Here is a 144,179-nt window from a genome sequence, read left to right as displayed (position 1 = left end):
AGACGGACGCGCACGCCGCGCGCTTCGTTTTCCAAGAGAACTGCCAGATAGCGCTCATATCTCACGTGTGGCGTGACTTGATGCGCTCGTTCGCCTCCGCTGCACGCTCGAGGCACTCTAAAGCAGAGCCTCCCGAATACCATTCACCAATTTTCTTGCGGGGAACATCAAATAAACGTTTTGTTTACTCTCTCCAGACGCAAGACTATCGTCTTTCGACGACATTTGCAGTGTAACATGCAGATACGGCGCCAATATTTTGTAAGCATTTCGACTCCTTCAATGCAACATTTCTTTTTCTGTTTCTCATCCTCTTGCTCCTGCCATTTCAGAGTTCCCAAAAATGCAGTGTTATCTGCCACTGTGGAGGTGCTCATGATGCTTGGCTATCATTGTACTCGGGAGCAGTAGCAGCAGACCTGACAGTCGCAGGTTTGATCCCGGCAGCGGCGGACGAGCCTTTCTTTTCTCACGAAATCCATCCGGGTAACTTGGATCTGGGGAAGCTTTCGTGCCAGGAGTACACAATAATAGACACCTCGCCGGCAGGACACCATTCCCGTGCACACAAACTTCGCGGACAACACACGCTCCATAGGTACCGTTCAGTCGAGTTCTCCAGTCTGACTGCAGCGCCAGAATACATAGCCTAGCGGATAAAAAAAGCAACCTTGAGTCGGCTTCAATGAGAATGGAACTCAACGCGTGTGTTTCGCGCCCTGTATCTGTCGGCGGATTGTGACTGCACATGAGGGACGCGCGCACGCGTCTATTTTCTGCGTGCCTCTAACGGCGAATGTCAAAGACATTGAGACGGGGCAGTGTGAGCAACGCAGCTTCATCTGGTCAGTGTGCTGTGCCTATACACATTTTCACAGGAAGGAAAAAAACAAAACACCGCCATGATGGGCTGTGCGCGGGAGTACAAAGGCTAAGGACGCAGCGTTGTCAGTGCATTTTCGAGGGGACGCGCCAATTTGCACAGCCAGAGGAAGGCTATGGCGGCGCCCAGGGAGGAGTTTATGAAAATGTGAATAAAGCAACAGGCGTTCCTGGGGACGAACACAAGATCTTTACGGAGCAAGCGGGCCGAAAGCTTCCCCAGATCCAAGTTACCCGGATGGATGTGAGGAAAGGAAGGCTCGTCAGCAGCGGTAGCATTTCGATGGAGGTGAAATAGTAGATGCCCGTGTCGTGTGCTGCCAGTGCACATCAGATGGTCAAAATTTCTGCAGCCTTCCACTATGGCATCTCCCATAATGTTATCTTAGTTTTGGGGAGTAAAACCCCAGATACTGTTATTATTAAAAATACACGATGATGCTTCCCAGCAAAAGCTATACTGTTGTCAACTCTTTTATGATGGGCACACTAAATATACTCCCTGCTACATTTAGGGCATCACAAATAATGGGCTTTAAAAAAATGTGCACCAATGTTTACTGAAAAAAAAAAGCACATTCAAGGCTTTTCAAAGATTTCCCAAAATTCCAGCACTTTCAGGGCCTCGATAACGAACTCAACAAATTCAAAATGTTTCCAAGTGTTTCATGAAAACCGTATGAACCCTTGTGCTATACATAACTCTACATGGTTTCGCTCACGTGACGACAGATCATACAGGAGATGAAATGAAAACCGGGGCCCTAAAATGTTCAGCACATAAAAAAATCTTTTGACACTGATTCATAATAGACCATCACGCACTATTTCTTCCTTCACTCCCGAAACACGTACAACAATTCGTCCGATGTGGGTTGTGGCTGATGGGCGAGGAAATTAGTAGAGAGAGACAGAAATGAAAGAAAAAAATTACAAAGACAAAGAACTGCAGTGCTTAATTGCAGCTCTTAGTAGAGGCTGCTAAGGTAAGCTGCCTAGGGCAGTGAACAGTGAAAATTCCAAACTAAAGTACAGCGATGCACTATGTGTATATAGTCGCCACTTGCCTACACATCTGACACGTTCAATGCTGCACTACACCAATGCAGGCATTCTTCTAACTAGAGCATGAATACTTGTACCATTTAAAATGTCCATTTTGACAAGACAGTACCAATTTGACAGATGCTGCCAAACAGGGTGTTGAAATTGAACGACAGTACAAACCATGAGTAAGGAACGTTGACTAAGTTAGTAGAAAGGTGCATATCTAAAAAAATAGCGATGGCCATAGGCGTATCAGCCGGGGGAGGGGGGGGGGCAAGGGGGACATTAGCCCCCTCACTGAGAAAAGATGGAAGGGGCTGAGCCCCCCACTTTCAACAGTGCACCATGGTCCCTCTTAGCTCCACGCTGGGGAAACTAACAAGTAGGGCGAAGTTTTCCGTCGCAACAGTAATCACTCAGTTTTGTTCTACGGGAGAATGAAAAAAATACGAGGCAATGCTACAACAGAGCGATATTTCACCAACGTTTCTGCTGTGATGATTCTCCTTGCAGGCTTTTTGCGGTGCGGGTCACCTGTGTGACACTTTCGCGTCTCGTCCTGTAGTATTGCAGAGCAGGCAAGCGCTGAACAGGGGCTCTATATTATTACATCACTTCTTCATGCTCTTATTCTGCTGTCACTCGTTGATTCAGTTACCGATGGGAACGAGCAAACTATTTATGGACAGGTCAAAACATTTTTTTTCGAAAAGGATGTACCATCACCGCTGCTCTGTCGAAACAGTTGCGAGCCGATGAGTGTGACGAATTGTTTTTGATGTTTAAGCTTTCTGTACTAAAAGGCTAAACATTTTTTCCGCTTTAGTCTATGATGAACCTGATCAACCTTGCTTATGGTAACTTGGAGCTATAGCGGCAGCTTGCAAAGTGGCCACGAATAAAGCAGGGAACTCTAGCGAAGTGAGAAGCTCAGCTTTTAAGCTCGCCCCTTAACTTGACCCACCGGACCAAGGAGAAGAATAAATACTGTGGTTTTACAGCGAAAGCTGTTAATGAGATCAAAACTCGGATCACGCACGGTGCCGTGGTTGTCTGCCGCCACTACCGCCCCCACCGGTGTCGGTAACCACATCACACGAAATAAGTAAAAAAAATTAGTACCAATGATACAGTGGGGCTCGAACCTAAGTCGTCTGGGTGGCAGCCAATATGCTACCACTGAGCCACGCCGGTGCTTGGGACGTTTTGGCAATCTTGCCTTAGGTATGCTTGATGTCGGGAAAGCAATCGCGTTAATACGACTCATAAAATGTTTTAAAACAGCGAATGAACAACCAGTTGTCGCACAATGCGAATAGCGTAACGAGTGGGTAGTAAAACGCTGCAACCTTTTACAAAAGCTTGTTCTTGTTCACCTATTATTGTGGCGCATACCCACTTCAGGCATAAATAGCATAACGAATGCCAGCCTACTACCCAAAAATTATCATTAATGCCGTAGTGGGTATCAAGCAAGTGTGCTTGCAGCAGTTACCCAGAGAGTGTTTAGAAAAAGCTTTGAAAGGCCGCTCTTCTAGCTGTCGCTGTGAATGTGCTGCTCCTTCCGTGCAGGCCTGGCATTTTTTAGCACTATGGAGGCTTATTTAGGAATCAGGCTAATTGGTTTTAACTCAACTTGATTTGTCTTTTATAGCTCAAAATACATCTCGGACAGCAAAAAAGCACACATGTGCAGCGCTGCTTATTTCTCTCTATTTCTCTTTCTCTCAGCAAGTATGAGCTCGCAGAGATATATACACGTAAAAAACTACTAAACACCGTTATGTTGCATGTGGAAATATTTTAATAAACTCATAATCTATCTCACCAGCTGCTATATGTAGCCGCTGCTTATGAGATTGGCAGCTAGCCTACTGAATTACAGTTTGAAGGAGACTCTCTCCGGCTTCGTGACGTCATAACAAGCAGGCGATTTTGTGCTACACAGAAAACTCTAAAAGCAGAAGAACTAATGGAAAACAGTATGCCGTATCAAAAATGGTTTATTCTCTTATTTTTTACGTGGTCGTGCATACGTGGTCATTACGCAATGGGTCATTTTTGCGTCACATGTTGCCTCCTGTAACAAGCTGGTGCAGTGTGCATGACAAAGGCTGTTTACACCAATATTCCCTCAAGGTTCCCCTCAAGCTGCTCAGTGCAGCTTTTTCACCTGGTTTCCGCGCAACCTTGTTGCACAATAAACTCGATTGAATTCAATATACAGCGTGATTATTTCGAAAGGAAGCAACAAGGAATAGTTTAATGTTATAATTGCCCACACTTTGCTCTTTCAAAGGAAAATTTTTGATTGATATGTGGGGTTCAACGTCCCAAAACTACCATATGATTATGAGAGACGCCGTAGTGGAGGGCTCCTGAAATTTCGACCACCTGGGCTTCTTTAGCGTGCACCCAAGCCTGAGCACACGGGCCTAAAGAACAATTTTATTTAGACCGTTTGTGTTGGTGTATTTATGCAGGCGCCTGGGGGCCCGTTAAGAAATTTTGATACAAATACAATGAATGTAAACAATGTACTACGCCCCTGACACCACAAATGATACATTTTTTAAAAAAGGGTTGAGACATTGATAAGTTAATAACAGTTATATAACAATAGCAATATTATTAATAATTGCATGCTTCAGAAACAGTAATTAGACTATTAGCAAATAAAGCAAATTGTATTACACACATGCCTGATCATATGCAAGAAAGTGTAATATTAATGAAAAAATATAACAGAAATCATTCCTTGAAAAATCATGGTTGGTCCCTCCATCATGGGAATCGGCATATAACACGAAAGTAAAACAGGGCTTTAAAGTGGTAATTAAATGTTTATAAAATATCGATAAAGGATCGAGGGTTTGCCTTATGTATGTTTTGGTGTTTGACAGCTATATCCCCGTTCAGCGGGGATGCATCTTCGTTGACGCTTGGTACATCTCCATGTTGACGGCTAATATTCATGATAAATTGATTAAACTTTTGTGGTATCTGTAAATGTTAACTGCTTAAGCTTAATTTGAGAAAGAGACGTGATAGCAAGATGAGCATCACCTATTGGACACGAAAATTGGGCTAAGAGCGCCATTCCTCAGCCTGTTAGTGTGATTGAACTTCGTGGTACTTAATGTGCGTCGTGTCACCTCTGTGTATGCAAATTTATATTGACAAATTTATATCAAAGGGTGAGCGCATTGATAAAGTTCTTTATATATATATATATATCCCATACGACAGGTGAGGTAGGTTTGCTCCCTCACTCGTGAAAGAGTTGGTACGCCACTGGCGATGGCTATCATAAGTCATGACAGATACCATACAGACGTACTTGCTTTTAAGCATTACCACAATAGAGCTGTGTAAGGCAGTGAAGAACACTATTCAAACAGAAAACCAACCACTTAGCATGCTACCTGTGACCATTGGTCATCAGAAGACGAGTACGCTGCTTTAAAAATGCGAGAAGGTTCCCAGTACAATGCATACCTCCCAGATGAAGGCAAGGATGGTCAATTAGTGAAACATTTATGCTTTTGATGCAGTCACACAATAATAAATTCGTAAAAGCTCGTGTTTCACAATTTCAAAAAACACTCCAAGGCATGTGGAGCTTTGTGTTTAAGAAAAGCTACACATCACCACAGAACCCAGGTGCATGGCATTTGCAGAGTAGCATATGGTCCCACATACATAATAAAAACTAGTGATGAACTTAGCATGCAGCTATATGCTACACTATTCCTTGCATATAGTTACCACTTCTTAGACACTGCATAATGTTGAACATAAAAAAAAACGATTCCTCGGCACAACATAACAAGAAAACTCGCCACAGCTTTCACATACTTTAATGGGTTCTTGTCAATTGCAAATTTTCAGCAATCCCACATTTACTTGTGAAGAGCTTGTACACATAACCATAGAAAGAAAAATTTCCCAGCCCTGATTTAGCCTAAATACTTTAACTGTAGTTCTAACAGAATACACTGTGTCCTGTTTGGCTTAATTATCACATTAGCACACATTTTACTTTGGATTCCAAAACCAGAATGCTAGTCGTTCTGCATTGGCATGCATATTGCAACAAATAGCTTGTGTAATCATCAGTCATATTTCTTTTGGTACAAATAAGATAGCCAAGATGTTTTGCTAGACATATGCTTAAATGATTTCACCTGTGCTGCTCTTATGAGTGTGTTCAATTTCTTCGTTTCTTATGATTTCCTGTGTTGCGTTTCACTTGGTTGGGATTTCGAGATCCTTGAGAATTAGCTCGCATGTTGAGGTGGGCAGAACGTGAATACACATCGTTAATTTTGAATGGTGAGTTTCTAGAAAGATAGTCTGCATCTAGTACATCGACACGGCTCATGGCCATTTTCGATAACCGGTTCTGCGGGACTGGTTGGTCTTCACACAAAATGGGATCTGTTGAATGTTTCCCTCCTTTAGGCATGGGGAGAGAGTACTGCAAAAGGAGAATGAAGCCAGTCAGGGAAGACATCACAACCATTGCAACTCTAAAACAATATACAATCAGTTTGAAGGCCTCAAAATGTATGAGCAATATTCCTGAAATTGAAGACGCCATTCATGAAGATGTAAAAACGCACTTATGCACTCATGTATGGTAGCCCAGCATACAGCAGCTCTCTTTCAGCGATTGTGACAAAGCCTCATGAAAATATTTAGCCGACCCGTGTACCTTGGTTACCAATCTGAACATGAAAGCTGTTCAAAATTTGCACGTATTATTAAAGTCGCCCATTTTTTTCCCACATCAGACTATGATGCCAGCACATCATCTTTCTCAATCAAGCACCACAAGGATGCAATTCTATTAGATTTTATTTCCTTATGATTGTCTATGCCACTAAACAGCCCATCATACCAAAAATGGTTGTGAAGCCAATTTTGGTGCGGAGCCAGATGTCACACTTAAACTCTTTATAGACTCCGTAATACCCCTGTTACATAGGGCAACTTAAGTGCACTATGAACGAGCGTACTTAAGCTCAGGAGTGTCACTTTGGCAGAGTGCTGCTACACGAGAAAGTGAAGCGTACTATGAAAATGATGGCAATGGCAATTGGCAGATTAGCAGCGCAACATTTGTTATTTTGGCACCCATGCCTCTGTGTCAGTCTTAGTTGCCTTCGTGGAAGTAGCACCACTGGCACAGGCCAACACAAATGACTACGAGCGCTGCTTTATACAATAACATACCTGCCAAGTTCAAGGATGCTGAATCCGGGAGATTTCCGCAACAGAGGGGGGGGGGGGGGGATTAAAAAATGAAGAAAAAACAAACAAAAACATCGCGAAAAACAAATGGGGATGGGAGGGGGGTCTCAATCGCAAGTGCCAACATCAGCGTTGCGGTCTCATAGTGGCTAGGAGTGGCCGAACACATGAGGGTAGAGTTTTTCACTGAGGTGAGAGTCTCAAAGGATCAACGCAACATGCAGAATCTATTTCAGCTATCCTTAAAGGCCAACTCCAGCGATTTTTGACCACATCAGGGTAATGGTGGTTCTGTGTTCCTAAGACACTCTTGTAGACGAAATGCTCAGCAAGGTTGAGAATAATTTTTAATAAGAGAAAAGGCGCATTACCGAAACCCACCCGAGTGCACAGTCTACGTATGACATAAGATTTGGTAGAAACCTAGAACCGAATGTTGTACAAGGCATGCTGGTCCTGCTGGCTCAGTGTATTAAAACTGTGAATGCTGGGCCGAGCAGACGCTCAGCGTTTAGCTTGAAGCAGAAGTAAACGCGCCGAGCGTCAACTATGTCTGAGACCGACAGTGTACCAGAGCTGTCAGATAGCGGCGACTCTGATGCAAATGATGCTTTTACCTCGCCGTTTTAAGGGTGAAGCTCCTTATGCCGTGGGTCGTACGTCCGCATTGTATGTAGTAGTAGTTCGTTGGATGGCGGTACTTATATATGATGAATATATGATGAAAAGATGTGAGATGGAGGTACTGGAGTGTTCACTAGATGGACGGACGGACGGACAGACAGACAGACAAATGGATGGACAGACAAAAGCACGAATGGACACACGTACAAACGGATAGACACCGGCAAAACGCTGTCCTGATATGACACCGGCGAGAAATGATCAGAACACACACATACTGTTTTGTTCGGTAACTAGTTGTTCTGCCCAATCACACTGATTCACTTCTCATGGAAGGCACTGTGACGTGGAAATACATGATAGCAAACACTCTGCATCTTGTGTGAGTAGTTTCAGCAGCCCACAAAGCAACACCAACTACCGCTATCTTGAAAATTGCACACCATACAGCTAAACGCTGACCAAACACCACCAAAGAAAAAAAACACCATCTAACACTGCCACCGTTGCCTGCAGCGGCCGAAGTTAGCAATGCCACGAACTGTGTCACTTCCGTTGACATGCCAAACGGGACAACACACAGACAGTGTTGCCAATAATTCTGGCAAGCCAGATGAGCCGTTTCGAGGCAATCTTTAAAGTTCATTTTCAAACAATCAAAGCATCTCTAAAGCCTATAATTTGGCATAAATGTCGGTAATGTGCAAAGAAATGTACCCAGCGAATTTCACTGAGATACATTGACATCGAAAAATAGCCGAAGTTGGCCAAAGGCTAATGGTTATCTCACCTACGCGCTACATGTCCGGCCCATGTCCATTTCTTCTTGATTTTAACAATGATATCCTTAACCCCGGTTTTTTTCCTGATCCACTCTGCTCTTTTCTTGTCTCTTAAAGGGCCACTCACCAGGTTTGACAATTTTGAGCTTACAAGCGCAATGCGTAGACGAGGCGTTCATGATCACGTCTGCCAAAATTTTCAACGCTACGCGCCGCAAAAATGGGTCAAATTTTAAGATGAATGCTGCTCCCCCTCCCCTCTGCCGGAGCACACCTAGAGAATGAGAGCATGACGTGGGCGTATGAATGGCCTTACATACACGGCAATGCAGTGACATTGGTACTCTACGTAGACGACCCTGCTCTGACGTTGTCAACAGTATACCACGTGACATGGCAACACAACATGCGTAGTTCATCTATTTGTTGCTTTAAGAGATTAATAAAACTTTAAAAAAAAATAATGAGACGCAATAAAAATTGTGCGCGTTTTTCTTTCATTTTTTCCCGTGAAATGTGACGAGATGCGGGGCTAATGTGCCAGCGTTTCGCATGCGTTCGTGTCCCCGCGGTCAGCGCATTGAGCAGACGACCGCCATGGAACACTCCTACGCGTTCGCGCACTCATTGTGATCATCTACTCAATCGCGTCTAAGCCAGCATTTCCAAACCACCCCGCAGAAACAGGCAGAAGACCACAAAATAACGCTGGTCAACAAAGCAATGCTGCTCGCGTGTTCAGGGGTTGGACTTGTTTGGGCACGTCACACGCACGTCATCTCATGGTCAGATGCTGGAGAGGGTGAGGAAGAGATTTGGCTTGCGAAGGCTACGCAGAGGAGCAGAAAGGGTTTCGAGCTCGCCTCCTCTCATGCTCGTTTTGCGCCGCTTCAAAAAACTTGCTTTCTCCGCTCGTGATGAACCGATTCGAAAAATTTTTGTGGCAAAATGTTCCTCATCGGACACCCAGCAACTTCCACTGCCTAACTAAAGTTCAGTATGGGGCCTGGTGAGTGGCCCTTTAAGGTTACACATATCATTTTTCCTCTCTATCGCTCGCTGCATTGTCCTCAATTTAAGCTGAACCCTCTTTGTAAGCCTCCAGGTTTCTGCTCCGTAGGTAAGTACCGGCAAGATGCAGCTGTTATATACCTTCCTCTTGCGGGATAGTGGCAATCTACCAGTCATGACTTGAGAGTGCTTGCCAAATGTGCTCTACCCCATTCTTATTCTTCTTGTTACTTCAATCTCGTGGTTCGGCTCCGCGGTTATTACCTGTCCTAAGTAGGCGTAGTTTTTTACACCTTCAAATGCACTATTACCTATCTTGAAGCGCTGTTCTCTTCCAAGGTTGTTATACATTACTTTCGTTTTCTGCTACTTTTTTTGCTTTCCTTGCTTAATTCAGTAATCTTGAGTTATACTCAAACCTCAAGTTACTCAGCAATGCAATGTCAGCGAAGCGCAGGTTACTAAGGTACGCTCCATTAACTCCATATACAATATACACAATGGCTAATAAAGAGTAAAACCAAGTAAAGCTGAGCAAATCCTCAGAGAATACAGTTAAACATGGATATAACGAAACTGGCAAATTTCCAAAAAATTCATAACAAATGGGTTTTTGTTTTATGCAGTCTCAGCATGAAAATTTAGAAAACAAGCACACAAATTAAACAAAAGGGGTACTGAAGGCAGAGCTCGTCCAATACATTTACTTAGCAGTAAAAAAAAAACTCTTACTATATTGCCCTATTGCTTGTTCGTGAGGAATGATAACCCAGGACGTTCATTGTACACCTATAGAACTCCATTCCTTCATTGCCTAGCTCGGCCTTTGCGAATAGCTATGGCAATCAGCTAATCGCAGAGGCCATGGTCTGGCAAATTCACGACGCAAAATGGCAAAGCACGTGACAGGTTGACCTCTTTAGACCTCAAGGAGGTTATACTAAGATGTCTGTAGTAGCGTAGGTGCTCCGTGGCTGATGCCAATGCATTGTAGCAACGTGGTGCCTCTAATTGAACAAGACCACGCTGAAGACATCTGTGATCACTTTTCGAGATGATGGTGGGCTCTTGCGCAGCACTTCGCTGCACAATTGCAGGAAGCAAACACAGGGAAAAACTCCATGTGTAAGTAGGCATGCTTCGCTCGATCGCTTTCCTTCACATATGTTTGCTACTACGAATGCATTTGTGTATACAAAGATAATTTTTCTTTTTTTGCATACGGGTGGCATAAGGACACTTTGAATCATTTTAAGCAAGTTTTAGGTTTCCCAAAGACATAAAATTGCGCAGTACATGAGATCCCGCTCTGAGATGAAAAGGTCAAGCGCCAAAAAAGAATGACGACTTTTGTTCAATGAACATTGAAGCAGGCCGATTCGATGGGACAGGGTATATAATAAGAAGATGGGCTGATAACATCGCTACTGTGTTTACACTATTTCCAGCACATCCACAAAAGCCACAACATAAGTACACTTCGCACAAATCAGCACTTCATTTCTGAAAAGTAGTAAATGTGACGCCAGCTCCACATTTCTAGGATTTTCACTTTCCTGTATTGCATGAGTACTGTGCTCGAAATGCCAAAACTTCTGATGTTGCGATATGCCTCACTTCACGTAGGGGAAAAAAATAAACTGAGTCCACTGAAAAGTCACAAAACACCTTTGCCTGAAGCGCCCGTCATTGTTGGAGCTGCTGAAATCCCCCCCCCCCCTCCCTACCAACTTCATCATGAAAGAGTGGTGACGAACTGCCATTACCTTGCACTCTGTCATTAAATGAGAAACTCCAAAAGATGCATGAAGCTCCTGCTTGTGCCACAATTACTAAATTCAGGGCAAAAACCTAAGGACTTCTTGGCAGCAAAAATTCGTTCTCGCTGCCACTTCATTACAAAGAGGTCACAAATACATGTTCTACTATGCAGTAACAGCGGGAAACAAAAAACTTCATATTATCAAGTGATTCGTTGTATGGAGCTTTTTATGGGCAGGTTTAACTGCGTTGGCAACTGGTGTAATAAATATGACATACATTAACACCGATAAAACAATGCACATTATGATTATTAATAGAAATACAATTAAAATAAGTAATGTATGTTAATTATTTAAAATAAATATTTATTAGAAATTAAATTAATCAATAGACATTAAAATACAGGGTTCATAGCACCTGAGTGAAACGAAATTCAAGTTTTTTCAAGGACTTTCAAGGATCAAACGAATAAGACCTAAAATAACAATTGAAATCACAGAAAAAGACACCATTTTTACAGCATAAAAATTTGGAGCACAACATGCTCCAGTGTTGTGCTCCAGAGCCGCAAGTGGATGTCTCTCTCTTGCTTCTGTAAGTAGTCGTTTGAGGACTCGTCGAAAATAATAGTGTATCCATCCAACTACCCCCGCTTTGCGTTTTAAGCTGGAGAGAAAAAATTGCCTTAAACCATGAGACACAACATACGCGGACTTGTTCTCCCCACATAAGAATGCCTTAGCAATGCTGCTATCTGGGAACATTTTCCTGAATAAGCCTTCTAAGTGGGATGATTAGTTGTACGAATAGTGGGACGTCACCATCTTCCGTGTCCACGTATCTCTTCATCGGTCACACACTCGTGCGCTTGGCAGATGCTGCTCACATCCCACGACGATAGAACTGACTTTACGCGTTGCTCATAGACAGTTGGCACCATGAACGCACTCAAGTTACTATGGACTGTAGTCGCTTTTATCTTTTCGATGTGTTTCGAACTCTTCACGTGACTTTATGGGCAGACTCCCGCATTGATGACATGTCGAAGCTCTTGCCACATAGCTTGCACTTTGCCCGATGCGAGCTTGATGTATCCCATGCAATCCACTCCCTATAACCAGCAACACATAACCAAGACAGCTGAAATTGGCACCAGCCTGGCATAGTTCTACCATAAGGGACCCGACTGCGAATCTCCATGCACACTTGCAAGGTGTCCACCAAATGCCAGGCTTAGATCCGTCGTTGCTGCTATAATTATACGAGCGCTATCACAACTAGAGTGACCTAGAATAGGGAGAGTGTCCAAAGCACCAGCTCCCACGTGGACATTTTGCGGTGAACTGCTGGGCCGCACTTCTGGTGCGCCAGACCCGTGGACATTCTGCGCTAGGGAACGTGCGGAAAGCGAGGGGCGTCTGCTATGCACTGCAGTTTTTCGCGCTGTGTTTCCACACAGGGCACTTGAAGATCGCTTAGCTTTAATATTGCAGGGTGGGAAGAAGCTTACCACGTTTAAGCGCTGTAGTAGTGCCTGGGGCAACAACAGAATGCAAAAACTTGTGTGTCCAGTGCCATCAGCGTTGCATATTTGTTGTGATAAAGCTTGAGAACGTTGGTGCGTTGGAAAAAACGCACAAAAAATGAATAGCATAAGGAAGGAACGAAGAGAAACTATTCTCACGGCTAATCGAGCGTGCAAGAATCAAGAGTAATAAAAAATGCCAATTACACATGCAATGACTACTTCGCTCACCGCTGTATATGAGCACCAGTGCTCATGATTGCCAGCGAGTTTCAAGCCAAGTGAACGCTGCTTTACTCAATAATTTGTTAGCCTCGACTAGTGCTTTATTATGAACAGAGTACATCGGTAAGACATAAGAGAAACAAAACAAGGAGTAAGAACGGCCCCACAACCTCAATACTGTTGGCTTATTTTCGCTTTTGAGGTATCAAGGCTCGCCAAGTGCAAAACCTGAGTCAACTTTCGACATTTAAAAAAAAAGAAATGCCAGGTAAAGTTACAGTCCCCCACAAGTTTCTGGATAAAAGACGTATTTTAGAAAATGCTCTACCAATATTTAGTTAGGATCTCTAAACGTCACTATGAAACATTTCCGCGAGGTGCGTGCGTTGCTTCAAGCCTTACCTGACACAATGAAGACAGTTTCAAACAACTCATTCTTAAAGAGCACTGACATCAAATTTACTCATGTCAAGATTTTTGCATTAAGGGGTAGCAATCGACCCCCTAGTAGCGATTCGCAACCTAAAACGCATCTGAGTGACGAATGAGTATCTGTAATATTGATTAATATATTCGCTATCTAACATGGTTCAAAATGGGTGGAAAACCTGCCAAATTGTAGTGCTGGCAGCGCTACCTCGCGGCCACGTCGAGACCGCAGCACAGCTGATGCCGCTTTCACAAAAAAAGGGTGATGTCACACTGGCATTTCCTCTGCCAGGAGCGCACGTGCAGTCAGTCTAGCTGTGTCTCTCTGAAGGCGTAGACATGCCTCTGTCGCCAACATCATTTTCCACGCCGTCGTTTCGATCAACATTGGCAAGTGATGATGACAGTGACCTGAAATTGGGTATCGCCGTGATTCACGACGATCCTTGCTTGACAAGCTCCGAGTTAAATGCAATGTATTTATCAGTCCCGGCCGTACTGCTGGAACTCAGGAACACCAACTACAACCTCATGTCCCGGACGTTTGGTGAGTGAATCGCTGCTTTCAGCTGCAACAGGGCACACGGTAGGAATAGCCCCGGCCTCGAGAAGAAGCCCAGTACTGCCAGTGAAACCCAACTGGTTCGCCAACACAGGATTTACCCTATAGCAACTCGCTGCAAAGTGAAGGGAGCAAATGCGGCTGTTATTCTTAGGTGTCCAGTCCCTCTGTCCAACGGCACATACAAAGTCAACCCACTGGCTGCAATGAGGTTCATTGCTTGGAAAGGCATGAAATGCCACGCACTTTCCGCTTTTTCTGCGCCTAGACGTGTAGGTTCTCACTGCGCAGTAGTTCCCTGACATTCTGGCACGTATTGTCACTTTGAATGATCGTACTCATGCTGTGGAGCACATGTCAAATCAGTCGATGTGACACGATCAATCACGTGCACTTTTCAACACAGCAGGGAGAGCCATTAGTGAGAGCATGGCTGGGAGTCGGCTCCAAACACACTCAGATCGTCGTCATTGTTACTAGCGTATTGTCACTCAGGATGGTATTTGTGAAGTGTATCACATTGAACACGTAGCACTAGTGTCGATGTCGCAGGGCAGTCTATTTTCCGTTTTTTTTCTCCTTAGCTTCTCTACGCTGTTTGACGTCGAAATAAAATAACTTCGACGCAACGGATGCCATTCAAATTTGGCCAAGAAGACCTATGCATACTAAGCGATCGAATGATGGACACATCTCAATCTTGAAATTTGATGTCAGTGCTCCTTCAACTTCAGACATTTTGAAGATTCATGGTGTTTAGTGCTGGCACAGCTCAGATCTTACAAAAAAATGCATACGAGTAATTACATGAAATACAATTGTTCCCGTGGCAATTGAGTGCACCTCAACAGGGCATCTGGCTGCAATTTACTGCTTTTAAAAGCGAACCATTTCTTAGCGAACTTCTATGACTGACCATATCTATCTGTCAAGCTGCCTACGACTTTTTCCTGATAAGCCCAATATAGGATACACTTCATTTCCGTACGTAGTAATGTGGCACAGCTCAAAATTTTCTTATTAACTCATATAGCGTGCCTGTCTTATTTTCAATAAATATAAAGACATTACCTGTTATGCAAATCAACCTTTTTGTGTACCACGGAAATATAGCTGATAATCACGTTTCTTTTTAGCTGATCACTTGCAACATGAACTGAGACATACAGTCGTGGCCACGTCTGTGTAGAATGCTCGAGCAGCCGGTTTTTGCTCTGCGAGCCAAAACCTTGAGGTTGTTTCGGGATCTGAAGTGGTGCATCAGGAGCATGCATGGTCTAGTTGTCAGGTTGATCACGTCAGAGCCTGATAATGCCCCAAGGTTTCGCCCCGCAGAGCAAAAACCGTCTGTTTGCAAGCTCTACACAGACATGGCCGCGGCTGTACATGGTGGTGCACTGTTATCGAATAATTTACTTTGCTTTCTCCTGTTTTTTTTTTATGATAGCTGTCTCATCAAACAAGGAAATGAGCTTCCAGCATCCTGCGCGATCATGAGTGATGCAAAAAAATTATGACGTGATGACATTGCAGATCGATGAAACTGGTGACGGCATCATGTCATCATTCAGTGTGCGCCATATGATGACGTCATCGCCAGACATGGTCATTTTCTGTTGCCTCCAATCACGGAGGCCATGTAAAACTAGGTGGCATGCATAAAACTTGCAATGTATTCCATCATGATGGCAGTGTGCAACCACATTAAGTGCAGAAACCTTTCAGAGGAGGAGGAGGGTCGAGGAAGATAAAGAAAAGAACGTAGCTTTCGCTGTCGAGTCATTTTAGGCGAATGTATAAGGGGCCTTATGAGTTTTTTTTGTATATTTTACTTGCGCGGTCATTTTCCCAAAATGTATAAGTAATTCCTACATCTTGAGATCAATGTTGCTGATCACCTTGCTTTCAATTCCTGGCAAAGACAAATCACCAGACCGCGAATCGTCAGGATTACTTCTGGCCAAAGAAAGTGTGTTTGTGTGCCACACACCATATCGTTACTGTTCTGTATAGGAGGCACTGTCAATGAGATCATTGGTATATAAGAGATTGCCATCAAAATAAAAGGACCATGGTTTTCCGGCAATGTATCATCTTGTCTTATCATTCAGCGCTTTGCGATACCACAATCTGGCGCAGTTGGCGTGCTAGCGACGAACTATTTCTCTTAGCTAGCTCCCTACCGTCCCAAGGGGCGTCACCTACGAGATGGCATCGTGCAGACTACTGCCTAGACTACCGCCTTTTCTGGAGACTCCCAGAGGTGCAACAATTGCATGAGAGCAGTGGCACGATGATTTCACAAATATCCTTGAAGTCAAGGGGATGGACGCCCAACTGCCACAAGAAAAAAAGGCCAATCTGCTGCAATGTCTTGGGGTCAAGGACGCCGTGTTTTTTGCACACTGGGCCCAGAGCCGGCACGGACGCCAGACATGACAAACGCCGGGGTGGAGGCAAGCAAGCCAGCAAAAGAAGACAAGACAGAGGGAAGTGAAAGGGATAGTTACACCAAGGCGTTGGGCTTATTGGAGTGGCAATACTCAAGCACCATCAGCGTACTGGTCGGGTGACATCGATTCACGTTATGTCTGCAACTGCCGAACGAGCCGATACGAAAGTACGTCAGTGCCCTCCGACAGTTGGTGAAGACGTGTGAATTCGGGGATTTTTTCGGAGGCAGCTCTGCGAGACAGGGTTGTTCACGGAATACGGAGCACTGAGTTGCGACAGAAATTGCTCGTGAAGGGGTCACAACTTATGCTGGCAGGGGCCGTGGAAATGTTACAGACGTACGAGCACGCAGCGGACGGCGTGGCTATCTATAAACAAGGATCACCACAAACAGACATAGTACAGCACATATCCGAAGGCAGAGGCCCAGGCGGCAACTCGACAATGGCATCGATGCACAGGTGGTACCGGTGCATCACTACGAGACACCCAGCTAAGTCGCCAGAATGTAAGGCACGGAGGAAACATTGCTCCGAATGTCACAAGATGGCACATTTTCAAGCGGTGTGTGGCAGGTGGGCGGAGCGAGACATAAGGACGGTCAGGAACTACGGCACTATTGAAGAAGGCGTGCTCACTGTGCTGGCGGCCAGAGAAGTGAAACGAAAAACCTTGGCAGTTGATGTTGTTATAGAGAACGAGCCACTTCAGTTGCTGGTGAATATTAGGTCGTCAGTGTCTATTTTACCAAATAATGTTTATCGAGCCAAGTTCGCCAAAAGGTTCCCTTTGACTGCGGCTACAGCGGCACTGTGGTATTTTTCACAGAAGAAAATTCCAGTCTTGGGATGTTTCACAGCCAGAGTTGTATGCAGGAACAACTCTGCCTATTTCCGCTTTTAGGTTGTTCCCCAAGGCATGGCATTACTGGGACTAGATGCAGTGCACCAGCTACAGTTGCACATCGTTGGCTCTACACTGGAGTGCCTACAAGTCATAGTCAGCCCTCAGTCACTTCCTCATGAATTGTGTGACATTTTCTTTCTTTTTGCTGATAAGTTGGAACTAGTGAAAAACTTTGTAAATTCTGTGAAGCTGCCCGCAGATGTAAAACCAGTAGCAGCGAAGGTTCGACGCTTGCCCTCGACGCTGCGAGATAAAGTAGCGGCTGAACTGACAAGATTATTGGATGCAGGTATTATAGAAAGAGTTAGTGCTGCGAAATGGGTGTCTCCTATAGTGCTTGTGCAGAAGAAGGATGGAACTGTTCGCTTATGCGTCGATTTGCGCGAGCAAAACAAAGCAGTAGTCATTGATAGATTTCATTTGCCGCACACAGAGGAACTCTTGCATGCGCTGTGCGGAGCAGCATGGTTCTCAAAACTCGATCTTGCTGCAGCCTACCATCAAGTGGAATTTGCCGGAGAGAGTCGCTAAATGACGTTTATCACGAACAAAGGCTTATTTAGGTTCCACAGAGTGTGTTTTGACCTCGCATCAACACCAGCCACGTTTCAGCGAATGATGCAAGAAATCATGAAAAGCTGCAAGAGAGTGTTGTTCTATATCGATGATAACATAGTTTTTGGAAAGACTAAGAACTAACACAACCATAACCTTCAAGATTGCATCGAATTGCTGAGGCAGGGCTGTACCAAAATCATAAATGCTTATTCGCTGTCAAGGAACTCTCCTTTTTGGGTCATCATGTGAGTGGAAATCATGTTGCCCCACTTAAGTCAAAGGTGGATGTGGTGATGAAAGCACAAACGCCTGGCGATGTAGTCTCGCTGCGGTCTTTTCTTAGGCTCGTGGGCTATTACTCTCATTTTCTTCCCAATTATGCAGAGATGGTGGAGTCCCTGCGACGGCTTTTTAGTAAAGGACAGAAGTTCGTGTGGGACCAGAGCACTGAGGAGAGTTTTTGCAAGATCAAGAAGATGCTGTCGTCATGTGGAGTGGTGGCCATGTTCATTGAGTTTTTGCCTGTACAAGTAACCACTGATACCTCAGCATATGGACCGGGAGTTGTGCAACAGCAGGTCTTCAACAGAGAAGTACGTACAGTGGCGTTCGCTTCGTGGACACTAAAGCTACCAGAAAGCAAACACTCTACCGGTGAACGAGAGGCACTGGAATTTTTACGGGCCTGCGAACATTAGCATGTTTATCTGTGGGGTCGCAAGTTTGTCTTACCAACTGACCATCAGGCTTTGGTGACACTACTGTCCACAAATGGGGTTGGAAGACACCCACTTCATACTGAATGCTGGTGTGCTAGACTTTTGAGATACAACTTCACCGTGCTGTACACAAAGGTGATTACCAATGTTGTTGCGAATGCGCTTTCCAGGTTACCTTTGACCCCTGCAGAGGATGACCCTGTGGAAAAAGTAGTGGCTGTGGTTTCCAGCATGATTACAAAGGGTTGGTTGCAAGCAGCAACAGCTGAGGAATCAGTGTTAAGTGAGGTGGCGCAGTATGTTATGTTCAGATGGCCAGATAAGGGCTATTTAGCTTGAAAGCTAAGGTTGTTTTTTCACGTACAAGAAAACTGTCAGTTATAGGCAGACTGCTGTTTCACGCTGAACGGGTCATTCCTCCAGCAGCACTCACTTCCAGGCTGGTTATGATGGCACATGAATCGCATCAAGGCATTGTAAGGACCAAACAACGGCTAAAAGAAAAGTACTGGTGGCCCGGAATGGACCCAGTGATGTCGAATCTCTGGTAAGGAATTGTGCCATCTGCAAAACATCAGTTAAATCTGCAATAACTGTAAAGGCCCCGTTGGAGCCTGCAAAGTGACCCGAGAAGCCGTGGGAAAAGCTCGGCATCAACACCGTTGCACCGATGGAGCAAGCCCCTCCAGAGTGCAGGTCTGCAATCACTGTAGTTTGATTACCACAGCAAGTGGCCAGAGGTGGCATTTATGCCCACGATAACTGCACAGGCAGTAGTGAAAGTACTCTTTGATATTTTTTTGAGAAAAGGGTATCCGAAAAGCATTGCGACTGATAATGGGCGTCAGTTCATATCGACATGTTTTAAGCAGTTTTTTCATGATCAGGGAATTCAGCACTGTGTTACAACATTGTGCTACCCACAATGCAATGGGCAGATTGAGCATTTCAACCATGTTCTCAAGGAGTATATTCATGACACAGCATTAGAGCGAAAGCCCCTGAAGGAGGCAACCTGCGACTACCTCGGTGTGTATAGGGCCACCCCGCATGCAACAACAGGGATGTCACCAGCTTACCTGCGGCATGGAAGAAAGCCCAGAACAACACTAGATGTTGTTGGCCCCCAGAGAAAGAATTTTTCGAGGAGCAACCCCGGGTGTTGCCATGGAAAGTTTAAACACCGAATTAAGGAGTAGCAAAAACGAACAAAGAAGTACGTCGATGAAAAACGAGGTGCAAGAGCGTCCACCATTGAGCCAGGAGATTGGGTCAAAATAAGACAAGACGAACCAAAGACGAAACACAAGTTTTCTTTGCCGATCCAGGTGGAGAGACGAGTGGGCATTGAATTCGTTTTTGCTGGCATACAAGACGAAATGAAACGCATTAAAGCTAACAGTAATTGACAACGTAGGGACAGGACACACACAAGCACTAGCTGACGCAGTTACGGCGCGACGCAGCCTCGAGGTTTTCCTGCGACCTGGATCTTCCCATAGAGAGGTTGGCTAAGTAGAAAAACTATCGTGAAACGGAAGTGGGGCCATCAGAAGGCACCCAGGAAAGTGCTACCCTTTCTGACAATGCACAGGCCACAGTAACAGAGTCTATGCTAGAGGTTCCTGATCATCACGACATCTCTCGGTCGCAGTTGGCCACAACCACAGCACCATCAGTAACGGAGCCTTCGTTGGAGGTTCCCTATCAGCAGGTCATCTCTTGGACACAGTTGGCCACAACAACAGCACCATCACGCACCAGGCCGGAACGAATACTAAGAATACCAACACAATATCAAGACTACGAGCTTGCCTGACTGAAAGAATGTCATTTGTGTCATGTGCTGTCAAGTGAGTGCGCAATAAGTAGACTGACTTTTTTTGGCGTTTTTTTTCTTATTATGAGGGGAGAATGTGTTGTGTATAGGAGGCACTGTCAATGACATCACTGGAACATAAGAGATTGCCATCAAAATAAAAGGACAGTTGTTTTTCAGCAATGTACCGTCTTGCCTTATCATTCAGCGCTTCGCAAGTTACCATTAGTCGTTACACAAATCACAAGCATGTCAAGTTAGTGATGCCATAAGCTTACCAGTGAATGGGACCCGTGAGTTCCGCGAGTTAGTTTTTACTGCAGCCAGGCTGACGGAGAACATTCCGCTTCGCACGAAAATGTTTGAAACAGCGGAGCGCAAAACACAGCCGTGTAAAGCAAATCAATTGCACAAAGTAAAAGAAGTGATATGAAATGTGGAAACGCCTTAACATGGGATAGCCATTTGCCATGAGAATATGTATGTGTGAGGAAGTGCATTAAAGCGAGCCAGCGAATGCATACACATACAACGGAGTGGCCGATCACTGGAAAACGACGAACAAGAAAGAGCTCGTTATTCAGAGACAAAAATAAAGGGGAGGGTGGACTTGTGCAGACGAGGCAGTTTGGAACGTGGTCAGAACAGGCGGGATGGCTACCGAACCCACATCGTGCCGCATCGTACGCTTTCCTGGAGTTAACTTTGCGATCTGCAGGTTATTCTCTTCTACAACACGTGTATGTTCGATATTTCACATGAAACTAAATCAAGCACCTTCGCTCACGACGCGTGCGTGCAGAATGCATTCTTCAAAGGGGCGTGTAAGTGTGGATGTGTGTCGTGACAAAACAGATGAAAAAAAAATATGCAAGATCCCTGCTCCAGAGCTACCGAAAGTGTTATATGTGTCTTGAGCCGCTATAGTATAGTGGTGGAGTAACACAATAATAAATCTTGTCCATATTACCATGACGTTTGCTAACATCAGCCGAAATAGAGGGTGCGTAGCAAATGCCCGCCGCTTTGACATAGCCCTCACAGCGGGGAAAGCACACGTTTCTGGCACGGCAGCACCGCGGGAGTTCACCCCAAAGGCCCTCACTCTTCCCATGTATTGGCGCGGCGCTTTGGACACTCCCCCTATTCCAGGTCACTCTACCACAACACTTTGGTATGGCTAGAGCAACTAATTAGATTGGATGGTTTCTTGGCTTGAGAGCACATAGTTGCCAGTTGCACAAAAAAATCGACTAAATTACGGCTGAACGAACTTCGATTGATGAAATTCAAGGACTTTTAAGGACCTCAAATAAATTTAAGAGCTTGCAAGGCCTCGAAAATGCCATATTGAAATTCAACGGTTTTCAAGGGTTTCAAGGACAGCTACGAACCCTGAAAATACAATGAAATACAACTTTTTTTTTTTTGCAAAACAACTGCTAGGAGTGATTGCTCATGATAGTCATTGTGTTAACAGTGCAAATACAGCTGCTAAAGGTAATGCTGGCTCTCATGAACGTGTTAGTGAGAATTACACCAATATGACATGAACTGCAGACACGGAAAATTAAAGGACAATAATCTTACCCGTGTTCCACGAATATTTATAGGTCTTTTGTAGTTTATGTAGAGCTTTGTAGAGCCATCCTCTGCTACAGCCACTGAGACACGCTTCAGCGTCTTATTGCCACAAGCAGGACAAAACTGTTTAGTCATTATTTTTGTGATGCTGCAATAGGAAAGCATACAAGTCATTCATACAAGGCTGACCAAAAACAAACACGAATGGTCATCCTGCACATTTAACGACTGCGGCAACAAAGATAACTTCTAATGAAATAATTTCATTCATGAGTAAGCAATAAAAGCTGCATACAGAAATATAGTAGGGTAACACTTATGAAAGCAGGTGATGTCCCGCCAAGGTGACCCAAGTGTGCCAACTGATTGTCCTGACGATGTGACCACATGACTGCATTCATGTGCCATTATATTGCAACAATTTCAGCTGAACAAGAGCCTTGTGCATGAACAGTCAACTTATCACTTATCAGGAACGATGGCAATCCCTATCCCTGTGCCATCGTTGCAAACGCCAAAGCACTGTTAAGCCAAGGCCAAGAGCCGTGGCCACTCATTTCGCCACGATCCGTGCATACGTTCTTCCACTTTAAGCATGGTTGAGAGCGCTGCAATACAGCAGCACACGAGCGCAGTCACATGGTTTTATTTCATAACTCTTGGCCTTTAAACGCTAGAAAAAATTCCCGTGCAGCATTTATATTGCCACAAAAAAATTGCATTAGTCAATTTGGAGTGCCCTCTACAACGCAAAATAGACTTAAAGGAGCACTGACATCAAATTTCAAGATCGAGATGTGTCCATCATTCGATCGCTTAGTATGCATAGGTCTTCTTGGCCAAATTTGAATGGCATCCGTTGCGTCGAAGTTATTTTATTTCGACCTCAAAAAGCGTACGGAAGCTAAGGAGGAAAAACGAAAAATAGACTGCCCTGCGACATCGACCCTAGTGCTACGTGTTCGGTGCGATACTTTCCACAAATACCATCATGAGTGACGATACGCTAGTAACAATGACGTCGACAATCTGAGTGTGTTTGGAGCCGACTCCCGGCCATGCTGTCACTAATGGCTCTCCTTGCTGTGTTGAAGCGTGCGTGAGATTCATTGTGTCGCATCAACTGATTTGACATGTGCTCCACAGCATGAGTACAATCATTCAGAGTGACAATACGTGCCACAATGTCGAGGAACCGCTGCGCAGTGAGAACCTGCATGTTGAGGCATGAAAAAAGCAGAAATTGCATGGCGTTTCGTGCCTTTCTAAGCCACGAACCTCAATGCAGCCAATGTGTTGACTTCATACGCGCTGATGGACAGAGGGACCGAAAGCCCAAGAAGAACAGCCGCATTTACTCGCTTCACTTTGCACCAAGCTGCTCCAAGGCAAATCCTGTGTTGGCGAACTAGTTGGGTTTCACTGGCAGTACGAGACCCCTTCTCGAGGCCGGGGCTAAAGGGAGAGGGGAAGAACGATTTGGCGCTACTTAACCTAGCCGGTGGAAAACACATGGAGGGGCTTAAGTCTACCTCATCAGAGACACAGCTGGACTGACTGCACATGCGCACTCCTAGCAGACGAAATGCCAGTGTGCGTGACGTCAACATTTTTAGTGAAAGCAGCATCAGCTGTGCAGTGGCCTCGATGTGGCAGCGAGATAGCGCCGACAGCACTACTATTTGGTGGGCTTTCGACCCATTTTGAACCACGTTCGATAGCGAATGTGTAAATCAATATTAGATATTCATTTGTACTTCAGATGCGTTTTAGGTTGTGAATCGCTACAAGGGGGTCGATAGCTACTCGACGCAAAAATCTTGAAAATGAGTAAGTTTGATGTCAGTGCTCCTTTAAGTAACATACACTTGACCCTTAAGTAATTACTAAAAAACTTGCGTTATTATCTTAGCTAATTAATTAAATACAATATAAGAGCACATTACTGAGCATGATGGCAAGCCATGTTATTGGTTTCAATCAGCCATGGTTAACACTTTTATTTTAACTTTTGGTTCTAGTTACACGAAACACTCAGCATAAAAGTTACAAAGAAAAATAAGCCTCAAGAACATTTGTACCAGGGGCATGACCATGGAATAAAATGACTTATACCTTGCACGATGGCGGGACGGCTTAGCAATTCAGCCAGGAGTGCATTTATACTGCTTTGTGCAAATGAAGAGCTATTCAAAAACATCTTTTCAGTTGGCGATGTTCACCTTTCCGAGCCACTTCAGCGTTGCGGGAACAGGTGTAGGTAGTTGCAATGAAGGCTGATAACTTAGTGTTTGATGTCTTCTCACTTCTCAGTTCGCATTCAAGTGCAAACACAAATGTTGGCACTTGCTCGTTAGAAGACCAGCAATGCCTGAAAGTTGCATCTATTGTGGTAAGGTGTGGTGGTTTTACTGCAAGTTCTCACACATGTCAGCAGTGGTTCAGGGTACTGAATAGAATACACTGACATCATCCTACAGCTGCCATTTTGGAGTGCCAGTATGGTGGGACGCTGTTGTCTCACGTCATGTGCAAGCCATCTTATGCTTTACAACCTAAAATGCTCTACCCATGGGCTTGACATAGTCATTGAGTGTCTCTGCAAATATGGCCCTGGCCATGCTGCAACACTCTTGCTTACTCACCATATTTACTCGCATAATCCTCGCACTTTTTTTTCGCAAAAAGTGGACGTAAAGTTGGGGGATGCGAAAATTATGTGAGAAAAATGTACAGAGTGGGGGGGGGGGGGGGGGGACAAACAAACAAACAAACAAAAAATTCAGTGGCCACAGATAAGGATTTTCATGCTAGCAACTAACTACAGTAAAAGCTCGTTAATTCGAATTTCACGGGACCGGAAAAACTGTCTGAATTAACCGAATGCCGAACTAACGAATGAACAGGGGAAACAACATTTAAAATCAAGCTGCAGAAGCATACCTTTATTTGTTGAAGTATTTCGTAATTGTTGTCTGCGTTTGCGCGCAGATTCCGGCTGAGATCACAATTTTTTTTAACTGTTCCAAATGGCCAACAGCACGCAAGCTGCCGGGAGTGTTCAGGCAAGCGTCCTCTAATATTAACAGCGCCTCCGAGACTTCCCGTGAGGTGCGATGAGGTCGCGGCTGTATCTCCTTGCATAATTCTTCATCGGAATCGTGGTCTTCATGGGCGCCCGTGACATCACTAATAATCTCTTGATCGGTCAGGAGACTACTCGTGGCGACACCATGATCAATCGCGATGTAGTCCTGAAAGGTCATATCTGTGGGAAGGACAGCATCGAAAGTCGGGCAGTCATCGTCGGTGGACTCGGCTGACACCTTTTCGCCGCACACACTCCTGAAGACAAGTTCGTGTCTCTCTCGAAACCTCGCAAGCCACCCTTCTGACGCTTTGAACGATTCAATGTTCATCATTGCAGTGTACTTCTCACCTTGCGCCATGATGAGAGGTCCGCTCAAAGGCAGATGCGCGTTGCGACAGTCAGTAATCCACCGGAGCAAAGCTTCTTCGAGCTGGGGATGAGCTGCGGTTCGCAACCGCTTTCTAGAGGCATGAAACTTCTCGCTTTCGAAGGCTTGTCGAATCTGTTGTTCATTTTTCACGTACGTTCCCAACGTGCTCCGCTTGACGTTGTACTTGGTCATAACCTGCTGTCGCGATTCGCCGTTCTTCAGTGCTTCCAAAATTTCCACTTTAGTCGCCAAGTTCTTCGCGTCGTAGTTCTGCCGCTTTTTCGGCGTTGCCATCACTGTAGTGCACAATGGTGGTGGCATGCAAATACGGTCACAATGGAAGAAAAAGAGAACTTCGCAAGAAGAGATGGTTCCGACACGACAACACAAGGGAAAATGGCGTCGGAGGCACTAAGTGGAGAAGAAAGAAGACGCCGACGTTCGGTGACGCTGCGATCGCCCCCACTAGTTGATGATGATGGCGATGCCACTCAGGTTTCGGTTTCACTCAAGTGGTGCCAGCGCTGCTTTATCACACTTTTGTGTGGCAGCAGCCGTCAGCATTTGTCCGAATTAAGCGGTGCGGAGCCGAATTCCGACGAAATAACGAAGGTTTGGTCCCATAGATTAACATGCACTTTGGCCGTGACCAATAGAGCCATCCGAATTATCCGAATTTTCGAATTAACGGGTGTCGAATTGATTGATTTGTGGGGTTTAACGTCCCAAAACCACCATATGATTATAAGAGACGCCGTAGTGGAGGACTCCGGAAATCTTGACGACTTCGGGTTCTTTAACGTGCACCCAAATCTGAGCACACGGGCCTACGACATTTCCGCCTCCATCGAAAATGCAGCCGCCGCAGCCGAGATTTGAACCCGCGACCCGGATGTCGAATTAACGAGCTTTTACTGTACAAGCTTTGAGAAGTATTGTACAAGCTTTGAGAAGTATTGATCAAGACTTACCTTAACAACAAAACCACAGGTCACTCAAGGCAAGATTTATTTGTGACAAGAGCTGCAAGCAAATACAGTTTCAGCATACCGTACGCAAAGCTTGAGGGCGTAGCGTTAGTGTTCGTCACTAAACTGAAGCCCACAAAAAATTCGCGCAATGACGTCAACCTTGGACTGATTGACCTCTAACGAGGAATCGTCCACGATAACTTTCTGACGAAATAAAGGTTTACCATGCATCCCAATCTTAGGCACACGGAAGGCCCAGCATGTCTTGGTGGCGCTCAGTTGCTTGTACTGCCGTCGCCAGTAGTGAACACAAAACTCTTCGAGTCCAAAGTGCATACTAGCGGCACTGTTGCCATTGTTTAGTGCATGATCAATCACTTTAAACTTGAAAGCAGCCGTATAGGTTCCGTATTGCTCCATAGCATAACCACAGGACACAACGTACACTAACACCACGCAACGCGCACTTGCCACTTTGGCTTGGCTTAGATTGAACTGGGGCTCTGCACGTTAATAGTCCACATTAACACTTGACAGATGGTGCCGGGCTGTCGTGCCCTGTCATCATCAGTGGTTGGAAGGAGTAGACGACATACGGCAGCAATTTTTGGCAGTGTGATAATTGCTTGCACAAAAAAAAAATCGCATTTTTGTTGGGCAATGTGGGGGTGCGAGAATTATGCGAGTAAATACGGTAATAAGTTCACATTTACTACAATACAAATTATTTCAAAAGCTGCTAGCTTTACTTTGTATAACATTCCAATTTGTTGTTATTGCTTTCATTGGTTTGCCCTTACAGAGAAACAGTGATTTAAAAAACCTCCAAATCTGTTTAGAGGTCTCAAACTAAAGTTTGATGCTCTGCACGTGACAATGAGACAAGATGATACAAGAACATACAAGCATGGAGTACTATGAATGTTTTGTGCCCGAGACAATGTGCAAAAGTATAATGAAAAAAAAAACATCTGCTTACGTGAAGCATGCATGGCAGCGCAGGACGAATGTTCTTGCATGCCTGATAGCCATCCCATCAACAGAAACTGCTTTTAAACCCATCTGAATCAAGACATTCTGAAAAAAAAAAAAAAAAAGATGTTGATGGCTTTAAGCACAACTACCTGCATACGCACAATGATGACAGTACTTTAGAAGAATTGTGGAAAAGTGCAACGAATAGGACAAAAAGGCAGGCTGAGAGAGACTAAGCGTTGTATTGTCAGTCTGTCCTATTCCTTGCACTGTTACTCCATTCTTCTAGTATGCATCAACAAGCCCAAGTTGACAACGTATTGAGCGTTTTTCCTTCTTTTTTACCCAAGAATATCACGTTGCTCTCACTTGAACCAGACAAGTTTGGCAGACATAACAATTATTCATCCATAAGTTGAAACATGTAATAATAAATTGTTTTACAATGTATGCATAATCTTTACATATACCACATTTGCATCCACATGAAATATTGATGTCTCTGCAACATTATGTGTACCTTTCAATGATAAACGAATGCTAGATGGCTTTGAAGTTGAATAAAGCTGTTTTTTCTCAACACCTGCTCATTAATACGCAAATCTAGTACCACCATGGGGAATATAATGTTAAGGCATTTAGAATGCCTTGACATCTGCCACTGCAGTTACTGCGATTTGGGACACCTTAACATAAGGTAAAAAAAATGACCTGTCATAAATGTCAAAGATGAGCTCTTTCAAAAGAAAAATGAGTACATACAAATGAAAAAAGAGGGGGATGTTTGCCAGACAAATAAGGAACATACTGTATCTGAATTTCTACATACAACAAAACATAATCTCAATACTCCCCTGTAAAATTTGCTATGCAACTTTTTCATTTATAGACAATCCATATACAACTTTGTGCAGAAACACCCAAGGTTTCTTCATATTTCCAGCACTGTTTTGTAAGACTTTTTCAAGACGAAACATAGACACCTCATCAAATGCAAAAATTGACTGTTGGCAGGGCCAACACAAGTAATGCAAAAAATCACTAGATGAAGCCACCACGTGATGTCACCGTGACGTCACATACCTTATTTACTTGTGTGAACCGCCCTTTTCTTCAAAAAAGTTGGCGCCAATTTGGTGAGAGGATTCATTATGCGAAAGAAAAAAGTCAAGAAAGCTATGGCAGCAAAAATTTCGCATGACGGTTTTGCTTGTTTAGGCCCGCGAAATGCGCAATGAATCATTTTTCTAGCCTGAAGATCTCGTTTTCTTCTTTAACCAATGCGCACGGATAGACGCCGAAGTGTTGTCAAGCCGCTTGGTTCCAATGTTCCAGCGCATGCTCAACCAACTTTAAGTTTAAAACCAGCCATGTAGCTAGCATACTGGCCGAATGCGCCCTGCAGGTATGCCAAGTTCACTACGACAAACCCGAAAACAAAAATGCAGCATTAGATGGCAGCACAAAAACGTTGCGGGCAACATGCCATCGGCGTGGTGGGCACTTTGAATGGCCTCCAAGATGGCGGGTGCGAGTCTGTATATTAAGTTTAAGGTCATGTTTTTGTATGACTATGCACCAACTAGCCCAAGCTTCTACTCTTGTAACTCTATGGTGGTGTGTTCTTATGCCGCGTGTCTGCCATCTCAAAGACCATGCGTTTGTTTTCTGCTTTGCTCTCGTGCCATTGTGCTTACGTGGCGCAATGAGCAAAGAGGTTCCTCCTGCATTCGACAGATGGCACTCTGCCGCAAAAAATGCAAAAAGTGCGACTTTTAAATTTCGTTTGATGTCGTCCACGTTCGCACTGCTCACAACCGTTTAGCCATAGAATTAATATACAGACTCTAGAGGAAAACCTGGGCCACAAAAGCTATAACCATCAAAGCGCTGACATGTTGGAACACTGTCACTGTTGCCATTACAATACTTGAAAGAAGTGCTAAATATATCAATTTAATACACTCATATTCTCGCAGTATAAGTTATAAGCAAGTGTGTTCACATATTAAAAACAGAAATGGTGTGCTATTTCTAAACTACTATAAAGGAGATTTATTAAGCAGAAAGGTTGGTGCTTGGAAGGCTTGGAAGGCGATGCACCAGCCGCAATTTCCGAGCTCGAGCCGCTGCTGCACACTCGATGCTGCTGCCTCTGCGCCGCAGTACTTCCTCTTCTTTACAATGGCCCCACGGAGAAAAAAAGGAGCCATCCTGGCGACTTAGTCCTGTGCAGGCGGCGTTGAACCGTGGTATTGCTTGAGCCTCTGTACGTGTACAACGTCGCGGTTGCGACGTCGCAAGTCTGATGGTGGCGTAAGAGGCTCAATGAGGTAGTTTACTGGCGAAGTTTGTTCGACAATACGATATGGCCCATCGTACTTTGGCAGAAGTTTGGAAGAGAGCCCAGGTGTGTGATGCGGCGCTGACAGCCATACAAGAGAACCCGGAAGAAAAACGGGAGTTGAGGTCTGGGCATCACGAATTGCCTTTTGCCTGTTTTGGTCATCGCAGGTAAAGCGACGAGCTAACTGGCGGCATTCTTCTGCGTGTCTGGCGGCGTCCAAGATCGGTAGGCACTCGGACGCGTCTGGTCGATAGGGCAAAATGGTGTCAATGGTGTGGGAGGGGTGACGGCCGTAGAGGAGGTAAAAAGGGGAGAAGCCTGTTGTCGCTTGCGTTGCCGTATTGTAGGCGTATGTAATGAATGGGAGAACTAAGTCCCAGTTAGAGTGGTCAGGCGTCACATACATAGATAGCATGTCACCGAGAGTACGATTAAAGCGCTCGGTAGCCCCATTGGTTTGTGGGTGGTAAGCGGTACATGTGCGATGTACAATAGCACACTCAGCGAGCAATTTTTCAATGACCTCGGACAAGAAGGCGCGGCCGCGGTCACTGAGGAGTTCTTGAGGGCCTCCATGACGCAACACAAAATGACGTAGTAGGAAAGTGGCAACCTCTTGTGCTGTAGCCGTTTTAAGAGCAGCGGTCTCAGCATAGCGCGTTAGGTGGTCGATAGCAACTATTATCCACCTGTTGCCAGTCGGAGTCAATGGAAGTGGCCCATAAATATCTATTCCAACGCGTTCGAAGGGTCGGGAAGGGCATGGTAAAGGTTGCAGTTCACCGGCGGAGGCGTGTGGTGGAGATTTTCGGCGCTGGCATTCGGCACAAGAGCGGACGAAGTTGCGGACGAAGGTATACATGCCACGCCAGTAGTAGCGATGTCGAAGCCTTTCGTAGGTCTTGAAGACTCCTGCGTGGCCACATTGTGGGTCAGCGTGAAAAGAGGAACAAATCTGCGACCTCAGGGTTCGTGGAACGACGAGCAGCCACTTGCGTCCCTCTGGTGCGTAGTTACGTCGATAGAGAAGCGTGTCACGTATCGAGAAGTGTGGAACTTGGCGCCGAAGCGTTCGCGTCTTCGGGAGTTCAGAAGTGTCGGAGAGATGATTGAGGAGAGACGCAGTCCACGGGTCATTGCGTTGTTCGATAGCAATGGTGTCAAAGTCAAGCGATGACAATGTGGAATCGCAAGCGGAGTCAGCTGTGGCATTCTGGGACAGGGGGGAACGGGAAAGGGCGTCGGCGTCAGCATGCTTCCGTCCTGACCGATAAACCACGCGTATGTCGTAATCTTGAATTTTCAACGCCCAGCGAGCGAGGCGGCCAGATGGGTCTTTTAACGTCGAAAGCCAGCACAGCGCGTGGTGGTCGGTCACGACGTCAAAAGAACGACCATATAGATATGGGCGAAACTTTCCAAGGGCCCACACAATGGCCAAGCACTCCTTTTCTGTGACGCTGTAGTTGCTCTCAGCCTTGGTAAGTGTGCGACTAGCGTATGCCACGACGTATTCCTGATGTTCCGGTTTACGCTGTGCGAGCACAGCACCCAGGCCTACACCACTGGCGTCGGTGTGGATTTCAGTTGGCGCTTCAGGATCGAAATGGCGTAGAATTGGTGGCGTCGTAAGAAGCCGTCGCAGGGTGCTGAAAGCCTCGTCGCAGGCAGGGGACCACGATAAGAGATCTTTACAGCTGCTGAGAAGTTCCGTGAGAGGTGATATAATAGACGCGAAGTTTCGGACGAATCGCCGGAAATACGAACACAAGCCGATGAAACTTCGAAGTTCTTTGATGGTGGCAGGTTTAGGAAACGCCGTAACAGCTCGCAATTTCTCGGGATCCGGGAGGATGCCTTCCTTGGAAACAACGTGGCCCAAAATGTTCAGTTGACGCATGGCAAATCGCCATTTTTTGAGATTTAATTGCAAACCGGCGTTAGTTAAGCAAGTAAGGACGTGCTGAAGGCGACGTAAGTGTGTGTCAAAGTTAGGGGCGAAGACCACGATATCATCGAGGTAACACAAGCATATCTTCAATTTTAGTCCACGCAGGATGTTGTCCATCATTCGTTCGAACGTTGCAGGTGCATTGCAAAGTCCGAAGGGCATGACGGTGAATTCATATAAGCCGTCTGGCGTGACAAAAGCGGTTTTGGGGCGATCGGCCTCCGCCATAGGCACCTGCCAGTAGCCTGACCGCAAGTCTAACGAGGAAAAGAACTCGGCACCCTGCAAACTGTCCAAAGCATCGTCAATGCCCGGTAGTGGATAGACATCCTTCAGCGTGATCTTGTTCAGTCGCCGGAAATCGACACAGAAACGAATAGAACCGTCTTTCTTTTTTGACGAGAACCACCGGAGACGCCCATGGGCTCTGTGAAGGTCGAATGACGCCTCTGCGAAGCATGTCGTCTACTTGGTCAGCAATGACGCGGCGTTCTGTAGCGGACACGCGATATGGTCGTTGTCGCAGCGGTGAGTGGGACCCAGTGTTGATGTGGTGTTCTACTGCTAAGGCACGGCCGAGAGATGTTTGTTCAACGTCGAAAGAGTGGCGGTAGCTCTCAAGAATGGTGAGGAGTTGTGAACGCTGCGAAGATGTCAAATCTGCAGAGATGAATGGTTGAAATATGTTTGCCGACGTTGAGTCAGGCGCTGAGACGACAGCCAGTTCACAGACGTAGGTAGAAGGCACCTCATCGGGGACGGATATAATTCTGGAAGAACTGATTGTCTCGACGTGGCCAAGGCACTCGCGACAAAGTAGAGATAAAGACGACGACTCATGATTATAAATTGGCAGTGTGGTTGACCCTTCTACCAGATCGAGAGCAGCAAAAGGCAGGGGGAGAGCTCTTCGGGCGACGAATATTGGAGATGGTGTGAAGAAGACCGTGCCGTCGGATATGGCGCTGCATGAAACTGGCACGAACGCAAAAGAGCATGGAGGGATGTAGGTGTCATCGCTAACGACAAGTTTAGCGGCAAACTGGGTGTCGACGGACGCTTGGTCATCCAGTGAGCAAAATTCGACCTCAGCCCTAGCACAGTCGATTACGGCGTTATGACGCGACAAAAAGTCCCATCCCAAAATAATATTATGGGAGCATGATGAAAGAACAACGAACTCTATCGTATACAGAACGTCCTGAATTGTCACGCGGGCTGTACATACTGCGGTCGGTTGAACAGGTTGAGCACTGGCTGTGCGAAGCGATAATCCGGAGAAAGGCGTCGTAACCTTACGAATTGAGCGGCAAAATCCAGCATCTATTACCGAAACAGCTGCACCGGTATCTACAAGAGCGACAGTAGGGATATTTTCGACGAACACATCAATAACATTGGTAGGTGACAAATGAGGACTTGGGCAAACCGAAACTTGCGCAGTTCTTGCCTCAGGAACTGCGTCGTCTAGTTTTCCTCCTCGTTAGGTGCGGGCCGTCGACGCATAGGAGAAGGCGAGCGGCGGCGTGGAGAGGGTGAGCGAAGACGTCCCGGCCGAGGGCGGTGGTCGTCCTGGTAGTGGGCTGGCATTGGAGTGGAGGGACCGTATCGCGCGTTGGAGTCAAGCGGGAAGAAAGGCTCACGGCGGTTTTCATTGGTGATATGCATCCGGCGGCGGCAATACCTTGCGACGTGTCCGGGGTATCGACAAGTGTAACATATCGGGCGATTATCGAGGGTGCGCCACGGGTTGGCGGTGTTAGTGCTGGTCCAGTGAACTGGAGCTGGGGGATAGCTCGCGCGAGGCTGGAACGGAGGCGCAGGCGCCTTGCGAGTTGGCATGGCTGCAGCCGCGGCGTAGGTGAGAGGAGCAGCCACAAGATTAGGCTCGCGAGCAGCTGGTAAGGCCTCGGCGACCTCTCCTTGAATGACGTCACGTAGAGATGATGGTAAAGTTGTGGTAGCTTCTGGTGTGAAAGGCACCAAGGAAAGCTGTCGTGCAACTTCTTCGCGGACAAATGCTTTTATTTCGGCCATTAGTGACGCGTGGTCATGACCACTGATCGCACTAGACAGCGATGCCAAATCGTGCGCTGGAGGACGTCTTGTCAGCGCTCGCTGCTTCCGCAATTCATCGTAGCTTTGGCAGAGGCTAATTACGTCGTTAACAGTGGTCGGGCTTTTCGCCAAGAGCATTTGAAAAGCGTCGTCGTCAATCCCTTTGAGGATGTGCTTACATTTTTCAGCTTCCGTCATTTCGGCGTTCACGCGTCTGCACAAATCGACGACGTCCTCTATGTAACTTGTAAAGGTTTCACCCGTTTCTTGTGCGCGTGTGCGTAAACGTTGCTCGGCACGAAGTTTTCGGACGGCAGGTCGATCGAAGACTGCTACAATCGACGTTTTAAATTGCGGCCACGTTCGGACGTCTGCCTGGTGGTTTCTAAGCCAAAGGCTGGCTACACCCGTGAGATAGAACGAAACGCGTGTCAACTTGTCCGCGTCCGTCCATCTGTTTAAAGCGCTCACCCGTTCGAAAGTCGAGAGCCACTCTTCAACGTCGTTGTCATCTGTTCCACTGAAGATTGGAGGCTCCCGCTGAGGAACACTGCCTGGACAGGTGGCCGGAAGAGATGGAAGCGTCTGCTGATCGGCGTCCGGCATAGCAGAAGGTAGCCGTCGAGAACGGAGTTCCAGGATGGTAGCGGGAAGATGTAAGGGACGGTACCCGGCACGTCTCCACCAATTATAAAGGAGATTTATTAAGCAGAAAGGTTGGTGCTTGGAAGGCTTGGAAGGCGATGCACCAGCCGCAATTTCCGAGCTCGAGCCGCTGCTGCACACTCGATGCTGCTGCCTCTGCGCCGCAGTACTTCCTCTTCTTTACACTACTTTTACGGAAAGATACAATGGTCATTCATATAATTTGCTGCAAGCGGAAAAAAGTTTGCAGTTTTGTTTACTAGATGGCGCCACCATCCTTGTATTGTTGCAACATTTGGTAGGGGGGCCGTGCGGCTTGGGGCAGATTCCGCCGGCTTGCTTGCACGTCGTCTGTGTTTTCTGTTGCCATGAGCCAACAATTCGACTTCATGTGACATTCTCTTACTGCAATGCAACAGAGGTCATCGAAACGCTAAAAAATACCAGGGGTTATTGCAGCATGCAGTTGCGATTGCGAGCGTACATCCCTCGAAAGCTGAGTATCGTTCCATCATGGCGGCACCTAAGTGGTTATAGGTTTTAATGCATGGGCCCTATGGGCAGCTTTTCCTTTACAGTCTGTATATTAACTCTATGTGTTTAGCATGGTTAAGAAACTATGCTTTGACTTTTATTGCATTGTTACTTTGTGATATAATGACTCAATTTAATGCTATTTCAATGGTCAACGACACTGGCTATCACACCGAAATAATACGAACAGATACATTAAATTTTTTTTTTTTTCTAAGAATCATGGTAGGGTGTGGGTTCATTACGCGAGTAACTACGGTATCATTAAGTGATGCATTAAGAACCCTGTGAGGTTTTTAAAAAAAAATAAAAAGAACCTTAAATGTAATATCATTGTTGACAGTGAACCTGTAGTAGCTATGCAGCTATGCATAGCTTTTAGAGAATTAACTTATTTATTTGAACAGGTAAACACTGACTCACATAGAATAGATAAGCAGTGCAGTCCTGGATGAGAGATAGAGGCGGATGAAGCAAACTGTGGTCACGCCAGCCTTAACAACAATTACAGTGTTTTCCTTTCACACAGTAGGAGCAGAGAGGGAAACAGAGGTGCAAGCTTTCGTTGTTGGAAGTGCAAGCTTTCGTTGTTAGCACCCAACTTATAATGTGCACATCCAAGCAATTCGTGTTTAAAGGGATGCTGAACAAAATTTTCGCCGCTAATATTTTCAGCCAAATCGATAGATTGGATCCCGACATTGATAGCGACAACCTTCATTCCAAGCAGAAACTATGGTAAAACGATGAATTTAATGCGTTTTTCACAAACTGTTGCATCACGCGGCAGCGCCAAGAACTAGAGGATATGACGTTGGATGACGTCATACTCACTGGAAACTGGCAAGCCGCGGCACGCTCACAATCCATCAAAAATACAACCAATCGTTCAAAAATATGGGAAATAAACTCGTTTTATTAGAACAGTGGCATCTTCTAAGTAGAATTTCAAAGTTTCGTCAGTATTTCCAATTTTGGTTCAGTATCCCTTTAACATTCAGCACTCGACCTGAATAAATTAAAATAGCATAGAGGGCTGGCAGGAAAATACCATTACACCCAAGGACCCTGTGACTAAGTGTTTCATTTGAAATGGCTATCTGATACAGCTATAAAGTTGATTGTCACTACTTAACTAAAATGGCATGCATTTTATTTTTCGAGCGTTATTGAAAGCTGGAACGGTTAACTCAGTACTGTTTGTGAATCAGCACTGTGATATTTTGTAAAATGATACTTTGTCTTTCCTTATATTGCTTTTATTTCAGCCTTGTAAACTGTGTAGCTGTGTGTCCTTTATTAAAATGTCCTTCCCTCCTGCAATAGCCTTACATAGAGCTGGAATATTGAAAAATACTAGAATAAATAAGTTTCTTGCAAATAATGAACTCGGCAGAAAAGCAACATGAAATGTTAGAGAACAGGACCGAGTTACAGCCACAACTAACTTGTAAGCGTGCCAACAATGTTATGCGACATACCTGAATAGCAAAATCTGTTGATATACATGCCACTGGTATGGACACCTCTTCCAAAGTTAGCAAACCCATTTCTTTTTTTATCTCGCTGATATTGCTTGGCGTTATCCACTCATCATCACTTGAGTCTTCATCTGCTGAATCTGTTTTATCCTCACTGCAGTTTTCCTCACTGCGGCCATCCGGAGATCCAGCAGGCTCCACAGGGTCAGACTTTTCTGCATCTGCCTACATAATATTCATACAACTATGTTCAGCAATAGGTATGCTTTCACAACGCACAGGCCATATGATGTGCTGCTTTTTAAGACTTGCTTGACCAATTTAGCCAAAACGAATATGCAAGCACACTACGTAGACGTGCAGAAGTGAGTCAATCTGCAATGAATAACAATGACACACTGCGAATAGCTGACCATTAAAATAGTAGCATGCGTATCCTTTTCAGAGCAGCTACTCCCTCTGCGAGTAGAGGTTACATCGCATATGTCATCGTTGCACCACACAACTCGCCTGCAGTGTAAAAATAGCCAGCAAGCAATGCGAGCATGCAAAATGAGAAATGCTGAACAAACACGCTGCCGAAGGCAACAGGAAAGAGCCCCTGATGTACGAAGGGCAGCTTGCATCCTTGCACCACTACACTGAACTATTATTATGCTTGAATCTCTGCTATTATTAAATCATTTTAAAGAATATTCATGGTAAAACATTCCTTGCATGATGCTTCACAACTATATAATATCCCCTTCAGGCGCCGCGTCCACATCTGTGGACACAACTTGCTTTGGCCAGTTTTTCGGACCAGCGTGAAAGGAAGGGCACGGCACATAAAATCAATTGAACCTTCTACATAGTCAAGGCATCTTAATTTAACCCCAATGTGCTGGGTAAGTATGAAGCTAATTATTTTAGTGAAAGCACTGCGATGTTCGGCGCGTCGCTCGACGTGTAATGTTCAAGGACCAACTTAATAGGTATTAATTTCCTTTGCTCAAAATGAACACAGCCCAAAACTAACTGCACATGCATTTTGGGCCTAAGATTTCCATTTTTGTGTGTAAAAATCACACATGACTGACTGCAGAAGCAAATAGTTGATTATATGCAAATTAAAAATAATTAGCAAAGCTCACTAAGAACAACCAATTTCTTAAATTCCTTATGTGGAATGTAATATCGAGCATCTTAGAATCTTGTGCAAAATTTAGACATTTACGGACAGTTCATCATAATTCGTTCCTAAAAGGATTATAGCTGAAATTGCAGGTGGTGCCTTGCGAGGAGACACTTCTGAAGCACCTATTTTTCATTGACCATTTGCACAAACTGATGACTGAGGATAAATTTAGCATAGGTCAAAGAATCAATATCATTAGATTAAATTTTTAATTATGCAATGCCATCACTATATTGCTGCCGACCACATGAACACACAGTGGCGCACACCATGGGCAGAAATGATGAAGAGTGCAAGTCATTGATTGAATAAATCTTAAAATAGAAGAAATCAAGGCTACACACCACATTAAGAGATTGAAATAAATGGCATTAAAAAAAACTGGGAGACTTGAAAACAGGAAGGGATGCTGCCTGCTTTTTACATAGTTTTCTTTTAGCCTGCATACCTTCTTGAGCAGCCTTGTTTTACGTATCTTGTGCATTTGTGAGTCTTGCAGCATTTGAAAAGTTAATTGTTTTCACCTCAATGAACTGTTATTGGTCTTGCCCTTTTCCTTGCAGTGGGAGGCCACATTGTTTGACACTGTGGTTAACGGCATGATTGCTACGCTGGATGCAACAGGCAACAATGGTGTGCGAGTTTCCTCTACAGGACCTTTCTGCTCATTCCATTGGCAATGCTTGGCAATGTTAGTGGCAAGTAAAAATGTGGCCATGTGAACCCAGGAAAATAAAACTGAGGGTTACACAATTTGGCAACCACACACAGGAATTAAGAGCAGCCTTCTTGCATCAAAAGAACCCAGCACAAATGATTGAGAACGCAATTGAACGCGCTTGCTCTTTGGACCGAGAAGTAAAAATGAAAGAAAAATACAAAAACAAACATATAATGTCAGGAGAAAATTTAATCCTCGCATACTTTACTGCCGCCCTTCGGGTAAACTCTATACTCGGCCGCCACTTCAACACACTTACACAGCTGTGCGCTCTCTGTAGTTTTTCAAACTCCACCCAAACTGGTTCACTGAAGTAATAAAAACCTGAGATTATTTGTCAGGGTGAAAACACAAATCCAACCACTATCAGGGCTGTAGACCATGTGGAAAACCTTATTGCAAGGTGTGCACACACATGGGGACCACAAATACGACTGAAGCCTCCTATTCAGACTTTGTTTATAAAATTAATAACTGTAACCGTGTCTCAGCCAATGTGGTATACAAAATTTGCTGTGTGTGCAACCAGGATTATAATGGACAGACACACACCACGTTCCGTTTAAGTTTCAACAACCACAGGGCACACGTAAAAGGCCTCCCTCATATGCCGCTCTCCAAGCACATTAACCGGCCTGGTCACTTTTTCAAGCGAATAAGTGTCATACTCTGACAATTCGGCTTCCAGAAAACATGGGTGCGCTTACAGCGAAAGTCCTACTTCATAAACAAGTTCAAATCACACTCCCAGAGAATCAGCGAGAGCCCTGGGCAACTGACGTGCCTCCTCTGCAACCTCTCATATAAATCAAAAAGGCAATTAATTTATTTACACAAACATGAACTTAGTCGAACAGAATCATCTAGCGCAGGAATATAAATGCAAGCATAATAAATGTTCTTATGTTATACACTGTGATTGTCTTTTATATATTGAAACTCGTTAGCCAGGAATACTTTTTTTGAAACTGTGTATGTCACACACACACGCACGCACGCACACACACAGTGTAATGTAGATGTAGTGGAGCTTGGGCATGAGTGTGTGTAGGACTGAGTGGAAGGAAGAGGAGAACAAAGGCAGAGAATAAGAACAGCCGGTCCGCAGCAAGGGTGTTGTCTCTTTGTTCTCACTCTCTCTTTTTATTCATAATGGCGCAGTCGTCATAAACAAAGCCTTACAGCAGAGGTTATCTGTGTTGCAGGGTTTTGGCGTCTGGCGAACCCCAGCCGCTAGCCTGAAGAACGCTCCCAGGCTTCCTCGTGGATTGAACCTGCAAGTTGGCCGCTGCCACAAATATCCATCCCACCACCAGCCGACAGCGTATAGGCCTCCAAGATGGTCCCAGAGAACTATTTGACCAGTGGTGTGCTACTTCCCAATGGGGAGGGGCTCCTTTCTGGGAACGTGGTTCACGCTTCCGAAGGCGTGGTTCGTTTTGGAAACCATGCCTTGCCATGCTGACTTATCGACAGGTAGCATGGCAGTCTGCCCTCGAGCAACCATTGGAACATACTTAGTTTCTTCGTCTTTCCAGAGGGAAAAACGCCCGCTGTTTCGGTGGTTGGATCGACGTTATACCATCCGATTCCAGACATCACCCAAGCATCACCAAAAGTGGTCCCTTCTAACGCTACAGGTATGCGTCGTCGGCATTGGCAAGCTTAGTGTTCTAGAGAAAACTGGAGCACCACACACGGTGCTGCATCGACGCCATGGCCCAGCCAACCTCCAACTATGGCGTGCGGCGCCCCCGAGTGTCCTCGATGGCTATGTGTTGCCTGTCGGTGCGCTTGACCTGCACCTCGAAACGAAAGCCGGGAGCATGTTCTTTGCCAGCGTTCTCGTACTCGGGGACCTACCCGCTGATGTGATTCTAGTAGCTGACTACCTCCTCTGTGGTGAAGTTCAGCTCACCATTGATCAAAATGGAGTCAACCTCAACTCCTGGACTCAGAGTCCCGCATCAGCCCAAAGAGCCCAAGTCGACAGATAACTATTTCAAGGGCCTACTGATACGAAGAGCAGCTACTGTGACCAGACCGACACGCATCAGCTGGCTTCGAGAGAATCATTAACGGAGAGTGCAAACATTTCGTTCAAAGAATCCAGCAAGGAGACCATTGATGCGCCCACGGTGTAAGAATATACTGGTGCTGACACTCTCACCGCAAAGTGTTGAAAAGCGCAATCCTAGCGCATCCAGATAATGTTCGGGTCGATATCAGTTATCTCCCAGCTTTGTCGGTGCCTCCATAGATGGAGCTACGAGCGGGGTCGGCCGTCTTGGTCTCGGCAACACACTCAGCAGAAACGTGCATGCTGCTGATTCTGAGTCTTCTGGTTGGCATGCGTGGCCGCACTGTTTTGAAGCCATTTTTTTTTTTTTGTTGCTCACGTTTGTTTAATGTTATTCTACCGACGAAGGTGACATCAAATTGCTAAAAGGTTCTCGAAACGGCTTGAACGTTTTTTGCACCAAATTGCTGTTCTGGCTTCGGACTTGTGCGGAGCGTGTGCATCTCTTCAAAGTGTCGTCTGACAGTGATCACGTGATGGTGATCGTTAACATAAATATGTGAATTCGCAACATAACATCTAGCCATGAACAACAGCATTGCTTTAGCGTACTGTATATGAAATACTTGCATGGTTCAAATATATATATATTTCGTGGAACAACTGCATTGCTATTGTGTGCTTGATATAGAATACTTGCGCGTTTCAAATATTTATATCGCATTTACATTGAACAAATGCAACTATGCTTCAACAATTTCCTGTGCAAATGAAAGCAGTGATACACATGAAATACATTTCTGGTGCAGTAACAATTTTCTTTTAATAGATGGGTAACAATTATTAATGAGGTTTGACAAGTCAAAACCATGATTTGTTTACAAGGGACGCCATAGTGGAGGGCTCCTGTTTAATTTTGACCATCCGGGGCTGTTTAACATGCACATCTAAGCACGTGGAAGTTCCTAGCATTTCTTCCTAACAGGGAAGTATTTTGATGGAGGAATAGCACGCTGGGCTAAGGTTTCAAGTTATCTTGCGCGCCTTCTGCCCTGCGAAAGCATTTACCTGCTCAGCACGCGAAAGTGGGCTCCGACTGGTGCTTCTAACTGCAGCACTAGAATCATCTCCTATGCGCACTGCAGCCACATGGAGGCTGACCGTGGCGTACACCACAAAGACCCCCCAAGGCACAGTCAATACCCTCCACCAAAGACAGTATCGCTAACGATGACAGTTCACAGTTTAGGGCCGCTGGGCCTTCGACGACCACTGCGGCACAGCCAATGTCATCTGCCTGAACGCATTTTTGAAGCACCCCGTGCACGTTCGCATCGTGGCCGAGTGCTATGTAGACATAGTGGAGCTCGGGAATGGGTGCATGTGGGGCTTAGTGGAAGGAAGAGGAGAACGAAAGCAGAAAATAAGAACAGCCAGCCCGCAGCAAGGGCGCTATCTCTTTGTTTTCTCTCGTTTTATTTACAATATATATATTTTAAGGAACCCCACCATGGGGGTTTAGTGCCTAAGGTACTGCTAACCCGCAGGTCATGGGATCAAATCCCGGTTGCGCCGGCTGAATTTTCGATGGAGGCAAACATGCTGTAGGCCCGTGCTCTCAGATTTGCGTGTACCACTTACTCTAAATTTCTGGAGCCCTCCACTATGGAATCTCTCATAATCATATGATGGCTTTGCAACATTAAATCCCACCAGTCATTCAATTATATATTGCAAGGATGACAGCGCCCCTGAGGCACAGGCACACGCTAGAGGCTAGACGGCGAATAGAAGGACGACGAAGTCAGATAATAGAACAACCTGATAATAATCAAGCATTGTGTCTATTTGTCTCATTAAAATTGCACAGTTGACATAAACAAGCCTTGCGGCAGAAGCTGTCTGTGCTACAGAATCTTAAGCATTGCAGATTCGCCACTCGAGGTACGCTATCCACGCTTCTTCGACTATGAAACCCACCAACTTGCCCGGCACCAAGCACAGATCTAAGACAGCGTGTATGCCTACTCGGTGCCCTATAATCTAGTGCTGCTGCAAACGCCATCCGGAGATGGCGTCCACGCCCCCTTGGTGGCTCAAGAACATGCTTATTCCGGCGCCGCCAGACTACTGTGACCCGGGGATGCTGTTCACGCTACCCACTGCAATAATGCTTCGCTCAGTACTCTATCAGCACCTCAGCTGCTCAAAAGTGCTGGTGAAGATCCCCCGGCCAAGGATACCGCTGCAGTGAGTACACTGCTCGAGGAGTACTCCTTGGACGTCACCACTGGCTTTATGTGTGAATCGCCCAAATGCGCCTCCCAGCTTTCCTGCACCCTTGCATGACTCCGCATTATTGTCAACGCCTTGACATCATCGACGTCTGTGCCGTCTCCTGTGGCCGTGCCAGGACTGTACACGATCGATGCAGTGTTGGCCGCAGCCACCTTAGAAGACCATAAAAAAGCTCATCCGAGAGCCGCAGCAAGCCACAGTTTACCCTCACAGAGCTTTCACACTAGCTCGGCGGCTTGGCATCGACAGGCTTCAGAGTTTCAACAGCCGTGTCACCATCGCTGGCTGCCCACGAACTCCCACTATTCCATGGCTTCCAGGACGACGCCGACGATTGGGTATTCATCCAGTCGCAGCGTGGCTAAGGCTGAATGCGATGCAACCAGTTCCGACCTTCAGATATACTTCTGGTTGATACCCGGACCAACCCTCAGCGTGGCCGAGACCTGCGGCCACAACGAAGCAGCCAATGTCGGCCACCCGAGTTTTCAGGACATTTTCAAGACAGGTCATGGCGTGCAAAACAATGACCGTCCCGGCACAGCCAGCACCGCCCAGCAGAGACATTTCGGCAGCCCGTCATGCTGCGCCGCAGTCACAGCCCAGTATAAGGATGACAGCCCGCTGATGCGCGCCAGAGGCTAGACTGTGAAGGGGAGGATAACGAAGTCAGATAATAGAACAACCTGACAACGATTAGGCGTTGTGTCTATTTGTCTTATTACAATATATATATATATATATATATATATATATATATATATATATATATATATATATATATATATGCACACAAGGCAGTAACACCACAAGTCTTATATCAAAGCTAATTACAGTGCATATCTTGTAATAAATAAGTTGCTTATCATTAACAGCAAACATAAGTTACATGGAACCTTTAGAAATAAAATACTTACAACCGCGTGGGTGCTGAAAAAACCCGGAGAACAAACCAAGTCTCTTGGGTCCCCAGTTGTCTTCACCTACAAGAAAGGATACTCATAATAATTTACCAGTCTTATTCCAATCTTAGGAGCGGGAATTGGCAAAGTGTGCAATGTACTACCTCAATACTCTTCGGTTTTTCGGAAAGATGGTCTGTCCCCACGTGCTCCTTCTCCAACATGTACGTGAGAGCAAGAACCTTGATGTCAACTGCTGACAAACTTGGATAGTCTCCAGTGAGCTTAGAAAACTCCGTCACTGCAGTAAGTAAAGTGTAATCGTGAGGACGCTGAGCTGATGCATAGGGGAATTGTCAAACGGTCTGCCAACTCACTGATCTTTATTGCTTCCGGCGATGGAACTTTGTACACCAACTTGTACGGAAGAACTTGGAGCCTCTGTTTTGTTGCTTTGTCCTTTATTTCATTGACAACTTCGGCCAGTGTGTAGATATTTTCACCGATTTCCTGGATAATAAATTAGTCATAACCCACCTCACGGTGATTACAACACTACTTGTCAATACAATCGCAAACAAAAACAAACTCTTTCCATACCTGCAAAGCCGCATTCTTTATGAAACCTCCGGAATCAACGACCAAATGTTTCACGCGTGCACTTGATGACAACTTGACAGGCTCCATCTCTAACTCAGGATCTCACTCACACCGCTAGCTCCGATCCCACGCAGAACACGCTGCTGTCGCAAAAAGCAGCTACTCGACTTGCACGTGGCTTGGCTTAGTTCTTGCCCTCCGTGGTTCTTGCGATTGCCTGTAGTGACGTCAAGGATGAATGGATGGATTAATATGCATGCACCCTTTAGATTGGGCAGTGGCTAACGCTACCTAGCCGTAATACTTAGTGAACAAAAACTAACTTTATCTTTTTTTTAATGGTGAAGTTAAGCACTGGCACTTTGCAGTGAAGTGTTTAATTTTCACTCGCGTCTTGATTGTAGCCCCCAATGAGATAACTTCCTCCTAGTTAATTCTACCCACTTAAAGTTGATTTTGCCCTCCCTGGCCCTAAACCCCAGTGTTTTGAAAAACTCTGTGCCAAAGCCCTTTACAGAACATTATCAAGAGTTCGGCAGTTTCCTCCTCTCCACACGCACTGCATACCGTGTCTACCCCTTCGTATTTGGCCCGATAAGTCTTGGTTCGCAATACTCCCGTCCTGGCCTCAAACAGTAGAGAACTACCCCGAGAACTATCATAGATCCTTTCCTTGGAAATTTCCTGCTTATAAGTTTGATAGATCTTCAGTGCGGACTTCTTAATAATGCAAATTTTTCACATGTCGGTCTTCGTTTCCTTCACCTTCTTAACCAATAAATATTTTCAGTTTGGCCCCCTGCTGTTTTCTGAGTATTTACCAGTCAATTTTCTGGTTCGCTTCCTCCATTTTGTATCTACATTCCTCATGTACAAGTAGCTGAACACCTTCCTGGACACCAACGCTCCTCCTTCATTTCTCCCAATCACTTCTCTCTTCGCGCCCTCGGCGGCCAGTCCTTTTTTTTTTTTTTTTTTTTCTGCGCGGAGACGAACCGAGGGCCATTAGCGAACGCCAGAATGGCAGCACTCTGCAACCGTTTCTTTTATGACTCATCGTTTTTGGCCTCCGCACAAACGAGCTGGAGGGCGGCTTCCTTGTACAGATGAGATGCCCGCTCGCGACTCGCTGGAAGGACCCCGCGGCGCTAGCTGAGGATGTGTGTTTGGGTGCTCGCGGCTAAGCCCGCGCATAACGGGTTTGCCCCTGGGATCCGCGTGCACAGCTTCCCCTCGGTGCTGTGCCACAGTCATTCAGTAGCAATACCCCCGTCCTGACCTCAAACAGTAGAAAACTACCCCTAGTATTATCATATATCTTTTCCTGCTTAAAAGTTCGATAGATCTCTAGTGCGGACTTAACCATGCCAACTCGCCACATGTCGGTTTCCGTTTTCTTCACCTTATTCTTAACCGATAGTTCTTTTTGGTTTGGCCCCCTGCTATTTTCAAAGTATTTACCCGTCAATTTTCTGGTTCGCTCCCTCCATTTTGTATCGACATTCCTCACGTACAAATAGCTGAAAACCTTCCTAGCCCAACGCTCCTCTCCCATTTCTTTCAATCGCTCCTCAAGTTTTATCTTGCTGCAAGCATAAGTTTCTCAAAATGAGAAACTCTATGGCTGCAAGCTTCCCTGCATGGAGGAAGGAAAAACTTCCTCTTTGCGTCAAGATATGGTCCCTAGAATAAGCATAGTCAGGGCATTGGCCGAGTGTTCCGAAATCCGGACACGCATTTGAAAACGTTCGCGTCACCTGCTGGTAACAACAAAACAAAACACAAAAATTAACACCGATAGTTATAGCGCGTGAACAAAACGACGACACAGAGACAAGGACACGAAGGACACGCTGCCACACAATTAATGCGTTCAATAGTGGGTGTCATGATCAACACATGGCGCGACAATCCGAAGTCGCGAATGACGTGTTCGGATTTCGATACATATAGCCTACGGGGAGTTTGGCAAATCATATGATTGAATAAGTCTAGTTAATATGAGCAACGCCCAAGGAGGTTATACTAAAGCTATAACCTCCTTGGCAACGCCTTAGGAGGCGTTGATGTGAGACGTTACTGGATCGTTGATAAGAGGCAAGGATGAGTCGCCGGGTCACGACATAGAGCATGAAAGCCAAAGCGTAGCACACGAGCTACTACCGGTCGCCTTTGCATCTATGAGCACACATTACTTCGCCTCTTGGCAAGCGCTAAAAGTGTCGTAGTTATGATTAACGCGCTCAACACTACCGAACGGAAATATGCTGAATTGCCCGAACGAGCAGTTGCAGCTTGGTCTACTCAACTACAGATACAGCTTAGCATTGTAAACAGACCTTTCGGTGTTTTATTTTCAACGTTTTCACTCACTGGCCGAAGTTGTCAGTGAAATAAAAGGCAAAGCAACAAAACAACGGTGCCAGTTAACGCAACAACGTAGAACGCTGCAAGTGGCATTGGCCGCATTACAACTACCGTGATTGCAGCCATTTTGCAGACAACAACGCACAATACGAGATTTCGCGAGATGTTTTCTCAGAACAGGAAGTCGAGAATAATCACGTGATAACAAATGGTGGGTTCTTATCGTCTTACGAAGGGAGTGCGATGATGTGACCATTTGTTCAGAATTTAAATGGTTCGGAACTCGACCGCACCGTTTAGGCCCATGTTTTTGAATTGCCCGATGATGCAAGGTAAGATGACGGTCAAGTTGCGGTTTTCGCTTCTGATCGGCGTTTCGCTCAGTCTTCTCATTCTGCGGAATCCAAGGTTACACTTTGGCGATATATTTGCAGCTTTTTTTAATTTTATATAGTATCGACGGCAGTGGGTGTAAAATAACTTGCAGGTTGTACGTGTTTTGGATTTAGAATTTTTTTTCGAGATCCCACGCGAAGGAACGGTAAATCAGGAACGGTCAGTATCGCGTAGCAGAAGTGTTCGCGATTGTTTTTTTTATTCGAGCCGATTGGAAGGAAGGGAAGGGACGCTTCAGGGAGGCCGCGTAGCACCGTTGTGTTTCCGCCTTGAAGCGTAAAAGCTAGTGAGCTGAACAGCTAAGCGTTCAACCTTTCACCTAGGGCCAACGGTGGCGATCTTGGCGCGCCCGTAGCACCACTTGCGCATAATCGGCGCCCAACACTTTCGTAGCTGCTGGCATTGCGGCCAGATTAGGCCTAAACGATGTCAGGATAATCTGCTTAGATTTCTCGATTTTTCATCTTTTAGGCCGAATCGACACGACTGCTTGGACACTTTGCTATACTGGTCGTGAATATTTGGTTAGTTATTGCACCCAGTGAAGCGCCAGATGCTGTCTTGTTGCCGTAGTTATAAAAGTTTCAACGCCTGTCACCACCGCGATGAGCAGCTGACTCGCACGGGTACGTTATCTGCAAACATCCTTCATGAAATTCTCGCCGACCGATCAAGATTCGTGGTGGGCATGACATTTCTCGCTCCATCGTAATCGCGACGCTTCAGCATCATAGCCGCTTTCATAAGTTTACGTATGTAGCTTGGTCAATTTCAGTTGTGTGATCTCTGTGCCGAATAAGGTCGTATTTGTTCAAACTATGCAAGTTGTGAAAAGGAAACCGTTATACGTGTAACGGTTTCCTTTTCTATACTTTTATGCATGTGGAATTGGGGGTTCTGGTTATTTGATGTGAAACCAAACTACTGTTATTCATTTTTCACTGGTAAATGCTTATGGGTGTCAATAAGCGAAGAGTGACGTGTGATCTAGGCAGATTTTATTTATAGGAGGGAAACAGTAAACGTACTTAAACCAGTAAGATGTAACAGTAAAATATAGACTGATTAAACTGCTCGAAGAAGACAAAACGTTAGGCACATAGAACACGCACACACTGCGCTTCGTGGGTGCGTCTTCTGTGTGTCTAACGAGTTGTCTTTTTCGCGCTGTTTAAACATGTTGTCAAAATCAATTAGCCAACTAGCCCAACATCATGCATTACTTCAGAAATATAGCGATTCCTCTGCTGAAATAATACATCTGGAATTGGTGAAGTACTCGGCTTTTATTGTTTTTGTCAAACAGTGCATAGCCTGAGAAAAGGTTCAGGTTTCAAAACCCCTCCCAAAATGTGCTTGCATGTGTGCAAATACATCTGCACATGCATGTGCAGACTGCAACACTGATGTTCTGCTTCACAACAGTTTCCCATGTACTATATATTAGTGTCTGTGACTCTTCTGTAAATTTCTTATTTATTTATATATATCTACATATATCACACACTGACATGCAGCTGCTTCTGTAGCTACATAGGTGAATTAATATTGTAATTTAGCGACAGTGTTGTCAAATCACTTGAGAGCCTAGCCTTCACATTCTGTTATGCATAAAGGACAGAACATGTATTGCTGCACCCTTCCAAAAACTTAGATCTTCATAAATTAATATTTGTCTTTATGTGAGTGTTTTTATTACTGACATGCATAGCATCATGTATCAGCATGTGTATCATCGTATGGTCGCTTTTTTCCATGAAATTTTTCTGTCTCCATAAGGGCTTTGTTTTTTTATTTTTTGTAGAAACTTGTAAAGCTAATTCCTGTTGCATAGAGCAGCTCAAAAGATAGTTAAGCTAGTGCTGTCATGTAAACCAAGTTTTTGGCTGTAAAATCTGCAATTTTTATTCTTCAATTGCACCTTATACTTCTCCAATATGAGGGTATAGTGATAAGAGTGCTTGTATAGTGTGTATAACAGTGCTTGTCTGCGTTCCAACTTCCAAGAAAAAAGAGAGTTTTTGGGTGTATTTCTGCCGCACGACTATAATCATCTGGCTTGCTCGCATTAACGTCATTAAAACCCCATCTTTTGCCAATTTCCTATCAATGAATGCTATGTCACCCTGATAGCAGCATGGCATTTGTGACTGTGAAGTCTTGGGACCATGGTAATAATGCAAGGAAAGTGTGCTAGGTAGATGACAATTGAACTTGTGTGGCGGAAATGCTCCATTATTTTTTATAGTGTGAAGCAGTATTTCCAACTACAATAAGCATGCTATTTCTGGCAATTGCAAGAGCCTGTGAATTTCAAACAATACATGTGTATCAATGCAGCTGCTTATTATGGTTTAGCAGAAACCATGGTCATGGTGGGCAATATATTCTAAATGTGACCTACCACCTTACACCTAGAGAGAATTTTAACCACTTAAAGGGTACCGACACAAAATTTCTTGACCGATATAGCCTGTGGGATTGATTCCCGTGAATATGCGTAGATCGTCTACAAAAATATCAACAGCAAATATAGCTTAGAAGGTATTTTAAATTAATTTTAAAGTTAGCGTGAGCGATCAACTCCATTCTGCTATTGACAACCTCAAAGGGGACCCTTGGGGACCCTTTACTTATGCACGTGACCACGCTTAAGCAAGTTATGACGACATCATAGCTGCCTTCTTTCTTTGGTCGCGTTTGTTCCAGCAGGCTATTACTCAGCAGCTGTTCGAGAGTCCGTGGCCACGGCGCACAAGTTGAAAGTTATGTTTTTTATTGCGTTGCTGTCCTGTTCAAAAAAACTTCTTGGTGCGAACCACGCAGAAGTACGTCACTGTTGTGTGCTAACATGATCGAGCGTTGCACCCGCTTAATGGTGATAGTTGCACTTGGTGGTTTGTTGTTTTTGAAACCGAAACAGACACTGGTTGGTAATTATCTGTCACGTGCTGTAGAAAACAGTGTGTCGTGTTATGACTAACAGGCCTTCAGGAACGCACTGCAGCAAAAAAAAACGCTAGGCCAAAATTGTTTCAGTACCCCTTTAAGCACTTTATTTTTTGGAAAATTTCCCAACCAAAATAACATTTTTTTATTACTGATTTTGAATCTGATTATGTTAAAGAGCAGGCAGTTGAGGTTGAAAAAATATTTGTACCTCCATACTAGGTCAAATCAATGCAATAGTGTTTATTTTGGAATGATACACAAAAAAGCAGTGACTTGCTGCTAATAAAAATAAAACCATATGAAAAAGCAGTCGCAAACTTTTTTTTTTTGTTTTGACTTGTGTAGGCTGAGACCTCTTGCGCTATTTCTTTCTGGAAGCTTTGGGAATGCGTGAAAAATTTCAAAACATTGACTAAAGTGGCTTTACTGGCAAACACTTGCGATGTTCGCTTTGAGCTGTCATCATTGTCATCAGAGGAGCTTTGGGATAGTTGTTTTGACATCATTCTTGCTTTGGGGAGCGGAGTTTTGCTCGGGAAAAGAACACGCGCCAATTTTTGAGCATCCTTTCTGTAATGTATACTTTTCCCAAGCAAATCTGCGCTCCCCTATGCAGGAATGATTTCGATTCGTCAACGCGATCTTCACTTCTGGGCACAAGACTAACATCTGTATCAGATTCACCATCACTCAAAAAGATAATGAAAATCTTCTTTTTTGTGTTGTCGGACAGCCATGCATGGGTCACACCCATCGCATGCCATCTATAAAAAACCGTGCTCCTGGTCCAGGAGAAAACTAAATCGTTGAGTGAGTGCTGCAATCTAGTAGATGACTTGCAGTCTTAGCTTTAGACGAGTGCTTCTTGTTCTGAACACTACAGGGGAGTACCTATTCCGCTGGGATGACCTCTGCTCGGCCAAAGCACTTGAGGGGTTAAGGCGATTGAAAAGAGGAGTGTCCTATATTGTAGTGAGGCCATTCCATGTTCTTCTTTCTCCAAGCCTGTTCATTCAAGCTCTGCCATAGAAATGTGTACTCCCCCACCACTTCTAAAATTTTCACTCTTCGTGTATGTATATGTACATGAACACTGGCATAAGTATTTCTTTTTTGTCAATACTATGTAAACTAACGGAGTAAAAGCAGAGCTTATATATTCATTGAAATGTGTTTTATGAAATAGTGCATATGTTTATTATTTTCCTTCATGCAGTTTTTGCCCCTTTCTAGCTTGCTGGCCAGTATGAACTACAGCTGTGCTCAATTCCCTTTGGCAATACTCCTGCTTTACTGACGGAGTTTAGGCAAGTGGTACTTTTCAGATTTCTATTGTGTGTTTTGTCTGACGCGATGGTGTAGTGGTTGCAGTGTATAGCTGCTGATTTGAAGGTCGAGGGTTCGATCCCGGCCTCGACAGTCGCATTTCGATGGTAGGTAAATGGTAGAGGCCCATATACTGGTCTATGTCAGTGCTCATGAAAGAATACCAGATGGTTGAAATTTTCTGAGCTCTCCCTCCACTACCTCATTCCTCACAATCATATCGTGGTTTTCAGACGTAAGACCCCACGTATTTTAAGATTGTCTATTTGCCCACGCTAAGCTCATGAAATAGAAGACAAGCTGTTTAGAGTTGTCTCTTATGCACTATATGAGTCCTAGCAATTCAGACATTGACAAGGCAGTAGCTACATGTACTTGTATTGTGACTTGATGTGTAGGCTGACGTCACTATTAAGGCACAAAACAAACTCCTCCTTTTGGCTTGAAGACAGGTGTGTATGCTGAATGTAGTAGTTGCACATTTTATTTGGTGTGCAATATTTCCCAAGGTACAAGTAGACTACGTGGTTCCCCAGGTGTTTCTAAATGGTTCGTTGTTTTTATAAGAACATAATAAATGGGTGTAAGCATGCTTTTCTTTAAAAAAAGAAACTTGTTTATTTATTTATTTATTTATTTATTTTACCCTCAGGGCCAAAAGGCATTACAGAGGGGGGTGGGTTATTTACAATAAAATATTGAATTTAACAAAAAAAGCAGTGAATACGGTTAAATCGTACAAATAAATTTGGAAGAGCACAATGTTTGTTAATATGCTGTATAATAATACATGTTAGGTAATACAACAACAAGCCTAAATATACAATGTTAGCTGTTGCAACAAAACACAAAAAAAAAAAAACTTATTACACAATGTTAGCTAAAGCATCACGGAACAAATTGTTATCAGTAATAGCAACAATGTCACCGGGAAGTCTGTTCCACTTCTTTGATGTGCGAGGCAAAAAAGAATTGAAAAAAGTTTTTGTGTTGCATGAAGGGATGCCTACTTTGTGATGGTGGTCAATGCGGTGGGAAATGTGCTGTGGGCGAAGTAGTAGTTGGGCATGCAAGATGGGATGATGGTAGATCTTGTGAAATAGAGTTAGACGGGAGACTTTTCTGCGAGATGCTAAGGAAGGAAGTGCAAGTGAAGTTTTCATGGTTGAAATGCTAGCGGTTCTGTTATAATTGGACAATATAAAACGAACGGAGTTATTCTGAACAAGTTCAAGGGAAGTTACCAGGTTATTATAGGTAGGGTCCCACACGGTTGTAGCATATTCTAGTTTAGAGCGTATTAGTGTTTTATAAAGTAGCAGTTTTAAACCATGTGGAGCGTTAAAAAAGTTACGTCGTAAATAGCCAAGCATGCGGTTAGCATTGATAATGATGTATTCAATATGAGTTGTCCAGTTGAGGTTAGTTGTTATGTGAACTCCAAGATACTTATAAGAGTTAACAGAATCCAAAGGAATGTTATTAAGATAGTAAATAGGTGAAGTAGTGCAACTTCTTGATACACGCATGATTTTACACTTTTTAATGTTTAGGTCCATTAGCCATTTATCACACCAGTTAGATATAGCGTTAAGGTCAGACTGCAATATATTAATGTCATTATCGGTAGTAATTTCTCGAAAAATAACACAGTCGTCAGCAAATAGATGAATTTTTGATGATACAACTGATGACAGGTCATTAATATAAATGAGAAACAACAAGGGACCTAAGACGGACCCTTGCGGAACGCCAGAATGAACTTCGCGAAATGGAGAATTATGACATGGTTCGTCATAATTTATACCTCATTTGTTAAATGAGGTATAAATATTAATGTCTTTAAATATGTAATACTTCAGCTAAAAAATTGTGGACCAGCATGCAATTTAGTTCAGTGCATTTATTCCTTTGATTGTGCTTGCCATGATGTAGTTTGCAAATGGCTAAACTTTTTTGTTGCGGCAGCTGTCTTCTAAAGATAATGGAAGGGGGGATGTTTTTCAGTCATAGAATCGCATTTTTATTAATGTTAAAATTTATGCATGTTTCATGAGCATTTCTCCATATAGGAAAAGTTTAATATTATTATTTGACTGACAGTCTGCTTTTTTTTCTTTTTTTTACCTTCTCTGGCATTTGTGAAAGCCCAGCTGTTCTTTTTTTTGTAGTACTTTTCATGAGAGTTCTATATTTGTATTTTATATTGCTTTTGTTGTTATATTTATATCTCTTGCTTGCATTTATCTCCACAAATTTCAGTAGCAGCAAATAGTACAAATATATTGCATATGGTTGGTGCTGTACCACTGTGACACAGCTGCTACCATTAACTTATTTACGGCTGTGTCACATGAGCTTTCATGGAAGGCCTTGCAGTTGATAGTCTTCAAAACGCTGCAACTTTATTATTTAAAAGAAATTACAGCAGTGCTACATGGCTGTGTTGAAAGGCCAATTTTTTTAGATGTTTAGATGTTTCTTGTGTATAAAGTTCAGCGCTGCAGCTCTTTCGTCCCGTTTTCATGTGGCTAAAAGTTAAATAATATTGAATCTATTCAAGTGGGTGGACAACTGTCCAAAGCATGAAATGAGATGACTCCACTGATGAAAAGATTGATTGTTGCATTGACTCAAACCAACCCTGTTGTTTTTCCGTGAGAGATGGATTTATATTTTTATTTCTTCATTGAAAGTCGCCAAAAATGACCTGTGGCATTTCTGATGGCAAAAACATAAATGATCCGATGTACCTGGCCACATGACGATTTACAGGGTCAACAATATTTTGTTAAGATTGAAATATTTTGTTTCTTTTTAAAAGTGTGCATATAGCCCTCTGTTAGTAATATGCATTGAAGTGGTGCTGCCTCTATGTGACGTAATGATTCCATGCTCGTCAGTGCATCTTGAGCAACTTTTTAGTGTGCTCAAACAACAGTGCACATAGTTTTGAGGTCGCTAAGGTTTTGGAAGGACATACTTTTGCTACCTACACTTTGTCCCAGAAATTACACGCACTGCTTATTGCCGAAGCCATGTAATACATAGTGAAATTTTTGATGACTTAGCTTGGCTTGTGTATTGACAGAGAAATAACGTCGGGACAAGCCATCTACAACATGCTCAAATTCATTGCACGTAGCTGCCGAAAAAAACACACGAAATTCCAAGATGATTTACGCACTGAGCGTATTACCTAAATGTGGTCTCCTATGTGTTCTTTTTTTTTAAAATAGCATATCTTTTTTGTTCGTCTTTGTGTACTTCCATGTAGATTTTGGGCATTTCATGTACCCTGTTTGAGAAGACATTCTGTAACTGCCTTTTATGCTTGAACTTCTAGTTTTTTTTACCACTTGTGTCTATTCACGTCAGTTCCAAATTTCCAAGTATGTTGTAGTTTGCATTTATTTCTTTTCTGTTGCCCCGCCGTGGTGGTCTAGTGGCTAAGGTACTCGGCTGCTGACCCGCAGGTCGCGGTATCAAATCCCGGCTGCGGCGGTTGCATTTCCGATGGAGGCGGAAATGTTGTTGGCCCGTGTGCTCAGATTTTGGTGCACGTTAAAGAACCCCAGGTGGTCGAAATTTCCGGAGCCCTCTACTACGGCGTCTCTCATAATCGCATGGTGGTTTTGGGACGTTAAACTCCACATATCAATCAATCAATCATTATTTCTTTTCTGTTTTTATTGTTGTTTTCTTGATTGATTGATTGATATGTGGGGTTTAATGTCCCATAACCACCATATGATTATGAGAGACGCCGTTGCGGAGGACTCCGGCAATTTTGACCATCTAAAGTTCTTTTTAACGTGCACCCAAATCTGAGCACACAGGCCTACAACATTTCTGCCTCCATCGAAAATGCAGCTGCCACAGCCGGGATTCGAACCCACGCCCTGCTATTGTTGTTTTCTTGCCGAATGTACACCAGCCAATTGTCAGAATTGTACTTTTTACTATTACTTTCACTCCATTATTTTTCAAATTTATTGTTATATGTCCCCCTATGTAATACCCTTGTCGAGGGCCTTTCGGGGTATTTTGAAATGAGAAAAATAACAAAAATAAAGGGGGTTAAGCATAGTTACAGGAACTCTTGCGAAAGCAGAGTGACGACAGCTTTCACAAATCACGAGAAGGGCTGGCGGCATCGCTATCAATTCTCAGCATTGCTGGAGGAAAAGTATATCTGTGTTTTTGCATGCTTTTGGGATTAATTACTGCAGCCACAAACACTACGTAGGGTCCGCTTTCTGTCACGCTGAAAAAAAAAAGGTATACGAAAGATGAGTTGTTGGTGCGTTCAAGGGCACAAAAATTTATAATATAGGTGTCTTTTGAAATGGAATAAGGAAGAAATAAGCGCAGTTCTGTTACTGCCTCTCTCTCAATGGAGGGCCATCCACAGTTCTGCGCAGGGGATGGGGGTAAGGAGGGATTAAAAAAAAAGGATGCACAGGGACAGCCTCATACAGAAGTAAGGAGAAGATAGGAAAGATGGACACGGTCGCAGAAGTTATACACCAGTTGTCGTGATCCCACCGCTGATCACCAGTTGTTGTGATCCCGGGGTGCTGTGGTAGCGTGGTGTAGCTTCGGGTTTTGGAAACGAGCGCTTACAAGATGGGGATATGAAAAAACAAACAGGTTTATGGCACTATTTACAAATATTTACAGCATGAGGTTAAGAGTTCGCAAACCACGAATGTGGTGGTTGAACCGCTACACAGTTCAGAGCCTTCACAAATTACGAACGTGGTGGTTGAACCTTTACTTGGTTCAGAGCCTTCACAAACTACGAACGTGGTGGTTGAACCTTTACTTGGTTCAGAGCCTTCACAAACTACGAACGTGGTGGTTGAACCTTTACTTGGTTCAGAGCCTTCACAAACTACGAACGTGGTGGTTGAACCTTTACTTGGTTCAGAGCGACGTCCTGCACTCTGCGGCGCCGTTATAAGCCCTGTCGGGCTCCTCCTTCTTCAGTGGAACACCAATCACACACACACACGACAGGTGAAGGGTACGAGCATGCCCGGCGCACGTGAACATCCAATTTTGAGTCAAGATCACTGCACTGAAAGGTGGCGCCAGAGGGGCTCTTGCTCGTCGTGTGTGTCACTGGTCGAGGGGTCCCAAGCTTCGGACAGCAGACATCAAACGGTCCGCCAATCTGTCCGCTCAATTAGCAGGGCACTTTGTTGCGGCGGTCGCCGTTTCATCAAAGGAAGACGCTGTCTTTGTTGTCCCCTCTGGAACGGCTTATAGCTTCGTGGTGACACGACGACTCATCCGCCGGTTAGCAGCGACAATACCTGGCGGGCATAGGCAGCCGAAAAAGAGCGCCGCTCCCCCGTCATCTCTGGACGCTGGTTCCGAGAAAACTGGGTTCTAGGCGTGGGAACGCTGCCCGGCCACACTTCTCAGCGACAGCATGGCGCCTACTGATGCCGGTCATAACAGCTTCCCCCTCGCCAGATGAGTCACGGAGGGCAGCAGTCAACACTGCTGCTCGCAGGGACGACGAAAGGGTCAGTAGTTGAATGCCAGGAACTGGCCTTCGCTTGTGGCATGATCCGGGAGATTGCCGAATCTTCGACAGCATCTCTGATACTCGACCACATGTACAAGCAAGCACTCGGCGCCCTTCGAACAAACCAAGCCAAAAGAGGGATAGCAAACCAATTTTAATTACTAGCTTTCACAAAAGCTCACACTCAAAACTCTCAGAACTCACTTGAGCTGAGAAAGCAGACTCAGACGTGCTACCTTACAAATTTCACATAATAAGTTGCACGAAAAAAACTCAAATATCAATTTTGATACATCAAGAGCACCCCAGAATGGCTTAGAAAGAGCGGCTGAGCGCGTCAGCGTTTCCATTCAATTTGCCCTTTTTTTTCCTAATGTCAAAATGATATTTTTGAAGAATCAAGCTCTGCTTAACAAGGCGACTGTTCTTCGATGTCATGGTTTGCAGCCAAGTAAGGGGAAAATTGGTCTGTTCCTACTTTAAATTTAGCCCCTTTGAGATAACACTGCCACTGATGAATGCCCTACACAAGGCAAGCGCACTCCTTTCCTGAAGCGCAGTACGTTATCTCCTGTAGCCCAATTTCTGGCTCAAGTAAAGTGCAGCTTTGCTTGTTACCACTGTCGTCCTGACATAGAACGGCACCTAGGCCTCGATCTCTCACATAACACCGAACCATTAATTCTCGGTAGTCAACATAAACTTTCAAAACCGGATGACGATCAGTATTGCCTCTTCACTTAAGGCTGCTTCCTCCTTTTAATCACTGACTACTTTCATCGGTTCTGTCCCGCTGAGAGCATCAGTCAGGAACTCGGATTCAGTGAGCGCTAATTTTGTCCGAACGTCCGTCTTTGTTTACGGCCGCCCATAATTGTCTACCACTGAGACATAAAGCTCACCAGCCTCCCGAAAGGTTAACCTAAGCTGTGACCTAACGGTCTACCTCAGCGGTTGGAGAAAGCTTGATCTGCTCATATGATCACTCAATCGAATATTCTTGGCAGAAAACATCGACAAAACTTAGGCGGCAAACGCCTTCTTGAAGGTTCATTTGGTTAAAGTTACCTGCTTATGCAAACGCTTCTGAGTAAAAAAAACCACTGGGCTCGCCTGAGCTCTTTAATTACTCCCATTCCAACAGCGTTGCAAGGTGCACGGCACTACTAACCAAAACGCTTAATCCATCACAGTTTGTTTAAATTCTTTCAAACGTTACGTTGTAACACAACGTGTACAACACAAAAGTAATTCTAGGTAAAAACACCTAAAAAGCAATTGCATAGGTTTTATGCCAAAACCGTGCAATAATATTCTCAATGCGTGCAACGGAAACTCTACCATGTCGCGCCAAACTTAATCATTTTACGAATCACTTGGTCTGTGTTAACATCTTCCTTCAAATGCTCGTTCACTCCAAATCCACTTGACAGTGAAGGCATACGATATAACACTAAACCTTAAAAACACTCGAAAATAACACTTTTTCTCGGTTTTTACTTTACGCAAATTTTCGCACTCGTGATTAAACTGATTCAATGCTGACTTTCAGCCTTTGGCTCGGCGGTTTTCCTTCTGAAAATTTTCCACCGCATCACGTAACCTACCAAATTTAAAGTGGCTCAAATCTGCATTTCCAATGCAACACTGAGTAACAATATTTGACACGCCCGTGCAAAAGTTACTCGAACTGACCGTTCCCCCTTTTCTCGTGGTTCCTTTAATCGTACACGATGGGGTCGCGGTCCCGGCGGTTTTCCTGCACGTCTGAGGCTACTAAACAAACGAACGTTTGGCTGTGTCCTGCCGTCACGCCTCATTCTGCACTTCGTCCTATTCCCCGTAGGAATTTGAACGTGACGCCAGAAGCTGGGGGGGAGCCTGTGCCATTTTCTCTTTGTATTCACCCCTGCGCGGTATTTAGCCACTCTGCCCTTTCGACTTTGACCCTTCGGGCAAGGCCGCTTTTCCGAAGTCGTCGAGCTGAACCGCGCGCTTCGTTGGGGTGACGCACCTCCCTTTCTCCCTCCACACCTGGCTCGCCGCTTGTGCCTCCATGAACAGCCCCATTGACGTTTCCTTAAACGGATTAGTGGCCTACCCTTTCGTCTTTCGCGGGACGGTGTGGGACTAGTCCTATGCTTAGGCAGTGCCGAACGCTTTCGTTTCTTCCTTTTTCTGCGATGTTTGCAAACCTGCTCGGTGTTATCGCTGCTCTGCTGAAGCGTGGCGCTCTTGCTCTCATCTGCTACTGCGCTAACCATGCCTAAATTTGACAATGTCGAAAGGTCCCCCCGAGGCACGAAGAAGGTTTCCAGCCTCTTACTGGGCCCATTAGGGCTGCTGGCACCCTCTTCATCCGCGCAAGGAGCGTCTTTCGACATCGTCCCCACCTCCAGACTGGCCACGGCCTCGTTCTCTACATCATTTACTTGGATGCATTCGAGAATATGCGGGCCCTTCTCTGGCGCGATCTGTTCCTGTCGCGCTTTATGAGGCGCCTCAACTTCTGGCGCTTTGCGACGCGCCTCGCTTTCAGACTTCGGCGTGAGTCTTTCTTCCTTTTTGCTAACAGAGTTTACAAATCTCCTGATTAGCTCTGCTTTAATAACCTCATAGTTGTTCGCGTGCTGCTCACTGAGTCGCGCAACAACATCCGCTGCCTCGCAGGGCAGAACCGTGAGTAGCTTGTGAGACCACGTGTCTCGCTCACACTTCAGTAGACTACACTTTCGTTCAAAGAGTCTAAGATACAGGCCCATATCCCATGATACCTCATATGGCTGCATGTACCTAGACATCTCGAACTCTGCCTCATTTTCGAGAAGTACTCCTTGCTGGAGTCCCATTCTCATACGCAACTCATAGTCTTGTTTGAAAAACTTTCTCTTGAGGCCTTCTCTTTCGTGTTCACTCTTTCCTTCCATCTGAGCTGCTCTTAGTTTTCTTTCGATGATGAGGTCCCAATCTTCACTTAGTTCCTCATCATCAGCCCCCAAATCATTAATCGTTTGAATGATTATGGGTTTTCGTGCCAAACCCTTTGTATCAATCCCCAATTCTTCACACAACAGCAACAAGTCTGACTTCTGCAGCTCCCGTAAGTCCATGATCGTACTGAGTGCTCGCTACTTCCAAAAATAACTTCCCGAAACGGCGAAACTGAGTCTTTCGGCAAAGTTAACTACCAGTTCTAAAATTTAACCCTCTTTTAGAACCTGGTTCACTCAAAGGAAAAGCCAAGCACTCACCCATACGTGATCCATGTCTCGAGCCCGCTGCTTCTCCTGGGCCGACTGTTGTTGTCACTTGTAGCTTCGAATCCCACCGCTGCCAACCAGTCGTCGTGATCCCACCGCTGATCACCAGTTGTTGTGATCCCGGGGTGCTGTGGTAGCGTGGTGTAGCTTCGGGTTGAGGAAACGAGCGCTTACAAGATGGGGATATGAAAAAACAAACAGGTTTATGGCACTATTTACAAATATTTACAGCATGAGGTTAAGAGTTCGCAAACCACGAACGTGGTGGTTGAACCGCTACACAGTTCAGAGCCTTCACAAATTACGAACGTGGTGGTTGAACCTTTACTTGGTTCAGAGCCTTCACAAACTACGAACGTGGTGGTTGAACCTTTACTTGGTTCAGAGCCTTCACAAACTACGAACGTGGTGGTTGAACCTTTACTTGGTTCAGAGCCTTCACAAACTACGAACGTGGTGGTTGAACCTTTACTTGGTTCAGAGCCTTCACAAACTACGAACGTGGTGGTTGAACCTTTACTTGGTTCAGAGCGACGTCCTGCACTCTGCGGCGCCGTTATAAGCCCTGTCGGGCTCCTCCTTCTTCAGTGGAACACCAATCACACACACACACGACAGGTGAAGGGTACGAGCATGCCCGGCGCACGTGAACATCCAATTTTGAGTCAAGATCACTGCACTGAAAGGTGGCGCCAGAGGGGCTCTTGCTCGTCGTGTGTGTCACTGGTCGAGGGGTCCCAAGCTTCGGACAGCAGACATCAAACGGTCCGCCAATCTGTCCGCTCAATTAGCAGGGCACTTTGTGGCGGCGTTCGCCGTTTCTTCAAAGGAAGACGCTGTCTTTGTTGTCCCCTCTGGAACGGCTTATAGCTTCGTGGCGACACGACGTCTCATCCGCCGGTTAGCAGGGACAATACCTGGCGGGCATAGGCAGCCGAAAAAGAGCGCCGCTCCCCCGTCATCTCTGGACGCTGGTTCCGAGAAAACTGGGTTCTAGGCGTGGGAACGCTGCCCGGCCACGCTTCTCAGCGACAGCATGGCGCCTACTGATGCCGGTCATAACAAGAGGGCGGGGCACCACTCAGTGAGAGTTCTTGTCGGCGTCAGAAGATGGCGTAGGGCAAGCCAGTCGGCCAGAGCTGTGCTGTCGTCAGAGATCGCGGGGGCATAAACCGATCGGCACGAAATCCAGCGAGTGAGTCTGTACAAAAATTTATTTTTGTTAAGACATACCAAGAACGGTGTGTAGTGAAGTATTATGCGCGAGACACGTGCACCATAAGGCACAAACACCTTTACAGGGGGTGTTAGAACCCCCTCGTTTTCCCAACCTTAATTCAAACTATATCCCGAAAAATAAAAATAAAAACACGATAGAAATCAGCTACACAAGCTCTAACAAAAGATGACAACACATGTCCCTAAAGAATGTCCATGCACAACGAAACCGCTGCCAGTCGACACTGCTGCACTGTCCGGCTCAACGACTTCACCACAGTATCATTCCCACAACAGCAACGTTGCCGTCGGCACAAGGAACCATCGCTTGCGCCGACACGTCTTCTGGTTGCGACTGCAGGCGGTTGCGCAGGTCCCAGGCATGTCCATTGCCTGAACTCAGGCCTGCATTTCTGGCCACTGGCACTGTTGATGTGCAGAAGACATACAGCCACGGGTTACATCACTCCTGCTCCATACATGCAAAACACTCGAAAGAACAATGCATGGGGAAGGGGGCTTCAGGCTCCTCACCCACATGGTACTATGGTCAGTACTGCTAGCTAACACATAGGCGGCCGAGACGCCCAACAAAAATAAAGCAAAGGTCACTTTTCTTATCACAAGAATAAAAAAAAATTGAGGGAAGCAGAGTGCAACACCTCAACGCCAGGATCCATTAGGATGTTGTTGCCAACAACATGCCACTAGCATTATTGTTGTCTATAGCTAACTGAACTTACTTGAGAATTGTACACAGCTTGCACTTGCTATAACTAAAGCATTAGGGAGGTGCAGATTCATATGTAAATAAGTAATGTATTACAGGGGAATGTTAGGTGACCTAACATGTTACGCAGGATTACAGAATCTTAAAGGGCCAGTAAATAGGCTCCGACTTTTTTTTTTACAACCCCCATACAAGCTCGGCAATTCGTAGATTAGACCAGTGATCACGTTTTCTGAATGTTACAGCGCTGCGTGCCGTGCAGAGCCTCTATTTCGAAAAACAATTCCCACGCATCTTTCCTACGCCTGACTGTCTGACGGCGCCGTGACGTAGCACGCAGCTCGCCGATTTTCTAAATGAGGTGTGAAAAAACAGTAGTGAAGTCAACGTCAGTTCATGTTCCCACCCACAGCTACGAAAGTGCCCCTTGTTTTTTGGCACTGTGGTGAAAAAATGAGCCTCGCAGTTGCACTCTTCGCTCAACTACAGCGCCTGTGCGCACGTACGAACTACTTCGCCCTTGACATGAGCAACACGGGTGAAAAGCATTGCTCTGTCGTTGGCTGCAAATTGAGCGACTGGGGCAGCGGAGAAGCATTGGCACCGGGTGCCTCATGATGGGGCCCTGCGCACTGCATGGCTGAAGCAAGTCGGCCATCCAGTGATGTACATCGGGGACCTGATCATTTGTGGCCGACACATTTGTGGAGTCACAACGATGAGCTACGCCTTCCTCTTCATGGAAGGGATAAGGGGGCGAGGCTGCGCGAAAATTTGAAACCAGCTTAGACCGATGTTTTAACCCCTGTAACTTCCTTAATATAGCACGTATTTGCATAATTCTTGTGGCAGCATGTACGAAAAGAAAAACTGCACATATATCTCTTTTAAAAATTTTTTGGACTTCAGGGCTGTTTACTGGCCCTTTAAGGCTCTCCACAAGAAGACAAATAGTAGCAACTTACCTTCATTTTTTGGGTATTCTGACTAAACATGAATGTATGTTGGAGACATTGGATATTTGCATTCAGAAATTTTGGGCAAGTAACTGCTACAAGAGCTGTGCCTAAATGGTATTGCTCAATCATATTACTAGAATCGTAACTGCAAGTAGGTGGCCCATCTTTTTTTGAAAAATGAGAATAACAAGGGATTGGTTAAACAAGGGGGAAAATATAAATAGGTTCAAGAAGTCTTTATGGTTTCCTAGCCGTTATGGTTTCATTTAATATTATGTATTGCCACGTATCACCCTGTAAAAGCCAGAGAACCACATTGCTTGGCCACACTGTACATATGTAGTTAGTGCCTTGGACATGATGATGGAGCGCGACCACAAATGGGGTCTGCTCCTCGGCACTGCTCAGCATTCACAAAGGCATAAGTGTGTGTTTATGAAGTAAAAGCAAGATAGGAAAGACAAAAGAAAAGAAAAAGTCTGAAAGATATATTTTTCTTTTAGTCAGTTGTGCTTAAAGAAACTTATCAGTGACCTCCTTTCAGAAGCATTCTGAGTTAGGCTTGCTATTTTGTTCTCCTATAAGTAATGGAGAGAAAATAATTTTTTAGCACTCCTAATGGCTGGTCATTTAGTGACAGTTAATGAACGCCTGTATCTGACTTGTGGCTCTGGGAGAGCAGCAACACCACCACCTCATGGGCTTAAAATGAAACATGGCTGCTATTGGCTGCAACACAAACAGCTTCTTGCCAGGAACGGCGTTAGCATCTACCACATAGTATACAGGCACTTTTTGGGCAAAGATGAGTTCATAAGGACAAGTAAACACCAACCTTGAATGCATAAATAGTAGCAATGGCTTTTGCACAAGAGTTTTGTTCCCAAATGAACTGAGTAGATTCGTGGCCATTCATTTTAATTGTCCCCACGCCTTTTTACGAATAGACAGATTTCCGTCCGACTCTCCAATTCAAACATGAGTATATATTACCTAAATGTCCTGGCATCCGCTCTGGCTTTGTTCATTGATTTTTTTTTCTTCTTTTTCAGTCGTAGGTGGAAATTGGAAAATGTCAGAAGGCTCCTCAAGTGGGTCTCTTTTTGAACTTAATGTGACAGGCAAGTCTTTGGTTCCAATGTCAGCTTAGCCTGTTTCTCTGCCCACTAACACTTCTTTTTTATTTGTGCCATGCAGTTGTTTCAGCAAAGTTGAATTCATCTGGAATACTGTTCAAACCAGACCCTTATGTTGAGCTCAGTGTTGATGGTGGGGTGCCTGTCAAAACAGAGTACAGCAAAAGTACCTGCAATCCCAAATGGGATGAGCAATTTCCCGTGTAAGTACCTCTTTCTTGCAATTTTCTCTCCATTTTTACATTTTTTAAGTATACAGTGCAATGATTATTGTACGGGTATGATGTGGTAAAGTTATGCATATTTGGTGGAAGGCTAAGCATGATCATTGTACAAAGCCTTTTGTCTCGACAGATCAGTTCCATCACTTTCTTTCTGCAAGGTTTTTAGTTCAACCACACCTCGTTTCCTTACGTGCCTCACAAATAATTCATTGCTCCCTTGTATGGAACATGCATCAAGTGGCTTCAGGAGGCTTCTAAAGTGAAAAAAGAAACTTGGGACATCACTGAAAACAAAGCTCGCCTCAGCCCATTGTTGTAGTTAAAGGCCTTGCAACGTGGGGCCATGAGTGATAGAAGTGCTGCTCGAATCGCTCCAAACGGCTCCAAAAGAGAAATATTGCTCCATGCTGCTCCAAAGTGCAATATTTGTTAGTAGCTGCTGCAAACCTGCTCTGAAATGGTGTTGGGGAAACTAAAACAATGAGGTTAAACCATTTGACCATCCAGTGAGTCTAAATGAAAACAAAAACAAGCTGTATACTGTTATCTAGGGTACAGCTTGTATAGTAGCTGGATACTAGAACAGTGACAATATTACACATACTAGCATTTTTCATGTACGTCTTATATAGTGTATTTATACCTTATACAAGCAGACTATATTGATAAAATGTGTGCGAGACTTCTTAGTCATACTAGCTGCTGCTGTGAGGACTTTGATATGTGACTGATTACATTCAGCACTTTCATCAGCTTTGACCTCGTTTATACCACAAGTGCCTGTATTTTAAATGTTAGTTTATTTAGCTTATATGATTTTTAAAAATATCAATGCTGGCTACTTTTGCAAGATATCAAAATAACACTTACTAGGTTTCAAAAACCATCCATCTGTTTGCCATGATTATTGCTATGATTATTGCTATGAATTTGCTATGATTATTGTGTGTGCAATATATTTAATAATAAATATAATATTTATAAGAGGCTTAACTGATGCAATAAACTCCAGGAGTCATTTGAAATATTTTGCAATTTGCTCCGAAAACACCAATACACTCAAACCTCAATGTGATGACATGGATATAACGAAATATTGGTTATAACAAAGTAATTTAGAAATGGTCTTGCAGTAGATACCAGTGTTAGGGATAACCTTTATAACGAATTTTTGGATATAATGAACTTATTTTCTTGCAAGATGCAACTTTGTTATAATGAGCTTTGAGTGTAGCTGCTCCAAAGATCCATTTTTTTCTCCTCCAGAATCCGCTCAAAAAATCAAAAATTTGCTTCCATCACAAGTGGGGCGTTAAAATTCGTTGAGTATATCCAACTTACTACAACACTGCGCCATAGTGTGTGTATGCATCTGTAATATCTGGCACCATGAGAATGTCATAAGGAAGTTTTGACAACTTTTGAATTCTTTTTTAGCTATTTTTAAACTGGTCATATAAATATTTATGATGCTTTGAATTTAGGCTTCGTAGCATATTCATTCATTAGAGGTTCGAATTCTGGTGAGCAGCTCTTATAAAAAGCATACAGAAATGAGTGACACACATACTACAATTTGTGTCACTCTCTGCATTTTTTTTTTTTCTTTTTGCAACACTTTTTTTTTCCGAAAATTTAAATCTGCTGTACCAAGTGGCCCAAGTTTTTACTGAATTGACGTAATATCTGAGTGGAGAGCTGTCTCGTAATAAAAATGAGACCGATTACTCATTGATACTATTTTGAAGCCATTCAGGACATGTCTTGATTTATAAGACTCTTACATCAGTAGTATAGCTGTGCTTTCAGCTCTCGTAACACCCGAAATCGTAACATTCGTGTAACACCCGAGCCTTAGGATTGTGCTTTTATTTTTTCTCTAATAATTTACAATTTGAAAATGTGTGTTTTATTGGCTGCTGGTTATGATATACACTCAAATTTAAAAAAATACTTATAATGGGAGCTTTCCTCAATTTATGCCATAGTAATGGAATACAAAATATTGAAAAATTCCAACTGGTGCAAACTGGTAGCTGCTACATCTTGTTAGCATTTCTTAGTAGTACCGTCAAATCCTGAGCAAGCACACTCTTCTACCGGTGAAAAATAATTGGACAAGATTTTTAGAGGCGGCACTTGCCCAGTCACTCACCCAAATTCAGCATATCCCAAAGGAGCCGCTAAAAATAAAAATGCACGCCTGAGCTTCTAATGAAAAGCTTTATTCAACGTTCATGAATTTACCTTTTTTTTTTGTTTAACTGGAAGGAATCATCATGTGAAATTCTATATGTTGTGACAAGGTGGGAAAGACGTTCTTCAAATGTGGTAACAATTTGTGGCAACTCTGAATGCAAGCCTTAGGCACCGCACTTAAAAAGTGCTATGAAATCATCCGCACGCTTAAAGACTCTCAGAACCTGTGTTACTGAGAAACACTGCTACAGGACCCTGTAGTGGAGAACAAGCCAGACAAAAAAAAAAGCAGGCTAATAAACACCAGATGATCAAAATTTCCGGAGCCTTCCACTATGGCATCTCTCATTATCATATTGTGATTTGGGACGTAAGACCCCCAAATAATGTTATTAAAAAATTTCAATATAGGATGGGGGGGAGGGCAGTGCGCTTGCTCAGTTACTAATGCATATTTCATACCTCTTGAAATGGGGAAGGATGCGTTTCCTCACAAGTTCATGGTAGTCATATATTTTTACATTGTGTATTCGACCGTGCATATTTTCAACATTTGCTTAATTTTTTCACTTCAAGCACTGTGGTGGGTGATGTGTGTCCATGCTGATCTTAATGTGGTGAACTGCAAAGTGAGGTCTTTTATATTTATTTTATTATTACTTTTTTGCTTGATCTTGCAATTCTTAGGGTGGTTGAAATATAAACTGCAGAAATTCAGGTGTACCTCTATTTATTTTTGCAGGTTGGTGACTCCATACTCGAAGCTCCATTTTCGTGTCTTCAACCACAACTCCCTAATGAAAGATGCACTCCTTGGTGAAGGCTGTCTTGAACTCTACCATGTTTTAGAAAAGGCTGATGGAAAATGTAAGTTATTTAATTATTAATATTTTCAATGTCATGTTACTATGGATCACTGTAAAATGTTTAATTTTGGGGGGGGGGGGAGCCTTTTAGTGTCATTAAAATAGACTGCAGAAGTAAATGATGGTAGGCCATTCAGTGTTTAATAACTAAAGGAAAAAACAGCACTTACACAATAATAGGCAATTAATTATGCTCAATCTGCTAACTATTTTATTGAAGCAAGGCCATAAAATCTCGAGCAAGCATCTCCCTCCCTCCCTCCCTTTTTTTTTTTGAGAAATGTCGAATATGTGGCTTCTTCTTCCTTTCCCCTTTTTTCACAATTTCATTCATTGTTTTTATTCACCTGCTGAGGGCGAGTGCAAATCGTGAATGCATGCATGTTGAATAAAGCATTCAATTAAAAGCATGGGTGTGATATACAGTAGAACCTCGTTGATAGGTTTTTGAAAAAAGGCAGAAAATAAACATAGGAAGTGGCAAAGGAAGTGGCCGCATACATATCCAGGGTATGGTGTCTAGATAATCCAGGGTTCGATGACGTTGTAATTCTGTTTATTCATAGGGGTAATTCAGTTTATTCATAGGGCTTGCTAGTGCTCGTCCCATCGCTGTTATCACCGTGGCTTCCCAGCAGGAGTGGTAGTACCAACATGAGTAACTGTGAATTATCTAGCAATACAGAGAAACCTTGATAATTTATACCAGCCAGGAATGCAGCAAGGTCATGCACTGATTGGCAGTGCGTGTAAACAAGTACAAATGTGTATCTCCTGATGTGCGCCTCAGCCACCAATAAAAAAATGCAGCAAAACAGCAGATGTTGCCCAAAGTACCCACCAGAAAGTCTTTTCTTTCCTTTTGCCAGAGTGCGGAAAAGATACAAAGCTGGCACTTTTGCATGATCGTTTTGTAGCGTGTAATGGCGACATCAACGAGCATTTTAAAAGTATTACAGGATGAGGAATACGCAGTGATTCAGATAGCGACAGAAAGGACACTAATGGCTTTCCCCAATACATATGTGCGCTTCTCTACCCCGAACTGATACTCAGCGACAAGTTACAGTTTTCTTTAAACATGGAGTGGTTACGTGGGCTCTTGTCATCTTCTGGTTAGTTGCGTGCAGAGCGGCGCTTATGCTGTTCACACCATCACTGTCGGACGGCTCATTGTACCGTACGCGTGGATTTGCCATGTGAATTGCTTGTCGCCACTTCCATCCATACTGAGCACAGAGTAGTGTGTTTAATTAGCATGGGGATAAGAAATTTCTGCCAAGCGGATTGTGCTGTGATTATCAAGTGGTCATGAACATAATAGATAAGGATCGCTTGTCTCTCTTTTTTTTTCTGAGTTGTTTCTCTGTCAGTTGTGATGTTCAATTATGGCAACGTACACACACCCACACACTTGTGGGAGGTAAGTCTGGTAAGCTCATTAGTACTGAATGTTTAGGGAACCAAATTGGAAATTTTTTCACCAGAAATAATTTCAGTTGAATATGATGTTAGACTTTAGGTCAAAGACACTTGTATTACTCCAAAACATACGTTTTGGTGCTCCGAAATTTCCATTTTACTGTGCCAAAGCTGCTCCAAGACAGCGTTATTTCTGCTGCCTGAGCTACTTCAAAACACTAAAGTCTACTACAACCCCTGATTATCTTTCTGCTCTATTTCAACCTGATCCCCTCCACACGCATGAGAAAAGAGCTTTTTTTTACCACCAAGCCTTATTTTGTTGCTGTTTCACAGAGGATAAGTTGTACCTTCATGTTCAATAATAAGATGTAAAACAATAATCTATCAAGCTGCTACATGAACAATATTAAATTTTAGTAAAAGAGGCATCTTTGCGCAAGCATTACATTGCATCCTGCTGCCTAAGTGAGTGGGCCTAATTCTAACCGAGTGGGTCTTCCCCATGGAGTTCTCACAAATATACCTAGAGGGAAGGGTAGTGGCACCGTCTATGCGCATTTTTTAAGAGGTTGGAGCACTGGGAATGACGGTATATGTGTCTGCGAGGCTTGTGTTATCTGGTGTTGAGTGAGGCTTCGACTCAAAAGCGAATACGACTGCTTACCTCAACGGTACTTACATTGACGGCACAACGAAACTGCGAAAGAAGCAGACATCATAAAAGTAGCAGACATAACACTCTCTTTGTTGTCTGCCTGCCAAGTTTAGCGGCCGTTGGTTACTTCTTACGCCTCTTAAAATTGTACATTGACGCAGAAGGTTCCAGTGTTAAATAAAACATGTTTCTGTGCAATGAAAAAAATAAATAGCTTATTACGTGCTGTTTTAGTAAGAAATCAACCATTTTAACGTGAAGCCATACGCATTTTGAGGTATTCAAATCCGAGTCAAGTTCGAAGCTCACATATCCCGTCATTCCCTTCTATCCAGCAGCTCACTAGCACCAGATTTCCCTCTAGCTAATTTTGTGAGAAACTGTATGGTCTCTCCCACCTAAAGATGTTTCTTGCACATAGATAGAGCACATAGATTGTAATTGCTCCAGGAACATGCCAATAAATGAGTGTTTCTGCACAATAATTCATAACGAGTGCATCACTAGAAGTCTCAACATGCTGGTGCCTTGTAAAATACACTTACATTAATTTATTTTAAAAGCTTGTGGAAAAGCTATGCATGCATTCGGTTTTACAGTCGGGCCGTTTTTTTCTACAAATCATCTTCTGTTAGTATTCGAAATTGCCAGTATTCACACACTGATAGTTTTGATCATTAGTATGTTTTGACCATTGAGGCTTTGCAGTGTACCTCAGCACTATCTTTCTTGTAGCCATTGTTTTTCTACACGTTCTCAGCAAAGGCTTGCATGTGCTGCAGAAATGGGTGCGAGGCGGTTTAGAAACCGTACTGGGTGTGCCATCTTTATAGAAAGTTTTACTTGTTTGGACTATCATTTTGCCTTGACTGCATAAGCACCTATAAGTTGCCTTTGAATGTGCAAACTTGACACTCTCGTTTGCTTTATTTCTTTCCTCCTTAGTGGACAAAGTGCCACAACCATTGGAATTGAGCTGTGGCAGCAAACCTGGCCGTAGTTACAGCTACTTGTTGACCATTCTGGATGGAATGAATATTGACATGAGCTGGTACCCACCAAAAGAAGGACTGCCCACAGGACACTCTAGAAGAGAAGGTGACTCCTGAAACGATTTACTTCCTGTAATGCTAAGTGCCAATTGCCAATATGGATTAGCCTAAAGTCTCGAGCAAGTGCCCTAATTGCTCGTCGCTATATTCAGTTCTATTCACTGCTTTTAATTGCCAGACGAGGATGATTAAGTGAATTCATGCGTATTCGATAAAGCATTTCATTCATTTCACAAGAAGTCTGAGAACAGGGCATTTTTTCTTTATATATAGAAGCTGTTCTGGCATGTGCATGCCACTCCGTATGCACAGACGCTATTTTCTAAGCCCAGCTACTTGAATCAAGTTCTCTCTCAACCAAAATACATGCTTTTAGCTCGTTGTTAAATACTTTTTACTGCACTATCTTTTGAATTTGCGAAGAACTGAATTGGGGCCCCCAAATGCTCTTCTCATTGAGGACCAGCCCAGCTCGTCTTTGACAGGAATGGTATGAATGGCGTGGGCGAGGTCAGCTCATATTCGTTAGGAAAAGAGTTAAGCAATAATCTAGAATTTCCACCATATTTTTAAATTGCCATGTGCACACATCATCTCCTTATATACTATATTTACATTTTTGTAATACCCAAACTTATTTTATTTCAGCATTGTTGTCGAGATTGTTTTGATAGTACAACTATACACATAAATCTAATTTACCTAAAGTAAAATTTTGGCTTTGGTCCAAATATTCCAAAAATATTGCAGCAACAAGCAGGCACGGATACTTGGAAAACATTTTGGGCAGTGATACCAAAGTTATTCACGCCAGACAAGGTTCCTCTTGTCTGGATTATGGCACCTTTGATCATTTAGAAAGTTTGATCATTTAGAAAGATCATTTAGAAGGACAAATATTGCTTTTTGTATTGTTTTGTTTCATTAGGTTATATTGTATAGCACTAGGGTGCTGTAAATTTAATGTAGAGCGTTGAATGTACAGAACTTTCCAGACTTATTATAGTGCCTTCTGTATTTGTGTACCACTTCATGAAGCAGCACCCAAAAGCTCATCATCTGGGTCCATCCATCAACAACACAATGGATCTGTGTCTGGCCATATGACCGTTGTAAATGACCAATTGGACCATGGTAGCCGGCAGTGGAGCACACCTGCTGGAGCACGGAACCGAGGGCGCAAGACCCATAACAGCAGTGAGGCCCCTGTGACCACAGCTGCGGCAGCACCTTTGTCTTCGTCTGCAGCAGAGGCAGCAGGTAATGGGCCCACTTCTGACCAGCCATTACGCCAAAGCACCTTAAGTTCTGCAAGCAGCAGTGGGAACTCCAGGCCAGAGGGAACGTCTCAAGGAGTTCACTTGACCATGCCCAGCTCTTCATCGGCAGCAGTGGAGGAGTCGTCCCAGCTAGGTATACTTCTGTCATCTCTCTGCATCTGAAAAGGCACTTGCCATGTGGTCCTTTCCATGAGCCTACTGTGCTGTAGTGCATATTATTTAGACTCATTCTACCAGAGTTAATGCACAACTAAATATTTGATTCACCTTGGGCTTGTGGTCATATTGCCAATAATGTGCTTGAAGAGAAGCTAGGAGTGACTGCAGAGAAAATGCCTAAAAGTATTAAAATGTTCTGCTGTCAAATCCCACTGTGACGAGCAGTCATTGTGGGATTTGACCAAATCCCATTCTGAATGCCTACAAACTCTACTGACACTTAAGCATTTGAACATAACCTCAGAATATACGTCGGCAATGTAGTGACATTGGGGGCCAACCCCCATTGTCAACCTATGCCTTTCGGGTGTCATGCATAAAATGGAGCATGGCGTTTTGGCAGCAAAGATGAGCTGGGTTGTGTGCAGTATTTTACTTGTTCACGGTGGACAATTTTATTGCGAGCTTGTATTTCTTTGACCCCAATTCTGTAACCAGTTCTGCGGCAATGTGGACGATTCAACCATGAAACTGTGTTGATAAATCTGCCCAGCCAGGCCGCTTCTCCGAAATCTAAAAGCGGCAGTGGGTTCTTTGCATGAAGCACTTAACTCTCCCATTTGACTTAACTACCTAGCTCCCCTAATAAAAAGTTAATTAATTTAATTTTCTAATTACTGTTTTAAATGATGTGTTCAATCCTTTTAATATGCCTTACACTACAGAAAAATGAAATGCAAAGACTGTGAGCAATTAGCGCCTTTTCCTGATTTTTAACAATATTGGACACATTTCTTGAAACACCCTGTATACGTACCGTATTTACTCGCATAATCCTCGCACTTTTTTTTTTGGTGAAAAACTGATGCAAAGTTGGGGGGTGCGAGAATTACGTGGGGAAAACTTTCCACGAAAACTTACAGGGCTAACAAGAAAACGAAGTGGCCGCAAATCGGTATTCTCACACCAGCAACTACCAGCAAGCTTTGAGAAGTACTAATTAAAATTTACCTAAACAATAAAAGCAGAGGTTCAACACAAGGCAAGATTTATTTCAGACACAAAAAGTTGAATCAAATAGTCGAGAATTAAAATATCATAGGCAAAGCTTGTGGGCGTTGCGGGCGTAGCGGTAGCGTTCGTCGCTCAACAAGAGCCCTCCCTCAAAAGGTAAGCGTAGGATGTCAGTATTGGGCTGATGGCTATTTAACAGAATCGTCCACAGTTTTCTTCTGAAGAAATAAAGTTTACCATAAATCCCAGTCTTAAGCACACGGCAGGCCCAATGCGTCATGGTGGCTTTCAGCTGCCATCACCAGTAGCGAACACAAAACTTGTCGACTCCGAAGGGCCTACCAGCGGCCCTGTTGCCGTTGTTTAGTGCATGATCAATCACTTTCAATTTGAAAGCAGCCGTGTAGCTTCAGTATCACTCCATAACGTCACAAGATTACCGACACAACATACAAAACACGTCGCAATGCGCACTTGCCGCTTTGGCTTGGCTTAGATTCAATCTCTGTGCAATAATAGTACGCTTGATGCTTAAGAGATGGCGCCAGATGGTGTGCACAATCATCATCAACGGCTGGAACGAGCAGACGACATTATTGCGGCCATTTTCAGGGGTGGAATAATTACTCGAGAAAAAAAAAAAGTCATATTTTTGTTAGGCAATGTGGGGGGTGCGAGAATTGTGCGAGTGCGAGTAAATACGGTACATACATAAGTCATTTCATATCAGGTGTTCGGAGTCAATTTTCGACCATCACCAATCGTGCAAAAAAAAAAATTTTCGGGTATATGTGGATGTGAGAAGTAGTTATTGAAGAGTTATAATTCGCAGAAAAATTTTGTGTTGCCTGGAGGGGGCTTCAAACTTTGGGCACCGGACTGAAACTGTGTCTTGGTAAATAATTTGTATAGCATTACTAGTTTCAGCAGTTACTAGGAAACCATTTTTTCCTTAATCTCAAGGTGCTGCTGCTCCATGACTATGCCAGTTTATTCATTTTTGTTTGAATGTTCTCTGTCACCTTGGAAAAAAATTGCAATATGCTGCAGCATGTTTAGCATTTGTTTAAAAAAAGTGAAAATTTTGCCTATAATATATTTGTATTTTCTGTTTTACATGTTTCAATAATAAATGATTGGAATAATTTGGTAGCAAATAAATAAAGCAAAAACATTGCCAACATATTGTAAGAGTTGTAAAAAACAGAATTTTGACTTGTATTATGATTTAATTTAAAAATGTAGTGGTATAGGTAAAAACATGGCTTGTATAAATTACATAGTATACTTTGTCACTAAGACATACAGAAAGTTTCAAAAAAGTAGTTCTTGTTTTAAGGGAAGAGAAATTTTTATAACACCTAAATAACTATTGCTCACATTCACATATACCGGCACGTTTTTTTCCTGCTTGATGCGATATCGTAAAAAATTGACTGGGAGCACACTTGGTGTGTGTGTGTGGGGGGGGGGGGTCTTCGTTTGCTGTAAACAAGTAGGAAAAAGGTGTAGAGGCCGATCTAAACCAATACCATGAAGAATGAAAATAAGTTTTTTAGAAGCGTACACCTTTTGCCTACGCACACGAACTCCAAGAAAAACAAAAAAAAGTATTCTAGAGAAGTAAAAATCAGATTATACATTTTTTGGCGTGAGTAAGATACACGGGAGGGAGAAAGATAAGGGGGTCATTAACCACCCCGCGAGTGCTTTGAAGACGCCGCTGCAACGTAGCCCCCCTGAGGAAGGAACCAAGTCGGTTCCAAAACATCGGGTTTATGCATCTTCACATACTTTTTGGTTGGAGCTTAAATGGTTTCCCAGATTCATTCTGCATTTTTGCATTAAAATGTTTGTTGGTTTTAATTAGAAAAACCTGGGGGGCTCTAATACTGATAGATGGGTAAAATTTCCATGGAAGATGGGTAAAATTCCCATTGAAGGGCGCAGGGTAGGGCAAAATTTGGGGAAAAAATCGCTTGTTTTTTTAGCAATTAGGGAAGAAAGTTCCTGCGTGCATATTTTCCAGTTCGTGCTTTTCTTAAACATAATTTTTTGTGGCTCAAAACCAGTTTTTCTGAAAGAGAGTCGCGAATGAAAACGCATCCTAGCGCAATCCCCTTGTATGCGCACTGTGCTTGCAGTCTATTTTTCTGAAGAGCTTCATATACAACATTCAAAATACTTGTCAAGAGTCAGCTGTGTATTTTAATTCTCGAGTAACTTCTTAAGCAGTCTGAAGACACTGTGTGCCGTCATATTCACACTTCTTCTTTAAAGCGCATTGTTTTGAACACTTTCAGCTCCTAGCTTTATTACACTTTGCGTTTGCCGTGTTTTTTGATAAGTTTAGTTGCTGAAGGTAAAAAAGGTCTTCAGCAAGTGTAAATTTCGTAGCAACACATAGAGTTCTCTTGTAAATGTGAATAAATGCCAGTGATGTACTGAGGTGCAGAGTGCTGAACCAGCAAGTTCTTTATCATTAAACCTCTCAGCCTTTTCAGCCTCCTTCAAGGTGAATTACACGCCTGGGGACAACGGGTATTTGTTTTTGTTTCGGTTCGGGGGTTTTAAGGATTGTGACATTGCTATTGTTCTTGCATTTAATGGTCGTAGTATCACACGAGTTGAAATTCTGAAATAGGGAGGATTGAAAGCTGGCCGAACTACAGTCGATTTGCTGGAAAACATTGACCACGCTCGACGATGAAAACCGGATAAAGCAGCATCGCATCTCACGAAAAAAAGCAAGCCAAGCATTATGAGAGGCCCCAAAGCGAAAAATTGACTTTGGCAATCATTACCAAGCTTGTAGCAATTAAATAAAATAGTTGTACGCTGTTTGTGACTAAGTGTGATTGCTTTTCAGTGGTTTTCTAACTTGAAACTCTATTATCTGAAAACAGTATTTTCATTAATTAGGTACTATTATTCCGTATGTACTTCAATATAACCAATTTATTTTTCTTGTATTCTGCATAAATAACCAGAATTGAAGTTATGCACTTTACAGTTTTTATGCTACAAATCTTTATAGATGCCAATTAACTAAAAAAATTTGGTTCTACTGGTAAAGAATTTATTGAAACGATACCTCAAGATGACGAAAAACGCGTAGGATGTGTAGGGCCTGGCCGGTGCCTTTAAATCTTAAATCAAGCGAACTTCACCTATTCCCCTTGTGTTGGCTCTTTCCATGGGCCACCTTTCTCTGCTTAAATTGGCATTCCGAAATATGCATCCAAGCATATTATATTTGTGTTTTTGTGGACGGCACTGGTCACATCTACTGTGAAAAAAAAAAAATGACGAAATCGCTTACAGTTGTAAAATTTCTCTCATTGCTTCGTTGTTCAGGGCCGAGGTTTGCTTTGCGCGGCCTTCTCGGCAGGACAAGAATTGACATGTGGACCTTCCACTGGAGTAGCTGTAAGATTGTGCACAAAGGTCAGCAGCTACGCATGCATAGTGGAGTAGACCAATTGAGGCTGCAAATCCAAACCAGCTGTTAAACAGCTGGCGTTGTGATGTGGTACATCAGAGCTTGAAGCTGAAGTGTTGCCCCGCTACGGTGGTCTAGTGGCTAAGGTACTCGGCTGCTGACCAGCAGGTCACGGGATCGCATACCGGCTGCGGCGGCTGCATTTCCGATGGAGGCGGAAATGTTGTAGGCCCGTGTGCTCAGATTTGGGTGCACGTTAAAGAACCCCAGGTGGTCTAAATTTCCGGAGCCCTCCACTACGGCGTCTCTCATAATCATATAGTGGTTTTGGGACGTTAAACCCCACATATCAATCAACCCTAGGTGGTCGAAATTTCTGCAGCTCTTCACTAAGGCATCTCTCATAATTATATGGTGGTTTTGGTAGATAAAAACTCCACATATTGAAGCTGAAGTATTGTCATCTTCGAAATCAAAGCTCATGCCTTTATTGCTCAATTGAGGTGTCGTTGCAAGATAGTTTCGAGTGGCGTGCGTTTCTCAAGATGCTGCACGTGATGCAAGCACTCGGGATGGCCCTGCAATGAAACAGGACTAGTGATACTGGATGCGGCCCTCTGTTGGATTTTACAAAAGAAGCTAAACCAAAACTGCTGGAAACTGGCTAAAAAGGCCAGCTTCACAAATCATAAATGCAGAAGACCTTCGGAACTAAGTATTGGTAAAATAAATCTTCTCAGTCTCCATGCAGCTCTCTAGTGAAATGCTAGCATGGATTTCTGGCTATTATTACTGCTCAGGACTGTCGCATTGCGAAGCTGATACCATAATTTGAATTTGAATTTAAAGGGTTCGTTTCATCAGTTCATCATACCGTCTGAATCAAGCATCAATCACCATTGATAGATTTGAATAGGCATGGTAATCAAAGAGTCAACAAATGGCGCATTTGGTTGGGTGTTAAGAAAGCTCTGGAGTGCTCTGAAAAGTGGCTGGTAGAATTCGAGCGCTCTGACTACCTTCAGTTGGTTCTTTTGGAGTGTCAGCCTTTGGCTCGTAGTGCTCCCGACTGCTCTGACTTCGTCGTGAAAGCGTGGCACAATCTGACTTGAAGGACGGATCAGGGGACACAAGCGAGCAAATCGCGTGGCTGCCGGCAGGTGAACTAGGTGATAAGCGCTAACAGCGCGAGTGCACATTGTGGAAAAGGACATCGCCGGGCGCGTAACACTTCGTGCTCGTGCCTTGTTAATGGCGACTTCACATCTACGAAGCCATAAATGCATCATGCAAATAAGGAGGCGGCTAGCGAAGATGGAGGAAATTTCACTGATGTCATTACAACAGCTCGTAGACAGCCACATGATTTGCCTTGAAGATAGCAGCGTGAACGATAACAATTGCCAGATTTGTGTGCTGAACTCGGAAGGCTGCCGTTGTGTCAAGACATGTCGGAATTGTCCAGCAAACTGATCGGCGCCATTTGTCGATGCGGTGCAGGAATGTTTGCCCTGCAGCTTTCCGTTGTGGCTGCACGGTGGCGCTGCAGGTGTGGTGCGCTGCTCTGAGATCGCCTATGTATTGGGTTGGTACACCGCTTTACACGCTCTGATTGCGAGCGGCCTCGACATCTGTCGACTCCGAGTCGTGATCGGAACGGCCAACGGAATACGCCAAGAGACTAGTCTTCTGATTGAGGCGTCGGCTCCAGCACTTTCCCTGCTCAACAGTTTATCATCGCTTAAAACAGAAGTATAATTGAGAGGTATGCTGTAGTGGGGGACATCAGATTTATTTGGCCATCTGGGGCGAAAAGCGGAAGTCTTTTTCATGTTTGACCCCCATGAAAATTGTTACTCTGTTTGGAAGTCAAATCAACACTCTTATGTTTAGCAGTATGGCTGCTAAGCCACAACTGCTTGGTTTCGATTAGCTGGTGCAGACTGTGATGGACGGTTATTTTTTCAGCTCTTCAGGGCTATTGAAATAGCATTGGGAATTTCATGTAAAAGCATCATTGATTTGCATATTCTAGATTCGTCCTTTCAAGTGCCGCACAGTACTTTTTGTGGTAGTTCGGGGCATGTATTTTACGTTAGACTCTACTGTTGATTACACTTTTGTAATCTGAATGCAGGTGTAGGCACTGGTAGCCAGGCCTCACCATGGTCCTCGACCTCTACCATGGTTATCCGCATGGACAATAGTGGCGGGGAAGCAGGAAGCTGGTTGACTGCTACGGAAACGTTTTCCGAAGGAGCTTCAGGTCAGCAGAGTCGCCAGCGCAGAACCGGTGTTCCTGCCTCGCCCTGTGGTCGTGCAAGCCGCACGACCCCAGCCGCAGGTGCAGCTGCAGGGGCGGGCCCTGCAGGCACTCCACCCGCTGCAGCTTCAGGGGCTTCCACCGATGAGGAGCAGTTGCCCCCTGGGTCAGTGCAGCACTACTCAGTCAACACGTTTATTCAAAAATAGCACAAGGGCACAAAGCTTTTGTATCTAAAACAAAATAACCTTTGCTCCAATGGTAAAAGAATGCCTTATTTTGTTTTCCACATTACTGCTAAAAGAAACAGAAAAGATCAACGTTGATCTGGGAGACAGAGTAAACTACAGCAAAAAAGCAAACTAACTGAAACAAGTTTAAATCAGTTGTAAATAAGTTATGTCACTGAAACGATCTTGGAAATGCTACAGAGCTTGTCACTTTATAGCTTTCTTGTTTGTAACAAATAGGTGTTCGCATCACCTAAGTGGATATATGTACCTTCTGGTTGTCCTTTGGTATTCCCAGTTGGTGATTGATGTCCAATTTTTCGCACCCCCCTAGAAGCCAGTAAATCGGCCGAAAAGTCTGGCTTTCTAAAAAAAAAAAAAGACGTCATGATTTTTTAAAGTCTGCCCATGTAGTCAAATTTCCACAGCCACAATCAAAATAGTTTCAGTGCCCCTCAGTACACTTATCAGGCATTTTGGTGCATTCCCAGGCTCTTGTAATTACATGCGATATCTGCTGTGAATCTCACTTTATGCGCCAATTGCAAATTTTAGTTTGTGGTGAGTGTCGTCAATGCTAATAAAACATGGAAAAAAATTGCTGTGTCTCCTGGAGCGTTGGGAAACGATAATGCAAAACATAAAGGCAGTGGTGCAAGAGCGGACGACTCTAGTAAGTTTGTTTTGAACCAGCAGTTCGTGCAGAAGGTCTAAAAAGTTGGACGCCCAAGAGTGTCCTTTTCCAAATTTTCAGACCTTATAGATTGCCATCGATAAATCTTGTGACTGCGCCTTGAAAGCATCCGAATATTTAAGCATGTCTGAAAAATCAGCAGTTGACTAACTCCTGTCAGAGATATCTTCCGAGGATAGGCTGGACCTTGGAAATTATGCCAGAGTCGCACATTCTAGGTCAATCATCTCTAATACTAACAGCATTTCACTTGAGGTTTGGTATCAAAAACTGTTGTTTTTGCTGCTTTAAGGCGTGCTATTTTACTCATACAGTTTTGCATGGAGCCGTTTTTATACAGCTGTCAGCACCTTAACTTGCTCAGACGCGTGACCTCGGCTCGCTTGGACTGAGGTCACCGTTGCCAAGCGTTGAAATTTATATGCTTGCTGCTGGTAACAACAGATGGAGCACGCTTTGGTTCCACTAGCAAATTTCCCACGTTTATAGTCTGCCTGATCGGCGGGTCGAATGCACTGACTTTGCATCCCATTTTCACCACGTTTCGCTCAAGGCTACATTATCGCGCTCACCTATGGCATTCGATGTCATATCCTATCTCGATAATAAATCATTGTCCCAGTTCCAATTCGCGACTGTTGCTCAAAACAAATCACATGTACAGTAAACGCGCATTATTTTGAACTCGGTTATTTCGAAATCTCACTTAATTCGAAGTATTTCCACAGTCTAGTATTTTGCAACGCAAGTTTGAGCCGATAATTTGAAGCGGCGATCAGCACCAGGCCAGTTGATGCAAAAACTTTGAGTACCAGGTGCCGATTTCCTATCCCGATTTTGCCACAAGTCCACGGAAACGATGGCTTCTAAGAGCCACAGGACAATGCAACCTAGCGATACAAATAAATGGCAGCTGAAGCACCTTAGCCTCGCTACCTCCAGCACGCAAAATAAAATTATAGAAAAAAAAGCACTCTCAATCAACTGTAATGTGCTCCAGCAGAAAATAAGACGTGCTTCACTGCAACACAGTGCTACGCGCGTGCAGCATGTTGCATGTTTCTCCCAACGTCTGCGTGCCATGATTCACCCTATCTTTCTGGGAAAGGACATCAGTGTGGCGGAATTTGCAATGTATGCGAACGACTGAGTGCCGGTTGCTCCCCCAATTAGCGTACTTGCTCTGCTGGCCTCTTGCCTGCAACACCTACTTCGGAAATCGTTCGAAAGCTTCGATGATGATGCTTTCGAGCTAAAACACATTGCGAATTTCATCAGTGTCCATCCCTAAATTCTTTGTTCTTTCAAAAAGAATGGGCGAATGGTCACATCATGTGCTGATGCAGCAAGGAGTGGATGACATGCTGCCCACGTGTCAGTACTGTGTTGCAGTGAAGATGTCTTGTTTTTTGCAGGCGTGCATTTTAGTAGATCACTGCTTTTTTTTTTATGGTGGTAGCAGCGAGGCTCATCGTTCCTCCCCATATGCAGCAAAATTGTGACCAAGTATTGCTGGAAAACATAATTCTTGGAGATGCAAACTAGCCGGCACAGCAGAACCACCAGCCCCGATTGCTTTGAATAATTTCAAGTTCCTTGAATCCCACTTTTTGTATGTTCTGTTAATTTGAAAACCCGATTGATTGGAAGATTTCTTACAGTCCTTGTGACTTCGAATTAATGAGGTTTTACTGTATAAAAGGAAGAGCAAATGCACATTAATGGATTGATAGATATATGGGGTTTAACGTCCCAAAACCATCCTACGATTATGAGAGACGCCGCAGTGCCGTAGTGGAGGGCTCCGGAAATTTCGAATACCTGGGGTTCTTTAACGTGCACCCCAATCTGAGCACACGGGCGTACAACATTTCCGCCTCCATCAGAGCACGTTCGTGGAGTTCGTAAAAGTTGCACAATAAATAAATCTGAAATGGGATAGTGTTGTTCATGTTCTGATTCATTAATTTTTAGACAAAGTGAATTGAACTGTTCTTGCAATTTAGAGTGTGCCTTCCTGCTTGGTTCATGCGGCACGAAAGATGTGCTGTTGGATCGCAAGATTTGTGTGGGTAATAATATCTGGGGTTTAATGTCCCAGAACCACAATTTGATTATGAGGGGCGCCGTAGCTCAGGCCAACGGAAATTTCGACGTGCATCAGGAAGATGTGATAAGGCAACGAGTTATTGTATGTGCACATTCTCAGTGCCACTGTCTAGTATATTCCATTTATAATGAGTATTTTTTTTACATGAAGAGTTAGTATCCTATTTAATAAGATGGTTTAAGGTTTTATGCAATAACTACTCACAAGAATTGCTTTGTTTGCGTCGTATCCACGCTTCTTCCTTGCTGAAGACACGCAAAAACATTGTGCTCCAAGACTACTTCTTCCATGCAACATGAACCGGACAGTATGGCACGCTCTAAATTGCGAGAACAGTTCAATTCATGCTATCTGAAAATTAATGAATTAGAACATGAACAACGCCGCCACATTTCAGATATATCTATTGGGCAATTTTTACAAACGTCATGAACCTGCATTTGCTCTGCTTTTTTACACATGTGATTTCTTTCGAGCAGCAGCCACGGATTCTAACTCGAAAGGTGCGTAAGCTATTGCACGCAATGGTTTATTGTCAAGATAAGTATACGACAACGAACACCATGGGGATGTGCGTTAACGTAGCCACGAGTGGAACGTGGCGAAAACGGGATGCCAAGGCGGTGCATTCGACCCGCTGGTCAGACAGACTGGAAACAGAAATTTGCTAGCGAAACCGAGGCGCGCTCTCTCTATTGTCAACTGCAGCAAGTATATCATTCCGGCGCTGACCTCAGTCCAAGCGAGCCGAGGCCACGTGTCGGAGCGTTCGAGTTGAAGGTGCTGACTGCTGTACCATATTAAGGTTAAGACATGGCAAAAGACGGAAGTGATCCAGCGAGCAAAAAGGCCAGCGGTGCCCTCGCTTCCTCTTTCCCGCTGGCCTCCTTTCCGGCAGTCCCACAATCGCCGGTCCAGCTCGCAGGCCATGTGACGGTTAGCAGATGATTGTAGGGGGTGCGTTTATTATGCGAGTGCGTTCATTATGGGAGTATATGGTATTTGTATGCTTTTTTCACAATACAAATATTTTGTCTTTTGGTGAGCAATTTTTAAATTTTTTTTAATTGAGAGAGCTACAAAGTAAATCAGCATATCTCAAAAATCTGGATTCTGAAGTGTGTGCAGTGCATCAAAATGGATGTTGTAGACCCATTAGTAGAAAAGGTATGGTATATTGAATATGCGCGAGTGAAATTCCAGCTTGAAATTGACTCACTCGTAAAAGTTTAACATACTGTAACTTTTGTTCAAATAGATTTAGAGCCGGCTTGATTGGCGGAACATAGAACAGGCATTTGCCCTGCAGTGAGTGTAGTTAGGCTGCAGATGACGATGAGGACAGGGTAAGCCCTATACATCCTATGCTTTTTTTTTTTTGCCATGCTGAGAAATTCTTTTCTCGGTGACTAAGGGGAGTATCCACATATCATTTTCGTCTAAATTTTATGCTCTTTTTTTACCCTACCAGATTTATAAACATCCAAGTAATATTACAATCTTAGTAACTTATTCACCTCTTGGACCTAAATTTCGAGTTAACACCATTCTGAATTTGTAACAAAAATGCCCAAGTGCATAATTTTAATTCTGGTACAGTAGTTCTATGCACTTATGTTGAATTAAAAAAATCAACACTTGAGAAATTATGGTTTCCAAGCAGTAACAGACATTTAGATAATCAATTTTATTAGTTTAATAATTTAGAATCTAGTACCCCACTTTTAGGATCACTTAGGAGCCCTTAAGATTAACACGGCCTCAATACTAGGCATTCAGGAGGACAGATGCATTAAAGGAGCCCTGTAGTACTTTTCTAAGCAATTGTTGAGTGTCTTAACTTGGAGATCTCATTGCCCCATGAATTGACTGCTGCAAAAGCTTTTAGAATCGAACAAGTATAAGCAGAGCAACAGGGATTTGTTGCAAACACTTTCTCTTTCCTTTCGTTCTAGTGAGCGCCAGAAAAGCTATGTAGCTGGGGGGATGATAAAGAAGCAAGAAGATGTGCCGGTTCGACAGTGTGCGTCATGATCTTGAGCACTTATTTTTATTATTTTTGTTCTTTTCTTTCTTCGTCTGTTTTCTTCCATCCTCCACATTTGTAATACCTGGGTTTTGTGGGAATTCAGGCTAGTCCACCGCCATTGCGCAAACTTTTTTGCCTACTTCTGCTGTTTTCATATCCATAGGTCGGCGAACTCAATAATCAATCGATTCACTTGGACTCACTCATACTAAGATCCAGCCATGAGTCTGAGTGAGTCCGGGTGAGTAATATTTTTGTGAGTCTGAGTCTGAGTGAGTCCTGTTGCAGAAAATTTTTGTGATTGTGAGTGATTTCAGCTAAGAAAAGTTTTGGTGAGTCTTAGTCTGAGTGAGTGTAAAGTGCAAAATATATTTCTTTAGTGAGTCTGAGTCAGTTCCACTTTCTTTTGCAGACGTACGATCCTATCTAGTCGTCCTTAGCATTACTATCAGCCTTACCTAGATTCACGTTTAAACTTGCGTTTACTAGCATGTATTCCTCAACAGTGTCGTTCATGCACTGTTTCAATATTTATGAATTAGAGGCGTGAATTACAGCCAGCTCTTCCAGGGAATTTCTTTATGGATATAGCTTATGTTGTCTGCTCTTCCAAGAAAAATGTTCTTACTGGTTTGGAAGCACTTAGAACTTGTTTTCAAAGATATTGTATGTCAAACTGCACCAAGAACAGTACCGATTACGTGAGATATTGTGTTTAGCCAGGATGTCTACCAACCTGGAAAAGTCGGGGAATTTGGACCCTTCTGGAATAGTCATGGAAAAGTCGAGGAATTTATGGAAAACCTGGCCAGGTCATGGAAACTGACAGCAGTTCTGTGCGGCCGTCATAAAAATAAGCATTTCCATTGATGAAAGCTTACAATGTCGCTCTTCTAACTGCAACTACAGTGAGCTGCTAGAAGAGGTGTGAAAAAAAAAAAAAAAACAGTGCATAACTGTTGTTTCTTAGTGTAAACGTGAAAGTATACACAGACCCATAGAACACAACGTTTACTGACATTTCGGCACCCAATATAAAAGAGAGCCTTGTTCACATTAAAGCCTTAAGAAAGGCACGGCGTCCCGAAGTACCCCTAAATATGTGACGTAAGCAATAAGAGTACATTGTCTAAAGTGTCCCGCCACTCCAGCGTATGTACAGTAGTCTGTATCTGGATTCCAGGTGCAGGCATGATGAAAGCTTATTTTGAATGCGGAGCATTCTATAGTCACACCTACTTGCAAATTCGGTGTTGGCGGTGGTGTCTACACCCTACTGCGCATGCTTGCGTCTCGAGTCTCATACCGCATGCTCGCATCTCGTGCCAACTGGGGGTGTCTTTACTTGGCTTCTGCTTGACTTGATGCTTTGCTTACTCGAGTAGATGCGATGGAAGCAGCAGTACCTTCAACCAGTAGTGGGGCACAACCCAACATCAGTGTCCTACATCTCGTTAAAGACAACATTTTTCTTTCATTCAATAAATATGAATATTAAAGATGAAATAATAATTAAGCATTCCCAAACCATACCCAATTATGCAACATTCATGTAATACCCCCACTGCTCTGTGATGCATTTATTCGAGTCCCCCCATGGGAACATGCAGGTTTTTTCTTTGTCCAGAAAACACGTGTTCGACCAGTCTATTGGTGGTCTGTGGATTCCGCGTGGTCAGCGAGGGCAGTTGAGGCCACGCATTGTTTTGTGGCATCATATTTATGTTGTTTAACTCTTTTCTTGAAATCACCAGTTTCACTGATGTACTGGTTGTCACAATTGTGGCAGCCTATGGCATAAACGAGGTCAAGGAAATCCCTGCTCGCCAACTTGTCCTTCACTTTGGCTAAAGCATTCCTCAGGTTACACGTTGGTACATGCACTATTTTGATGTGTGTTACTTCTACATATTGCACGGAATATCTGACTTTCGAGCTACATTACCCACTTCTGTAAATTTATTTATGTTTGTCTAGGCTAAAACTGCCTTCAGCAGAAGCTTACCAGGCTACTCAGGCCTTTTATTATTATTATTATTATTATTATTATTATTATTATTATTATTATTATTATTATTATTATTATTATTATTATTATTATTATTATTATTATTGGTGATGCAACAGCAACCATCCTCAGCTACACACTTATATCTGGTAGCTCGTGTTTCAAGGGTAGCACTTGTGTAACCTAAGGTAAATTTCTCGTTTCAGTTTTGTGAGGTATTGTAAAAATAAATCCGCAATTATTTTTTAATGTGACGTCCACAGAAGAGTACGTGGAATCTGTGGAATCAAAGTATCTGTGGAATCAAGGTAGCTGCTTCACCTTGACAGATTCCTTCTTGCCATCACATATTCAAACATCGGCATTTTAAACGCCGTCCCCAGCTTTCATTGCAGTCATCTGAGGACTTCCGTTGCACTTCAAGTGTCAGAGCTCAGAGACATAAAATACAAACATGCATGTGCGTGTCGAAAAAAAAAAGAAGGAAAACTTTGCAATGCGGCTCTGTTCTTGCAATGTTGTCGTTACTCGTTGTCAAGGCAAGGTACATAGGATAGACTAGTAGTAGTTATTCAATTTTTTTTTGCAGAAAAGTATATTCTAGAAGTGCGCAAGTTAGGGGGGGATGCAAATTAATAGTAAATACAGCAATCCAGGTCGAGTCAGATCTAATACAATTTACATCCTAAATAGTTGAGTCGGTAAAATCAGCAGTTCAGGTCGATCTAATTCAATTCAATCCAATCCACATCCTATGCGGCGTGGCCTATAGCCATTATAAGAAACTAAATTATACTCCAGTGGCAGAACTGGCCAGGCTCCCGTGTCCCCATTTTGCACGGATGCTGCGAGATGGCACTACTTCTGCATTTCCTAGCAGCTTTGACTGCGGTGTTGGACTATCGCAGGCTCCTTCAAACTTTCATTGGTGGTTACTTTCAAGTGGCCCGTTTACTTCGTGGTTCTTCCGAACATCTAACAGCTGACTTGCTCACTGCCTGGCTCAGGTGTTTTATTTTAGCCAGACATACAAATTTTTCTCACATTTACCGCACGCGCTCTGAAAATTCTGAGTGCGTCTGGTAAATATGTTGACTTATTTTAGATGAAGCGCCTGATTTTTTTTTACAACTTGAGGGTTTGTTTCCAGTGCACAGAGTTTTCCAAGCAGACATGGCGGTCATGGAATTTGCTTTTAATCATCATGGAAAACCTGGAAAAGTCGGGGAATTTAGAAATATCAAATCAGTAGACACCCTGTTAAAGAACATTGAAACCATGGTCGAAGAAGCTCATTCTAGGTTGCTGGCTCATGAGTCGACTCGCACGGACTCACTCAGACTCAGATCGAAGTGTGAGTCTGAGTGAGTCCGGGTGAGTAATATTTTGATGAGTTTGAGTCCGAGTGAGTACGGTTGAAGAAAATTTTCATGAGTGTAAGTCTGAGTAAATCTGGCTCAGGAAAATTTTTGAGTGCGAGTCCAAAGCTCAAAATATATTTTATGAGTGAGTCTGAGTGAGCTCCAGAAGATTTGCTGTCCTATGCTCATTTCCTAACATGACTCTCCCTTCCTTCGCGGTTCGTTGGTGCTTTGAGATCGGTAGTCACGTTAACCCCTCTCACTCAACATTGATTCGAACCGGATGTCGACTGGCGCTGCGCTCAAGTCACCTGGGAAATTTCGCGCGTGCATGCTGGGAGAGAGATTTTCTCTGGACATTGAAGGGTGAGAACACGTTTTTACGTCTGTCAGCTCTCTTTCTCTTTGGAGCTCGCTCGGACTCGCCAGCGGTGACTTGCGCCCACGCCGGATGCTTACCTTTTTTTGCCCTTTCCGGACGCTAGGTCAAAGAGGTGCGTTGTGTTTGACGTGTGGTCTTACTACGCGGACCTGTACCTCTGGAAGTCAACGCGAGCAAAGTGTGCCCTCGATCGAGCCATGTTGTTGCTGATCGTAAGAGCGCGCAGCATAGTCCTGAGGGCTTGTTTTTCTTCAGTGGCGATATATTTCGATCCCTTTCGCCCACGAAAACGTGCTCGGGGCACCCTTTTTATTGTACTTTCGCCTATGGCGTGAATAAGCCTCTTTTGCTTTCCCGCCGCCTTTTGGAATGGGCGCTGTACTGCGTTTCTGGTCTTGCCACAGGCAATAAATTGTTATGAATTGTTGATAGCAGTACTGTGTACTTTCCATGCTGTGCTTGGCGCCTTGGCTGTCCGAACGCGCGTGTGCAACGGCGTTAGTCACACAAGGCGACGGTGGGTGCGGCCATGTTGCTCGCTAAGACCAAACCCACGCCAGTGGTCGTACTCCTGCGGGATATGTGTAAACTATAGTTTCTACTGAAAGCATGAACACCATCATAAGGTCTCTTTTCTAATGTAATAAAAATAATGCTCTGGAAATTCGGGAAGTATTTCGCTTTACCTTGCATCTTGCATCACCATGCAACCAAAGCAACTAGAAAATCCCTCTTAACATAAAAATGGGAAATGTATGGGGAAAAAAAGGAACTGGAGGCTTGTATAGAGATTGTGATTCTTCTTCAAATAATTGAAGAAATCATGGGTTACAAGGAAGGATGCATGGAGAGTATCAAATCTTGGACCTAGTAGGCATTGTTTGTGGGCGGTTCTCTGTGATTGGTATCATTCCTTACACTGAAAGATTATTTCCAGGTGTATTGTAACATTTGTAGATGGAGAGAGGGAGTGAATGGCCTGATGTCACAATGAACTTTGAGCTCTTCACATGATAAATTAACCAATGGGCTTTTGCAACCAGCAGTAGCCAGTCACGATGGCGAGGCCAAAAGCCAAATTTGGTTGTTTTTGACAATTTTTTATAGATGGCAGCACATTATTTAATGTTTGCCAGTTGCTTGATATTTTGCTTGAGCTGCTTGAGTGGGAAAGATGCAATGTTGCTCTTCACATGCCTGTGTACCTCAATGTTTTTCACACGAACATTGTACTCAAACAGTTGATGCGGTGAAGCACTGCTAACAGAATAAAACAAGATTTGTCATTATATGGTGCTTTCTGGGAATTTTATTTGCTATTTATATGCACCAACCCATGCTGCCTGCAAGTGCGAAAATGGTCCCAAGGAACACCATGAAGGAACGTCCGCGAAACGCGTGGAAGCCGAGGGGTAAAGAGGATTAAGTGGACTCCACCGTTTATGATATTTTTAATAAAATGACATGCATGCATATTCTATTGGAAAACATAGCCTTACTGCTGTACCTAAGCTTGGGTATTTGTGTTGAACAATGTGGGATTGGCAGCTCTGTTGAACTGAATGATACCAATCACAGCGCGGGTTCTTTCAGGAAGTTCGCGTGCGCCGCTGTCTTGAGAAAATTGCCTTGATAGGGTGCTTTGTGTCTTAGACACAGCTGTCCTGAGAAAATTGTCTTGAGCCCCGTCGTGGTGGTCTAGTGGCTAAGGTACTCGGCTGCTGACCCGCAGGTCGCGGGTTCAAATCCCGGCTGCGGCGGCTGCATTTCTGATGGAGGCGGAAATGTTGTAGGCCCGTGTGCTCAGAATTGGGTGCACGTTAAAGAACCCCAGGTGGTTGAAATTTCCGGAGCCCTCCACTACGGCGTCTCTCATAATCATATGGTGGTTTTGGGACGTTAAACCCCACATATCAATCATCAGAAAATTGTCTTGATAAGGTCTTTGTGGCTCAGACTGCGTAAAATGCCGACCAAGTTCCCCCACTCGAGCAAACACTCTTTCCCTTTTTCAGGAGATCTGAAATAAGCGCCAATGACTAGTCCGGCACCGAGCAAGCACCCTCTCCCAAATCTGGTTAGATGATTCTTCACCATGAGGGGTGGCGGAAGCGGGGGGGCTTGCTCCGCATTTTATAGTGATCACATTACTGGTTCATGTATGCAACTCCATATTGAGAAGAGGGCATTTGTAAAAATTGGATATTGTATTTTTGCTTTGGTGCCTTTAAGTGTTTTTGTTTCATCTTCTCAGGTGGGAGGTGAGGTACGACCAGTTTAATCGCAAGTACTATGTGGACCACAACACACGAAGCACAACATGGGAACGACCGCAGCCTTTGCCTCCTGGGTTAGTTCGGCTGCACATTTTTTCACTATTTATTTTTTTCAAGGTTATTGTACTTAGCTGGGCTTGACAAAGCCAGCATGTTAGGATAAGTGTGGGTTTGCAGTTTTATCAAGTGGTTTAAAATATGCACAATATCAAATTCAGCAAAGCAAAAGGGCAATGTATGTATTGTCTGTAAATGTCAATGAAAAGGCATTTGTGATTAGCAGTGTGCCTAACCTATGTGCAATTTTATATTTTGTGAAAGTAGCCTTTTCCAGTTTTATCTTATTCCTTATTGCTAGAAGCAGAGGCATGTTACTTTGTGTGTGTGTGTGTGTGTGTGTGTGTGTGTGTGTGTGTGTGTGTGTGTGTGTGTGTGTGTGTGTGTGTGTGTGTGTGTGTGTGTGTGTGCATAGCCAAAATGTATGCACACTGTTTTACGCTGTTCTCATATGCTTATGCTTATGTACAGGCATATCACCACTTAATCTTTACCAATGACAACTTAGATTGTAAGCAGTCTGTGTATTTTTTTGGTATATTGGATTGTTTATGTGTAAGCATTTCTTTTCGTACCCTGCCCATTTTTCACAATGTGGCAAGATAACTGGTACCTCTGCCTAAGTGCAGCAACTTTCAAACATGGCAGTTGTGCTTGTTGTGCTCACAATGCTATACCACACTTGACTGAAGCTATACAAGTTTAATGAACTTTGATGTACCAAGTGATCCACTACGTATGCATTCTCTGGTTGCCTATTCGCATTGCATTCACATTGACATTATTCACATTGTGTTATTCAGGAGTAGTGGCACAGTAGATTTCTTTTCCTACCCTGCCTGCCTTCCTCATCCTTCTATAAAAACCGTACCTATATGTATTAAGAAAACTAAATACCCTAGTCTCGGTACCTTAGATTGAACCAAGAACGTCATGGCTATGATAGTGGCTTCTTGTAGCACTACTTTATTGTCCAGAAAAAAAAAAAAAAACTTGGATGACCAAATTCAGAGGATAGTTCCAACTGCTACTTTTTAACAATGCGATATAAAATATGAACTTCCTCGTGTGATTATTGCTTTAAATGCGATACCTTATACCGCTCCAATGACCAGAGGTGTTATAGCATACTGTATCTACTTGCATAATTAATGATGGCACTTTTTTTCCAGCAATTGACCAGGAATGAACACTATGGAGTGTAAAAAAAACTTTTTTTGGAGAAGAGTGTCTGAGTACCGAAAACTCTGGGTGAAGGTCAGAATTCGTATGGTTACTGTCACTACAACCACAAAATCATGTTAAAAGTCCTATGTTTGCAATGAGTCCTTTGGAAAATTGTCTCGTGAAAGTGCAGTGTCTGCATGAGGATTGCAAGAATATAATGGCTACATAGCGAAGCAAGAATAAATAGTTATGCTAAAGGCTGGTGTAACATTCAGTGTATGTATACGTCTAATTGGATGTTGCCACAGTAACTTTGGTGCAGCTACTACCAGCATAGAACACAGATGCTACCAACATTAATGCTACCTGGGGAGCAAACTGCAACTGTTATCCAATCATACGGGGAAATAAAATCGTTGCTTATCCGAAAGCTCAGAGCTGGCAGCAACAGTGGAATGAAACTGTCAAACGCATCTTGCAGTTTAGTACCATGCTGTCAATTTAGCAAACAGTGGAGTAATAGTCTGTCATTCGTTGAGCCATGTTCTACATATTGCGATTCCTGCTATGTATTGTATTGCTGTGGCTGTGTTGAAAAGTCCCCGCCGCGGTGGTCTAGTGGCTAAGGTACTCGACTGCTGACCCGCAGGTCGCGGGTTCGATTCCCGGCTGCGGCGGCTACATTTCCAATGGAGGCGGAAATGTTGTACTCAGATTTGAGTGCACGTTAAAGAACCCCAGGTGGCCAAAATTTCCGGAGCCCTCCACTACGGCGTCTCTCATAATCAAATGGTGGTTTTGGGACGTTAAACCCCACAAATCAATCAATGTGTTGAAAAGTAGCATTCATTTGGAAATCCTATGTAAAAGCATAGAACTGTACTATGGTACATCGTATTCCCTTCACTTCTCCGCTTGAAATATTAGATGCTGGGCTGCCTTATCTCCTCGCCAGTTTGCTTCTAACCAGCCTGTGATTACCTGCATCATCTTAAATAATCACAGGGGTGGAACAGCTGTGCCATTTGCGCCATGGAGTGCCAAACTCGTTTACTTGTGCCATCCTGCGCCAAACCACTCCTGCTGCGCCAAACTCGCCTATCAGCACAGTACTGCGCCACAGCACCAGAATTTAGCCGCAAAATGGGAAAGCCATCAAGCGCCGTGCCTGGAAAAGTGGCTGAAACATTGTCTTGTGGCTTTGATCAAAACGGTTATAGTTTGGGTTTTATAAAGGCTGTGATCACTCCAGGAGCAGCTGTGAACTTTGATCCTAAGGGCGTGGTCGCGATCGCTATGCGCGCGCAACTTAGGTATGCATCAGCAGGAATAGCTTGTGAACCCTTACACATGCTGCGCTCTCAGTGCGAAGACATGGCGACAAGACCATCTCGCCCTGTTTTGTAGAGTTATTCGATATCAGATCTAAGAGAGTAGTTTGCTGCCAGCCTTATAATTTATTGCAATCGAATTCATTGCTTTGTCATTCCAATGAAACTGTTTCTTCATAACATGATGGCAGCATTAGGAAAAGAAATCAAGGATGGCAGTAATAGCACTCTAAAGAAGGGGGCGTGGTGTCTGTTTCTCAAAACAGCCTAGCAAAGACAGGTGCACCGTGCACACCACTGCTCATCAAGCGTATGCGCGTATTCTCGTTCGTTTGGCCACTGTGCTTCACGCTTATCAATTCAGCGGCTAACGATCGCGTGTTCAGGTAAAGGGAAAAAAAAAATAAACATGGGCGACTGTACATAACTAAGAGAGACGCAGTTGCACTGCAAATGTGAAGCAATGAATGCGATAGCAGCAAATTGAAATGTTGAACGAATTGAGGCTGGCATCTAACTCATTTGGATCCAGTCTCGCGTAACTGTACAAAATGCTGGTTTTCGAAAACGCGGCCACTTCAAGGAGAGCAACACTTTTTGAACATTCTCTTTGCGATGAGAATGCAGCACGTAGAAGTGTATGCGAGTCACCCGCTGATGGCTGCCGGGCTAGCATGCGCACCACCGATCGCGACCACGACCTTAGAAGCAAAGTTTATAGTTGCTTGAGCGACACCTGACCCCTCCACTTTCGCTCATTGTTTTTTAATGCTCCTCCAAGACTGGCAAAGTACTTCCTCTCTGCTTCGAATACAGGCCTCCCAGCCAGGTGTATCGGATACTATCGCAAGTGGCCTTCAAGCGATAGAGATGGGGTGGATTGTTTGACTTCTGCTTCAGTTGCGTTCATTGGCTTTGCTTGCGCGCTTTTACTCGCAGATAGAACATCGATGTGCAGGAGTATGTTATCAATTTAGAATTTATACGGGACGTGACTGCAAGGGCAAAAACTCGTCAGGAGTGTTCATATAATTTTTGTCGCAATAATGGGACTATTGTGCAATTTAGCTGAGTGTTTAAAAGAATGTAGCATTGAACAAATGCAGCTTCACAGGTTGTTTGAAAGGGGCTTAATCTTCTCCGAATGTTCTTACTGCTCTTAACTTGCTCGAAAAGGCCCTTCTAGCTGCTCCAAGCCTGCTACAAAAAGCCTTTTTGCCTGCTGCCAGGACTGCTTCCAAAGCTATATAAATGTATACTCAAGATACCAACACACATTAGAGCAATCCCACAATCTGTTGCATCAAAGCCAGATAATCAATTTTTCTTTCTAGTTTTCTCTTTGTGTGATATCACCTTTGTTATCACTTTTGTGTGATAGATGTGGTGAATCACTCACTGAGAACTACATCCTCATCCAATGCAGTGAATTAGACTCTATTAGAAAAAAGCCTTTTTCGTGATGTTCATTGGCAAAGAACCGCTTTTTAAATATCGGTCATTATTTGCATTTTTAGACAAAATTCAAAGCTTCAGCATCATATACCAGGGAAATCCGTAGCATAACCTCTTCTGCAGAGGTTGTTGCTGCGGCAGCTACTCTCAGAGGCACCCGCATCTCACCCTTTGGTTTAAAAGAGGCTGAGAAGGCGTTCGTGCGATTTTACAATCACTCACTTGTAGATACCATGGTCACTTGTAATTCATTCCATACCCATACATCAAATTGCGTATCACTTATAATTTTAACACTTTAAACTTTTATACAGTGCGGGAGTTTAGGCCTATATACAGCCGTAATACACCTTGTAATGGCAATCATTGGTCATTGCTTACATCGCATCAAAGACATGGCGCTCTTTGGCCACCCATGGCCCTTGCACCACAAAACTCCACTAATTTTTTTTTTTTTTGGTCAAGGCGAAAGGAGGCATGCTTACAGAGAGGTCATCCTGCTGTTGCATTTTACAGTAGTATCTCGATGGTACGAATTTTAAGGTTGTTTCAGACAGGCTACGTTATATAAAATAGGCCGTCATTCGGTCATATACGAACAGTTTCCCCAGCCGCGGCGGATGATACGAACGCAGGGATGACCATTTCACATGAGCGGCGCGACTCGACGTGGAGTGGCCACCGGCCCACCGCCATTGTTGACCGTTTTCGTACACCCCCCACCCTTTTCTTTTTTTCACCTCTTGCACTGCCCCAGCCTTAAAAACAGCGAAGAAGCATTTTTCCTAGCCTGCTCCCCGCTGCCCCCCACCCGCGATAAAGGGAAAAACCACTCAGGCACGGCGTGAGGGGAAGAGGGGCAACAGGCATGCGTTGCCTTTTTCGTTTCCTGCCCTGGTCACGTGCCCGACAAGGTACATCAGCCCTTTCAGGCAGCTCATTGGCTTTTTTTTCTTTTTTATTGCAACACCATTTTCACGCGATGTGAGGGCTCTCGTAAACACTTTGCTGCTTCAAATGCTGTGTTTGTATAATATTCGAGAGTTTTTTGACTGCCTAAGCTTGCCACGCACTGTAAGACCAAAGTGTTCGTTATGCCTAGGAAGCGGAAGGCCCTTTCTTTCAAGGAGAAAATCGAAATTCTCAGGAAGGTCGACGAAGACTCCAAGAAAAAGCACGCTGACATGGTGAAAGAGTTAGGCATAGCGCCGTCAACTCTCTGCACTATTGTTGGGCAGCGAGAAGTAATCTTGAAAAATGCCCAGTACTTCGGCGCGAACGTGAAGCAGGCGAAGACGGCTACACATGTAAAGCTGGAAGACGTTCTGCTTACATGGTTTCGCGAAGCGACGGCAGGCGACGTCAGCATGGTTGGCAAGGTGTTACACGAAAAGGTTGGCAATGTAGCACTTTCTTTTGGCATCGTCAACTTCAAAGCTTCCGGCGGATGGCTGCACCGTTTCAAAGAACGGCACGGATTAGTTTACACAGTTGTCAGCGGTGAAGGTAACAAAGTGGAAGAGTGGCAGGTGAACGACTGGCTCAATACGCTGCTGGCTCTGATTTCGGACTACGCACCGTGTATGTAGTGTTGCTGAATGGGCACCTTCATTCCATTGCAATTCTATTCTGGGGAATTGCAACTTGCCATAATTTCATTCTTTTCAATTCCTCGCGATGAAAAAAACTGCCCATTCCCACTCCGGGAATGGCCAGGCAGGTCAATTCCATTCCTACAATTCCTCAACATAGAAAAGGCATATCTTGGTAGCTTTATCGAGTCAAGAATTATTGTAACACCATGAAGCTGATGTCATCAGATGCATAAGAACTGCAAAACTACGCCCACGGTCGAGGGATTGTTGCTTGTGCATTAGGACTATACTACTAGTTCCCATAGGGGCAGTGCGCCCGCTATTTATGGTATTTGCATGGTCAGAACAATCTTTAAGAAAAGTCCGTAAACATTTAGAAATGCATGCATTTACTTGTTTCGAGCGTATTTTGCTCCTTCGCAGCTAGTAAAGCAGCTTTTGCTATTACTAACCAGGAATGCTTTCTTGGTCTTTTTAAATAGGTAACTACTAAGCCTACTTTGAATTATCTTGATGTGGGAATTTACAGTACCATCTGCTGTTAAAGGAAACACTCTAATGAGCACGTGTCATATTGAAGGCCCCAGAACTGCTCGTAGACATAGAAAAATTGTTCGTGCACGACACTTGTCTTTCAAAAGAAGTCAGAGCAGTCAATCAAAAATAGTCTGATGCAAATGTAAGCCACTATGCTTTTGCCAGAGAGTGAAATCCGGACATTGTGCACACAAGTGTTCCCTTTAACAGTGAACCCTTCTGTACATGCACATATAAACGCTCGTTAAGTAAACATTCAGTTATGTATCAATTATTCGAGTCAGCACTATTCACAAACTACTTTGCACACTAGCAAGTTCCACTAATCAGGGTTATGCTACCTTCACTTACAAGGAGGATCGTGCTTTTTGTGGCAAGTAGACGGTTAGTGAATCAGCAGGCCTTTCTTCTAAAAGTGCATGTTTAAAGGAATGATGTGTTATTATTTTTTAAGCTTAAATGCGTTAATGCTAAATTGATGACTTAGCGAATCGTTGCGTAGAGATTTTGGGAGGCGCCGTCTTGAGTACAAGAGATCGCCTGTGCTTTCGCTGGCTACCCGTACCAATGCTTTCAAAAGTATATTCTATCTCTCTCTGTACAGTTCATCGTGTACAATAGCTCATCGCACACACAGTTAACACAGCACACAGTTCATCGTGTACAAATGTGTGCTGCGCTGACCTACAGACATTGGCGATAGTTTCAGGCAAAGGCACCCATATGAGTAGGAATGGGGAACAGTATTGCAAAAAAAAAAAAAAGGAGGGGGGCTGTTAATATGTCGCGAGACTGTGCGCAAGCTGGTATATGAAAGCTTGCAGTAAACATAAGCATCACACCAGCGTCAATACGCATCAGAACTTAAAGATGCACTTTTTTGAATATGCATCCGAGTCACCGATGGCGGCAGAAGCAAAAAGCAAAGTGAATGATGGGGAGACAGCAGGTGACTGCGGCACCACCGAGCAACAAAAAATCACAATGTGTAAGCTGCGTACGCCACCACTGTATAGTTCCGCAAGGTGGACACCATGGCATAGAGCCGTAGTTACGTGAAGAATAGAGAAAAAGTATGGACCATCTTCCCGAAGAGAACCATGATCCATAATGCGATGTGAAGCAGCAGCGGGGCCCACACCATTGACCCGGCTGAAACGGACACTGTAACACGGGTGCTGGAAGAGTGGTTTAAAGCGAAACTCCGTGTAGCCTTTACTCGAGTAAATGTTTCTTTGAAATGCAAAGACACGGGAGGCGGGTTGGGTTCCATGTAAGTTTCGTGGCAGATAAACTAGCTGAAAGGCTGTTTTCACTCGATGTGCACTCGAACAGTGGGAGTGGTGGGTGGAGAGAGATGACACGCGGCGAGCGGTGACAGGCTAGGGAAAGAGGGATGTCAATGCACATGCACTGCGAGGGAAGGCGTGACCTACTTGGTATGCATGATGCGGATGGAGGGACAATGTTACAGAGGCTAGTCAAAGAGCTGCTTCGCATCTAAAAACTTCCGAGCAACACAGTTTATATAAAGAGAGAATTATAGTTTGTGCATTGCTTATAAATGTAGTACAGTGCTTGTAATCAGCCTCGCCTTTTTAAATTACTGCTTTATCAATAAAATCGAGGGCCTGACTACTTAATGTTTGAAAAACAGGACATCAAGGAAAATGTGTTGCATTTTTGGAAAAAGACGTAATTGCACTCCCATTCCATTCCATGAAAAGTGCGCCTGATTTCATTCTCATTCCATTCCTTCAAGCTATGTTGCCATTCCATTCTGGGGTCGCAAAAATGTGGAATCATTCCTGATTCATTCCAATAGGCAATATGCGAAATTAACAGCGCCATCTAGTGAATGCAGCAGGTACCATATCCGCCGTTTTGATGCTGGCGAGGCTTGACCACAACGCGCGGGCAACCCACTAGCGAACGTATGCGTTTCGACGCTTCGACTGTCGCAGTCTGATTTTTCTGCTGGCAAAATTCAAGTACACTGATGTGTGCCGCTGTGTAAGCAGCACGGAGTCACAGACAGCGATGGGAGCAACGTATGTGGCATGAATTACGATTTTGAATCGATCATTTAAACGCAAAACAGGATATGGTGTGCAGAAGCTTTATGGGCACATTCTACGATGCATGAATCTCCGCGGTGCGCGGGCTGCATTTGTGATAGCGCCTGTGTTTGTAAACAACAATCGTTTAAACAGCTAAAAGAAACCTAGCTCATGACGTCGCACTGAATGTTTGTTTGCCTATATCTTGTAGGTATCCTTCCACCCCTTTCCGAAAGATGCAATGATATACGAAGTGGGTTGTGGCGATCAAGAGGGATGAAGGCCCGAAATTTCAAGTCGGCATGTCAACGAAGGTCTGCTCGAAGCATTTTAGGTCATCGGACTTAATGCCTAGCGTTGCGAGTTGCCGCAGCCTCCTTCGGGACTTGGCAGTTCCGTCAGACTTTGCTTTTTCCAAGGAAAACAAAAAACGGAAGCCCACAAAGCTAATGTGCTTCACCACAAGCAAGAAGCCGAAACCCGGCTTTAGACCCAAGAGTGCTAGGCGATGAGCCTATGCATAGCCCAGATGAAGTGGAGGCAGCACCGGTAGGTTTAGAGGAACCCACTAGGCTCAACAGCTCACTTGAAGGTGAAAATGCACGCTTGGCCAAAACGATAAAATAGAAAAACAACGACATCGTCACGGCAAGGTGTATGCTTCCACGGCGAAGGCATACGATTTGGTTTGCTGCTCGGATGACGTCGGAGCCTGGTTTATAATGTCTTCTACAGTGGAATTCGATATATGTGGCAAGTTTTCTAAACAGTTTGTTAACACAATTTGGTTTGCTGCTCGGATGACGTCGGAGCCTGGTTTATAATGTCTTCTACAGTGGAATTCGATATATGTGGCAAGTTTTCTAAACAGTTAGTTAACATCACATGTTCGGGCGCTGGGAAACGTCTTGCTGTGGCCATCGCAGTAGCTCAGCGCAGTGAAGGAAGTGTTCAGGAGTCGTACGGCCGTACTAGCGAACGCGTTGCCGTCGACTTCTCGCCGACATTAAAATGGCGGCGGGGTCAAGTTGCACAGTGTTGCCAGAGCACAAAGCAATTTCGCATATGGTCTATTCCGGAGTGGCAACTCTACAACACTGGCACCGTGTGACATTTCAACGCTGAAGAGGCGGGATTCTTTTTCAACCTTCACCTAGAAAGGAGCCTGTGTGTGAAGGGGCATGCTTGCCAGGGTGGTCAAAAAAGGAAGGAGCGTGTCACCGTCCTTTTTTGCATAAATGCCGATGGCTCCGAAAAAATACAGCTTACTGTCATAGGCAAATCAAAACAGCCAAGGTGCTTCTGATTGGCAGGACGTTTGCCATGCTTGTACAAAGGAAACAAAAAAGCATGGATGACATCAGATCTTTTGCTGGAGTTTCTGACAACTTTGGACCAAAAAATGGCAGCAATAAACAGAAAAATTTTGTTTTTCGTCAACCAGTGTTCAGCCCATCCAAAAGACTTGAAATTTAATAATGTTGCCATAAGACTCCTGCCCATAAACATGACAAGCCATCTACAGCTGCTAGACGCTGGAATAATTCAAAATGTCAAACATCGTTTTAAAGGATTGCCTCTGCAGAGGCTTCTGGTGAAAATTGAGCGCGGGAATAATTCGAAATGTCAAACATCATTTTAAAGGATCGCTTGGGCGGAGGCTTCTGGGGAAAATTGAGCGCAAAATGTAAACTTGAAGATTAGTCTGCTGGACGCGCTACATTTTCTTATGATGTCCTGGGATAATGTGATGCAGGGAACGATCCTGAACTGTTTTCGCAAGTGTGGATTTTTTTCGGGACGAGATGCGGCTCCGACAGAAGATAACGAAGACCCTGACGCTGATTTGCACATCGAGGGTTCGGAGAACCTCGAAAGAGATGCTTCGGCGCGAGAATTTGTCACCGCGGATGATAACCTCACAACCTGTGGACTGACATCTATTGAAGAACTGGTTGACGTCGTTGAAAAGACGAAGTTCGTCGGTGACGGTGAAGACGCAGATGTGTGTGACCTGTCGCCGACGTTTGAAAACCGCCATGCCCTTGATGTCCTGCACCGCACCGCAAGCGTCGGCAACGTCAGTGAAGAAACTGGGCACAGTTTTATGCCTTTCAGGCGGCATTCTTCAAGCATGGTGAAAGTAGAAATGTGCAAAAGAATATTATGGACTTTTTCAGCAAGAAGTAGTTGATCGTAATAAAGTTATCGTTCATCTTCCTGATCACCTGTATCTTGTTTTGGTTCAGTCGAATTCAGGATGATACGAATATTTTGCATGCTTCCTTCGAATTCGTATCATCGAAATTCTACTGTATAATTTTTATTAGCTTCTACGATTTCACATGTGAGCTGCTCACAATGTTTTACGCCAACAATGCACTTTTCCAAGTCTGATTCACAATGACAATCTCTACAATGAATGCTGAGACAGCCTTGGAACACCTGTGTTAACATGATCATAATGCTTCATTAAACACTACATTTTGGTGAGGGCTTGTAGCCCTCATCAAAAAAGAAACTGCTAATTTGGCGGTGATGCTATAGGTTGTATGAAGGTGCTGATGTGTGTTGGCATATAGTGTGTATATATTTCTAGTGTTTTCAGTAATTAAATCAAGTTGAAGTCCTTTGTTGTGTCCTTTCATCTGTTTTCATTCATTTTGTACTGTGTAATTATGCTGATGCTAAATTATTAATTAGCCCAAGCCACCATATTCTTGTGCTAATCTACATTGTAACTCCTTCAGTTTAGAAAATATCTTTCAATATTTAAAAAATTAAACATCGCATTAGCAAGATGATTTCACACTTGAAAGCGGCAAGCGGATACACACCAACTGAGCAGGTATCAGCCAATTTGATGAATAAATAAAAATTTCTTTGGTTATCGTGCCCTCCTCAAGGCTGTTGAAGCATACTGTGTTGCATATCTGACCTGACAGCGAGTGTGGACACCTCTTGAAGGCAGAATCCTGTTCATTGTAGAACTCCATGTAGTTGACCACTTCTGAAATTTTCTCTGGAACTGGGGAACAATGGCACATTTTTATAAAAAAAAACTCGCAGGCATAGTTTAATATTGCTGTTTACCCAGGACTTTAGTGTGTGTGTGTGTGTGTGCGTGCGTGCGTGCGTGCGTGTGTGTGTGTTACCACCAATGAATTTGAAGGCACTGGGTACAGTCTTTTAATTTGCAAAAGTAGAGCAAAGATTAGTTTCGGACAGAAAGTACCAGAAGTGCTTAAATGCAATTTTAAGTTATAGATACTTGTTTTGAAGTGAAATAAGTCTATCTGCACGAGTCTTTCTCATCTGCCAATTGGTTGATAGACAAAGCTCTTGGTTAATGCTAAGGATAATTCTTTTACCACTTTCACAGCCAAATTAAAGATAAAATTTTTTGTTTTATGGGACAAAGGTATGCGCGTTGCCGCTGATGTGACAGTGTTACCCTAAAGAAGCAATAGGAGAGGTAAAAATTTATGCAGGTCCTAGGTTGTGTGTGTGTGTTTGTTTTAGCTCCTAATGGATTTACACGTCATGTGTAAACTAATAAAAATTGCTGTTGAAATATTTCATATACCAGTTCCTTCTAGAAATATGCTGTACCGAATATGCTTACTTTTTGTTGTGCTGTACAAGAGCGCTGCGAGGGCGTTAGTGAATATTTCCCTAGCAGCATTGTATAGTATTTAGTTCTAGTTGCTTAAGTACCTAACTACTGAATTTTCTTCTGGTGCCTTCTTAAATCGTGCAGTTGGGAGATGAGACGTGACAACAGGGGACGGGTGTACTATGTCGATCACAATACAAGGACAACTACATGGCAAAGGCCAACAGCTGAGAGTGTGCGTAACTATCAGCATTGGCAGTCAACACAGGCTCAAGCCATGCAGCAGTGCCAGCAACGCTTCCTGTACCATGTGAGTAGCTGTCTTTCTTACGTGCATTACATACTTTACACTGTCAAGGGTCCCGTGTCAAAGAAAGTCTGGTGCCGGTCTGTTAATGAAAAATTATTTTGATGAAAACAATCAAAATCTTGAACTGGTCAAAGAATGCTAAAAAAATGATGCCGAATTTCTCAGAGCAGATCGTGCGAACAAAGTGAAGCAATTCACTTGAAAAAAAAAAAAGGGGGGGGGGGGGGTAAGTTTGAATATTGGTGTGAATCAAACCCAGGGCTTCTGGATACAGGATGAGTATGCTTCAAAATTTCTATGATGGCTAGGTGGAATAAGGGGAATAATGCGTATCTGAGTAATTATGGGTGTCATGATAGAACTGATATAAATGTATAAAAGTAATGTTCATGTAATATTTCGTGGATTTGAATAATTTGATGCGTTTGTATTGCATAAGAACAAGAATTTGACAGAAAGGTGAAGGAACCCTCTCACTTCTTAGTGTGCACCTTGTCTACAATGGGAGGAACACCTGTACACATAACATTGAGACAGAAGCAGAAAGTCCGCTCTGCTATATTGGCATCAATGCTAGGGCATGTGTTGGAGGGCTCCATTCATGAGACACTCGTGCCACACCTGGAAGGTTTGCAGGAGCAGAGCAGGTTGAGGCACAGGCCACCACTGGCATGGTTGGCCCAACAGGTTCCGGGAACCTTAAACATCACCTCCTCTAGCTTACGACGCAACCGCTAGATGGGGCAGTTTGGGAAAAGTTCGGTAAATTTATGATTTTTTTAGTTTCAGCCTGAAAACATGGTTGTGCTAATCAATTTCAGCTCCCGAACCTGCAATTAGACTGATGAAAATCTTAGTGGGATAAGTTTTCCTAAGTGTTTAAATGTTCATAGGCCAGCTGCAAGGAAATTGTGCAAACCTTAAAAAATCGATGTATAGGTAGTCCAGCTGGAGATAATATGACCTGCCAAGTTTCGCCTTCGAAATGCAAGTAGTTATGTAACAGAAACAACTCGCTAACAACGCAAATTTTCATACTGAAACTAGAAAAAATAACATCATTACAGCTGACCAGAAGTGACATTGACATCAGCCCAGCAGACCAACCGATGCAAGCGAATCGTCTGCTCTGCGCTTTGAAGTATGCGCTTTGCAGCCCTGCTCCAGAGTTTCCTCTGTAGATGGTAATGAAAAAGTAAACTATGTAGACGTGCACCGTGAAGGAAACATGGATATTTGATCATAAAAGTTCGTTCAAGCGTTTCTCTAAATAACAGCTGCCCACTTTACACTTATACCGTCTTTGAGAATGCTCTGGTTCACAGTAAATGATTCTGCTAGTTTACACTTGAGGTATTCTCGCTTTTTTGATAGGCTGCGGCTGATAAGACTGCGTTGTTTCTGATGTCGATGCTCAGTTTGGCACACCCCCATGTTTGCCGACAGCGTCCCTGAATTTTTTAAACACTTGACTCAACCCAAAACATTTACATACCTAATTTAGTACAATTTGTTTTCTGATAATACAGTAGACTCGCGATAATTGGAACTTTTATAATTCATACTTTCAGTTATTTTAAACAAAATTCAATTTTTGGTTGGCTCTCTACTGTTTTGATGTATTTAAAAGCCTCTTAAATCAAACCCCATTATTTGGTTAATTCGTAAATTTTGCAGTTTCATGCTGTTTCCCTCTACTAATTAAAAATTTGCATGGTTATATAATCATAACAGTCTAAGAATGAAAATTAAGCACCTTGGGCCTTCAAGGAAAAAGACTTTTCTAGGAAACAAATGTTTGAAACGAAGCACGCACATTGTAAGGCGTGATGCTTTTCAACTGGTATAGAAAACATTGTGCTGAAGGCACATATAGCAAAGAAGCAGTTGGCAATTCACGATTTCTTAAAAAGGTCTGATCAGCAGTAAATGGCCAACAAATTTGGCCATTTACTTGCTCGTGTGCTTTCTATTCATTGCAAGCAGTAAGGGTTTAAAAACTTTAGAAACTTTTAATGTGGTAAAATCAATGTCCAATCATAATGTGTGGTGTCGCCCCACCTTGAGTTGTATATCTGAGAACTTCGAATAATTCGAACTTCTTGATAATTCAAACGAAATTCAAAGGTTGCTTCGAGTTTGAATTAATAAGAGTCGACTGTACATTTAGAGGCTTAGAAGAGCCCCCCAACACTAATTTAGCAATCCATTTTTTATTCGTGGGTTGTGTAGACTGACATACAGACACACTAATGCAGCAAGAACGGCAGTGATAATGGCATTGATAAAATTCAAAATACAAGAAAAAAAATGCCTACCCTCAACTTGATTTTCGCGGGGTCATCTGACTGCATTTCACTCACTCGATGACATCAGATGGCTCCCCCAATGAAATGAGCTGGGAGGGCCCACGTAGAGGAAGCTTGCACTACGTTGTTGCTTGTTCTTTCGAAAGTGATGTTGCGGGGTCTTGAAAAGAGAGCTGCTGTTCTCGGAACATACACAGACACAGTAGACACGGTCAAACCAAACAACACATTTATTTAACTGCTTTTTATGATATCGTCAGCTGAATCAAAATACATCACTAGTGATCAACACACTGAAACAACCTTGCACAATATTCTAATACACTCAATTAACATAACAAACAAGGTAACGCGAAGGCGGCATCGTCAACGCTCGACTCACCATGAGGGCCCATGGGAGACTACCTGCGGGGCTGTCCCCTTGGACCCACTGCAAGAGACAACTGTTTATGCGAACCGCCACACGCCAAAGAGCACCACTCATCTCTCATGTGCTGCCACACGGCCAGGCATCAGTGCCAGTGTTACCGTGCCAACCATGGTGATGATGTAATCGCTTGCGAGCACAGCGCCACCTACACCTCGATGATTGTGAACCCTAAATGTGGCCTATGCACAAAATACGTGTGCACCACGAGGTACGAACAACATTACAGGGGGGCCCCCAACGTTGACCTCGTTGCCAGAGTAACAAACGTGGTGCCTGACGCTTGACTTGCCAAAAAGTGAACGGGTGCTACTGTTTCGAAGCGAGGTATTTTCTGCTGTTATTTACAACATTTTGATTCACTCCTTCTTATTCTGAGAAAGGAACTTGTGCAATGACCAGGGTGGGGAGGTATTGGTGACTGACCCTTCATGAGCCAGCCGACAAACAACAATAGTGCACTGCACCCCTTCAATATAGTGTGAAAAGAGACATCTCACGAACTCCTAAAAGCAAGAAGAAGAAAGAAAGAGTTCTTTCGTAGGGACATCCAATCAGTGCAAGCCAAAACTTCAGTGGCGAAATGGTAGTCAGCATCTCTGTTGTGCTTTGTAGTTGCAGTGATCGTTTTTGTTGCAGCCACGTTTGTTCGTAGTTCAATGAAAAAGTGCAGAGAAGAAAAATGAGATTAGTAACATCAGTTTTGATCCTACACCACGATCGCTTGTAACATTACATTTATCTAATCATATGGCGGCAACCATCCGGCGTCATTTTCGGCTGCAAAGTTATGACAAGTGCCACTACGTGGTCGGCAAGGATGTAGTAACCTTTTTGCGTGATTAATATACTAAATCGTTTGATATCAGTGCTTAGACCTATGCTAAAATCATATCCAGCTATGGGTCTACGCAAACCACTAATAAAACATGAGTGCTTCAAAAGTGTTGGAGGTCCCCTTTAAGTTGCTATGAACTGAGGGCAATTACATTTTTGTCAAACTTCACTGCCTTTACAACTCGCAACTAGAGGCGAAGCTTTGATTACTCTCACATAGATGGCGCAGCTAGTCTGGCGCCTCACGGGGCGTCGTTTTATCGGTGTTTTTGAAATGGCGTTCCGCTATACTGAAGCTGTTTAACAGGATTACTTCTCATCGTCGGTGATTCTCCAAACGCTGGTTCAGGCTTTGTGCTGTCACATTTGCAATGGCTGAATATTGAAGGCATTGTGTGAAAATGGAACATTTTTTTTCAGTTTGTGGGGTCTGGATATGGCGAGAGCACCACGCTATTGGAGTGAACGGACACAGTAGACTTGGTCGGACCGAATCAAAGAACACACATTTACTTTGAGATTGACGATATCGTTAGCCGAATACATCAATTGTGATCAATACGCTAAAACAGCCTTACACAAAATTACACAACACTCAACAACATGACAAATTCAAGGACACACACACGGTGGCATGGCCAATGCTTGACTTGCCACGAGGGCCGCCGGCGTGCCACCCGCGGTGCCGCGCACCGGGGCCCCACCGCTAGAGACAACCGTTCGCGCCTACTGCCACCTTTCAAAGAGGACCACTCATCTCTCACTTCCCGCCTCACCAAGGCTTGCCGGCAGTCATCACTGCCAACGCTACCATTCTAACAACCATGGTGATGGTGGTGATAAGTGCTCGCGAGCACAACGCCCCCCACCACACGATAGTTGTGAACCTGAATTGCGGCCTATGCGCGAAACATTTGCGCCACGAGGTGCAAACAACCTTACAGGGGGGTGTTAGCACTCGCACAAGTTTCAACCGCATTTGAGCGAAGAGACAGCAATCGTGTTTATATTTGTCATTTTTTTAAGTGTGCCGCGTAAAGCACCACATGTGCTCTTCAATACCTCCCATTCCTTTCACTTTACTCTGATAATTCACAGCTTTTAGAGCATTACGTTTTTTCGGAAAAGTGCGAAATCTGGTCCCAGCCGTAACATATGTGCCAGAAGCCTACAGCCCCGCCTTCCTTACTACAAAAGAGTCAACTATTCTGAATTATCCGCTCATGGAGGGGCGGCACGTAGAAAAAAAAAGGGGGGGGGTGGATGCTGGTGAACAGGGTTCTGTTCATAAGCGGTGGCAGCTGGAAATGTCATTTTCGTATATGTCTGGTTTGCTCGGGCATACCGGCGGGGCTCCACAGAGCACCGATTATAAATCATATATGCCATTAATATTGCTAACCAAACATATGCTACGCTTTCCGAGCTAATTCTGCCGGAGTCAAATTTCATTGCAGTTGGCCTTTGTGTGTTCCTTGCTCTGACCATCATGTCCATCTGCATCATGTCTTTACTTTTGTAGACACCAGTCCAGGTAGATGATGATGATCCACTGGGGCCTCTGCCTGAAGGGTGGGGTATGTAAAAATTATCGTAACACACCTTTCTTCTTCTTTTTGATTATACTAATCATTTTTTTCTCTATATTTTTACAGAAAAAAGAATTGACCCAAACAATCGTGTGTACTTTGTGAACCACAAGAACAAAACAACCCAATGGGAAGACCCACGCACTCAAGGGTGAGAGACATTCTCTTTTTGAGGTTCTGGTTAAAAGCTTTTTATTTGCATAGTGACCGACATTTAATATTCAATTCATTATGCAGGAAGGAGGAGCCTCTTCCTCCAGGTTGGGAAATCAAATATACAGCAAACCGAGTACGCTACTTTGTGGACCACAATTCTAAGACAACAACATTCAAGGACCCTCGTCCATCGTATGTTGAATGTTTTACATGCATCTATCTTGCAAACTTGTGCCTGCATCTGTGCTAAAAACTTTGCAATGTACCCTGTGAAAGCCTTTTATTAATGCCGTCTCTGGCTTACAAGTGCCATGGCAATGACATTATTAAAAACTGACAGACAACTATGCCAAGGAAAGTATAGGGGATTTTATTATAAGTAATTGTAATGTAATCGGGAAGAGAGAAAAGTGGACAAGAAGATAACTTTCTGTGGGCAGGGACCAAACGTGCGACCTTCGAATAACTAGGCTTGTGCGAATAGTAAATTTTAGGTTCGAAGCAAATAGTGGCTTTGGTCGAATAATTTGGAATTGAATTCAAATAGAACATATGATGTATAAAGAAAATGGGCATATTTATCATAACCTAACTAACCTGCACAATATTTTCTTTTTCAAACAAGGCCTCTATGCAAAAGCTTTCTTTATTTTTTTTTCCCGTTCAAAGGAAGTCGAAACAAGTTTGAGAAGTAGCAGGATTTGACTTTCAGTAGGATGCAAGAGATAACCTGTAAAATACGTAACATTATTTATTACAGTTAGAGTGTATAAGCCGGCGAAACAGGCTTTTAAGCTTAAGGGAAGACGCTGGTCTTGAAATAAAAATTTTTATTAATGGAGATACTGTAATGAAATTAGGTGTGCATATGTATTTTTTCTTCCTCTTTTAAAGGATATGTTTAGTTTTAATGTACACCAACTAGTTATCAAATTGTGAGAGCATAAGTGAAGTCTAATTGTGTAATTTCTTATGGGTCGTTAAGGCACTTTCCCTCAGTATTTTAAGTTTTAGGTTCTGTTTAGGATGCAGCTGTAGCTAAGGACCTGCCATGTGGAGCTATGTTATTTATATTGTCACTGAGATACGTAATCATATAAAAATTCTTATTTGCATTGATGCTCCATAAATTTGAAATTTAATTAGCTCAGATTAATGTTCACAATATTTCATATGTCCCTCTTAGCCACAAAAAAATAGCATAGCTCCACAGTCCCGAATCTTACGAGTTCAACGGTTCAACTCAACGGCATAAAATTTAAAAAAAAAAAATTGCTTCACAAAAATGTGGTGAAAAGTTCCGTAAGGGTGATCAGGTTGGCAAAAAATGAGAAGCTAAGAAAATCGCATTTGAAGTTTCGACATGCACTGCAAATTTTTTTATAAGGAACTTTTGCCCCAAATTTCATGTTCCCCATCTATTCTCCTGCAAAACAAAAAAATCTGCCTTCCACCCTTGGAATCATTTCTAAAAAAATTTTTCCAATGTGGAAAGCATTATCAGAACCCCACCCACCATGACAAGCTGTTCATGTGTTCTGGAAAAGCTGTGGGGTATAAGGCTTAAACGACTAGCTGTTAGGCAGCATGCTGCCCTGGGGAATAAGTTGCTGTGTTCCGGACCTTCAAGGGACCATGAAAATGCACGGAAAATCGGACATCCGCCCGGAAAAAACGAATGTCCGCAAAAATGCTTTTTTTTTTTATTGGTATGTTTTGCTGACACAGAGGGTCATAGCTGTAGTACAAAATTCTCGTGGCAATGTTGTAAATGCATCGTTTAGGTGGCTCTCAAAAAGTCGTTTGTCTAAAAAAACGTGCCCGGCGCTTCCTCTTACGTCAGCGCTTAGGCGCAAAGAAGTTGCCTATTTTCTTTTGTACGGCGTTCCGCTTGCTCGCGATGATGTCTGCCTCAATTCTAGCTACACGTCATGCTGTCCCTGTTCACTGATGACAGTGTCATCAGTGCTCGCGTCAACTCCAAGCTCGTTGGCTGTCGAAAATCGGATGGCGAAGGGTTATTAGCGCTAACTCCAATGAGGCCGAACTTTCTGGTAGCCGACTTTACCAACAAAACGGTCTTCGTTTGCGCCGATTTTTAAACCCGCTGCACCTTCTTTGCCATTGAGTAGTCCACAGCATCAATCTGAAGTGTATCGCTTGTCGAACTTGGTCCCATGGTGTCGTCAGTAGACAGCATCGTTAAAGTTGTGGCGAATCCAACGAGTCCAACTGCGACTGAAACTAGCTGCCAAAGGGCACTTGTGGCCGGTGCCATCTTGTTCCCGGGCCTTTTTTAACGGCTTCCAAAAGCTAGTCGCATCGATGGTTTCAGACGAGAGTCTCCAAGCATCTCAATCGCGGTAAAAAAGTACCGGTGCAAAGCGGAAACAGGGTTTGACGAGAAACACGCACGATCGCCAGAGAAGATGCACACAAACGGACAGCCACGGCGGCGAACGCAACACAAAGAAAAAAAATGACGCAGCGGTCACCCGAGCCAATGGGAGACTCGGAAAGGCGCGCCAATTGGCGATCTGGAAATGACCTTCAGAAAACCCATGACAGCAGCCTTGAACGACGCCATTTTGAGATGGCGCAAAATGTTCTAGAAGAAAACAGCTTCAAATCAAGCCCAAGATGGCGGCGCTCGGTTCGTCACAACGCACATGGTGCACGCGGGAAGTTCGAACAAATTTCGTCCTTTTGGGGGCATTTTAGTGCGACCCGGGTACATTGAAAGCTGATTTTATTGCGTTTTCCAACCAAACTCGGTGTTAGCAATTTGAGAGTAGGTGCTCAGAAGTACAAGCACCTCGAAAATGAGCTTTGCAAAAAGTCTATTTTTTTACCATTTTTTACCGTTCTAATACCCGCCTCCCCCGTCCCCCCCATAAAAAATGATCAATCAATTTGAGATTATGTTCATTTAAAGGGACCCTGCAACAGTTCTTCAAGCAACCATGGGATGGATTCACTAAAGAAGCTTATTGCCTTATGAATTAACCACTGCAGACACTTTAAGAATCTGTAAGGTATGAGCAGAGTTGCAAACATTTGCCACATGCTCCAATTGCATTCTCTCTTCTCATCCCGCCAAAAATGCTTGAAGCAAAGCCGGGAGAGATGGCATAGGGAAAGAAAATAGTCATATGCCTTGTTGTGACCTTGATCTCTTTCTCTCTCTTTCTTTTTTTTTCTTTGATTATGCGGCTTTTCAGTGCGATTGTTCATGTACGCGTAGACTTGTCACGGCCACCCGCAGCAACCCCAGTCACGATCGAGCGCCCCATGCTCAAATCGGCCAATGGCTGCTACAATGGCTGGTACAATGGCTGTGATGAGCGGTTTTTGGCATTGTGGCGCCATTTGCCGAAAGAAGAGAGCAATTTTTATCTGACTAATAATTTATTGTGAATTCCAGGTCATGTGCTGCGCTATAATATTTAGCTCACGTGTTCTCGGTTGCCTCGACTACCTATCAGCAGCATTTGCTGACCATGCTCAAAAAGTGTTGCAGGGCCCCTTTAAATTTGCAGTGAGGCTTCGCAGCAGAGCAAATTTTCCCATGAATAAGTGCTTTCACGGCTTAGCATCACTATATTGCAGTGAAACCACCTTTACAAACGGTTACATGCAGACTAATATACACCTATTCGTTCATGTAGAATATTTCAAAATATTCGATAATTTAAATTATAATCAAAACGAATTCAAATGCTTTGCTATTCGTTTGAATATTCAAAGCATTCTAATATTCGCACAAGGCTGCGAATAACGCATCCATAGCTCTACCAGCTGAGCTACCATGGCGGCTATTCCCCCGTCCACTATAGGGTATGTATGTGCATTTAAACGTAGCAGCATCAGTCAGCGCCGCCTGTTGTCATTGTGACTAGCGTGGGACACTCATTTTCTGCCTGAGGGCGGCACATAGCATGTGATCTTCTTACAAGCTGGCAGCTGACCAATAATCATTCGCGTACCACGTGAAGGCATTAAGTCTGCGAATGAGACCCTCGTTATGAATGAAGGAAAGAAGGGTAAATGTAAGGGCTTTTTTTTATTTGTTCGACACAATAATAATGTTCTAGAAACGTATCAAGATTTCTAGAACAGAAATTGTGATACGTTTCTAGTACAGGTAAGTTTTGTAGCTCCCCATAGACGCTTGCTGGATGGACTGCATCTTAAATCGTGCCTCACACGTTCGCTAACAATCATGCGCACAGTATGAAAAAAGCAAGCACGAAGAAACGTGCAATGCATCGCAAGTGGCTACTGCTCACACATCTCAGCTCGCTGCAGCATATGCGCCGCCTCCACTGTTATGTATCGCAAGTGGCTACTGCTCACACATCTCAGCTTGCTGTGGCATATGCACCGCTTCCACTGTTAGCTTAGGTAACGTGCCGTTGAGAGCAATGGTGTGCTGCTGTATCTGATCCCACGGTCTGTGGCAAGTGAAGCAAAATGGAACAGCAGTGCCGTAAGTTCACATGTCAGCTGCGTGTACCGCCTCGCGAGCGGAGCTGCGAAACTGTACTGGTTCTAAAAACTTTGAGTATGGTATGCTCCTGCTTGACAACTGCTGCATTATTTCATTCTGAGGAAATAATGGACTGTAAATTACACATGTTGTTTAAACGATTATTGCCTTCAGCAGGCTAGCTGGTTGACACCATTGCTGAGGGAAGTGTTATTGGTCAGGAATTTTCAAATTTACTGATCTTGAGGAACCCCGCCACTCTTCCTATGTGCTTTTGCATATGGAGAAGGATGATAATGTATCAACTTTTATTGAGCCCGACTATATAGGTGGTGCGTGCAGGCACTAGACGGGGTGGTTCTATAGTTTCGGAACCCATATGTTTCCAGCAGCTTCTGGCTCCTGTCCATCTGTGCAAGCTGAGTTGGGAAGGCGTGGCTGGATAACAAGATCTCCTATCGCCTAATGGGTTAGGGATTGCTGGTGTTGGGGGGGAAAGGGAAGGACGGAGGGTCTTTAGTTATGTTCACACAGCTAAGATGTTTGGCAGGGTGCTATTTTCTCTTTCGCAAAACAGACTGAGTGTGTCGTGTACAAGGGAGAGGAGCAACAACAGCGGTTTCAACTCTTTGAAATCGCTGCTGCCGCATCCATTGATTATCTTTAACCTTACAAACCATCGCTCATGGTGACGAACTTGTGGTAATGCATGAAATGGGCTAATGATTTTTAGCCCCGGCTCTGCATTCTGCGTCATAAAATATGTCTGTATCATGTTACGCAGAGCAGTATTTGGCATCTTTATTGAGTGAAAATTGTTGGTCACATAAGAGCTCGTTTCATTTCATGGAGAAAAGAAAATTTTAAACAATATTAAGGTATGCCAGTTACGTTGCAGAATGGGTCACAAGGCTAATCCTAAATTTTCATAAAACCTGCAACAGCATGCAGTGCATCTAGTACACATCCCGCCTTGTATGCTCATTTTAGACTATAAAGCTAATGTCGTGCCTTGGCAAACCTGCATATGTGCAAAAGCAGCATGTACAGAACACAGATGTGTTGTGGACTATTTTACGGTTGGGTTTGAGTGCGGGCATGTTGGGCTGTTAACCTTTGTGCTTTGCATCTTTAACTGCTAAATGAACAATGTTTTCATATTGTTTTATGGCATTATTAATTCACGTCACGATATGCAAATACAAAGAAACACCAGCTTAACAGCCCAAGATGGCAGCACCCAAATCTCTTAGGTAAAATAGTCTACATAATACAGAAAATGTTTCCAGCTAATGCATTGCACACAGCACTAATCGGAAGCATTCACTGTCCACCACGAGTCCATGAATCGCATTAATTTCAAGGTGCGCATTATGATAAAGGAGTCCTACCACTGCTGTCACGTGGTCTGGCACTGCTTGCAGACTCCTTCTGGTTGGATGCAGCGTGCAATGTCTTCGTTGTGTACAACATGGAACTCAGTTTGAGAAACCCTGTTCAATCCTTTCACTCTTGGAGGTTTCTGGCTGCGACACACCCTTGGTGTGAGCTTGGTTTTTGAAATGTCAGGGAAGATTGAAACACAGTGAAATGGCAGGTTGTGAAGTCGAAATGAGAGATATGGATGGAAAGCAGATACAACAGCCTTGTTTACTGCTGATGGCAAATGAGGCAGGGAAGGGTGATTGAAAGCATTGAGTTGTATTTCGATCAACAGGAGAGGCAACAATGCACGCTCCTTGAACTTGATGTGCCTTAGCATATGTTCCAAAAGAATACAAAAATAGAACCTGCTGCAGATGACAGAACAACCCTTGTGCACATAGTTGCACAAGTGCTGCATGGTTTTTCAGCTCAAAAGAGTAATGTGCACTTCTAGCTACCATACCCTCAGCCTAGAAGGATGGTTGCGATTGCTCTGCACTTTTTTAATAGACATAGCAACACTGCAGGTAGCTAAAATAGGGGCTTCTAGAAGGATTCAACAGATGGCACTACCAGTATAATATTACTAAATTATGCCAGCTTTCCACTTTTGCATGAAGTTGTGAACGCATGACAGAAAACGGACCAGTGCGTAAGTGACATTGTAGGAAAAAATGAAGAAACATGCCTGTTTGGTAACGACGGTGAAATAGTTAATGGGTTTTTGCAACTTGTGGCTAACTAGGCTGCAGCTGGTTAAACTGTGCTCTCTGGTATGCTTGAGGAGTTTGAGTTAGTGGAAGCACTGGCTTCCGCACATTCTCTTTTCTGGTACCAAGGAAAACTGGCTTAGATCAGCAGAATCACAATTTTTTTCAGTACTGTTTTAAAATTTGTCATCCGGCTAGATCCTTTCCACAATTGCACAGTCCACCTCATACTGTGCCACAATGCATGCAACAATTGTTTAATGCTGGGAAAATGTTAGAAAGTAGAACTATTTACACCAATTGAAATTTGCATATATGTTAAGATCATGAAAAGAGCTTACTCTGATTTAAAAGGAATAAAATCTGACTATAACGTATTGTTTGCAGCACCAAATCTCACATGCTTTAGGCACAGCTGTGTAATGTTAACATTGTAGGCCTTTTGACTGCCTTCTAGAATTTCTCTCCTTACTATTTATTTTTAACATGTATGAAGGCATTGTTTCGGTTATTACCTGCTACAATTGCTGTACCAGGTGATTCCCAGTCTGAGAACATTGTGTTTTTTGGGAGATGATTTAGGCTCCAACCAAAAGTTTTGAAAAAATTCGACGTTTCGAAACCGACTTGGTTCCTTCCTCAGGGGTGACTGCGGAGGCTACGTAGCAGCGGCGTCTTCAAAGCACTCGCGGGGTGGATAATGACTGAAGCAACATGCCAACGATGTGTGAAAGTTCTACAAAGAGCGTAGTGCAGTCGCCGAACATGCTGAGGCGTTGGATCACCAGATCAATTTCGAAGCGACAGCCATTCTTGAAAGCAAGCCAAACTGGAGGAGAAGGTTGTTACTCGAGTCGTGGCACATACAGAGGACAGCCTATAACATCAACCGCTCTCTCTGAACCCTTCCCCCAGTGTATACACACAGACTGTGCTCCACGGCAAAACGAGAGGAGAGAGAGGGGGGTCATTATCCACAGAGGAGGGAACCAAGTCGGTTTCGAAACGTCGGGCTTCTTCAAAACTTTTGGTTGGAGTCTAAATCATCTCCCAGTTTTATACCCAACCAGACAGACTTCTGTCGAATGTTTACATTGTGTTTTTTGTTTTGTAGTCCAAAGGGAGCCTATGGAGTGCCATTAGCTTATGAACGAAATTTCAAGTGGAAGCTGACGCAGTTCCGTTACTTGTGCCACGTAAGTTTCTGGCCAACTTTCCTATTATATCTCATTAACAAATGAAAGTAACTAATGTACACCTTAAACACTATAGGACACCATCCACACTGTTCCTCTCTTGTTCTTCTACAGTGCAACTCCTTGCCCAGCCACATCAAGATAACAGTCTCCCGAGGAAACATATTTGAAGATTCTTTTGGCCAAGTGAGTTTCATTGCTTATTTGTTCACAGCATATGCCTTAATGGCTGTGAGAGTGATATGTATCATTGTATTAGATTACATGTTCCTGTTTTGACTGCTATAGCTGTGCTTTTCAGTTCAAGTATTATGATGTGTTACAACCCATTAATAAAATTTTGTTATTGCTCTGAGTAGTATTAATGAGAAGGTAATTTAGTAACTTCGTACATTCAAACATCATTATAACAATGTCGCACTACTCACAAAAATAACTTTACTATGAACATACACGCCAATATTGGGAAAACAAATTGCTGTCAGTTCTACGCAAAAAAAAACGTCTGTGGGGTTGCAGCTCAAGAGACAGCAAAAGGTCTCTCGCAAGTTCCGATGGCCCGTCATCATCACGTCATGCTAATATGAAGCACTGCAACAGTGCAGTAAATGCTCATTAATTCAGGATTTCATAGTACTGGAAAAATTGTCCTAATTTCAAATTATCAAATGTATTGAAAAAACAATAGAGGAATGTCTATTACACATCTGCCACGGTGGAGCAGTGGTGTGCTTGTCTGCTGACTCGAAGGTCGCAGGTTCTATCTCGGGTAAGGCAGTCGCGCTGTCTCGGGTAAGGCAGTCACATTTTGATAGAGGTGAAGTGCTTGAAGTCTTTGTACTTTGTGATGTTATTGCGTGCTAAAAGGACACTAAAGGCAAATATTAAGTCAACGTTGATCGTTGAAACGGTGGTTCATAAACCTTGTACTGCTGCTTCCGTGACAAGGAGATGCTTATTTTGAAATGAAATTACGCTCTAGCGGTCTGCATTGCATTAGTGCACTTTTAATCGCAAGTCGGCTTGTCCAACGTTAAACGAAATGTATTTTCTGGCCTCTTCAGGTTCTGTTCAAGTCTTCTGTACTTATTTTATGTAGGACAGCATAAAAGCTGCGCTTTTTGTCATCCACCAACTTGTTCTACAATGCCACCCTGACGTCTTAATTAGCCTGAAATAGGCTCTGCATCTGTACTGCACCACCACTACAACGCACACATGGCGGTACTTTTTTTGCCAGTAATTGAAAGGAATATTCTGTAACTGGTTGAAGCCTCAGTCGCCAACAACACTACTGTGGATGGCGACGTCGCTTTTTTGAACATCGGCCGGTGTGGTGTCACGCGTAGTGGTAAACGTAAATCAGCATGACGTGTTGTGGCTTTTCTGTCGTTACCGTTCAGTTCGCAATGATGACGATGGTGGTGCACACTGCGCTGCCTAGTTTAAGTTGACAGTGAACATCGTCTTGGCTCATTTGCACTACATACTTGCGACGCTTGGTGCGCTCCAAGGATCATTCAAAATAAGTGAGTTGTGACCAATTGTAACTAAATTAACAGGAGGTTGAATCTATTAAACAATTTATATCATGGCCAAGCGGGACCATGGGACACAAACAAATTATCCGAATACTTGAATTAATTGGAGTCAAATTAACAAGCTTGTACTGTATAATATGTATGGGGGGGGGGTCAAAAGTTTCCAGGTCACAATTTCATCTATTCCTATGGGAGCGCACCTTGGAAACTTTTGACTCCCTCTGTACATGCGCTGCCATATAGAAGAGAGTCAAACCTAAAGCTACCAAACTCGCAGGAGATTATGAAATTGCTTTATCTTTCAGTAACTTCAAACACAAAGTATACCTTGCTTATCTAAAAGTTCCACACGACTTAGCCTGTCTGTTGATATTGTGAAAAGTAGAAATTTGCAAGTTTGTTTCTCTAAAGTCGCAATGAGTGCATGAAGATTTGTTTATTACTACTTTTATATTCGCACCGTCCTGTGGAACATACTATCGGCATCAAACTAAATGCAAACAGCAGAACGTGTGAATCAAGCTTTAGCAAAGGTACAATGAGCGCAATCCAGTCATCGCCATTCACAGGCATGTGCATCTGTTTTGGCAGCACTTCATGGTCTCCTTACAATTCGATATTTTTGTGTCTGTTCTTATTCTGATATTTGAAGTGAACTAAACATACAAGAAATAAAGGGAAGTAAAAGTGAAGCAACCAAACGTGCTCGGCACGTCAGTGCCGACCATCATTACCGCCAAATCCTTTTATAATGAAGTGTGCTACAACGAAATTTTTGCCTCAACGAATAATTTTTAATTACCCGTCAGCCGCCCACGGAAAATAATGTGAAGAATGTCTCATCATGGTGAATACTTTTCTGGGATGCTTCCGCTTCCATGAAGTTTTCACGAGTAATGCTACCATATAAGCAAAAGGAACTTGCCTAGGATTGCAGCAAAATTCCACTACCAACTCTGCCATTTATGAGCTTCTCAAGCGGTGCAGCCGCATCGCAACACCCATGTCTTCATCCGAGGCATGCTTTATGCCGCCACACACACATCCCGGTAAATTTTTCATCATTGAGGTGCTCGGCCACAGATTGCCCATTTACTATGATGCTGCCGGTGGGTATGGTGCACATGCGGGCTGCTGTAAAACCGTTCAAGAACTCCCACCATGTTTTTGGCGCAGTGCTCAAAACAAAACTACTGCTCATCGTCACTAGCCCAGTGATTGTGAATGACAACCACGGCATTAGGAAGGCACGCGCGGCCTGCGTGCACGTAGCCTAAATGCAACTATATTCTCCTGCAACTGTGGCGAACCCAAATGGGGTTATGCTGACGCGATCATAAGTGACCACGGCACATCCAATGTGCACAGACTCAAACCAATGTGGCTTGTAGCAGCACTGCGGAAAAAAATGTATCAATGAGATCACATGTAGCAACTATGCAGTTCTGAAGGCATTAGCACTGGCAGTGCACACAGACTGAAAATGAAACTACTGCGTGCCGCAACTGCTGCTTAGGAAACCGCGGTCGCTATCGTCACATTCATCAATAGCGAATACGCTTCGAAGGTAGGCAGCTGTGAAGGCAGCAATGAAATTCTGGTATAAACTGACATTGTGAGTTTAGCTTCATATTTTTTATATGTTTGTGCATGTTGTTTGTGAGAATATATGTTCACTCGGTGTGCGACCAAGTACCTCCGAGTTAGCGAGCGGTCAGTGCATACGGTCTAGGACCTAAGAACGTGTCCATCAGATTAGGCTGAATTTCTTGGTCTATAGATGCAATTTTACTATAACGTAATTTCACGACTGCGAGTTTATTTGCGCGTCTCGTCAGTTTCGTTGTAACAGAATTTGACTGTTTCATCATATCACCATATCAGAACAAGAACACCGACAAATAAGGAAGGGGGGGGGGGGGTGGCAGTGAAGCGCTGCTAAACCGGATGTGCACACCTGTCACTCGTGATTGGTGATGACTAGAGCGTGCACGGTAGCCTTGATAATGCTTGTTTCTCATGCTCTGCTGTTCGCGCTACATTTGACGGCAGTAGTACATATTGACCTGGGAGGCCTTTTTTACTCTTGAAAAAAGCATGGTAGTTCTTTTTTTAATGAATGGCCACTTGTACAGTCAATGTCAATATAAAGAAGTCTGTATAATTCACAGTTTTCTTTGACCATCAATATTTCATTTTATTAAAATTTGGCCTCTTGGGTAAGGTTACCAAAAGCTTTTGTCAAATACTGGAGAAACGTTCAAATAAAGCATAAAGCAGCAGTAGGAAAAAGGCTTATATCACTTATGTAAGAAAAGAATCAATTTTGTCGAACCTGAGCTCTGGTGACCACAATTTCACGTTGTGCTGGCATTATCTGTGTAGCTCACTCTTATGATTGAAGTTTCAGGTGTCATAATTCCTCCAAATAAAGTGCACTATAGTAACAATGGGCAGAGATGCACTAGCACAAACAAAGCTACAGCAGCTGTGTGCTGGACGTTTTGCGGCACAGTGGTCTTTCCTGAGGCATGGTGATGGTGAAGTGTTATGAGCAAAAACTGTTTTTAAGAATGCATGTTATGAATGTACTGTGCTGTTGCACAACTTCCAATGTTGTTAAAATTTATTTTTGTGTTAGCAGCAGATGTTTTATATTCATGGTGCATCTCCTCCCTTTCTGTATCTGTAGCTTACTGGGGACAAAATTATTTCTTTGATGTTAAGGGGGTCGCTGTGCTGCATTCATTAAAAGTTTCATTAAGGTAAAAAGCATGAGACCATGTGTTACTGAGTGTATATATATTCACATAAAAACAAAGGAGTTACACAACAGTTCACGAGTGCCCATGTAATAATTGATTGATTGATATGTGGGGTTTAACATCCCAAAACCACCATATTATTATGAGAGACGCCGTGGTGGAGGGCTCTGGAAATTTCGACCACCTGGGGTTCTTTAACGTGCACCCAAATCTGAGCACACGGGCCTACAACATTTCCACCTCCATTAGAAATGCAGCCGCCGCAGCCGGGATTCGAACCCGCGACCTGCGGGTCAGCAGCCGAGTGCCTTAGCCACTAGACCACTATTGCGGGGCAGTGCCCATGTATTATGAGAGAGTGAACATATTCACTGCAAGCTTCGGATGAAAGCATGTTACTGCCCACTTAGCCGGAAGTAAAAAAATCAAAGTTGAGATATTGCCCCCGTTATTCGTGGCTGAAACGAAATGCAGTATCCAAAGTTTGGTTAATATTGTACATGAGTGCTATCTCTGTTATTGTTAATGGTGCTGTAGAGAAGTTCGAATAATTGTGCAGGTGTAAACAGCTAAGTGACTATATTTGTAGACTGACGTTTAGTGGGATGGGCTGTTGATGCTGATTGAGTGGCTAGTTGTATGGAAACACACTATTATATCTATCATGTACCTCTCTTTCTCTTTACTATCTTTCTTTTTACTCTCGTACCATATATAAGGCAAACCTAGTATACTCCATGTTGTGAAAAAAATAAAAATTATAGTACTAAACTTGTTGTTTTAATACAGTTTAATTTCTAAATGAATTGCATGTGAACGTTGCTTTGTTACTGCCTTGTACTTACTAGCCATCATATTTCATAGATTATGCGGGTTCCACCGCATGAACTGCGAAGAAGGCTCTTCATCACATTCAAGGGGGAAGAAGGCCTTGATTATGGAGGAATAGCCAGGTGAATTTTGTTACAAACTTTGTATTTTTGGAGAAAGCTAAATTTGTGTTTTCTGTTTGCAGAGAGTGGTTTTTCCTGCTGTCACATGAGGTCCTCAACCCCATGTACTGCTTGTTTGAATATGCGGGAAAGAACAACTACAGCCTGCAGATAAACCCTGCAAGCTCTGTGAATCCTGACCATCTGCTGTACTTTCGGTTCATCGGAAGGTTTATTGCGATGGTAAATAGGCAAATAGTATTTTTAAAAGTAGAAAAATAAAATTTATAATATCTCATGAAGTAGCTAACACCTTCATTACTTGTACTTTTTGACAGGCTCTTTTCCACGGGAAATTTATATACAGTGGATTCACTCTTCCCTTCTATAAGCGTATGCTTGGCAAAAAGCTCACCATGAAGGACATAGAGTCCATAGACAATGAGTTTTATAATTCTCTTATCTGGATCAAGTGAGTGCTTTAGTGGTTGCTCAGGCTTCTGAACATGATTTTAATATGTTTCTATCTCTCTCTTTGTGATCTTTTTCAGAGAAAACAATATTGAAGAGTGTTCACTTGAACTTTACTTCAGTGTTGACTTCGAGGTGCTAGGGCAGATCCAGTCACATGAACTGAAGACTGGTGGAGGAGAAATCAGAGTTACTGATGAAAACAAAGATGAGTACCTGAGGTACGTGTTTCTTGTGGACCATCTTAAATGAGGTGGGTCTATTCAAGAATTCTGATCTTATGAACAGGTTGATGACAGATTGGCGATTCTCACGGGGCCAGGAAGAGCAGACAAAGTCATTTTTGGATGGCTTTAATGAAGTCCTCCCTTTGGAATGGCTTCATTACTTCGATGAGCGGGAACTTGAGGTATGCCACTTTTTTTGCTATGTTGAATTGTGCCTAAATGTTGCAAAAAAAAAAGTGCAGATTCTTTTGGCATATTATATGCAGCAGCATAAAGCAATTCTTTCATGTGCATGAAGCAGAACTAATACTTTCCAGTATGTTGTTTTTTATAGTGCCTTTCTGTGCATCATTTTTTCCTCCTGTTATGGAATATCAGCCGTTGACATGATACACATGAGCTCAAATTGCACGAGTCATGGTAAATAAGTTTTTTGAGTCTCTCAAATTAGCGGCAATGAAGATATTGGGAATTTCGCTACAGTTTTTCACCATGTAACGTCATGAAAGGCTTAATTTCTGTTATCGCACTTATTGCCTTGTGAAATTGAGCGAGTCCAAAATTTAGTGGTCCAATTTGTGTTATACAGCTCTGCGTAAAAAAGCCGAAGTGGTTTTCTTGATCAACACAGAATAATTTCCAAACTCAAATTTCTGTATCATCTATATCATGAGTATTATAAAATATCTGGAACAGAACATCTCCTTGAACCTTTCAGACATTCCTCAAGAACTAACCACAACAAGGCAATATGACTGCCTAAATGTCACGACATTCGTAAAAACTGTTTTTTCATCATCAATAGCATACTGGAATAGTCTACTATCATCTGCAGTGAACTGTGACATGGTAGAATTTTTCGCTCAAGGAATCTGCAATATTTTTTGTTCTAGTTAGTGTATTACATCTTTATATTATGCTTGGATGTGATCTAAACACTTTGTCTTTGAAACTGTTAACAACCATCCAGCATTGAACTGATTTTTTTTTTTAAGCATTCGTCACTTTCAACAGAATTCTAATCATTTTATGTACTACCACTCTTGTTTGGACCGAGAAGATCTGCAGTATATTTAAATAAAAATAAATAAAAAAATGCTGCTCACAGTTTTCACTAAGTCATTCTCTGAAGATCCCCCTGCCCCCCCTTTTTTTCTGTGTGTCTTCCATGGCATACAGTGCAATATTGTAGTATAGTGATGGACATTATCAGTTAGTGACATATATGTAACTCATTTCTTCTGTGCACTTTATAATAAGGTCAAAGGAGCACTGACACAAAAAATTTTTAATCTAATTTTTTTAGTTGCAATAGATAGCTCGTCACCCACTTATAATGGCTGGAAACCTCGTTTGCATGAGTGCATGACTGGTATTTAATTGGAGACGTTTTTAGAGTGCCGAGTTACAGTTTCAAAGAGCACTGAGCCAGGCAGGAGGAGTTCAGAGGGCAAGGTAAACGCAGCTGCCCATGTGACCCCTCAAAACTGTGATGTTGGCACCGCGCACGAGAGCAAGCAGCGCACTGACAGCCAGCCAGCCAGCCAGCACATGCGAAACCGCAGCCATAGAGGAGGAAATCGCAGATAGCGCAAGACGCGTGCCAGTAACCGGCCAACACAAACTCGTGACGCAGATTTGTATACATTCCCCCGCGTTGACGTCAGCATCTTGAGGGGCTCCGCATCCCGCTCAGTTGTGCAGCGTGCATCGTAAAATTGATATTGTAAAATTGATATTAAACTGTTCTTAGGCTTGTTCTAGGTTCTAGGCACTTTCTGGAGGAATGAGAAATATCTCAAAAGTACTAAACCAAAAAGGAAAATGTATTGGTGTTATTGTTAACCGGTACGTTTTGTAACAATATTCACTACAATATATTTGTGAAACCTTGGGGCAGTGTAGTATTTTTAGAGGACATGCTACTTGAAGACACTATAATTTAATATTCACCCTACAGCAATGAAACTTGAGCTGTTTATATAAATTTTCATGTCAATTTCAATTATTAGTTTTCTTGCAAGTTGTATGCTTTCAGCTTTGCAACATGACGAAGTGAAAACGTTATGTCTTTTGTGCCCCCTCTTTTTTCATCACTAAACTAATAAGGTGTAGAATGCGAACAACTAATTAGAAAGTGCATATAAAATATGTAATAGACATGAAAACCCATATCTAGGTTTACATAGAATATGTCATTATATAATAAAAAATTAAATTTAAACACTATAATTGCATTTCTCATACTTTGGAAAAAAAAAAATGGGTAATATATCGTGCAGATCTGAGCACCAGGAGTACCAGAAAAAGGAGGAGAAGCACATTGAAAAAAATGGAAGAATTTGTGTTCTGAGAAAAACGAGATTGAAAGTTAATAAAACTGAATGTTTATTTATGAAAAATATCAATAAATGTAATGAAATTGGCACACAAAAAAGAAAATTTTTTTTTGTACTGGCCACGGCCACTAAATGCACTAGCATCATAAGTTTGTACCTGGCGGCTCTTTTGGGCCGACTCCTCACAGACATGTCGCTCACAGACAGGGTCATGAAACGCTTGCCAAACCGCTTCATCTGGCTGAGCCTTGAGCCTTGTGCCGACTGCAAGCTAGGCAGAAGTTCAGCAGGACTTTGAAATATAAACAAAGATAAGTTTTGAGGGAAGCAACAGTGCCGATGCCATTGTAGCTTATGTGGATGCGTTGGTGCCATGTACCGTCCTACATAACATTACTGTCATCCCCGCCAACTTCCCTCACTGTGAGCTCCCTCGACCTCGCAAGATTGGCGCAGATAGAATCTATTGCCGCATCACGGACTTTCCAGCTGATGACTGTGAATTACATATGATGCCTTGGCTTTTGCATGACAAGAATTGCCGCAAATCAAACCAGTTGCTCGTAGCCCATTCCTACAGAGCGCACCATCGCAACAACTTTCACATTGACAGTGTAGTTATCATGCAAGCTACTGCTTTTTTCATCCATAGTGAAGATAAACACATGAGAAAAGCATTGTTCAGCTGCGCTGCTCAACGACACACGGACCCTGCAAGTAGGCTTCACAGCATGTACAAGCTCGCAGCGGCTAGTGGCAGTCCCTAATATGTACTGCGCAATTTAAAAACTAGTCGCGGCGCTCAAGAAACGTGGCAAAAGCGTGCTTCTTTTTGTTACTTCTTGCGCTGCAGCAGTGCGAGAAACCGTCCTTATTTGAAGAGCGAGGCTCGGCTCTTCACCTCATGCGATCGACAATGGCTAGCGGCAGCGCATTATCAGCGACAAGGTGCTTGAAGACTGCACACTTTCAGCCTTTTCACAGCTACCTTGTGCTCTTTAGACGCAATCGTAAAACATTTCCAGTTGAGCCTCGACATATATATATATGTATATATATATATATATATATATATATATATATATATAATATGAGATCTAACAGACAATAATGCCAAGGAAAGTATAGGGGAAGATATTAGACCGAATTGTAAAAAAAAGTGGGTGAAAAGATAACTTGTCGTGGGCAGGATCCGAACCTGCAACCTTCGAATGACGCGTTCGATGCTCTACCACTGAGCTACCACGACAGCTATCCCCCCAGCCACTCAGCCAGCGCCACCAGTAGCCATGGCGGCGAGTGTAGCACACTCTTTTGAGCCTATTTGGCGTCGCGTAGCACGTGAACTTATTACGAGTGGGCAGCTGACCAATAGTCTCTCGTATACAACCTAAAGGCACTGAGTCTGTCAGTAAGAGACCCTCCTTAATGAATTAAGGAAAGAAGTGTATACTTAAGGGCTCGTTTTTCTGTGTTTTACACAATGTTAATGAGATCTAACAGACAATAATGTCAAGGAAAGTATAGGGGAAGATATTAGACCGAATTGTAATGTAAATATGAAGAAAAGTGGGTGGAAAGATAACTTGTTGTGGGCAGGATCTGGCAAGTTATCTTTTCACGCACTTTTCTTCATATTTACATAACAATTCGGTCTAATATCTTCCCCTATACTTTTCTTGGCATTATTGTCTGTTAGATCTTATTAATATTGTGTAAAACAGAGAAGAGTAGCAAGAGAAGAGTAGCAAGAGAAGAGGAGTAGCCGGCGCCACACATTGGCACCAACGCCTCATTTCATACATTTAATTGAAAAAAAAAAAAAAAGAAAGTTATAGAGGATTGGCGTGCACCCTTAAGCGATGGTGCAATCACTTTGCGCCGCATTTCAGTCAGCTGCAACTGTTGAACCATGGAGGAAAGAAAGTATTCCTTCCTCCATGACTTAAGCCATTGGCTGCCGTGACCAACATCCTCTTAAACTGGTTTGGCTGGAGGCTTGGTTTGGCCGGAAGCCATCAAATTTGCCAGCCGCAATTTGAAGCTGCCGTGGCAGGATGCAGAGATTGGCATGGTCAAGTCTGTTGTCCATCTGTGTCAACACGGCAAGAGTAGGCTCTATGCGCCCTATTTCCAAGAAAAATTCCGCTAATTTAGTCCACTGTAGCCGATAGGGATAGGCTGTTGTATCATGGTCCGTTAAAAGCAAACTTTGCTGCATTAACTTTATGCACAAACCAAGCTCATGCTGAATAATGGTTCACTGTATCTGATAGTCACTTGTATTCGGGTCCATTATAATGAGCGTAAACTGAATGTACTTTTTAATGCCGAAGCTGTTCTAGCTTTACGTAAAATGTGTGGCCGTGCCTAAAAACTACCATCGTCATTTACGAGTATGTGCCTCAGAGTTTTAGGAAATTCCACTACTCACCACTATGGCTGGCGTGACTGAGAGAAGCGGACAACCGTATTGTTTAGCGATCAGATACCAAACCACCTGGTCAAGTCGCACATGTGCAGTAGCTGATCCACTCAACATTCGCCCTATAATGCATAGCCTGGCTGTTCCTGATTGTGCTCATATAGTCATGGTGTGTACTCCTGTGCATATCAAAGCTAGATGTGTCGGTCGATGGGGAGTATGAACGGCAACAGGCCCGTGCTTTGCTGTGCCCCTCTTTGTGCGACTTAGTGCAAATTGAAGGTAGACAGCGGTGTACAGTCCCTTTGAAGTTTAATGATAGGTATTCCGTATTATGTATAGCTTTTGTGATTTATAAAAAGTGGCCATGCCATTTTTACAAATGGCAAAGCCATTTATAAAAAGAAATATTAAGGACGCAATCCACATAAATAAAAGGGGGGGGGGGACATGATAGGGTGTCAACTTGCAACTAACTTTATTTGAAAAGAAGCTCCTTTTTATATGCATGCAAACATGTGCGTAATCAGTTTCACAGGACATGGGCGAACAATTCCACGCTTTACATATCGTGAAAGCAAGACATCAAAAAGTTGTGCTTTAGATTTAAGCTGGGTGACAGGCGTGTCACTGACAAACATATCTCGCTTAGCATTGATAAAATATGCCTCTAAAAGTTCATGTACCAATGTCGTTTTGTTCCTTCGAAGTATGCGAATATTTGAAAGGTCCGGCGCGCACATGCAGGATTCACGCTTTCTTTTTTCATCTGTGTGGATTGCGTCCTTGATATTTCTTCGTTATGCCATTATTTGGCATGCACTTCAACTTTCTAATAGCTGTCCTTAAGTCAATAATTAAAAAGTATATTTATACATTTTTGTTCAGTCCTGTATGCTTCATGTTAGCTGCAGCAAAGTATTTAAGATTCGACATACAGTTCATGTGCAAAGACGCCACCACTCTGACTGTCACAAACTTTTTAATATTTATTTTTTATTTTTCTTTGGGTCATCTTATGATCATTTATTATGTTTTCTGCAATCCTCTCTCTTGAGACATGTCCTCATCACATTAATATTAATAGTTACCCACTTCTAAAAAGCTTGGTGAATAAGTTATTGCTTGTGATAGAATTTGAATGATTATTCACAGTTGGTGGTAGCCTGTCATGGAGGAATGATCTCTTATAGTACACTCAGTTCATCTAGAAATTGCGAATTCCTGATGAGTACAGTATACTGCGATGCATCATTTTCCTGTTTTCTTTTTCTTTTCCATTCACCCCATAGTTAATGCTCTGTGGAATGCAAGAAATAGACATTGATGACTGGCAGCGAAACAGCATCTACCGGCACTACACTCGTAACAGTAAACAGGTTATTTGGTTCTGGCAGTTTATCCGAGATATGGACAATGAAAAACGAGCACGTCTACTACAATTTGTCACAGGCACATGCCGTGTACCTGTTGGTGGATTTGCCGAGCTTATGGGTGAGTCTCGTTATAATAAAACTTATTTATTTACTGCTGATCCTAATTAAGTACAAATGACATGAGCAATTGGTGCTAAAGTGCATAAGCGTGGTAAGACCTTGTGCAATTCAGGTTTTGCAATTCTAGTTTTTCTAGGCGCCAAAAATAGGCGGGCAAAACACGATTTTAGGCCCCCCAAATCGTTAATATAGGCACAATAAACTTTGACAAAATTCATATTTTCGAACAAATGCGTGTGGGATCTGTCTATGACTTGAAAGCAAACAAATGTTTTAGTGTTTGTTTTTACAAGAGTGTCAGTTGTTTGGCATAGCCATGCAAATTTTTTTCCGGCAGGGTGTGCAGAATACGGTTTATAGTTTTCTAGTCCAGAGTAGTGAGTTTAGCATCTACCGTTGACTAAACACGCCCCTGGGTCCCTTTGTTTTCGCCATGACTGAGAAAGGCGACACAGCTAGAGCGGTAATAGGCCCGAAGAGTTCTTTTTTTTTCCTCGTGTTAACTTGGTCTAAAGGCACAAGGTCAATTTCTGGTCTGTCTGTGAACACCCTATAGGGCCCTCCACCAGGTTTGAGAATTTTGAACAGGCAAGAGGAATGGGTGCACTGGGCGCTCAAGATCTCATCAGCCAAGATTCAGTTGAAATGCTATGCGCCCTGGAAAGAGGAATGTGGTGGAGGTGTCGTACAAAAAGAATGGTCCTGCATAGATCAAAGTAGTATGTGACACTGTGAAAATAATTCGAGGTGACGTGTGTAATTTGTGCAATCTGTTGCCTGAATAGAAGTATGAAGGTTGAAAAAATATTAAAACATACAAACGGAATCTATGCGCGTTATTTTGTTTACTCCATATCGAGCGAGATGCGAGATTAAGCTGTTTGCGTTCGTTGTTCTCATTGTTCTTATATCGTTCTGGTGCCAGCATTCACAGCACTGGGTATGTTTTTGATGCGTGGTCTTTTAGAGCAGTTCCAGGGGTACGATGCTGTGTATCGTGGTAAGGATACATGATCCATGCCAGCCTCTCCAAGTGTGTGCGCATAGAGAAATACATCCCACAGAAACAGTTAGTACAATACAGAGGATGTTCAAATGACACACCACCACCTGTGTGCATGACCTGGCATGGGCATGTCATGCGAATGTAACCTTGCGTGCGCATGAAGTGTTGATGCGTCTGCATCTTGTGATCTTCCGGCTCCAAGTTGCTCCGATACTGAAGAGGGCAGGGAAGGAGTTTGACTTGTGAAGTCTACACCGTACGATTGGCAAAGGTTTCACATTCACCTCCTCGCATCATGCTTTTGTGGCTTGTAATAAACCAGTTATAAAAATTCTACAGGTTTTCCCGCTCACTTTAATCGAAGGGCCAGCTTAAATAATCCACACGCTATAGAAATAATCTGAGCGCCATGTTATTTATTCCATGTGCCAAACATTTAATTCAAATGCCAACATATTTAATCCAAGTGTGAACTCAGTTAGGCCGCGTGCCAGTGAGTTTAATCTAAGTGCAACCATGTTTAATTAAATTGTTAATGGCTTTAATTCAGGAGCTGGTCAGTTTAATTCATGCACCAGAAACACATCGTTTGCCACTTTATATAGTCTAAATGTCGGAATTATGTAAACATTGCGGAAATTGAGGCTAGCCCGCCGCCTATTTCTGCCGTTCTCATGTCTTGACATGACTCTTCCCTCCTCCGCGGTCCGTCGCTCTGGAGGAGCTGCAGTGAGTATTAACCCTTCTCACACGGTAGCGCATGTCGACTGTGGCGCCGTGCGCGAAGTCTCTCAGGACGTTTCGCACAGTGCGTCGGGAGTGAGTCAGATTTTTTTGAGACAGCTTAGGGCGAGCACGCATTTCTTTTCCGTCCGTCGGCTCCTATTGTTTGGGGCTCGTCAGACTTCGCCAACGGCGCCTTGCTCCCGTGGCAAACACTCACCTTCTGTTGCCCCGTTCAAACGCTAGGCCGAAGAGCAGTGCAGTGTCTTTGCCTGTGGTCGTACTACGCCGACTCGTATCTTTCGAAGCCGATGCGAGCAGAGTTTTGCCTTCGCTCGAACGATTGTGCTCTGTTGTCTCGGTGTCACCGTGAATCACTTTTGCCCATGGAGACGTGCTCGCGGCACCCTGTGTAGTGCTTCTCGCCCGTGGCGTGGACAAGCCCATTTGCTTTCCTGCCACCCTATTTGCTGCGGGCTCTGTACTGCCTTTTTCGTGTTGCCGCAGGCAATAAAATGTTGGGACCTTGAGCAGTACCATTTTCTAGCCCCGGCGACGGTTAACGTGTGCCGTGCGGCTCGCTATAACCGGACCCACGTTAGTGGCCGTACTCCTTCAGGATACGTGTACACTACAACATGAAGTGACAGGAAAAACTTTTCGCTCGCCTATACATGGTAGCACATATGAAATGAGGTCCAGTGGTGTATCCCCCCAAGGTTTTCGTGTCATAACTTCAAATTCAAAAACAGTGTGTATTATTTGCATTTACGGGTTCTAAATGCATTCATTCACAGAGTCCATGTTGGTCTATATGCTTCATCGCTACGGCATTATTCCTGCTTATCTTCTACGCCATCGCATATGCAGAGACTCATGTCACCTGCTCAGCAAATGGCATTTGGCTGCTTATTCGCTGAGGCATTCGCAGGCGTCTGCTCAGCGCGGTGAGAATAATGGTGACTGACACATGTCATTCATCCGTTCTTGAAATCAGAAATAACCATTAAAAAAACTAAAGTTGCATTTATTTGGGTTTAGGTGGACTTAAGCTTTTTAATAAAAGCATCAAAGGAGGCACTCCTGATTTCATGTAACAGACTACGCTATTGTTGTGGAAGTGTGTTTGCTTGAAACACGCGTGTTTCATTGGATACATATAATTTTATTTGAATAAAAAATAACAGCTAATATGAATGTAAAACTTGACTTCTGTTGTCGTCGTCAGGATCATGAGTTAGTGTTTCATGTGCACTGCAGGATGAAAACATCTTCGAATTATCTCTAATTCACCCTTCCTTGTGAGGGCCTCCAAATTTCTTGATTATGTACCTGCTTTTGACCCTTCGCTGCCAACAGCCAGGTTTTCCTTATCTTGGTATGCATTCTGGCACTCAAATAACATTTGTCTGCCCTTTGCATTACGTGACCTGTTCCGGTCATGTAGTGCTATACAAATCCAATTATGAGCGGTCATGTAATGCTATACAAATCCAATTATGAGCTTTAGTGATGAACACAAAATATTCGTTAACATGTTCCTGCTTTTTATTTCATTGCCATTAAAATTATTTTGCCCGATCGAAGCACGGGCCTACAAACTTGTAAATAGCAAAGTACAAACACTGCTCACGCGAAAAACGACAGTAATTTTTTTTTAACAAATACTAGCGGCGAATACAAATAATAAGGATTTGTTCTACTTTGCAACTATTATCTTATATATTGTAGAAACTCCATTTCAATTGTACTGCCGTATTTATGCCCCGTATTCTGCTTCTTGTGCATGGATTAAACTGGCTGGCACCTTAATTAAAGCCGTTGGCAATTTAATTAAACATGTTGGCTCTTAAATTAAACTCACTGACATGTGGCCTAACTGAGTTGGCACTTTGAATAAATGTTTGGCACACGGAATTAATAGCTTCGTGCTCAGATTGTTTTAATGGCATGCGGATTATTTAATCTGGCACTTCGATTAAAATTAGCGGGAAAACCTGTAGTGGTACAAAGCTTTTCATTGGGCTCGCTTTCAGTGCCTAAGTAAAGTTTTCCACGTGTTCTAGGGGAGTGCCGTTTAAGAAGTAAATGACAAACAAAACGAAAGTCACGTGGACATCTTCTATTTTTCATCTACACTATACTTTCTATTGATAACACTGGATCGTCTTGCGGCTGGATAGAAGCATTTCCTGTTCCCTACGCATGCGAGCAGACACTGAGTAGATGCTGAGCAGATGACGCGACGTGGATGAATACATGTGTTAAGGCTAATCGGCCTTCCTGTTTGCCAAGAGCCCTTGTAGCGTTGACAGTGCTTAAAGAAACTTGTGAGATATTTATTTTTTATTTTATTTATTTAACAATACCATAGGCCTTTGTACAGGCCCATACAGGAAGTGGTTAAAAAAAGTATACATGAGCATGGCCATACTAAAATGAAAAACGAACACAGAATGCCTCAGTAGATACTGCTTCAGTAATAAATCAAGAACAACGAAAAAATAAATGCTGAAATAGGGTCACACATCAAGAAGCACCATACATTTGACAAGCTTCTGGAAACATTTACCTCATGAAGTACATGCCTATGTACAATCAAGAAAGAATTCCAGTTTTGCAATAAATTCATCCACAGATCGGCATTCAACAATTTCACTTCATGGAAAAAAAGAATATGTAAACGTGTCACATTTGGCCTGATAAGGCCTGATGTGTTTATTATGAGAGGTTCTGATGGAGTGACGGTGCGATGTCTGCACGTAGTATAGGTTGCACCCCATAAAATTCCAAAAGCTCAATTTTTCCCGGTAACATGCATACCAGTCTCTAGCTGTACTTGAAAGCTAAGTTCAAGGTTAAATAGCATTCATATAGGCACCAATTTTTATAATAGGCACTTATAGAACTTTAGGCAGAAACATCAAAAATATGCGTTTATAGGCAATATAAAAGTACTATAAGGGCTCTTGTTAACCTCTAATATGCTTATATCGAAGTGGCATAATAGGAATGCAAGAAACAAAATAGGCATTTGCCTATAATCTGGTCTCTATTTATGACCTAAGCACAACCACTGGAGGCTGTAACTAATGTATACCCCTCCACTATGAAATCATGCATAGCATGTGTTTTTTGGGGGGTGGGGGCTTAAGCTCTATAGTTTAATAGTGTGTGGACCATATTTGCACTGCCGCCTATGTTGCTTAGCCCAGTCTCACATCTTGAAACATTGCACTACTGAAAAAGCTTTAAAAAGTACTACTGCATGTAACTTTACTTGTATCCAGGGTTGTAGCCAGCGGAATCACATTGGGTACATGCCCCATTCTATAACACTTTTGTCCACCGTAGGGCACCATTTTCTTTGTGATTTGGCAACTCGTTTCTGTCGTCCTTTTACACAGCTGCATATTAAGGCTCTTTTGCTTGTCGCATGATCATCTATCAACTTGAAATATTGTGAGATGTCGCCACCACTTACCCTGCAACATTGCGGCAATGCTCAAAACACCTCGGAATGGTGATTTTGTTAGGAGTGGGCACAGAGCTGCGGCTGGTGGGGTGGGTTTTTCGGGGAGAGGGCGGGGGGTAGTGCAATATTGTAAAAGCTCATCTGTTCACTTCATGCACCCATTTGAGGTCAGGAACATGAACTCACTCCTTGGGGGAAAGTGCTTACCTCAGCTCTCCAGGCAGTTTTGTGTGCGCAGTGGGACTGTTCGGACTTGGCTGCAGCTAGTCATGAACACTTTAACTTTAAAGCAGATAGAAGATGCTCTTGATAATTCAAATTTGAGAGACCTTCAGGGTTGTCTTTGAATTCTATGTAGTTGGAATAATCAGAAGCTCTTGTAAACATGACTCTTGGGGACATACCAGCGTCTTGTGGTGTTTATTGTTTCTCAGGGCCATGCAAACATCATGCACAGCTCTGCGTGATTTCAAGTAAATTTAGAGTTCTGAAATCGTAATGGTGCATTTTAGTATATAGTGCATGCACGCATATGTAGTTAATAGGCAGAATGGACTGTCCCACAATAGCTAAAAGCCTTTTTTTTTTTTTTTAAGGATGCTTTTCTGCATTACATCACTGTACTACGGCGAAAGTGACAATAAAAACGGTTGTGGTTCGCTATGGATCACGCCTGGATCGTTTCAGTTTTTCTTCCATCTTCAATAAGCGTGCGATTGTTCGTGTGTGTGGTTTGGTCATTTTCGGTACTTGATTCTCTTTTCTTTTTTTACTCTCTTTCCTCTATTATTAAAAAGCTGAGCTATGCTCTCTTATGAGTTGCAGAAATAAGTGTTTTTTCTCTCCTCAAACTACTACTACTACTGTAGTGGTCACTTGTGAATGTGTTCAAATAAATTCATTTAATCAAAGTAGTGCTTTAACATGACCTAATTATTTTTCTGTACATTTTAGACAAATAAATGCTTATTTCAAAGGGCATACCTATGTAATGAAGTTGCCGTTTTCATATGCAATATTTAGTTTTATTAAACTTGACCTTTATTATATACAACTTTTGGCAATACTGACCAAAATTTAATGAGGTAAATGCAACATTAACTCCTACTTGTCCAAAAATTATGTAGCCTTTACTGTGATGTCTCTCTGTGATAGCCCTGTATTGCCTTGAGTCATTAAACCAATAAACAACAATCGTTCCTATGGCTGCCTCAATGCGACATATTTGCGATTTGTGTGACAGAACCTTACATTTGACAGTTACGCTTAAGTTAAAGTTTGGGAGACAAAAAGGCACATAGAATTTTGATGAGAGTAATAAATTTTTACAGTTTATAACACTTTAGTGCAAATTGGACCAAGTTTGTGTTGTAAGTGTAGACCGTGTTGCTTTGACATTTGCTTACTCAGGGAGCAATGGGCCACAGCGTTTCTGCATTGAGAAAGTGGGCAAAGAGACGTGGCTTCCTCGAAGTCACACGTGTTTCAACCGGCTGGACTTGCCACCCTACAAGAGCTATGAGCAGTTGGTGGAAAAGCTAACCTATGCCATAGAAGAGACTGAAGGCTTTGCTCAGGAATGATGCCTTCTCTGCCCCTACACCTGCTCGTGGGGCAGCAAAAATTTCAAGAGAAGCACTTCGGGACCCTGTCAGGCTAAAAGAGATAACCTAGAGAATTTTGATGAGGAGCTTAGATGTCTCCAATGCCAGCTGTCCAGGGTATTTAGGTTATGTGCTACCTTCAAGGCAACAAGCTACATTGCCTGACAAAGTGCAATGATTTCTTTTCTTTCTTTCTTTCTTTCTTTAAGAAAAGAGATGAAAGGTAACTTCAGATGTGTTTTTGTTGCCTTTGTTCTGCTTGCTAGACATTGTTTATGCACTGCTTGTTTTCCGCATTCAGGCCTAAAAGGTGAAATTTGTTTGACTTGAATTCCTGTATGTTTTGGTACTGTGATAAGCGACAACACCACACTGGTATTTGTAGTGGTGCAATGATTTTCTCGAGCAGTCAGCTGCTTTTGACCTGTGTCTGCTTTTATGTTTTAGTCAGCTCTGGCGCCGCCTTACAATGGCATCCAGTGTAATCGAAGTTGGTTCCTTTGTTGAATGGTCTCTTTTAGTGACATTTTGCCACTTTAGGGTAGCCTGTGTGAAACTTCTGCATAGTTGTGGGCGTTTGTAAAGTCGTGGTGTTCATCAACTTTTAAGGAATATATATTTATTTGTTGCATATGCTAACTTGCCTAAAGTGATTACAACTGGTCTGGTAAAGCATATGGCTTTTTATACATCGGTGCATGTCAAATGTATCTCACATGATGAAAAAACAAAAAGTAGTGTGTGCTGGAATTGAACTAAACTGATGTTTCCTTGCCGGTGATCTACTGAGGCAGCATGTTGGCATGAAGGGGCTGTTTTCTCAGGTGCATTAGAGGACCACTGAATACCGAGTTTTTAGAAAAAAACGAAGCATTATATATATATATATGCATGCCACCATTAGTCTCTAAAACAAAAACTTTCTCAGGTTCTGAAAAAGCTTGCAAAGTGAATATTGTTTTGGTTCCCTCAGTATCTATCGTTGTCTGGGTGCAACTGGACTTTTAGCTGGGTATATATTGAAATAGAGCTGCCTAGCTCTGTACATATGTTTTACTAAATGCACTGAATCCTGTATTGGCCCGAAGGAAATCCCTGTAGGGACTACAACGAAGATCGTTACAGGATTGCATTCAGGTAGCCAGGCTTTCTGGGGAAAATGTAAATACCATGTAAAGAAAAAAAGTACAGTAGAAGTGAAGGAGGCCTACTTAGGTGCATTCCTGTTCTGGTGTAGAGTTTAGCCAATGTTGGAATCTGTGCTGTGCTCTTCCAGCAGTAGCCTAGTCTGCTGCACAGGTGAAATTCTTCTTATTGTAACAAATTTTTGGAGCTAGTGATAATGACCCTGCTGAAAGTGTGCTTTATGGAATTTAGTACAGCTTGTGAGTTTTGTTGCTATGTGAACACTGTTGGTTGATGTGTGGCAGCAGTCTTCATCTCCTAATCTTGCCTGTGCTTTTAAGTCATTTATTGTGGTTTCTCCTAGTGTATTGAAAAATCTGTTATTTTTACTTTTCAGTCAGTGTTTTCTGTAGGCTGTGGTTGTGAAGAGGCTTTTTTCTGAAGTGTTGGTCCACTGTAATGCATTACTTTGGTTGTATGTGTAAATACTTGTTCAAACTCTTTCCCGTTTACAGTGCTGCTCATCTTGGCATATCTGGGTCTTGTGACACTGCTGCATTGCTCCTTTTCATTTTATAATGAAGATATAGATACTGAGGGCGTACAAGACAGCTGAGAGTACATATATGCCTGTGTTTTTGTCAGCTTGTAGAACCACACCACCTGCAGTAATGATCTGCCTGTAATTATTGTTTTAGATATAGCATCCTATAATGAACCATTATTTCCTGAAAGTCATTGCCAAGATGTCAGACACCAAGGTTACTTTGTGTAGTATGTTACTATGAAAAGAGTATATAAATATAAATATATATATATATATAATATACAACAAAGAACTTTGTGAAATTGGCAATATATCAAGTTTGACTGTACATACAAATGAATTAAACCCAGGTGCAAAGTCAGCTGTTGATTTTTCAAATTGTGTTCTTTGCTGTAGACAACATGACATTCACATATTTCTTTTACTCAAGGCATACAACTGCAGAAATGATAGCAGGGCATTGCCTGCAGTTGCTGGCCTGCCTCTATATTTGTTGTGCCAGTGTACAACTTAGCAACATTCATCTACATTTACAGACATTACACTTCAAGCATGGGCAGGTTTTCAGTGGTGCCTACTAAAGTCATTTCCTTATATAATGTACTATAATGTGTAATTGGTCATATGCTGGTGCTGTTACTGCTCTTTGCAGGCATTCCATTCCTTGTTAACTCTTATTGCAAGAATTTATTCTTATGAAAAAGGATAATTTTTAATTTAAACCAGTAATGTCCAATGAAATCATACCTTAAAAAATTTATTGCTTTATGGGAAAAATATCTATTAAATATGTAAAAGCAAAGCATCACAGTTGCTTCCAAGAAGTAATAGTGTGTGGGAGTGTATTTTAGTGTAACAATATTTACAATTTCGATGGAGCAGTGAACAGCGACACGTGTTTGCCTGCCATGTCTACAACTTAGGCATGCTTCAGCAATATATATCTGCAATGCCCCCATGGATGACACAATGGAGCCAGATGTCGGACTTGTGATGCCTATTGAAGGCTTGCAGGTACTGTGTGGTACCTAGAAGTAATGCTTTCATACTATATGATAAACAATACAGTAGTGTGGCAGGGCACACATTCATGGCCATACAGTTGTGCATCGGTCTAGCATGATAAAAGCAAACTGTCGCAGTCATAAAGTCTGGTTTAGGCTAGGCCAAGTCTGCCAGAGCTTGATGGTGAGTTGGGCCTGTTTGTGCATAGTTTTGACTGCAGCAAAGAACTAAAATGACAAAAACAGTCCTCCATCGGAGATGGTTTTCAAATTGTAGTCATACTGGCATCATTGAATGCCGTTTTATTCTTGCATTACAATTCTATCAAATGAAAAGATGTATTTAACCAATCATCTTCCTTGTGCCTTAACTTGCCATTTGTCAAAATGTGCTCGCTGTCAGTTCCTCCATGAAGTAGCAAAAAGCAGTATATGTAATTTTATTGATTTGTGGGGTATAACATCACAAAACCACAAAAACAGTATCAGTCAATGCATTGATCTTGCTCCGGCACCACCTAAATCTATCTGCTTCTAACTTACTTTCTGCACTGCCTCCGTGATCGGCCCACCTTTGACCAAGTTGCGACGATGTCGTGATGATGTCATCGTGACGTAACAAATTTTGGCAACGTCATGTCTTGACATGGTGATGCCATTGCGTGATTTTTTTAATCACTCATGTTGACGCCACCGACGCGGGTTGCTGGTCAACTTACACGTTTGATGAGGAATTTAAGGTTTTTGTCTTAATTGTGAAGTGTATAATTGTACTATTACTGACCACTTCTTCAAATAAAACTTCCTATTACTGGACTTTTGCTCCACAGCCTCTACATACGACGCCTTTTAGCCGGTTATTTGCTGGGGTTAAAGAGACTTCAGCTAATTGACCCGCAAAATACGAGCTCGAGCGACTGATCGCGTTTCAGAAAGCTGGCTTTGCAACGAAAAAACAAAAAAAAAAACATGCATGGAGTACCAGGATGAAGAAATGAATATGGTAAGGGTTGGTTCAGTTGCAATTTTAGGGTGCGAAAATTGTAAGAGTTAATTCGTACTGGTTCGCCCTTGTGGTCAGATTTGGGTGCACGGTACAAAACCCCAGGTGGTCGAAATTTCCGGAGCCCTCTATTACGGCGTCTCTCATAATCCTGGTTTCGGGACATTAAATCTCACATATAAATCAATCAATTCAAACCAGTTCGGGAAAAAAAAAACATTTTACACTTAAAAGCACCACGATTCTTTTCTTTCCGTCCCACAACTATAATAATGTGGCTTTTTCTTGCAAGGTTGTACCTGGCGAACACTTCACCCTCAAGAATGCAATACATGGTGGCAGCGCGCACCGTTCGTGGCATCGAATTCGCGGCGTTAATGCGGTCGTGGAAAGGCACGCAAGTAGATGACGATTATCACTGGGGCAAAAACTCGCCGAGAGGGCACCGTTTGGCGAGTATTTTGTCCCGTCTGGTACCTGCGTGCACCACCAACCTAACGCCTTTGTCACTTCTGTAAACACTTAAAAAAATTGAAGGTCAAAAAAAAAACTTGACATTCGGCGATATGGTGCTTAGTTCACGAGAATGTTTGAACGCATAGCACGTCATTCAGAAGAACGCCCGTCCTGTCGTATCGTTTTTGAGAATGTTCACGTGCCCGGCACATTCATGTCACGAACGGCACGCGCGCTATCAGCGTGACCTACCAGTGTGACGTATCAGCGTGACGTGAAGTAAGCGCAAGCGAGTCAGATTATTTTTGTGGGGCAAGAAGACGCCATTTTTACTCGAGAGTGAAGAATATCGTGCAGCACCGCATGACCTGGAAGTGCTGGGCGTGTGGTGATAACGCAAGGAAAAAAAAAAGGGGGGGGGGGGTGACCTTAATTTAAGGTCTTGCGGTCCCATGCCGCCAATTTCCCCCGGGGTGGGTGCCCTCCCAAGCGACTATAACTGCGTTCTGCCGAGCACCACGCCGGAAGTGCGCTTGTACCTATTAACCAGTAGGTGCCTGGCGACAGCAATTCTCTGCCTCCCACGCAGCGGCAGATGCTCAGCTATTTCACTAAGGCTGTGGTGGGTTAATGTACGCCCAGGGGCCTTCGCAGAACCTTATGAGGCTGCCTTTCGAGATGAGTACCCAGAAACAACCGAGCGCAAGGTCGGTGTACTCCTCTACCCATTGGGGAAAACCGGTGGGTTTCGCCTCGGTCGGCACTGGGAATCGAACCCAGCACCTCCCGCATTGGAAGCGGAAGCTCTAACCATATGTAGCCGCCGCTGCGCACGCAAGGCCGATTACGCGATTTTTTTTTTTTTTTGAACAGAAATGTTTCAGAAACACGCCGCCAGGCCTTCGCAGATCACGTCACAGCTAAGCTGGATGAGCGGCCTATCTAAAGCCCGTTTCAAACTGTTATGGCGTGGTGGTGGTTACTGTCTTCATTTATGCTGATTACATCGCATTCTTCGCTGCTGACTGGGATATTAAGTGTGAATACACTTTATAAGCGACCCCAAACCATCCACCGCCGTCGGCGGCGTCCGCAGTCTTCTCTCTATCTTTAAAAGAAAGAGGACTTGGCGGGCCGCAGCGCGACGCTCTACCGAATAAGCCACTAGGGTGCCTGAATGGTTTCCCTCGCCGGGCGAGGGAAACCATTCAGGCACCCTATAAGCCACGGACGCGACGCTGATATCGGTGTCGCTCCTCCGCTCTCCTCGCTCGCTGCAGCTGCGCGCGCACCCCTCTCTCTCGCGCGCCCGCCTTCTCTCTCAGTCTCCCGTCGAGAGCGGGTCGTGAGGGGGAGTAAAGTTAAAATCCGTTGGCATTCGCCAGTGAGTTAACGTAAACTCCCCCGTGTGATCAAATTGCGATTCCCAGGAACCATTACACCATAAAGGCACCATAGTGTGAATAATAAATATAATAGTGCGAATTCTTAAATACCCCTCATAGCATCACCCCGTGTATTCGCACTTAACCATGTTCACCCTCGGGGAAATGCTTGGGAGTTTTTTACTCACTACAACTTAAATTGCAAAGAAACATTGGATATAGCGGATGGATAGATCCTATGAGCGTCCACGTTATAACGGGGTGGTGACAAGTGTGCCACCAGGCTCGCAAAAAAAAAAACGAAAAGAAATCTTTCATTTTATGTTAGCCTAGTGCCTTATATAGTTCGATTAAATCGATCTTATAACAAAAAAATATATATGTTCCATCTCTCTGCCTCTTCAGGCACAATAACCCTATTTTCCCACTATTTCTGCCTTTGCTGGGCCGTCAACCTCTTTTTTTGTATCGCGGACGTGTTCAGCTTTCCATGTTTGTCCGTGAAACGCAAAGCCTCATGTAGACTTCTACCCACACGTGTACCTGTGGATATCGCCGCATATATTCAATCAGAACATATGTTCCATCATTTTCTTAACTCCCTCACAGCATGTACATTGTTGTTCTTTATCGAATCTCGCTTTATGACTATGCGTTCTGAGGCAACCCGATTGATTGATTAAAACTTTAATTTGATCCTGAGGAAACCCCGCGCCACACGTCGGGACCGTCAAGCCGAGCTTGGCTGCTCGTTCACGGGCACTCGGGACCACGACCTCCTCTATATAATCTATAGAGGAGGCCGTGCTCGGGACGGCCAGGGTTTTATCGTTGAGTTCGGGGCTGCGTAAGAGCACACTGTCCACCTGTCCTCGCTGAACGCGGAGTCGATGGCTTCACATTTCCACTACACATAGTTGAATGTTGCTAATGGGAAGCTAGCGCTGCCCAGGTGGCGCGCCTTCCCTTCCTCCATGCGCGCCTAAAATTCTCACAATGCGCCACCCTGGCGAGCTGGCTGAGAACTAGCTAGTAGGACAGATCCGCTGCGAGGCGCTCGTACGCGTTGCGCGCGCTGAAAGAAATGGTGAGCGCCGTGCGACACTACCCCCTGGCTTTGCCGGATTTGCGTCGTGTTTTAGGTTCTTTGGAACGCGCAAGACCAGCGACGAATTGGACATTTCGCTGAAAACTGCGACGCAGCATTCGAGTAGCGATGCTAGCGATTATTCTCCGCTATGGTTTCATGGATGCGGTGTGGCAGTCAAATACTTTCGCGAGACTGTGTTGTCGAAAGGACGGACGCTGTCCGATGTGAAGTACGGCTATGACTAGGAAGAAACAGTGAGACCTTTCGAAGTCATGCCTAGCATTGTACGGCGTAAACTTACAAGTAAGTATGTTCAAATAGCGCTTGCAAAGCTTGACGTAGTGTGTAGGTTGCCCGTTATGCGCCCACTTTGAAGTGAAATTGGTAGTTTCTCAGGCAGCACTGAGGTATACCATTCAACCCAGCTGTTCTGAATTTATGTAGTTAGTAGTCGCAGCTATTGCAATGAACCCACAAAATGCTCGTATCGCAGTCTTTAAAACAAATTTTTGAAGCGGACGGTGAATCGGCAATTTAATGTCTAACGCAACCTTCACATGAAAGGCCCGGGTAAAGCGGAAATGCAAACATGTCGCAGTGGTCCTGCTTTAACGAAGTCGACTCGCCGTCGTCTGCAGATCGTTCGCCAGCTTGCTGTCGGCGGTCGTCTAAGCCTGATAACTAAAAAAAAAAAAAAAAGAAGAATGTCTTTGAACTACCTGGTGGTAATTGACTCTTTGGTGATTCCGTAGTCGACATGCAGTGCATGATCAGTAACGCAACACGCGTAGATCAACACGGGCTTTCTATAGCAGTAATCGTATTGTAACCGATCTGGAACTGTGCATGTGGCAGATAGATATAATACCGTATTTACTAGAGTGGGACGCAAGGTATTTTTTCTTTAATATTTTTGCTACTAAACTCGACCTTTGCTTACCAAGTACCGAAATTTTATTTTTTTTTCTTCTCAGACATAATGAAACATTAGCCTTCGCATCACAACCGTGGTCGTGTTACAATAGAATAAATACGGTGTGCGTAATATATTGCGTGATGCTTACGCAACCTAAGTTTTCATGTGCGTTCTTGGACGTTTTCAAGGCAAGCTTCTATGAAAAGACTTGTGATGTTTTTCAGAGCACCACCCCGTGTGCATTCGTGGAAATCGACGCCTGAGGTAGTCAACTATGCATGCTCTGAAATATTTGTTTTCCTGTGATTAAAAAAATTGTGTGAATACAACAATAACGCCGGTCTCGAAGCTTCTTTTTCTTCGTCCGATCATCGAGCACGGTGGCATGGTTGACGTTAGTATTTGTCTGTATGCCGGAATGCTTCTGGCTGCGTTCGACAGGGTGGCGCTCCATGTCCGCATATGTAAATCAAAGGACTGTGGGACGCCTCGCCTTGGGCGCTCCCGGAAAGACGACGAGTAAGGCTGTAAAGGGGGATATGGGATGGACAGGCTTTGAAGTAAGGGAAGCTCAGAGCAAAATGAGATTTGAAGAGAGGCTTAGGAAAATGAAGGAAAGTAGATGGGGAGAGAAATCGTTCAGGTATTTGTATAGGAAGAGCGTGCACACCAAGTGGAGAAAAAGAACTAGGAGGCTCACCAGTAAATATACGGCTGACAATGTAGGGGATATGGCAACAAGAACAAATAAGCGAAAAATAAAAGATGCAGAGAGAATTTATTGAATGACAGCGATGAAAAAAAGAAAAGCCGGCTCTCAGTACCTACTGAAAGGGCAAGAATGAAATAAAGAGTGAGAGGTTTTATTATAATTTAAGGGAAAGCGCTTTACTGTTTGAAGTGAGATCGGCTTGCCTACGAACGCGTAGCCATAAAGCGAGATTCAATAATAAAGAGGAACAATGTACATGCTGTGGGGGAGCGAAGCAAACGATGAAACATGCTCTGATTGGATGCGGCGATATCCACCCAGGTATGCGTGTAGATACAAGCCTACATGGGGCTTTGGGTTTTAGCGACAAACATGGAAAGCTTAACACGTCCGTGATGGAAGCAAGTTAGATACGGTTAGCGTGTTGGTGGCAGAAAAGAAGAGATAATGGACAGGAATAGTGTGAAAATGAGTTCTTTCTGCCTCAAAAGGCAGAGAAATGGAAAATAAATTTGTTTTTTTTTTTATAATAAGAACGATTCAATCGAAGTAGATTGCATTAGGCCAACATAGAAAGAAAGTCTTCTTTTCATTTTTTTTCCTTGCAAGCCTGGTGGCACACATGTCACCGCCCCGTTATAAAGGGGACGCTCATATCATCCATCCTTCTATCCATCGATCTATCGGTCCAACTCCAGCGCTGCTTTCCCATAGTCCACAGCCAGGGCAATCCGCACTTGGATACCGTTCAGGGTACATGAAATGAAGAACCACAGTACATTAGGATACGCACGGCAGGGTGTGGGATAGGGAATACCCGTCTTGACATATATATTGAACGTCGGGTTCCCAGTGAGGCAGAGTGACTGCGGAGGCGGCGCGGTCAGTGAGCCCTCGCGCGGCCTCGTCTGCGCCCTCGTTAGGATTAGAGGCCTCAATCGTCTGCGGGTGAGCGGGAAACAAAGTCAGAGAACGGGGCGTCATACTGGCAGGTGTTCTGTGCTTTTGACGCTTTGGAGAATGCGGAGGGCCTGAGGGGCTACCATCCCGGTTTTGTCCTTGATAGCCGCCTTGGAGTCGCTATATACTGACTCTCTGCGACTAGCATAGCCAGCGCGATTCAGAGTGGCTTTGAAAGAGAGAAGGAAGGAATAAGCGCGGCGTCGTTACTGTTCTTCTCTATGGAGGACACCACAACACCGCGCCGAGGATAAGAAAATGGGAATGAGAAAAGGTATGAGAAGGACGTAGGAAAAAAAGCTGTCATCGGCAAAGTTGAGCCGACAAATGCAAAGAAAAATTCGGCAGATCCCACGTACCTGGGAATCGACGCTATGCGAAGCATGGCAGGGAAGGTGACCTTGTTGCATTTTTTTATTGAGCGACACGCCATGAAATGACACTAAATGTATGTACGAATACTGCACACGCAGACATATGTTTAAAAGTTGCAAATGTTTATATAACCAGTTGTTTGCACTGGTGCAACCATGCCAACTGGAACAGGGAGACCCGTTCAAGTTTGCCCGCCGACGCCAGCGCTTGCCTTTCCCCTGCCAGAAAAAGCGCACAATAGTAGCGTGTAGCGACACTTCCGCTCCTTTTGGCTTCCACGCATTTGCGATGTGCGCACTGCACGTGAAACGTCCCTCGTTCCGCGATGTCACCCCAACAGAAAGGGGGAGGGGGGACTATTGCTGCGTCGTCAACTGTCACAATAACCATGCAAACACGAAGGGGTCGACTCCACCAGTGAAATTCTACCGATTCCAAAACCGATGGTACGAAACAAGCAGACGACAGGAATGGACTAAAGCAGTGTGCCGAAAAA

At 43.6% G+C, this 144,179-nt stretch overlaps 2 protein-coding genes and 1 long non-coding RNA gene across 7 annotated transcripts; 2 read left to right on the top strand and 1 right to left on the bottom strand.

Moving 5' to 3' along the window:
* Nucleotides 1–3,914: 3,914 nt before the first annotated feature.
* Nucleotides 3,915–44,492, bottom strand: LOC119176457 (RNA-binding protein NOB1). The gene is made up of 8 exons (XM_037427747.2): nt 44,289–44,492; nt 44,066–44,198; nt 43,853–43,989; nt 43,704–43,769; nt 36,571–36,795; nt 27,559–27,656; nt 22,154–22,295; nt 3,915–6,409 (listed from the first exon to the last, which is right to left on the bottom strand). The coding sequence occupies exons 1-8, from the start codon at nt 44,373–44,375 to the stop codon at nt 6,140–6,142; spliced, it is 1,158 nt and encodes a 385-aa protein (XP_037283644.1). The 5' UTR covers nt 44,376–44,492; the 3' UTR covers nt 3,915–6,139.
* A 2,360-nt stretch (nt 44,493–46,852) lies between these two features.
* Su(dx) (WW domain containing E3 ubiquitin protein ligase suppressor of deltex) lies at nt 46,853–134,543 on the top strand. Of its 5 annotated transcripts, none has more exons than XM_037427743.2 (22): nt 46,853–46,987; nt 51,237–51,310; nt 64,088–64,156; nt 64,233–64,374; nt 67,337–67,461; nt 70,486–70,638; nt 71,631–72,005; nt 78,625–78,916; nt 89,819–89,914; nt 101,803–101,968; nt 107,064–107,118; nt 107,197–107,281; nt 107,368–107,478; nt 115,025–115,106; nt 115,221–115,292; nt 120,277–120,365; nt 120,428–120,587; nt 120,683–120,816; nt 120,896–121,036; nt 121,104–121,224; nt 127,099–127,300; nt 133,917–134,543. In XM_037427743.2, the coding sequence occupies exons 3-22, from the start codon at nt 64,108–64,110 to the stop codon at nt 134,087–134,089; spliced, it is 2,823 nt and encodes a 940-aa protein (XP_037283640.1). In that variant the 5' UTR covers nt 46,853–46,987; nt 51,237–51,310; nt 64,088–64,107; the 3' UTR covers nt 134,090–134,543. The 5 variants fall into 5 exon arrangements, with proteins under 5 accessions (XP_037283640.1, XP_037283643.1, XP_037283639.1 ...); XM_037427746.2 differs by having other exon boundaries at nt 46,854–46,987; nt 51,220–51,310; nt 71,634–72,005; XM_037427742.2 differs by having other exon boundaries at nt 46,854–46,987; nt 51,220–51,310.
* Nucleotides 134,544–139,477: 4,934 nt separating this feature from the next.
* LOC142775753 (uncharacterized) lies at nt 139,478–141,976 on the top strand. Its single transcript, XR_012886976.1, has 2 exons — nt 139,478–141,023; nt 141,861–141,976. It is a non-coding gene; the product is annotated as an uncharacterized LOC142775753 (long non-coding RNA).
* Nucleotides 141,977–144,179: the final 2,203 nt, after the last annotated feature.

This window comes from Rhipicephalus microplus, chromosome X, assembly GCF_043290135.1.
Source record: "Rhipicephalus microplus isolate Deutch F79 chromosome X, USDA_Rmic, whole genome shotgun sequence".
NCBI lineage: Eukaryota > Metazoa > Arthropoda > Arachnida > Ixodida > Ixodidae > Rhipicephalus > Rhipicephalus microplus.
Note: the sequence above shows the minus strand (reverse complement) of the source record. Positions and strands in the feature narration are given on the sequence as shown.

Bases quoted from the DNA above. Each gene is read 5' to 3' on its own strand.
- LOC119176457 (XM_037427747.2), bottom strand. From the start codon at position 44,375: ATGGAGCCTGTCAAGTTGTCATCAAGTGCACGCGTGAAACATTTGGTC. The intron at 43,770-43,852 runs GTAGTACATTGC...CCTTTCTTGTAG, and splicing joins AAAAACCGAAGAGTATTGAG to GTGAAGACAACTGGGGACCC. The intron at 6,410-22,153 runs GTAAGATTATTG...CTCCTTTTGCAG, and splicing joins TAAATATTCGTGGAACACGG to TACTCTCTCCCCATGCCTAA.